This window comes from Mesoplodon mirus, assembly GCF_964341445.2.
Source record: "Mesoplodon mirus genome assembly, chromosome: 18".
Lineage (NCBI taxonomy): Eukaryota > Metazoa > Chordata > Mammalia > Artiodactyla > Ziphiidae > Mesoplodon > Mesoplodon mirus.
The window spans coordinates 42,058,890-42,203,068 of NC_138994.1; the positions used below are offsets into that span (position 1 = coordinate 42,058,890).

A 144,179-nucleotide genomic window follows, 5' to 3' on the forward strand; every position below is an offset into this window, starting at 1 on the left:
TCTGGCTCCCGCTCGGGTAGAGGGACTCAGGGGACCTCGCCCCGGGGCCGAGAGCGCGCGCCCAGGCGGGCCGGGGACAGAGGAAGCGGCGGCTGGGAGGCACTGTCCCCGCCGCGGTCTGCAGCGCACGGAGCTCAGCGGCCCCGGAGCCGCACCTCCCCTCACCGGGACCGAGCGAGGGATGCACGATCGCTGAGCTGGGACTCGCGCCGAGAGGCCGTTCCGTCCCGGGTCTGAGACGCACGCCTTCGCCACCGCCGCCGACACCCCCATTCCGGCGACTCTCGGGGACCGGGGGCGCCGAGCGCGGCCCCGGGCTCAGGACTTGGGCGATTCTCAGACGATGGTTTCCTAAGCACGGCACCACGTCCCCCTTCCCGCCCCCTCGACCGGAGGCTGGGATCCCGCGCAGGGCTCCGTGGGCTCCGTCTCCCCGAGGAGCCTCGGCTGCCGCCGCCCGGGCAGCTCGCACGGCCGCAGGGGCGCAGGGCGATGTGGCCTCCGTCCAGCGCGCCGGCCCCCCCGGAGGATGCCACGGCACCTGGCGGAGTCCCGGCCTAGCATGGCCCGCGCGCTGCCCGACGTCGCCTCCGGCTAGGATGGCCCCTCCGGCCCCGGCCGGCTCCCACCCCACCTCGGCCGAGCCGCTGTCCCGCAGCATCTTCCGGAAGTTCTTGCTGATGCTCTGCTCCTTGCTCACGTCCCTCTACGTCTTCTACTGCCTGGCCGAGCGCTGCCAGACCCTGTCGGGCCCCGTCGTGGGGCGGTCGGGCGGTGGCAAGGAGGCGGGGGCCCCGAGTCGCGGCATCCCGGCGGGAGGCCCGGGGGAGCCGGCGGCGTGGCCCGCGGCCGCGCGAAGGAAGCGCCTCCTGCAAGTGCAGCCGTGGCCGAGGCGCCGGCCGCCCGCGCCGCGGGAAGACGGCGAGGTGGCGGCCTGGGAAGAGGAGCCCCCTGGCCTGGCGGGGAGTCCCGGCGGCTCCGGGGCCGGGAGCAGCGTGGCCGAGACGCCACCGGGGACCCTGGCCCTGCTGCTGGACGAAGGCAGCAAGCAGTTGCCGCAGGCCATCATCATCGGCGTGAAGAAGGGCGGCACGCGGGCGCTGCTCGAGTTCCTGCGCGTGCACCCCGACGTGCGCGCCGTGGGCGCCGAGCCCCACTTCTTCGACCGCAGCTACGATAAGGGCCTCGCCTGGTACCGGTGAGCTGGGGCCGGACAAGGCGGGCAGGCGGGGGCGGCCAGAGCCCGGGGTAGGGGCTCGAGGAGCCTGTGGTGACGCCCACCCAGTTCATCGCCCTCCCCGGTTTCATGCAGAGGGCAGAGGGTCATCGGTAGTTGTCCTTAAGATGAGGGGTCTCCTTCCCCACCCTGCCTTCTCCCGGGGAAGAGGGAGCGGGTGGGAGGGAAATTTTGGCCTTGCAGATTTTTTCTTTAGTTCTTGGAATTCCCTTTTCCCCAAATAGCCAATCTCATCATTTTCTCCTGCTTTGTGAAAGTTTCCCTGTGCGTAGCTAAAGAGAGAGAGAGAGAGAGAAAAAAAAAAAAGAAACATGTTTCTTCCAAGTTAGAAACCTGTTCACCAATTACTAGATACGTGACCTAGTGGATCCCTTTCCCAAGGAAGCCTGTTTTTATTTCTTCTTCATCTTCTGGGCGTTTCCCTGCAGTTAACGCAGCCTTTGCCATCGCCTGTTTATTTATTTACCTTAACTCTTTGCCTAATTGTTCTAGGTAGTAAGTAATATAGACACTGAGTTAAAGTGTCAAGAACTAGACTCTAGGTTTTGGAGAGATATATCTGAGAGCAGCGTGTTTTAAAGAAGGCTTCGTTGGCAATAACTTTTGTTTGGGGCTAGGAATGACTTTGTATAAAATGCTTTCTGTATTTGTAGGGAAGAGAACCTTTTGTCTCTGGACTGGCAGAAAGTTTTCTAAGGATCTCCAAACAATTCCCTTTAAAAATGAGGTAGACAAAATTTTTTGAAAGGATGAAAAGTGGGGAAAAATAGGGATCCTGATTACATTGTGAAAAACCCTCCTAATACAGGGTAGGAAACAAGTCTGATTTAGGTCTTAATCTTAAACTTGGCAGTCTTCTCAAATTCAGACCACCTTTAATAATAGAATAAGCCAAATTCTAATAAATCTTAGTGTCACCTGGATTTTGTTTGCCATAAAATATTGGCCTTTTTTTATTTCCTCTGAGTATATGGAAGAATAGGCCAGAATTTTCCATTTTATAAAGTTTTATCTTGTTCATTAAATTTGCAGTCTCCTTGTTATCTTAACTGAAATGATAGGACAAAAGTTACAATACCATTTAAATATATTTCAAAAGCCCACTCAATTAACCATTCATCCCCAAAAGAGAAATGGATGTGATTTGACAAGTTTATTTACTTGAGGGTCAAGCACAGGAAGCAAATTTACAGTAACCCAACTCATGAGAAAACGTTTGGTCCTAAAAGTCGAACTAGAACATTAAACATGTTTAAAACAGTAACTTTCCATTTGTTGGAGAGGAAAACAAACAACCTTCCCTTACTATAGAATATATATCATTTAAAATCATCAGCCACTTAAAAAATCCCCTTGTGTTTCTGTCATTTACGTTGTATCCTCTGGGAAGTTCTTATAAAAATGACCTGTTGAATCTGGAAACAACAGGTCCTTCTTCTTAGCACAAAGGCAGCTCTGTTTTTTCCATCAAGGACACAAGAAAGAAGTGATTAAAGACCCCTAAAACTCTTATCTATAGCAGTTTGCATTGTATGTGGCCTGGTACAGGGCTATAAGTGAACACATTTCAAGCCGACTGCCCAAAAACATCTAAGACAATGTTGGACTCTGAGGTGCTATTAAATATGGTGAAATATTTAGTACTAAAACCCTTTATTTTCATTTTGCTATATAGCTTTTATTTCCACAAAGTAGGACTGTTTCTTCCTATTCCAGAAATGAGTATTTGGGGGCACAGTATATCCACAGAGCTGGATCTTATTTTCCGTTGACCTTTCTGAGCTTGTGTAAGAGAAGGAAGGTTTCAAGGTAACTAGAAACACAAGTATTTAAAAAAAAAAAAGGAAAGAAAAAAAGAAGAAAAAGTCATGAACTTTTAGGCTGCTGTCTTGTTTGGAAACTGGAGGCATGCTGTAAAGTAAATATCTCCTTGGATTGTTTACTTCGGTAGAGGAGTTTTATAAAGCAATTTATGGTGGTTACAAAAATAACTGCACAGTAGACTTCATGGTTTGGTGAATTTAATTTTCTAAGTGTTGGAGCAGTGTCTTTGTTTTACCATTTGCAATGGTCTTTTATTGAACGCATAAATTTACGTTTAGCTCAATTACATGGAAAACTATTTAAAAAGTCCAACCTATGGGGCCTGGATTATGTGATTATTTAATGAAACTTTGCTACAGTTCTCTTTCGTCTCGGCCCTGAACTTGGAGTTAGACATTTGTGAAAAAGACTGAAGACTTACCTATGACAAAAAATCACACAGAATGCCATTTAACTATTAGGCACGTTTTAGCTGCTTGTGTTTAGCCAGTATTTTAGGTAAAGGGATTCGCTAAGACCTTCTTGAGTCAGCCCAAAAATTGTAATATAGGGTTTCTAACACATTTATGACCAGACACACACACACACACACACACACACACACACACACACACAGAAATAAAACCCTAGTATTTGAACCCTGAAGTGAATTATGGAAGAGAAAAAATTTGTACAATATTTTTTACATGCTCATTGACATGGGAGAATCATAATGTCTAAGCCTTGTTTTTTCGCTCAGTGAAATGTTCGGAAGCACTTTTGCCATAATAGTTTGTTGTGGCAGCGCCCCCTACCGTCCTGACAACGGGACAAATCTGTTGCTGCTGCGAAGTTGGAAGAAAATCTCTTGGAAATTGAGTTTGAGAGTTAAAAACGCCTGTTGTTAGGATGCGTCAATAAATTTCTCTCTCTGGGAAAAAAATTAAAAGTACTTTAAAAACTACATGCCGAGAACAGTGTAATCAATGGTTTCTTCGTTTGGACAAATGTGTAGTAAAGGCCAAGAAAACGAATTTATTTAAAATCTCTAAAAAGGAAATTATTCTTATTGATTTAAAAATGTCCTAATATTACTCTAAAATAAATGAAATAAAGGAACATTTTAATATGCCAGGAAATTTGTTGATGATAATTTAGTACGCTTCAGCGGACTTTTCTGGATATGAAACTCCACTCTGATGGGGTTTAAAAAAACATTCCACATTACTTAATTTAGCTGACATGATATCAGGACAACAAATGTCTGTGGCTTGCGTGTCACAGGAAAGCAATCCTTCACCGTGAGTGGTCTCCATTTCCATGGGATGTGTGGTGGGTTCCTCAAGAAAAGGGGGGAATTATTTCATTACCTTCAGAACTTTGAGATCTTTTCTGGAAGTTAAGACCAAATGCCTCTGCTGTGGTTCAAGAGCAGGTGAACTTGGAATTCTAAAAGAAGCCCCCTCCCCTACTCTGCCTGTATATCTGCACCAACTAGAGGCCATGGTTATTTTTCTCCTAAGACAAAAGATACCTATTTATAAAGTATTTAAAGATATGTGTGTGCTTATATATACTAGTTACATATATATATATATTTATATATGTATATGAATATAACTGTTTGGATTCTGTAACACTTCAGTCTTTTATTTGGGGACAAGACAGTAAGTGTTCATCATCTAATCTCTTGTACTAGCACGTCTCTTTCCTATATTTTGACTCATTTTCTTTAGTGAGACGGGGTGATTTCCCCAGGGAAGAATGTCACTAAACTTATTTTACTCTGTAGCGTCCAGAAAGATCAAAGATTCCTCAGCTTGGAGTTGAGGAGTTGGTCCTTTCCGTGGCTTCATCAGAATGTGAAGTCTTCTGGCCCTTCCTGATCACTGCCTTGTTTATCAAGTCCATGGGAGAGGCGGGCTGAGCGGAGGCACTAACAGTTCCTATCGGGGGCGATCGCATCTCGGAGCAGCTGGGAGCAGCTGCAGAGCACCTCCGTGCGCACTTTCCCACCCTCCTGAGCCACCAGCCCTTCTACATGAAGGGTTGGAAGTGAAATTCGAGCCAAGCGAGTCTGGCCACCCATGCAAGGTCCTGGGGATCGACATCCAGAGGGGCTCTGTGTCCTCAGAGGGAAGCGAAGGACCTTGGAAGGGATAAGAGGTGTTGGGGGGAAATCGGGGAGAAGCAGCTTTGGGCCCTGAGTCTAGGGTACATGTCTGTGTGTGTGTTGGGGGAGGGCCCAATTTCTTTCATGCATTTGCTCCCTGGAGCCCTCAGTGATTGGACACTCTCCATCAACTGAGGGGTTGCAAAGAACCCCTTTGAGAAGCCACATGCTGCCATTTTGTTTGCCCTGGGTTCATCTCCCCAGTAGACCAACCCAGCAAGACAAGTCTAACAGTCTCATTGTGTGTGTGTGTGTGTGTGTGTGTGTGTGGCGCACGAGGTTCATTCATGAACCCCTACACACATGTATGCAAGAGCAGGTACCCAGTAGGTGGGGAAAGTGGTAGAATTGATAACAGAAAAGTTATTTAGTGGTTGGGGAACTTCTGAGCAGCATCAGACACCCAGGTGGAGCAAGGTCTAGGATTATTGAGTCCAGGCATTAAAAACAACAATAGCAAAACCATGTTTGGTATAGCCTGGCATTGGAATACCTTATGTGAGTGATTATTCCCGTGTAGTGATGAGATTTATCATGTGCTGATGTAGTGTGTGAAATGCACAGCCAAGTAGGAGCGAAAACCCTCCACGATATTGTAATCTTCTGCCTTCCTCTTAAAAAAAATCAAGAAACGCTCTGGCCAAAATATTTGTCTCATAGAAATGTCTGTTGATTGGCCCAGAAAGAGTACGTGCCAAATCTGTATTCTGGAGGGGTCATGAGAACAAAATAAGCCTGTGCAATTAATGGCAACAGGGGCTGACCTTACACAGACCAGATGCTCCCATCATAGTAGGAGAGTGTCACAGAGCAAACAAACTGACTTGGTATAAACAACAAAGGCCTGCTATCTCTACGGGATGCATTTGAAGGACTGCACATCACGATTACCATCAGCCACATTGCTGCGCTGGGTTGGGAACTTGATAGATGTAGCGATTTCCCTTGGGGGCATGTCTTCCTCCCCCAAGGAACAGGAACTGGGCTGATAAAGAGCATCCTTTCTCCATGTGCTTCCCAATGATATTAGACTCGAAGCTTTTAGAAAGTTTGTTTTTCCTTAAGTGATGAATCATAATTGTGGAAATGAGGTTTCTTATTAAAACATATGCCTTTGATGTGTAACAGAGGAAATTGCACCTAAGTAATATTTTAGCTCCCTAGTCTTTGCATTTTTAAGAATGTCTTAAAAATGTTTGGAAGCACTTTAAAATCTTTGCTCATTTGATACAGTTTAAAAAATCTATTTGGAGGGGGGAATATTGATATAGTTAATAAATAAACTTATGTGAAATAAACTTATGTGAAAGCAGAATGTAGAAACTGAGGAAATGCTGAGTTCAGAGAATTGAAACATCTTCCCAGCTGCTTGCCTCCAATGATGCAACTCCTGATTTTATATATTACTCATGTGGTCATGACTGTTACGCCTCTAACATTTACATTTATTCTGTGATTCCTTGAAAGCTGGATTCCAGAAGTTCAGATTTGCTCAGTTTCAGAAGCTGTCAGATGGCAGTAAATGTGAAAAAGAAAAGGGGAACTGCTTAATAAGAAGGAAGTTTAGTACTTGCCGTTAGTTTAGTACTTGTGATATTCTCACAAAGGTTAAAAAAAAAAAAAATCCTCTTCCTGGTCTCTTTTGAGAGCAGCCCACTTTGAATGTGACCTTTAGCGCCACCTAGTGGGAGGGAGAGTCAGCAAGGAACTCAAAAGGGTGGACTTTGAAAACCTCATCATGATCAGAGTATATTTGGTCTCACTTAAAAAAAAAAAATCATCCTGGGGAGCACTTACCGCCACTCTGCCTGAGCCGGCTCTTTCAGGCAGGGAGGTTATCCTTTGGAGAGAAATAGAAAAGAGCTGCCTTGACAATAAACCTGAAAAAGAAGAGAGAAGTGATTGGGAGATTTATGTTAGAAATGTGTGTGCCTGAAAGGAACGCCATATGCCCAGATTAGTTTTGTTAGTGTGTTTTGCCTCTGTTTCTGAAAGCCAGCTTCACATGAAAATACTCCCAGATGATTTTATTTCAACATCAGTAATGCAGTCTTATTTCTGTCCCTGTGTTGTACAGGCTCTGGAAGAGGGTCCCAGGGTTCTTAACAGGCAGCACCCAGAAGCCTGTTTAACCCTTAATGCACCTGAGATACACTTTGGGAAGATCCACCACGTGGGATAGTTTTATAGGAAGGTGTTTTCGGAGTTCCAACGGGAGACTGTTTCCTGTGACTTTGGTCCAGGGCCTGGTGAGGGGGGGTGAGCAGGTATGCACTACTATATATAGAATAGATCACCAGCAAGGACCTACTGTAGAGCACAGGGAACTCTACTCAATATTCTGTAATAACCTATAAGGGAGAAGAATCTGAAAAGATTAGATAGATATGTATTTACATCTGAATCACTTTGCTGTACACCCGAAACTAATATAACATTGTAAATCAACTATAATTCAACTTAAAAAAAAATAAGGAAGGGGGAAAGGGGAACATGGGAACGCTACAGTGGAGGAACGTGGCGGACCCCACTGGACCAAGTGCTGAGGGTGACGTTCCCTAGTTGCTGTGTTGAGATCTTGTATCCCCTGGTGTAAGGCAGGGAGGAGGGCTTCACCTGTGGGGTTTTCTTCCCCTAAATCCTTGACCCCCATCTAATCATGAGAAAACGTTAGACCAGCATGAATGGATGGTACAGCCGCAGAATACCTGACCAGCGTTCTTCACAAATGGCGAGATCATGAATAACAAAATAAGACCGATAAACTGTCTCAAAAGAGACTAATTGCTAATGCATAAATACAGTCTGGTACCGTCGACTGGATCCTGGAATAGAAAAAGGGCATTGGTGGAAAACTGAGGAAATGTGACTGATGTGTGTGGTTTAGTTCACGGTGTCATACCAAGGTTGATTTCTTGGTTTTGATCCTTTACCAGGGTTATGAAAGATGACAACCTCAGGGGAAACTGTCTGGCTGAAAGGGTCTCTGAGATTTTTCTGTACTGCTTTTTTGTTTTGTTTTTTTTTTTTACAGTTTTGTTGTCTAGAATGATTCCAAAACCAAAGGGAAAAGAACACCATTAACAAAGAAGGCAGAGGGTGTGAGGGGTCATCCTGAAACACTCCACCAAGCCAGCCCTTCACTCCTCTCCTCCCCGAGGCCCCCAGCACCAGCCTGCTAGCTCCCTCCACGCCAGCACCTGTTGCTCCAGGCATGCTGATCTTTCCCTCAGCTTATTTCATAATAAAATTGGCTCAGGGCCCCCTCCTACTCTCATGTCTCTGAAACACGGACAGAGACTGTTTTGTCTTTCTTTCTCTTCTTTATGGTTGGCAAGTGTCAAGTCAAGAAGGTATAAAAAGTCACCCAGCCCTGACTGAATCCCTTTCTGCCTGGAGAGCAAAAACTTTGATGTCGGTGGCAAGTTTTTGAGAACACAAAGAACTGAAGTAGGGGTCAGAGGAAAATCTGATGTGGGCATCTGGCTTTTTTGCCTCCAATGTAGGAGGGGCAGTTGTCAGGACTGGGGAAGCTGGTGATGTGGTGACGAGATGGGGCCGTGCCTGGGGACACTCCTTACAGCTAAGATGACAGCACAGTCTGGATTTTCTGGGTCAGCTTAAATGTTCTATCTGCTTACTTGCCCTTGTGCTTTAACCTTTGGTTTAGACCCTGGCTTATGGGATCTGCCACAGGAGCAAAGCAGACCTGGAGCAATCACAGGGTTGAAGGAGAGGGTGGAAGGGAGAAAATCCAACTTCCAGAGCACTGGAGGACAGGACCTGGGCATCCTGGTGGTTCTTCCTGCTGGAACAGCTAAGCCTGGGATGCCAGCATTATCAGACTCAAAGTTCCTGTCCAGGTAGCGTGCTGGCATTTTCTGCTTCTGTTGTGCATCAGAGGCTCAGGTTTAATAGAGTAATGACAATCTGCCTCAAAACATTTCCTTTGATATTTTAACAACTGTCAAAATTAAAATCACATTTTCACTTAGGCAAAATGAAACAACACCTGGTACATCTTGAGACTCAGAGAAGATAACAGTATTTCCTCTTAATCGTTGGCTCACTTACCATGGTTGCATCTGTTTTATGAACCTGTATCGTGCAAAGGACAGGCTACTAAATGCTTATGTAGATAAAAATAATTCTGTGATTTAATGCCATTCTGGGCTTATTGTTTGACATTTTCCCATCTTAGTTGGTATAATGCTTTTCTTCATGCATGTTGAAACTTTTTAAAAATAGCAAAATATTTGAACCCTGCAAAGTACATTTGACGAAATCTGTCATTTTAGTTTCTATTTCATTTATTTTCACTCTGATTTTCGTTATTGCTTTCCTTCTTCTAACTGTGGGCTTAGATTGCTCTTCTTTTTCTGGTTCCTTAAGGGGTAAAGTTAGGTTGCTTATTTGAGATTTTCTTTTTCCTTAATGTAGGCATTTGTCACTATGAACCTCCCTCTTAGAACTGCTTTTGCTGCATCCCATAAGTTTTGGTGTGTTCGGATTCCATTTTCATTTGTCTCAAGATATTTTCTGATTTACTTTTTGATTTCTTCTTTGGCTCATTGGTTTTAAGTAGGATGTTGTTCAACATCCACACATTTGTGAATTTTCCAGTTTTCTGCTTGTTACTGATTTCAGGCTTCATACCATTGTGTTCAGAAAAGATACTTGATATGATCTCAATCTTCTTAAATGTGTTAAGACTAGATTTGTGGTCAAGCATACGATCCACCCTGGAGAACGTTCTGTGTGCATCCTGCTGCTGTTGTATGGAATGTTCTGTATATGTCTGTTAGGTCTATCCAGTCTAACACATAGTTCAAATCCAATGTTTCCTTACTAATTTTCTGTCTGAATGATCTATCTATCATTTTAGATGTAAGGTAATAATAGCTGCATTTGTTGAGCCCACACTGGATGTTGCTAGATTTTACTGCATGACCTGCTGCATGTAGTCTGGATATTTTATTAATAAGACTAATATCATTAGGTAGGTCCTATCATTTACTGCCTTTTATAGCTCAAGAAACTGAGGCTCAAAAAGATGAAGTAACTTGCCCAGGGTCATATAGTCAAGTAAATAGTAGAACTAGTGCTGAACCCAAGTCCACCCACCTTATGCCAATGCTTCACCGCTGGGAAGCATCATGTTCTCAGATGGAATTGCCCGTGTGTGGTTCCTGCCTAGATATCCAGCCATCAGTGGCTCAACGATGGTAGGGATTGAATGCCTGTCCCATGTGATAGAAGGACTTGGACATGTTTGGTTCTGGGCCTTAGACCTTTAGTTAAAAACTAGGCAGCATATCAACATAGGGTTGACAAAGTGAATTTTTAAGTCTTTAAATATCCTTGTGAGTCTATTGGCCTATCTGGAATAACTAAAACCACCTCTACTTTTTGTGTAATTCTTTTTTTTTTTAAGAAATAATATAATCTGATCACAGAGCTCATCTTATTGATCATATCAGAAATCCTGAGCCATTCAATTGATTTTTCACCCACCCATTGAAAAATAATCACCCTGAAAAAAACCTCTTTGTTTAGTGGTCCAAATGAGCAAGTTTCCTTCTTCTAAATGGCTGCATGGGGAAGCCAAAATATTGTCAGAGATATATGAGAAGGTGGCTGGCTGCTCCTGGAAGTGGGACAAGGCGAGTTGGTGGTTGTACCCATTCCCTGGTGTCTTCAACTTTGTAGGAAACCCCCAACCAGCCATGGCTGAGTCATGCCAAAGTCCATGGCTGAGTCACTGCCAAAGTCCATCTTTCTCACTCTTTTCTGTATTTGCCCTTTATTTTTTAGCTTTTTATTTTATATTGGAGTATAGCCAATTAACAATGTTGTAATAGTTTCAGGTACACAGCAAAGTGACTCAGTCATCCATATACATGTACTTGCACTTTCTGATTGACACTTTTTATTCTTTAGAAATGTTAATATTCCCAATCAGGCCATAGCCCAATTTTTACCCCCAAGCACTCTTCTATCTTCATTATTATTGTTATTAATAATTTTTATCTAATTATCCTGCCAGCTGGTCATTAATAGTGCCAAGCTCTTTACTGTAGTGATCGGATCATTGCCAAATAAGGCATGGTTGTTGATTTGAACTTTTCTGGCTCTAACCAGACAGAATCATAAACCGTAAAGGAAGTTGGAATTAGAAAGTATCTCAGAGATTGTCTTCTGCCTATGAGAAAACAGGGTGCGTTGCCCAAGGTTAAGCTAAAAGACAAGAGCTTAGAGCTTCCATTTTTCAGGGTAAAATTCTGGAGACTACAAGTGGGAAACCATTGCATGCTCTGAATTACATAAATATCATTTTGGAGGATTTGTATCGATGGCAAAATTATTCCAGAGAATGGAACAATTGATAGCATTATTCTTTCTCCTCCCAGAACTGGCAAATTAAAGTATTGAATTGAATTTAGTCAGTGATCAATTCATCTTTACATTTGTGGTTTTCATCTCAGATGTTTTCCCCAGTATTTTGATGCTTATGGATTTTGGAACCCAGCTAGCATGATTGGCCTGTGGATCCTTGTAAGTAATTTGTGTTTTATGGTTGTTACCTGCTTGTAAAAGATTAGTGGGAGAAATCCAACTACAGACAGAAAAAAAGTTTGCTTTTTCTCTCTCTCGAGCGTTCAGAGTAGGAAGTAATCAATCAAATTATGGGAATAAAATTCCTTTTCCCTTTTTCAGAGTTCTTACTTGGATTAGAGCTCTCCTTTCAATAGGAAATATCAAAGTTGCCAGGCTGGTTTGAATGACAAATTCAAAAGTGGTGTGTTTGTTACGGTCGTAAATCTTTGCAGATTCTCCTTAAGCTCAGGTATTTAAAAAGGGAACTGAATTAAGCCGAAACGAAAGTTACATTCCCAGAGCTAACTGCGCCCCTGGTCACCTTTCTTAACTGAAGCCATGTTTGCTTGCAATCGATGTTTGAAAAGTTCTGGTGGTAAGAAAAGGCTGCAGTGATGAAGTGATTTCGTTTTACAAACAAAGCTTTTGAGTAAACAAAAACTGGCATCTGGGTTTTTTCTTAATTTTCTGGTGGACTTTAATTATTGTAGTTTCTTTCATCAGATGTTGTGGGTTTTTCTTAAAGAAATAAAGGCCGCTTGTTTTTCTTTCTAATGAGACCTTTCTCTTTCTTCTTGGTGTAGGAGGACTTGAGATTACAACAGTATCTGTTAAAAAAGGCTTTCCCCAAAGCCAGAGGGTCTACTAGAATGCCCTGCTAGGGTTTAATGATGGAAAGAAAACACATTGGATCTGTTTTATATTTATATGGGGGGGAGAGTTCATGGGGAGCTAATGCTTGCGATGAAAATTCTTGGGATTTTCAGGTGCATTTGCCCTGTGGCAGAGGGTGGCAAGTTGGAAGCAGACATTGGAGAAACCACTTCTCAGCTCCAGCTGACAGTTACCAAGAAAGAAAGTAGACTCATGATTGCCCTGCCCTCTGATTTTTCTAAAGAATCTTGGGATACTGATTTTTTAAAAAACATATTGAGAAATAATTAACATATTAAAAACCAAAACTAACACAAACCAAAATTCTGCATAGAGGGAGTAAATCAATTTCATCTGGAGGAGAGGGGCTGCTAGTTTATAACCTTTGGCTTATAGTGAAGATCAGAGTTAGCAACAAAAAGCTGGTGTGTATTAAGAGTTTTTCAAACTGTGAATCCCAAGACATTAGTGTATAATAAAACCAATTATTATTTTTTTAATGGAAGGGGCTATAACAGGATAAAATAAGAGAGTGGATCCCAGGTAGTAAGCCGGGCAAATATTATCTTGACAGGCTTGGTTCAGGTATGTACATACATAAATAGATCAGTGTGTGCTGAAAGATTGGATGTAAACGTAATTATTATTAGTGGATTTCAATAGGAAAAAGTTTGAAAAGCACTGGCCAGTATGAACAGAAGTCCTGTGTGAAGAGACTAAAGTGAACATGCTTCAGGGTCCCTCGAGAAACTAACCTTCGTCTTTTTCAACTTTGTATCTCTGGGCCCTGGAACTGTACCTGTCACAGAAGAGATTCACTCTTTGTTTAATAAAAAAAGATGATGCCTTAGGCCATGGCTCAGTGATTTTTTTTCTGGAAAGGGCCAATAGTAAATGTTTTAGGTTTCCTGGGTCATATGGTCTCCGTCACAACTATTCAACTCTGCTTTTTAGCAGGAAAGCAGCCTTAGACAATATGTAAATGAATGGGTGTGGCTATGTTCCAATAAAACGTTATTGACCAAAACAGGCCTTTGGCTCACTGGCCTGGTTTGCAGACTTCTAGGATAGGCTAAAAGCTTCAAATATGTCCCTGGACCTTCCCTTACTTTACTTAGCATGTGAGTATCCACCATGAACATTCATGGGAGGTGCTGAGGGTGTAGCTGAGGGACCCCCTATGCGAGGTGCCGCTCAGAAATAACAGCTCCTCGAGACTGGATGAGGCTAGAAGTGTCCATCCCAGGCAGTGACCAGTGGAAACTTTTTGAAATATGCAGACTTGTTCAGCATGGTGGCATTCCATGTAAAGGTGATTCATATGCTCAATGACAAATGTTCTACTTTGGAAGAGACATCATATAAACACAAATCGGCAGTCTTTGGTCATTTTTTAAAAAAAGCTTAATAATGCCTTTTGCTGTTTCCTTGACTTTGTCTTGAGTAGCTGTTTAATTTACATAGATCTTCCCCTGCTTCTCTATTCTTCCGTCTGTCTTCTGGATGCCTGGGCATCCTGTGATGGGGTCACCTGACCTCTGTCCTGAGAAGCAATCCCACCCAGCAGTTTCAGTCAGCAGTCTGAGTTTGTAGGTGAAGAGTGAGGCATCACGTTGGGATCAAAGTGTCAGAAAAGATTTTTGAGACCATTCAATAACATGTTTAGGGAGTTTGGACTTCATTCTAGATCAGCGTTGTCCAACAGAAATGTAACGGGAACCGCATATGTCCTTTTAAATGTTCTGGTAGCTTCTTTAAAAAGTAGGAATGAAGAGGCAATGTTCATTCTAATAATATTTTGATTGAAGCCAAGTTGTCTGAAATATTATAATTTCAATATGTAATCAACAATAAAACATTATCAACGAGACATTTTGCATTTTTTGTACAAAATCTTCCAAATCTCATATGCATTTTATTTTATTTTATTTTTTAACACTTTATTTTATTTTATTTTTATTTTTTGGCCGTGCCACACTGCATGTGGGATCTTAGTTCCCTGACCAGGGTTCGAACCTGTGCCCCCTGCCTTGGAAGCACGGAGTCTTAATCACCAGTCCCTCATATGCATTTTATGCTTGCGGCATTTCTCAATTCCGACTACCCACATTTCGAGTATTCAGTAGCTCCCTGAGGCCAGTGGCTACCATATTGGGTAGTTACGGCTCTTGAGGCAAGGCCAGGGGAGGGGTTTTGAAGGCTTTCCATAGAGAGCTGATTCCGTAGACGTCCTCTGGTTCTGCCCAGGAAACCCAGTCCGAGGTGGCATGGGAAGGGCGGGGGATGCACACCAAGCCCCTGGTTGTTGAGTCTCAAGGACAGAGATGGAGGCTTGAACTAGAACAGGGCCATGGCCATGGGAAGTGGTAGGAAGGAGATTTTGCTGGACGTTTTGGTGGAAGGAATCATAAAACTTTGTGTGGGATGCTAACGAGGAGGAAGGGGAGAAACTGGAGAATACTGGAGGATTTCTAGCTCAGGGATAGTTATGATTGACTGTGACTGTCATAGGGAGGGACACAGAGGAATTAACAGGTACCAAGGGGAACAGGCAACTTTGTTTTAGGCACATGAAGTGGATGGAGCCTCAAGGTGGGCTGGAGCACACAAATAAGGTCAGGCTTGGGGCCACCGTAGGCCTGATGGCTGAGGCCGTGCCAGCCGTCACTGTAGCCGAGATATGAAACTGTGGAACAGAAACACAGGGGAGGGAGGGAAGAGCAGGAACAGGAAAACATGGTTATATTCTTGCCCCAAAGAAGGACCGTTTCTACAGTTTATGCCGTGCACGCACAAGTGTTTAGAGGGAAAGGTACTGATGTCTAGAATTTGGTTTGAAACACATTCAAAAGGATGAGATGAATTGATGGATGGGTAGAGGGTTGTGTAGATATGTGATAATAAAAGTGCAGAAAAATCCCTATTTAGAGTCTAGTTTGTGGGTAGATGGGTGTTTGGTTGTACAGTTCTTACCAATTTTTGCTACATTTAAAATTTTCATAAGAAAATGTTGGCAGTAGCAGGGAAGAGATGTTTTCAAGGTCAGTGGTATGAAATGCTACAGAAGGTGTGAATAGAGGTCCAAGACCAAAGAATGTTTGTCTCGTCAACTAGGAAGTTATTGGTGACCCTGAGACCAGGTGGGCTATGGCGTGTGACAAAAGCCAGCGGGCAGTGTGTTGTTGGGTAAAAGAAAATTACTCAGAAGAGGCAGAGAGTGTGATGAACTTCATCCATGTGTCTGCCTGATCTTTGCTGTCTCCCTCTTTTTCCTGGATTGAGTTGGCCAGTGGGGTCCTCCTACTTGCTTTATGAACATTATGGCTGGTCATCCACGTAAATAAAACTTCCCTATATAGAAAGGAGGTTTTTACAATGTGTTTAGTATGTTTCTGTCCTGGTTACTGCATTTGTGTGTCCTGTTTTCTGCATGGATGTTGTTACTTAGGTCTGGTGGCTTGATCAGCAGTTTCTTTATCACAAGGTTTTAGGAAGCCTTTTCTTTTTTAATTGCAGACTGTGCTCTTTGGATGGATGCTTAAGACTTCCTGCATTAGTTACTGAACACAAGTAGCATCTGATAGACCTGTTTAAGTTTCTTGAACATTCTGGTAAAAGTGTAGTGGCTAATTTTCAAGGCAGTGCTATACCAGCCTATTCTAAACTCCATTGCAAGGCTGGGCAGCAAAAGAAACTTGCTTTAAGAATCTCTGTCTTTTTGAAAACTCACTTGAAAATTCCCTGAAAGAATGAGGACTTCTGAATGCTTTGTGTTTTCTCTCACCAACACTGAAGTTTAAAGTTTCAACCATGGATATTCTTTCACTGGTGACATCTTTTTTTTTTTAAGATTTATTTTTATTTATTTATTTATTTATTGAGGTTGCACTGGGTCTTAGTTGCGGCACGAGAGCTCTTAGTTGCGGCACGTGTGCAGGATCTTGTTAGTTCCCTGACCGGGGATCGAACCTGGGCCCCTGCATTGGGATTGCGGAGTCCCACCCACTGGACCACCAGGGAAGTCCCTGTTGGTGACATCTTATTTTTCTCTAGGAATACCAAATAGAAGACATTCTTTGTAATGCTTCTAATATTTTCCTTTCTCTTCCCCGGAAATTTTGCTGCTGATGAGAAAGCATTTAAAAAAAAAAAAAAAAGGAAAAAAGAAAAACCTGAGAAAACCAAACCAACTTACTCCTACTGACTGACTCACAGATCTACTGCTTATGGGAAAAAAAATTGTTTTTGTAGTGTTTGTTTCTCATTTAAGTCAATGGCAGTCATTTCTTTCTGACTCATAGAGGCTCTTAGGGAAAGGACGTGAAGGACATTTCAAGTTGAAAATTGCTTAAAATAAGGGGACTCGCGTAATCTAAAGTTCAGAAACTGTTTTCATGGCATCTCTCTAGGTTTAGTCTTGGAGTATTGCAAATAATTCATCTGTTTCACCATGATGGTCCTTTCTAGTCCACTCAGAAATTGAGGGTGGACCTTTAAACAGCGTGGTGAGAGGTCAGCGTGGTGGTGAGATTTGGGAAGGGGGGGTGAGACGACCAGAGGACCGAGGAACTCAGAAGCTCGAGGGCTTACGTGTAAATAAATGACTGCATGAAATCTTCACTCATCTAATATCCTGATTAAAATGAAGCAGGCCACCGTGTCGCCCTTTGCATTTGTGTGACAGAACTGGAGAACTTCTCATTGCGTGGCCAGAGGGCTGCATAATTGCAGCAGTGGAGAAGGTAGAAAACTAGAAGGGGAAAAGAAAGAGAAGCACTGCTGAGCTAAGGCTTCAGAGGCCACCAGTAAAGGGGCCCAGAGACCCACGAGGAGGGGCGTGGAGTGGGAAAGCGGGTTCAGACCTGGCTCAGATCTGGAACCCTTGATGTTTTCGGTAGATACCTCTGGGGACTTTTGTGAGTCCTGAAATTCTCAGATGTGGAAATGTTCGCACCTGCCCCTCCTTGTGTGTCTCCCTGTCTGCAAGCCTTCCTGTGGCCATCAGTTTCCAGTAAAGGTCCTCATTATTCTGTCCACTTGATCTTTCTCGAAAAGGAGCATCTCCCCACATTGGTGGAGACTGAACGGGCTATGTGCCTTCACAGGAATTCACATCGTCTGCGTCTGCAAAATTAACACGTGTCTGAACCTCGTGAACTGTGCAGTCTGCTTACATAGCATCAGTGTGTCTGCTGGGGGTTACTATCTACGACAGACAAAGAGGATTTCAGAAAAATATGACAGTATTTCAAATATGGTTTCTTTAATAGATTATCGATTTCTTGGGGAGAGGAAACAGGAAAATCATGAGTCACCTGATACAATGTATGAACAGGGGTATGCAGATGTAAAAGGTGATTATTATGAAATACTTGGAAATCTGTTGGACATGAGATGTCTCATTCCATGGCCAATCCCCTGATTGTTCATCAAACTATGTCAAGGGATAGATTATATATATATGTTTTTAATTTTTTTATTGACATATAGTTGATTTACAATGTTGTGTTAGTTTCTACTGCACAGCACAGTGACTCAGTTATACATATGTATACACTCTTTCCTATTCTTTTCCATTTATCCGAGGACATTGAATCTAGTTCCCTGTGCTCTACAGCAGGACCTCGTTGTGTATCCTTTCAAATAGATTATATTTTGACTCTCTTCTTTCAGGCATTGTTTCCCCTTCCTTCATAAAAGAAAGCAAATAAATAATAGTTTATTTAAACAGCTCTGTTAGTACATTGGCTTGAACATGGGACGTATGTGTACCTATTGTCATAATCTGCAGCACAGTTTTAAAGGTTTGGGTGAAATCGTTGCCCTTCAAAACAGTAAGTTCTTGAAATTGCATAATAACTAAATATGTAAACAATTTCAGTGTATTGATTTGGGCCTCTGGCTTCTGAGGGCCTCTTATCAGAATTTGGTCGCATGCTAGCTCCGTTTTGAAAGCATGGGCAAAATCATTTTCCTTAAATAAAGAAAATTCTTTTCCTTACTCCCAAGGCCTTAAAAATCTGAACTGTTGAACCCAGCTTTGAGTAATGATGTACTATACTTTGCCAAATGAGTCGTTTCCCCTTTTATCACATCCATCAGAAAAAGGAAGTGTTCTGTTGGACAAACTGTGTCCCAGGAAAGGCTTTTTTGTGCGTGTGTTTGTTTGCTTAAGTCAAGGTAAGTTTAAAATCAGAGGAAAATTTCATATTGTTCTCAGGTGATATTTACAAGTTTGAGTCTGTGGGTTGTATTCTGTCGGCACAGAAATGCTAAGACAGTAGTTAAAGGAAAGAGGAATCTGTAATCAAAGGAAAGTAATGTAGACTGTTTAATAGTGCATGTTCATATAAAAATGATGGAAATAAGACAGATTTGCAGTTTTTTTTAGACACAGCCACAACAAAATATAAAATGTATCATAAACAGTTTTTGAAAATTTGAAATATTTAGGCTCAGAACAGTGTGACCGAATTTACTTTTATGATACTCAATTCCTGTTTGAGTTTCACGGACTTTGTACTAAATCTCAATTCTCTCGGAACTGAACTTGTTTGTTCTCACCCCCAAATAAATTATCTAATTATTAAGAAATAAGTACACTATCATAAAATCTCATTATTAGCATTAGAAATGACCTCCAGGTCATCTAGCCCAATACTTAGCTGACAGACCAAAGTATATTAAATGAGTTCCGTAGCTGCTCTAGTCAACAAATAATCTTCTGATATGTCTTCAAACACCGATATAACCTGACTTATTTGAAGGGTAAACTATTTAGTCAGTTCTTGGCTTCTTTTGCCTACTGTTGCCAAGCAGAATCTCATCTATTTATTCTTTATTCATGTGACTAGTTGTTTGGAGAGAGTGCAGAGGGTGTAGACCGCTTTAGAAAGAGGGTTTTAGTAGCTCATATTCACGTTTATTTATTTATTAGAAAGGTAATACAGCAGTTCTGCTAGAGTGATTGTTTCGAACACGTTGAGTTTATTCCAGTGGAATTCATAGTTTAGGAAACCGTTTGCCTATACTGCCAATTTTAGATTTGTACATTTGTAGCCCGTGTACATTTTCATCAGCAAGAAACACTAGGTGAATGCAGAAAACTGCACTCAGCTGAAGTGAGTCGTGTAAGAACACACACACACACACGTGCACACATTAGCACACATGTGCCTCAACTGTCCACCAGCCACCTCAGCTCAGAGCCAGTTCTGAGTTACATTCATCTACATCTGGTGAACAGCTTTCCGTCCCATTTTTGATAACCTGCTTTCAACCACTTCGCAATAACTCCCAAGCTGCAACCCTCCCAATGCGCAATTCCACTAGAAAACTTTAGGGCTTTTTCAAGGTCAAGTGTCATATTTATTGTACTGTTTATGAATCAATCGCTTAACCAGTTAAAGTGTGAAAACTGGGCTACCGTTATTATTAGGTTCCTACCTTTCAAAAAATGTGCCACTGATAAATTTTGAGAGTATTGTACCTTAAGTCCATTTTCCCCGTAAGCTCTGTGGTTTTTATTGTGTGATTTTAGGTAGTGGAGGGATTTTAGGAATGCACGTGTTGGAGTTCTAGCACAGCTGACTGGATACCATTACAGAAAATGCAGCAAATGCAGTACAGACAAGCCTTGTAACCAATGTGATGTATTTCCTCTCAGGCATTTTACTATGTGTCACATATTTTTTAAATTTGTTAATGTAATTAAGCTCAGGGCATATGCACAATTTGTTAGAAATTTTATCATTTAGGAGTGTCATATAAATATTTTCTAACTATATTGTTAGACCTTTTATAAATATTGTAATGACTTCTAAATCCCCTTTTAAGAATGTATCATAATTTACTTAAGGCCTTTACCAAAGGCCTTTAGGCATTTTTTAATTTGGGGCTCTTATACACAGTACTTTGATGGATATCTTTGTAACGCTTTTTGTTATATTGAATACAAGTTGTTTAGAATGACCTGCCAGAAATAGAATCGTAAGGTCAAAGGCTGTGAATATTTGATACATATTGCTGAATTGATTTCCAAAAGGATTGTGTGAATTTATACTCGCAGCAGTGTTGTACAGGTAGAAATGTGATCAAGTTTCTGTTTCTGGGATTCTAAAACAACAGAGAGACAATTTCATTTGAATGGGAAAACATGAGCCCTGTATCCGCAGAATCAGCTGCTCAGCTGCTCACACGTCACCTCTGCTGGCTCTTGCCTTGTCCTTAGCATCCTGGCTTCTTTTAAACCTCCTTCTAAAATGTCCAAATGTGTTGGTTTTCTAATCCTTTCAAGGAATGTCCACAATACAAAGGTCCAACTGTCCATCTCCTAGGAAGGAAAGTGTCACAGTGTGATCTGAAAACTGGAGACGTACTCCTGAACCCGCCAGGTGATGACTTGATTTGGGACAAGTCTGTTCCCCTTGGTAGGACCTCAGTTTTGTTTTCTTAAAAACTGGGTTTGACTCAGTGTTTTCTGAACATATTTGGTCATCTTTAGAGATGTGTTCTCAAGGAATCGTAGAGGTAAGAAAGACACGGTGAGGGGGTGAGGTGAAGAGAGATGAAGGCAGGTGAAAAAAATCTATTCAGCAGCATTCTGTTACTTAGGAGAACACTAATTTTCAAAACAGCATTTTGTTATGAAATATTTCAGTATATAGTAAAGTTAAAAGACTTTTGCAGTAAACACCCATCTACTCACTACCTAGAGTCTATTCTTAGAATTTTATTGTGCTTGTTTTATCACATATTTTTCCATCAATGTGTCCTCTGTGCACTGTGGATTCTCTTTTGTTTGTACGGTCCCTTAGGGCATGGTGACTCTCCTCAGACACCACAGGGCCCTGGGAAAGTTGGGGTAAGTTGCCAGTTAGTCACTGAGACCACTGGAGTTGGCAGATTCATACCCAGCGCCATCTTGGATGTCCTCTGAGGGAGAGTTTCTTCCTGCAGTTTCACAGAAAAGAGCTTTTGCTAAAATGATGCGTCAACTGCACAATATAAAATATAAGAATAAGGAGACTGAATATAAAAAAGCGCAGGATCTGTAGATCCAAATGAGCAAAGTTCATCAAAGCAGTCTCCAGTGGAGGCTATGTACCTCCTCCAGTGTCGCCGTCACCCGGAGTACTTGGGGGCATTTTTTCGTTTGGAATTCCTCTCAGGATGCTACAGCTCCTAAGACAACTGGCTTTCTTGCTCGGAGCAGACACACGCAGGTTAGACTAGTGATGCTACTCCTCCAAGCCACCCTTCACCCCCCTTTCTCCCTTTAATCCCAGCTGTGGCTACTGTTCTCAGCACCCATGAGCTTGTGCGGGCTGAAGTCACAAACCTGAGTTCCCTGTGTTTGCAGACATCTAAGGAGAGAGCTTTCGTGACAACAAGCTTCTCTTGTCTCTCTGTGATGCTGAGCAACTCGCCACCAAATAAATGCCTGTGCTTGTTTCTTTCTCTGTAACATAGGGCCAAGAATTTTTACCAGGCTCAAGTTAGAGGGTTGTTGTGATAAAAAAAAAAAATGAGATACTTAGGAACCCCAAACTCCTGTAAATACATGGGGTAAAATGATTTTAAATATCATTTTACGATATTGAAATAAAAGTCATAAGGAAAAAAAGACTGAAAGGAGATACAGTAAAATGCTAGCATGCTAGAATTAAGGACCAGTGATGATTTCCTCTTCCTGTTTCCAAAGTTGTTTATACGGTGATACTCCCTTTATCATGAAAAAGTGTATTAGGACTAAGCATCTGTTGTTCTCATCATTTTAGGACAAAAAGCAAGAAATGATTTTTGTAGTAGATCGTGGAAGAAGGAAGCAATCAGTCATTTGGGGGAGAAACTGAAATATCACAGAAATGAACCTTCTTTGCCTACTAGTAGTACTGACTGCTGATTTACACCTTCTGTAGCCTAAGAACATTTGTTTACTTTGCATCCCTTGGTAACAGCTGGAGTCTCACAAATGTGTGGAGAATATTTGACTGTCAATAATTCTAGAAGATTTTATCACTTGGAGCTCTGAGAAGACTTTGAGAGGTTAGATTAACCGTTGGCTAACCTGCTAACTCCTGTCTTCCGCACTGTGCCACTTTCCAAGCGGGATTAGTGGCACCCAGAATAGAATTCCCAGGGCCCAGCTTCCGTCAGCAGGAAGGTGGGAGGAGCGAGGGATGGCTCAAGACCCATTTTAGGTTTTTAAGCAGAGAATGCGAAAACCAGCGAGGTTGCAAGGGCAGGCGTCCTTGAAGTTCTTGGGTGTGCTCTTCAGAAGTTCTGTTTTGCCCTTTTCTTCCTCCCACTGTCTTTCCCAAGGGAAAGGGATTTACATCAGAATTTTACTTCCAGTCTAGTTTCCTACATTAAAATTTCAGAAGTTGCTAGTTGTGAGAAATGGACATCTTAAAAATCATGGCTGGTTGTACAGAGAAAGAGGAACCAGAAGAGCTGGCAGGACGCAGCCTGGGAACAGGAGTGATGACTCATCAAGTTCATTCTTGGGTCCTCTGTGAGCATCAGGCTTTGGGCAGGTGATGCATTTCAGGGTCGTCTCCTTCGGAGGGCTCCTGTGCTGTATGCATCTGCCGTGTGTTCCTGCAATGCACAGAGATGCTGTACGCTTAGCCTCTCCGCTCATGAGATGTGGGACTGATATAGCCTCACAATGAAAACCTTTATTTATCTCAGAAACACTTCCAGTGATGAGAAGGACTGAGCTGGGGAAAGATGTGATCCCCTTCCCACCTCCCTCGGCCACTAACAATAAACACACAGGGATGTTGCAGAAAATATAACAACCACCACAACAAAAACAAGTGCCCCCAGCCAGAGTCCACAGGCAGGGAATTCTGCCTGCCAGAGCAGTGGAGGCCAAGGCTGTGGTACCCGTAGAGGATGCCCAGGAGGGAGGGCTTGTAGGCGGAAGGCTGGGGTTCTGGGATGCAGCCTGTGTTTCCCAGGAGAGACAAAATGGTGGCCCCTGCATCTGCCAAATGCCATGACAAACCCCCTCCTCTCTGTCCTCGTGGCTCACCTATCAAGCTCAGAAAAATGTGGCCAGGAGGCTTGCCTTCTCTATAGGTTTTTGGACAAAAGAAAAAATCACCCACAAAAAATTAAAACCGCAGTTCTATATGTTGGCATGTGGTCTGAGTTTATACTTCCTCTGAAGTATAAACTGAGAAGTATGTATAAACTGTGATTTCACACACTGAGAAATCAACATAAGAACTGGTCTCAGGGCCATTGAAACCCCTGGTATCTTTGGCAGACAAAAAAAAAAAAAAAAACTGCTTTGGATTTTTTAATAACTTGGTTCCCAGGAGAATTCCCCAGAATGAACAACCGGGATGGAGGATGAGGGCACCATTAGCAATTTCAATCACTTGAGAAAAGAAATCAACCGTGAGTGAGAAACAGGGGACTCAGCAAACCCCAGAAAGACCTCAAAGATACAGCACTCTGAAAGGTGTTTACAACTCGTTTTAAGTTATTAGAGAAATTTAAAAATATATAAAAATCACAATGAAAAATTACGACAACATAAAAAAGATTTGGAAAAGAACCAAAGAGAATGTGAAAGGAACAATAGAGTTGAATTAATAACTAAAAGCTTTGATAAAATTACCAAAGAGATAAAGAGACGGAGGACTAGGAGAGGGTGGTTTCTAGGCACAGAGAATAGACTAACTAGGTCCAAGGTACCTTTAGTAAGACATCCAGAGAACAGAACGTGGAGAACGTTCAGATAAATAAAGAGTTAACTACACACAGACTTTCACTGAAACAACTACTAACTGATATACTTTAGCAACAAAGACTGAATCCGTAAGGAAAGCATGATGTCATAAAAGCCGTGTAGAGCCAAGAATTGGGTAAAATGCTTGTACATCTAAATGAGCAAGGACTGTAAAATTAATAAAAGTAATAAATTTGTTGGATTATTAATGAGAATGAGGTGAAGGGTAGTGTTGATAGTGAGAAGGAGAGTGATATTCACTTTAGATTTTCTTAAGTTAATCATCATGCAAACCATTTGCATGTAACCACTGAAAGAATAAAAATAACTTCAAACTGGAGAGATGGTAAAATAATATAAATAAACTCAATCAACCCAATAGAAGTCAACAAAGTAGCAAAAAAAAAACATAGAATAGGAACAAAAAAACATAGGAATAGACATAGAATCTAGAAAGCATCAGATAAGATGGTAGAAAAGAAGTCCATATTTATAAGTAATCAAAATAAATGTAAATGGATTAAACTCAGACATTGAAAGATTCTCGGATTGGATAATTTTCTCAGAAACGTGAGTCTCTGTCAGAAAGAACCTGGGTCTTTGGAGAAAATTTCTACTCCTTTCAGACTTCTGCAATACACTGCACTTCTAGCATCTTCTACACCAAGGCATTAAAACACCTGCTGCTGTGCACAGGCTGAATAAAGATCAGTGTGTCGAAAACATATCATTAACACATGCCCTGAGGTGCTGCTGATGGAAGAATGGCTTTTCTTGGATTAACATTAAAAGTCTCCTAAAATCAGGGCTTCCCTGGTGGCGCAGTGGTTGAGAGTCCGCCTGCCGATGCAGGGGACACGGGTTCATGCCCCAGTCCGGGAAGATCCCACATGCCGCGGAGCGGCTGGGCCCGTGAGCCATGGCCGCTGAGCCTGCGCCTCCGGAGCCTGTGCTCCGCAACGGGAGAGGCCACAACAGTGAGAGGCCCGCGTACTGCCAAAAAAAAAAGAAAGAAAAAAAAAAGTTTCCTAAAATCAAACGTAAACTCTATAGTTTCCTACAGAGCAGTGGTAATGCAGCTTTTTGGCCAGGGGGACCCGTCCACATGTTTCATTGTGTACTAGTACACTGGGCCACGCATTCAACAGTAATTGAGAAAAACTCTACGCCCAGCACCAGTGCTGATGGTTGCAATTTTGTGATTTTTCGTCTGCCCTCTCTCAGCCGATGAGAAGCCTTTTAAGGGTTCAGAGACATCTGTTCAGGACAGGAAGGAGCTCCAGCCATGTTCTCTGGGGACACGTTCCCATAGCCAGAAAGAGAGAGGGCAGAGCCTCGAGTCCGGCATGGGGAACCCGTGTCTTGGAGGAAGGTCATCTTGTGATGCTTTGCTGAGCTAAACGCCTTTGTATTAGTGTTCCTAGAGGTAGAGCTTGAAAGAACCTTCTGAATTTCCAACCTGCCAAGCTGCTATAGACACGAACAAGCTAAATGCCCCCTGCACCCTACCCCCCATGCCACCCTGCACTGGGATCAGCAGACTAGCTGGACATCTGTGACATTTACAGTTTGCCCAGATTCTGACTTCTAGATTACCTACACAGATCCTCCTACAGTTGCCCTGGTTCCAGATGACATAACGTCCTCCTGCATCCGCACACGACACTGGTACCGGCACACAGACTCCTCAGGTGCCTCAAAGAGCAGAGAATTCGCCATCCTGTTTCAGTAGCGTTGGTGCCCTTCTAACCCCTCCACTTCCCTGGGCTCCACCTTTAGTGTCTTTCAGTACCATTGCCCCCCTGAACAGGTGACCTGTGATCTAACTTTCCCCAGGGTTCTGGTGGCCCATCCGAAAGGTTCATTGCTTACTTTCCGAATGGGATCCATGCATCCCTGGAGGAAGGAGGGTCTGGTACTCATTTGGGGAAAATGGGTTCCCCTTCCCCTGCCTTCCGTCTGCACTGTACATCACAGGTTGTATCTTTCCCACTTCCAGTGCAGCCCTGAGAATCTTGGGGGTCTTGTCGTGGGCCGCCTGGGGTTGATTTGACTCCTTTACCCCTACAAAGTGAGCAGCAACAGCGGGCCCACTGAGCTTTGCAGGCTCTGTACCCACTCCTCATACACAATCCCCTTGTAGAAGAAGCTCGGGCCTTCCAGGCAACCGAAGTTAGACAAAAATCATCTTTTCTATGAGCTCAAATACGGTCCTGTCATAGTAAATATAAGATGGTTTACGGTCGCAGGGCACGTCGGCTGGCTTCATAAACCCTGAGTCCTGGAGCTCAGCTGGGTGCCTTGATATTTGACTCTCTGGATGGAGTTTGGCCCAGTGGAAATGTTTGCCAGCAGTTTCCATCAATGTAGAAAAACAGGACTTACAGCCCATAAATCCTCTGCCTGGCCGGGGCTGGGGTGGGGGTGGGGGGGTATGGAGGGGCCTGGGGGGAGGATGGTAAAGGACTTCCTTCGGGGTAATGTTTCTCCAGTTTTTGAATCTTTCACACTGGACATTTTTATAGGGCCATTTGATCCCAGGATGTAAGAGAGATCAGAGGAGGTGGCAGGGGGTGGCGATGTCAGGAATCGGATAGGGTTACTGTCCGTGAGTCCCCGGCCACCACACTGGTGACAGGATGTGCGGTGCTCACAGAAGGGCTTGGGGTGTCTGTCAGAGGCAGCCGGGTCTGTCCCTGCCTTCTGCAGAGGGAGTTACCCTGGACTCCTCCGGGCCAGGTCTGTGTCTGACTCATCTCCTGGCACGCAGTACGCCTGCAGGCTGCTGGGCGCCCCCTGTAACAGCGAAGAGCCAAACCTGACTACACGTTGGATCTTTCTTTCACTTTAACATTTGCTTCCCGTTGCTTTTGTTCACTGAAAGGATACTGTCTATATATACATAACGACCTACCTCGGGGCACCCTGTCCTTCTGCCTGAATGTTAAACTAAAGTGCCTTTGTTCAGGGAGACATCTGGACCCTGTCCACCTGTGGATGGCTGCAAGGAAGAAGAAATTAACATATCCCCTCCCTGAGGTTGGCCATTCCAGGGGATATTTGCAAAACTTATGGCCTTTTTACTTTACTTCCTCATCTCCTCCCCCTCTCTGTGCTATAAAAGAAACTGGCGTCCAAACCCCCAGAAGGTGGTTTTTCGGAGACACTAGTCTGCCATCTTCTCGGTCTGCCGGCCAAAGTCACCTCACCTCCGATTCATTGGCCTGTCGTGTGGCGAGCAGAGCTGGAGACACAGCCAAAGATACTGCTGGTCTCAGCCACGCAGGACAGGGCTGGAAGGCCTTGGGTGGAGGGAAAGGGGGCGGAGTCCAATCCATCGTCGGTTCCCATTTTTAGGTTTTTGGAGACAGGCTGAACAGACCGGTTGGTCTCTGCTTGAGGAGCCAGCTGTCCGTAAGGGCGGACCTTGCAGGCTGCTTTGGCAAGTGTGGGGTCCTCCTGCCGCCGAGCTCGCCAGCACAGTGAGAACCCCATCACGGCCAAAAGCTTATCCGAGGAAGCTGCCTTCAGCACAGATCAGCACACAACGTTGTCACTTGCTTTTGGAGCCTCCTCTTGTCACCCCTGTGATGGGGACCTTCGCTCTTGCAAAATGCACAGCATTTTGGGTGCTTCTGTGAGCAAAAGGGCTGCTGCTTGCTGCTGGGCCCACGTACTGGCAGAATTCCTCAGTGCCTCTAGCTCGCTGGGAGGTCTGTGGCCAGTGCGTTGAGGGATGCTTCTGGCCTGGCAGCATCTCAGGGAGAATGCTTGGGAGAGAGTGAGCAGCGGGGAGAGAAAAAATGCAGACTAGCATTACCTCCTAAGACAAGAAACTTCCCACTTGTGGGAAGTAGACAAAAGTACTTGGTTGCAGCTAATGTCTGGGCTGCCGTTCCTCCAGGGCACTGGGTCCTGGGGCTGGCCACTTTCTAGAGCCCCCTGGGGAGCTGGTAATACTGATGCCCCGGGTCTCCTATCTAATTGGTCTGAGCTGGACGCCGAAGCATCTGGGCGTCCTGTAAATGGTCCCGGGATGATTCGAATGTGCGTGATGGGTGGGGCTTCTGTTTGGATGTGTTAGTTACGAAATGAGGGAGACGGAAACATTTGTTTCTGGTCTTTTGTGACTCTTTTACAGCCACATCCCCCATAGGCTAAGCATTTAAGTTTTCTTGCTTTGCTGGATGACACTGCTGGAATTTGTCTGAATTTCACCAACCTTTTCTCAGACCGTAAACTTGAGGAATGCCACTTTAATTTCCCGAACTTTGGTGTATTTATCATTTAAAAGAAGAAAACACTGAAAAGAGTTCTCTTGAAGTGCTGAGTACTTTAGTTCAAAATCAGTTTCTCTATTAGATACCTATATTGCAGTTTACTTTGAGTGAAATAGAGTTGTGATACTGAATCATTTAGAGAGATTTATCCTTTGAGTAATGGAGCTATATTGTTTTGCCCTGGAAGAGGTCAGCTCACTTTAGCATAAGCATAATCAGCAAAGGTATCCAGACTAATGGAGACCTTATGTTCTAAACCAAAAATCGAGACACATGTTATGACCAAAAAAGAAAAAAATAAAGCCTTAATGTTAAACGTCCTGAGCGTGGCAATTGTATTCTGATTATTTAGGAGAATGACTTTTGTTCTTAGGAGATATATGCGGAAGCATCTAGGGATGAGGTGTCACTGTGCCTGCAACTAACTCTGTTATAGTTCATCAAAAGAATATATACATTTGCACACACAGGAGCACATGTGGCAAAAAACAAAAACAGTTGGTGATTCTGGGTGAAGAATTTAATGGGCAGTTCACTCCTACTATTGTTGTAACTCTCCTAGAACTTTGACATTTTTCAAAATAAAAGCTTATGGAATCAAAGAATTGACTAAAAAAAAAGTCGGTGGACCAACTATAAATGAACCCTTTGAAAAATGAATATTGTTAATTGCACAACCTAAACAAAAAATATCAGAATCTATATTTGCCTGTTGTTCATCAGTTTCCTCAGTTATTTTAAGGCTAGTGTATGCTGACATTCTGTGCCTAGAATGTGACTAAGAGAATGCTAGTCCCTGTCAGCTATTTGCTGAAGCTATCTGCCATAACAGTGTGTTCATTTCCAGAATTTTATAAGGGGAAGGATACCATAAACATAATAAGTTGCTTAAAACCTTTTTGCATATACTATAGCTATATAGAGATACGGATAATATATATGTTAATCTCTCTTTAGCTGTAAGTGTAGTCTAGAACTAAAGTTTGGATATACAGATGTGTGAGTTCCTAGATATTTGGGGGAGGGACTGTCCATTAATATGAAATGACCTTCCCCAGCTTTGCTCAGTGCTGGTACCCAGCTGAGGGGCTGGGGTGCTGAAACAAAGATGCTCACGGCTGATGATGCCACACTGAGCATCCTGCCCCGGGGCTGCAGCACCCAAGGATGGGGTGCTTTTTCACATCTGCATCAAGGTGCCATATGGGCAACAAAGAGGTTTTGACTGTTACCATTATTCAGTGCATTTGCCCTTAAACTCTGATTTATTTGGTGTTGTTCTCCTACTTAATTTGTTTATTCATTGTTGCTTGAACTTGAATTCAAGTTCTTTGCCTTAATTTTACCTTTTAAAACCATTTGATGCCACCTTGTTTTAGGTATATCTCTTCAGAGCAAATCGTTGCTGGATTTTTTACAATACGTGTAACAGTCTGATAGGCTGACCCCACTTTTGTTCATTGATGAACAAATGCATGAATGAACATTCATTCATGCATCTGTTCATATAAGCATATAGTATGTTTGGACAAATGATCATCCCATTTCATGGGTTTTGTTGTCATTGTTACTTATTTTTAAACTTCTTTTCTTTTCTTTTTATACACAGACTATTTTTTTTTATTAACTCTCTAAAACTAATTTGGCTGATGTTTATCATATTCTTCATTCTGCTAATTTTATCATTAATTTTTTAAAAATTGAAACTATATTTCTCTTATAATGAGGATATGGAGAGAAAAAGTACCGATTTACTTTCTGAAAGATGAACTGATATTCTTGCTTTTATTTCCTGCAACACTTTTTCCACCCTGTCCCATTTTTTGTTTTAATAATACTGGTAATAGCTAATATTAATTCAGAATCCATATGTTCTAGGCTCTAGGATGAGAGATTTGTAATTGTTGTTTCACATAATTGTTACAGTTATCCTTGGAGGCAGGTATCACTGTGAACCTTGTAAGACAAAGGGAGAAACTGATTCAGAGAGGTGCTGCAATTTTCCTAAAGTCACACAGCCATTAGGTGCTGGAGTCAGGCTCGAAACACAGATCAGTGTTATCCCCGAACTCAGACCTTAAACTGCTAATATTATATCCCCTGGCATCTTATTATTACTTTTCATTAACCTTGTCATTTTTCAAGAGCTGTTTTTGACCTTGGCATTTTGTAAACTTTTTTATGACAATTATTTAGACTTCTGTGTTTAGCTTATTTGATGATAAAGCGTTTTATTCTCTGATCTCTCCTTTATTCAGTTATTTTTTTAAAGGACATATACAATGTCAAGCATAGAAATAATACAGATGATCTCTCATGTACCAGACCTGACCTTTTTCCATATTTGCTTCAGACATAGGTAGAGATGGATATAGATGTTTTTCAAAGGCATAAACTGGTGTTATTTCATGTCAGTTTCCTTGTGTCCCTGTTTGATTCCAGCCCCTATACTCCGTCCCTTGTGGTAATCTTTTTTAAAAATCATTCAGTTGTATATTTTTATTTTTATTACTGATGCATACCATAAATAACTGCTCTCTTTTGTTTTTAAAATTTATGTAAGATATTTGACCATTTTATTTCCATGTATCCATGTATTCATTGTAGTACTTTAATATTTCAGCATTTCATTATGATTCTTTGCATGTCCAATATAAAAAAAAATCTTCTCTTAAATGAAATCTTGGTAAATGTTAGCTTTCTTGAGTCATAGATATTCCCCCCCGCCCAAATTCCACAGAAGCTGATTTTTGGTTTTATGGTATTTCATGCTGTGAAAGAGATGCCTTAGGCAACTGTTGTCTTGCTTTTAGGTAACTTGTATGATTCTGTCTTCATTCTTAAAATTCAAAATATTTACCAGGATACATACATCACATGTTTGTCCCTTTTCAGTAGTCGTCCTTGTCCATGGTAAGCCCTTCCTGTCTCAGGATTCAGGATCCTGAGAGCTGTATCTGGAGCAGTCCATCCCCACGTCGTGGAGCCCTGGTCTCTGTTTGCCCTTACCCCTCTTCTGTCCTCTTCTCTCCACAACTTTTCTCTGCAGCCTAAGAGGAGACAACGTCACCTTTGGCCTCCACAGTGATGATGAACTTTTCTACCTTTGTATTTTTCGTGTCTTTTAATGATTGTCCTGTTTCCCTTCCCATTTCTGTTACCTCTCAACCCACTCCTTTTTGTAAAGTTTTTTTTTTTTATCGAAATATAGTTGATTTACAATGTTGTGTTAGTTTCTGCTGTACAGCAAAGTTCCATTATGGTTTATTATAGGATATTGGATCTAGTTCCCTGTGCTCTACAGTAGGACCTCGTTGTTTATCCATTCTATGTATAATAGTTTGCATCTGCTAATCCCAAACTCCCAGTCCATCCCTCTCCCACCCCTTCCGCCTTGGCAACCACAATTCTGTTCTGTACGTCTGTGAGTCTGTTTCTGTTTCATAGGTAAGTGAATTTGTGTCATATTTTAGATTCCACATATAAGTGACACCATATGGTATTTGTCTTTGTCTGACTTACTTCACTCAGTATGACAATCTCTAGGTCCATCCATGTTGCTGCAAATGGCATTATTTCATTCCTTTTTATGGCTGAATAGTATTCCATTGTATATATGTACCACATCTTCTTTATCCATTCCTCTGTCAATGGACTTTTAGGTTGCTTGGCTATTGTGAATAGTGCTGCTGTGAACATAGGGGTGCATGCATCTTTTTGAATTAGAGTTTTGTCCAGATCTATGCCCAGGAGTGGGATTGCTGGATTGTATGGCAACTCTTTTCATCAATTTGCTCTTTCTTAGCCTGTCTTTATCCTTACTATTTCACAATTTATCTCTGTTTCCATAAAGTCCATATTTAAGTTTTGTGGGCATATCGGGCAGATACCTCTTAAAACTTACTTCAGGTTTTGTTTATTTGTTGTAAATTTTTTTTTCTCTCCAAAATGTACCTTTGTAGTCCCTTTCTATTTAGGGTTTTGTTCCTTTAACTTTGTGGCTTCTCTTTCTAGAACTGATGTCTGTTGTTATCTGTTGACTTATACTTGAATGCTCAAGGTTTTATTCAGGCCTTTAATTTGCATGAAAAATAGGGTGTGTGAATCACCCCAGATAAACAGGAGGTTCAGTTAATGAAAAATCCAGTCTAATTAAGTGATTCAGCAACTGTGAGCCGGAGGGAAGAGGTGGCATCTCACAGGACCTACCAGGGAAACAGTTGCAGCCTGTCCCCCAACCCCTGTTCATTTTGTGAACCTGCTGAGCTACATGGATGCTTTTGATGTGGGCTTTGGCTTCTTGGGAGTTTGCTGTTTTTGTTTGTTTTCAACAGAAGCACGCTCACGCGGTTTGCCTACAAGGAGATCACTTACGAGGACATCGCATAGTTTAGTTTACAGATAAGAAGGCACGGAGGGTGGACAGATGCTGGAGGGAGGTGACATCTGTTGCGGGGACAGCGTCTTTCCCCACCTCAGCAGGTCTGGAAAACCTCGAGGAACTTTTCCTCTTCCTGCTTGAAAAACAAAACCTTTGCCTTATCTCTCCTTTGGAAGAAGGCTGAGCATGCTGCTAACTAGGTTGCCCTCTTAGGGTTGGGACATGACAGTTCCTGAATCACTGGCACTCAGCGAGGAAGGCTGTGCTCCGGTCAGGGCTGTGCAGTGACCTCTGAGCGCCCGGCAGGTGGCCGCATCCCAGGGACAGCAGTGCCACGTGCGGTCTTGAGCAGTCAGATGGCGGCTCTGGTCATGGCTGTGTCTGGAAAAACTTCGCGGATTTGCCATTCCCCTTGGAGCACTTTTATTTCTCATTTTTATTTTTTAATCAGCCTGATGCATTGCTAATTTACTATTAAAATTGGAACCAGTAGAGCAATAACTGACAATTACCGCTTTGAGAGCTTCGAATTTCCCTGCTACTTTGCTGCAATCAGTGGAGGGCCCCAAGCTGCTTGAACTGCTGGACCTGGGCTGTGGGCTTTGCAGCTGGACCTGCGAAGCTCTGAGCCTCAGTCCTGCCTGGAGCACAGGCTGGCAACTCGATAGAAACTCTCAGAAACAAAGCAAAAGAAAACAAACAAGCAAGAAAACCCCAAGGAATAAACCTACGATCTGTCGAATGGATAAGATGTCTCGTTTATGTGGCAGGAAGTGTCCCCAACTCTGGTTAATTTACTGAGAAGGTTCTTTTTTGTTCGAATCTCTGATTTTCCTTGGGGTCTCCAGCCCCCTTACTTGCTGGCGATCATATCAGAGGCTCCATTTCCTTATCTCAGTGTCTACTTTCCGTTGTAGATTCCTGCCTGGAGTTTTCGTAGGAAAATTATTAGATCATCCTTTGCTCTGAAGTCTCTATCTGTAAGGGCTTCCAAAAGAGTAAGATTCCTCCTGGGTATCATTTTAAGGGAAATTTGATAAAGACGTGAGGGGTTAGGCCAAGATGGTTACAGTTTTAAAAGGAGGTACCTGAAAGGGTAAGGGGAGGAGGTTAGGGATGATGAACTTAAAAAATATATATATTTTGGGAAATCAGCACTATTTCTTGTGCCTGGGAAAAACGCCAGAGCATTCAGAAAGTAGTATATCAGCCGGCCAGGGGCGCTTCACGTGAAATACCCCTTTTTTAAAGCAAGGAGTGCTGTGGATGGCAACTTGATTGGTGAGGCATCATCTCAGAGATGTTTAGGGAGATCTGAACTGCTGTTTAGAATTTCAGTACCTGGAGAGTTTCTTTAGAATGTCATCTGATCTGGACAAGTCTTGAGGACCCTGAAGGAACCACAGGTAGAAAAGATCTTTGTTTTTTTCAGTGACGAGAGAAAGCATCGTATCATCAGCAGAGAAATCCATATCAATGCACTGAGAACCTGCAGTGATGCCTTAGGACGGCTCCTGCATCAGCAGGGCAGCCGTGAGAGCTGCTCCTTCCCGCAGGCAGCTTCTCTTGCACGGGGTCCAGGAGATGCTCTCCTGGGTTTCCACCCACTGGCTACACCTGCTCAGGCAGCATCAAGTTTCCCGTCCTGTGAACTCACAGCACCCCAACTCTCTCCTGTTTCCCCACCCCTGCACGCTCAGTGTCCACGAGGAGCTGGAGGGGGCACTGGCACCAGTCTCTACTCAGCCTTGAAGACACAAGCCAACCTCTTGTTCATAGGGCTCTGGATTTTGTGTGTGCCTTTGGGCCACAGTGAGGCTTACTGAGTTGACTCTGCCCCATGGGAAGGAAAAAAAAGGAATTTAAATTAACTTGATCATAGATAGGGAGATTGGGATTGACATGTACACACTGCTATATTTAAAATGGAGGGCTTCCCTGGTGGCGCAGTGGTTGAGAGTCCGCCTGCCGGTGCAGGGGATTTGGGTTCAAGCCTTGGTCAGGGAAGATCCCACATGCTGCGGAGCAACTAAGCCCGTGCACCACAACTGCTGAGCCTGCGCTATAGAGCCGCGAGCCACAACTACCGAAGCCCGCGTGCCCAGGGCCCATGCTCCACAACAAGGGAAACCACCACAATGAGAAGCCTGTGCACCGCAACAAAGAGTAGCCCCCGCTCGGTGCAACTAGAGAAAGCCAGCGTGCAGCGATGAAGAACCAATGCAGCCAAATATAAATAAATAAATAAATTTATTTATTTATTTTTTAAAAAAAGGATAGCCAACAAGGACCTACTGTATAGCACAGGGAACTCTGCTCAATATTATATAACAACCTAAATGGGAAAAGAATTTGAAAAAGAACAGATACATGTATATGTATAAATGAATCACTTTGCTGTACACCTGAAGCTATCACAACATTGTTAATCAACAATACTCCCATATAAAATAAAAAGTTTTTTTAAAAAAGTTACTTGATCATGGAAAAAGCCAGGAAGCCTTAGTCACAGGGGAACCAAATGTCCAAATGACACCAAAAGGCCACTTCTCTAAGCAATCAATTGCAATCCCCTCCCTGCTAAAGGGGAAGCAGTATTAGTAACCAAATAATCTGAACCTTGCCTGGGTTACTGAAGGTTCTGATTATTTGCTTTTGCTGCAGAAAGATTAGGTGTGGGAAGCTCTTTACCCTACTCTGCAGCTTCCATTCCCCCTTCTCAAGTTCAAGAGCTGGAGAAGAGGCTGGAAGAGGGAACATTTTATTTTTTATTTATTTTTTAATTTTTTAATTTTTTTAAAATTTTTATATATTTTTTAACATCTTTATTGGAGTATAATTGCTTTACAATGGTGTGTTAGTTTGTGCTTTATAACAAAGTGAATCAGTTATACATATACATATGTTCCCATATCTCTTCCCTCTTGCATCTCCCTCCCTCCCACCCTCCCTATCCCACCCCTCTAGGTGGTCACAAAGCACCCAGCTGATCTCCCTGTGCTATGCGGCTGCTTCCCACTAGCTATCTATTTCATGTTTGGTAGTGTATATATGTCCATGCCACTCTCTCACTTTGTCCCAGCTTACCCTTCCCCCTCACCGTATCCTCAAGTCCATTCTCTAGTAGGTCTGTGTCTATTCCCATCTTACCCCTAGGTTCTTCATGACCGTTTTTTTTTTTTCTTAGATTCCATATATATGTGTTAGCATACGGTATTTGTTTTTCTCTTCCTGACTTACTTCACTCTGTATGACAGACTCTAGGTCCATCCACCTCACTACAAATAACTCAATTTCGTTTCTTTTTATGGCTGAGTAATATTCCATTGTATATATGTGCCACATCTTCTTTATCCATTCATCTGTCGATGGACACTTAGGTTGCTTCCACGTCCTGGCTATTGTAAATAGTGCTGCAGTGAACATTTTGGTACATGACTCTTTTTGAATTATGGTTTTCTCAGGGTATATATGCCCAGTAGTGGGATTGCTGGGTGGTGTGGTAGTTGTATTTGTAGTTTTTTTACCTTTCTTTGCCTTAATTTGCACTTGAAAAAGTCCCCCAGACCTGCCAGAAAAGTTACTAACAAATGCAGTACTGAATGATCATGATGCTGACGGTAGATTGGGGCACCGCCTCTCCAGCCAGTAGGCAGAGTTTTGGAGACAAACACATTTCAGTACAGATGGGGACTCAAATAAAATTACACATGAGGCGACGGAGCCAAAGCCATCCACCTAAGAAGAGGCAGAAAGAATCCCCTCCACCCTCCCCACAGCCACTTTCCATACACCCTTGAGGAGGCTTTCACGGGGAGGCCGTATCGATCAGTGTCGCAATCGTATTTTGCCCTGACATACCTTGGCACTTGGATTGTAAGTACCGTGGTCAGCCAAGGGAAAATTAAAGTGTTCAAAACCAAAAACAGCAATTGCCAGTCAGACAGCCATAAACTCAGGCCTAAATCAAATCAGTTAAGTGCCTGTCAGTCGGATAAGACAGAACTTTCTTCACTTTCACAAAGCGCACAGTTTAGTTGGATAAAGTAGACTCAGTCCTACAAAGTTGAATAGTAATTCTTGGGTTAAATCATATATGAAAAACAGAAAAGGAAATGCAGGAGGCAAATACGTCATTATGAGAAAGTTGCATGAAGGAGGTTGTTGGATCTTAATGGTGAGGGTTTGGTAAAGAGTGAAAATTTAAGAATGGGAGGAAGTTTAAACACAGCATCAAAATAGAAGCGAATACAGTTTTTTTTTTTTTTTTTTTTTCGGAGACAGAAATTCATCAAAGCACGGAAAATAGTTGGAGCCTGAGAGTGAAGGGCGCTGGCTCAGGAGTTTAGAGTTATCTGTGGTCCTCTGAACAGGGCAGGGTGAGATGCAAGCTGTTCTTTAGGAAAGTTCGTTGGTGCTGTGTGCATGGTAGAGGGTGGAAAACTATCAAATTAGGGGAGGACGCTGCTGGAGCAAATAAACGATGATCCTGCCTTTATTTAAAAGGTTGCTCATTTGTGATCGATATTTTTTGCATCAATTCTGATTTCTTAAAATATTGCATTAACATCTTATTTACCTTGATGACTGAACTTTTTGTGCCCCCTTAAATTGCACACCAGAGGAAAATCTCTCACTCATGTCACCCTAGTCCTGTCTTTGAATAAATCCCCCGATCTGAGCTTCTCTGTAAACAAAAGTTGAGAGTAAGGACCAGCTGCCGTCAGAAAAGGACCAATGGATGTGGTTCGCTGCGAGGAATCAGGGTCAGGGGATCCCCTGAGGCCATAAGATGGTTGGATAACGATTCATCTGGTACTTTTTAAGTTATTGGGCTGGGTGCTCTGGGTGATGCAGACGGATCAGGAGACGGTCACGTCCAGGACCGGGGTCTCTTCCATGACCTCACGGACAAGGTGATGCAGCTCCAGATCCAGGATCCACATTCATCCGTGTCCGGAGCACAGCTGGCTTATTTCAGAGGCCATGTGACCATGGAAATAGGGCCCATTGGAGCGGGACAGAAAACATGAAAACTTCTTTCGTGAGGAGAGATGCTTAGCCCCCAAGTCTAGAGAGGAAAGAAAAGCTTTCTGGGGTGGTGATGGCAAACCAAGGGGAGAGAAAAATCCAGAAATGAAAGCCTGATGATAAGCAAACCCTGGGATAGGTTACTGGGGGAAGTGCTCCCTGGAGCGAGCAGAGGGTCGACGTCTCCATGCCTTGTTCCCACCCCCTCACGCCACTCTCATTACCTGGACACTCTCTGGTGTCATTAGATATCAGCATTACTTAGGCGTATCAGCATTGGCGGGTTAATGATGTCTGGGGAAGACGCAGTGTTTATTCATGGGTGATCTGGGGCAGTTGTCAGGCTCCAGCCTGGAGATAAAGATGCAGGCCCTGAGGAATGCTAACCCTCCTGGCTGGCACTTGACAAACGCGAGCTGGCTATTACCAAACTGATTATTTCCATCATTAATAACCCATCCATCAGCCTCGTTTACCCGAGGTGGCCACATGCATTCATCTCGTCATAAACAATTATCTGACAAGGGCGCCAAGAATTGATGTTCTAGAGGGAATTGCCCAACTTGGTCCACCACGGGATGCAGCAAGCTGCGCCCCGCCCCCCACCCCAGCCGTTAACACCGTCATTTCATTAATCAGATTAGGACAACAACCCGAACAGGGAGCATCGTGCTAGAAAACAATGTCCAGTCACGGGTTCCTTTGTGTTGCCCAACTCCGAGGCTGCATTTCTTTTTTAGAGGATGAGGCTTTCAGGTCCCCTTGGAAAACCCCCGTCTTTGTCTTTGCTCCTCCAGTCACCCGCCCATTTATAATAATTACTCGTGTTCCGAGGAGCCGGGTGCGTGGAGGGGCTGGGTTAGTGGAGGCACCATCTGCGCCTTATCGCTCACCTGAGTCAGAGTCTCCTGACATCTCTTCTCCACGGCAACAGGAGCCAAAGGGAGCCAGGAAAGAGGCTGGGGCTGTGCCAGACGTCCACGGCCTGAGGAGTGATGGATGAAAGCATGGGAGACAGCGGATCTGCTCCCGGGCAGACGTCCCTTTTCTCTGAAGTGTGACTCACAGGAAAGGCAGTTTTGCCCGAGTTACAAAGGTCGTCCCAGACCTTATCATGAAGGACTGACATTTCTTTCTCTCCATCTACAGCTTATACAGATCCCATTACACCTATTTTGGAAAACAGAACCCTCTGTCCAAGTTCACCTCTGCTTTTTCTTCTTCTTCTGATGTAATACAAAAGTTCAGGGTTTGGTTTGTAAAGGAGTCTAGATGATTGCCTTTTCAATAAACACTTTCAAAAATAAATGTTTATATTTTTAAAGCAAGCCCAGAGCAAAAAAAAATCGTCATGGTTACCAAATCCACAGATGCTGAGGTCCCATACCCAGCCCTGCTTGTCCTCGTTTCCATGTCCATGGATTCAAACAGCCGAGGATCATGGAATATTTATTGAAAAAAATCTTCAAGAACCCCACAGTTCAAACCTGTGTTGCTCAAGGGCCAACCGTATATAGACGCAGGCAAGAGGCTGGAGATAAAGATTCATCTGATATTTTTTAAGTTTTTGTGCTGGATGCTCTGGGTGATGCCAACATGAGCATACCTCGGAAATATTGTGGGTTTGTTTCCAGACCATTACAATAAAGCGAGTATTGTAATAAAGCAAGTCATGTGGATTTTTTGGCACATAAAAGTTATGTTTACATTGTACTGTGGTCTATTAAGTGTGCAATAGCATTATGTCTAAAAAGCAATGTACATACCTTACTTAAAAAATACTTTATTGCTAAAAATGCTAACCAGCATCTGAGCCTTCAGCAAATGATAATCTTTTTGTAATAGTAACATCAAAGATCAATGATCACAGAACACCCTAAAATTGTAATAATAATGAAAAAGTTTGAAATACTGTGGGGATTACAAAAATGTAACACAGAGACATGAAGTGAGCAAATTCTCTTGGAAAAATGGCGCCATTAGGCTTGCTTGAGGAAGAGTTGCCACAAACCTTCCATTTGTAAAAAATGCAAATCTGTGAAGCACAGTAAAGCTTCATAGATATAATAAAATGAGGTATGCCTATATATATATGTATATATGTGTATATTTATATATATATATATATAGGCATTTCATTTGATGGCACAAAAAACATGATGATGGTGATGATGATTATTTTTTCCCATTCATATCATGCTTCACTAATAGTCTTTTTTGATTTTCACAATAATTGTACTTGCTTTAAAAAAGGATTTTGGAAACTGAGATGAAGAGATGTTATGCAGCTTGCCAAGACCATGATCTGGTTAGTGGTCAACTTTGTTGAGAGGTCTCCTTAATCCTACTTATACCACTTAAAGTCGTCATAGACTCATAGTAGTCTGGCATTCTACATGATGCTTCAAATCCTGACAAATGATTATTTTGTGAAGGGATCTCATTTCCCTTTGTATATAGCTCATTCTTCTTTTGAATAGCTTTAGCCATTAAAACTTCTTTTTTATAATTGAGCCCAAATCCTTAGCTTTATAATTCTAGCAGATTCTGGATTTCCTCCTAGGCACACAGAGAAAAAAATTAGATTCTCTGTGTAGGAGCCCCCACATAAAGACAGTCCTAGTGTCTCCTGGAAATTAATCTTTATGCTGATTCCGGGTCTTGAGGTTATATGGTACTGTATTCGTCTGCTAGGAATACCGTAATAAAATACCACAGGCTAGGTGGCTTAAATAAGAGGAATTTATTTTCTCACAGTTTGGGAGGCTGCAAGGCCAAGATCAAGGTATCAGCAGGGCTGGTTTCTTATAAGACCTCTTTCCTGGCTGCAGACGGCCACCTTTTCTCTGTGTCCTCAAGGGGCCTTTCCTCTGCACGTGCATCCCTGTTGTCTCTGTCTCGTCTTATAAGGACACCAGTCCTTTTAGATTAAGGCTCACCCTATTTAACCTTAATTACCTCCTTAAAGGCCCTGTTTCTGAATACAGTCACTTAGGGGTTAAAGCTTCAACACACAAATTTTAAGGAGACACATTGAGCGCATAACAGGTACAGTTAGGTCAGGGTTTTCATTTCTTCAGCATACTTTATTACATGTACAGAAAACAGAGAAAACCAGCACCATTCAAAGACGGAAAAAGACCTGAACTGCATCTCCCTTATTTGAATAGGCTTTGGAATTTGTGTCCACTGAATGAGTGCTGTGTCAACAGCCAACAGATAGTCATCTGGCCATGATGCTCGAAGACTCAACCTAAATCAACGTTGAAAATAATCAATCTTATGATTCCACTGAGCGAGGAGAGTTCCCACGGAGCATGAGTCTCTTGGAACTGGCTGTTCTGTTATAGCACAGGATGTAAAATTGGAAGAATCAGCCTCTCAAATCTCAAAGAAACCAGACTCAGGCCTTGGTTTCTTACAATATGTTTGGGAAGGTGGAGAGGGTACTTATACAGACTGGCCCTTCCATTCCCAACACGTATACCAAGAGTGAGGGAGCCAGTGATGAACCACCCAGGATGAGGTTAGAATAATTCAATAAGAAGAGGTGGGAATATGGTCTTTAATTCCTAACCTTTTGAGCTGTGGCTAAAATCCATTAATAGAACATGGATTAAGAAGTCCAAAGTAAGATCACTCAGCATCCCCCAACAGTGAATCACTCTGGCACTTGGGTCAGAATTAACATCTGAGAATTCTTTCAAACCTTATGGCTGGATCTTTTTTTTATTTTTATTTTTTCCTGGCTTGACTTCTTTTGTAGTCTTAGGCTCTTTAGCCCGGAGATAGGAAATGTTTGGCATCCATTCAACACTCATTCAAACTACAGGGTAGAAGTATAAAGGAGGCCTTTGGGGATAGGCAGGGTCAGTCTGAATAGTTCATATCATAGATTTCAGTAGAAAAAAGTGCTTTTACAGCATCGGTAGGGAGAATTATATCACAATATTTAAGTAGATTTAGCAAGATTTACAAATCCACATGTGTTTCTTTAAGCAGTAGTTTTCAAATACTTGGTGACCTTAGAACTCTTGGTTCAAATGAAATTTTACACTGAAGTAAAATAGAACAATACTGGTAAGAGAAAGTTGCTGTGCTTGAAGAAAGGATGTGAAGTCTCAGAGACCCCCACCTTTCCATTTCCCTCTTTTGGGTCGCCCCCAACGGAAACGAACGCCAAGATCTTCCAAGAAGATAGATTGAATGCATTTTCTCTAGGAGGTTCTTATTCTACAGTGAATTTCTCCTGAACCACAGAGCATGTGGGAGTGGAAGCTGATCATTAAGTAGTAAATCACACCTCTCCTTAAGTTTTGAAAACTATTTTGAAAATGATATGTGGTCTTCCAACATAAATGTAGAGATTAAAAGAATCAGATTTTCCCCACAGCAGGAGCTTTTAAAACTCTTTGACTCTTTAAAGCAAACTGCTGAAACAAGGTATATTTTATCAATTGACCATGCATTTTTTAATCCATCAAATCTACAGTGTTGAAGATGGCAGGGACCCTAGAAATTGAAATCAAATGAGATAATGACATAAAAGTGCTTTGTAACCTGTAAAACACTTTGCAAGAATAAGTGTTGATGATGATGTTTACTCCTTTTCTTTAACATTCCTTTGATGACCAGCCACTGAACCCCTTACCTGGAGCTCAGAGAATGGAAAAATATCTTGCCCAATGTTGAGAAGCTAGTCGGTGACACAGATAACACTAGAACAGTATGGATTGTTGCCTGAGGACAATTTGATCTATCAGAAAAGCTCGGTAATCAGAGTCAATCAGAAATTTAAAAGAAACCATTTACTTTCTTTGTATAAAAATGCATTTCATCTATACTGGAGATGAATTGCAAGGAGCTAATTTCTGCTGGAACTCTAAAGATCAGTCCATCAGTCTCACCAGCAAGGCTCAGATGTTTTCATGGCGGGAATTTGGGTTTATTTACCTGAGCCCAAACTCGGGAGCAGGGGGGGTACCCTTTCTTTATAGCTCTTCTGTGGTAAGTTTGGAACATGTAGAGTAGAATCTCACCTTATATGATTTGTGCTGAGCTTTTGATATCAATGAGCTACAAAATTAAAATGGTGTCTGAGAATCCTTTAGACCCATAGAAGCCCAAAGACAAACCATATATTATTTTTCTTCCTGGAAATTTGGCTGAGATATTCTTTTTCCTGTGTTGTTGGAAGCCAAGGTCTCTTTTGAACTAAGCAGGGCAGCATAAATATATTATATGTTTCGTTCTCTTTCTTTTTTAAATTTTATTGGAGTGTAGTTGATTGACAATGTTGTGTTAGCTTCAGGTGTACAGCAAAGTGATTCAGTTATACATATACATGTATCCATTCTTTTTTTTTTTTAATTTTAAACCTCATCAGTCTGTTTATTCATAGCACTCTTACAAACTTGTCGTTTTATTTATATTTTTTTGAATTTTATTTTATTTAGGTTTTTATACAGCAGGTTCTTATTAGTTATCCATTTTATACATATTATTGTATATATGTCAATCCAAGTCTCCCAATTTTCCATTCTTTTTTAGAACGTTTCATTCTCTTTGAGTGTGATTAGTTGAGAACGTTGAGGAATTGCATGGGATCTGATTCCACTCTACAAGTTTCCTACTTTACCCGCAAATTGACTCCTAGTGATAGGACTGATGTGTAACTCAAATAAACTTGAAATAAGGATATAATAGCAAATACGCAGTGTTGTTTAAGGGAAAAGGTGTTCTTTGGCAATGCATATAACCTGTGAAGTGAAATCATAGAGAATGACCACAAATTCCCCCAACTGACCTTTAGTACCCTCCCCTAAGCTAGGACCTCGGACTAGAAGAACACTGGGGGTTGGTCTGGGGTTGTTTCCAACAATGGCCACAGACGGTTCCTCCCATCCATACTTGTTCATCCATTTCTCCCATCAAGAGGTGGAATCTAATGATTTCTTCTCCCCTTGCATCTGAGCTGGCCATGTGACTTGCAGGGGTCAGTAGAGGGAGGCAGAGGTGATGCCATGCCAGTTCCAGGCTTAACCATGTAAGAGGCTGACACCTTCTGCTTTTGCTCTCTTGGCGCCCTGAGCCACCGTACAAGGAGTCCAACCCTGCTGGAGAAAGAGGCTAGCCAGCCCCCAGCTCTTCGGTCCCTGCAGCTGAGGACCCAGACATGTGATGGCAGCTATGTTGGTCATTCTAGCCCCAGCTGAGCTCCAAGATGAATAAAGCTAAATGAGTCCAAATGACATCATGTGCAGCAGAAGAACCACTTAGCCAAGCTCTTCCTAAAATACAAAATGCTTTGTATCACTCTAAGCATTGAGTGCTTTGTTAAACAGCAGTAGCTAACTGAGACAACTGGCCAGGAGATTTCTGATGGATTTTGTTTGATAGACTTTTCCCTGATACTTTTCTTTCCTCCTGATAGACTCTTCTGCTTTTGTGTCTTCTGATGCTGCTCAGACTCTAGGTGAAGAAAAGCAAAACAAAACCAAAACATCAGGGACTTCTCAGTGTTAGACCCTGCAGAACTTCCCTTCCACCCAAATGGGGCTGAAGGATGGGGCTGGAGGACCTGGCCCCAGTGTCCTGATGTGACTCAGCTTTGTAGGAGTGGTCACCAGTGCAGGTCACGGTTTTATGAATTTCACATTCCATGTTATTTTACTGGTGCTTGGTGTTCAATTCTCATGGCAAAGGAAGACAGTGACAGGTGACACACACCTTCTTAAGAATACAAACCCTCAGGGAGAAGGGGGTAGTGATAAGGACCAGAAATGGGAAATTAGACACTTATAAGGTAAGGTGGTGGGGGGATGAATTTCAAGGAAAAGAAAGTGCTACCATCAAAATATCAAGAGACAACTTTGGTGGACTCGGAAAATGGTGAGTCCATGGTGAGCTACTCAATGGCCAATCCAGATGGTTGGAGGTGAATCACTGAGCCATTTCAGGGAACAGTAAAAAAAGTTTGATAAACAACAAAAAGGTGGAATCACCATCTGTAAACACAAAGGGTGACTTAGCTATGCAGTACCACAGTGAGCTTCATTGCATGAAACTGTTGCTGGATGTCTGACGATTAAGTGGTCAGACATGTCACTTCTGTTGGATAGAAAAACACTATAAAATTTATGTGTCACTTAAAATACACAAATGTAGCACTTACAGGCCAAACAGATATTTCTTGATAGAAAACACTCTTTAAAACCTTGGAGGACAAAGCAATCTGCTAAAGAATGTTTATTGCATTTGTTGAAAACTCAATTAAATTTGGTGATGTCACCTAAGTAAACACTAAAGTCCAGATTTTCATGTTACTGAAATATTGATGGCATAAAGTGGAGGCTGAAGAAATAAAGGATTCTTATTACTTTCAGTACCTCGGGATAACCTTCTACCTGTGAACCACAGGAGAATGCTTTCCCGCTGTCTCCTCTCCCCTCCCCCCATCCCTGTCTGGTACAAGAGGCATCTCTACCCTCGGTTGACAAGTGTCTGGTGGAAGTTTTATAAGATTTTTCAGTGAGGCATAAGTCGTCTTTAATACTTGAAAGGGAATTGAAGGGAAGGATTCAATTACTCATGTGAAAAATGAACCTTCTACCCAAGGTTTGGCCACTGCTGGTGTGCTTGTTTTAAAGCTGAATTATAGGTGCAATACGTTTGCCAGAGACACGGGCATTAATTTTTCTCAAACCGTTCAAGATGCGGAGGACAGAAGCGGGGGGAAGCAGAGAGAAAATAAGATAGTAAGAGTTTCACGTTGATTTATTCACCTTTGTGCAAAGTAATGGGGACAGGGGGGGGACCACTCCAGGAGCTGTGGAGGGAAGGATTGCAGGGCAGCCGGCCAAACAGAAAGTCATATTGTTGTTCTTAGATGATATAAGGTTGCTTTATTTCTCTAGCTGCTTTATAAAAATACATACGCATAAAATATGCCACCGATGCAGCCATATGAGCGAGGACCATGCTGTTTATCCAGGAAACAATTGTATCCCTAACCTGCCTGTCTGTTAGCTCATTCTTTTAATAAAGTTAAACTGGGTCTGTGCAGAGCAGAGTGGAGGCTGTGATTCCAGTGCATTCGAGTCGGGCAGTGCAGAGAGATTGGTTCACAGCCTGCCCTGGGCAGATGGATGGATGGGTGGATGGACAGATGGATGGATGGATGGATGGATGGATGGATGGACAGATGAATGAACAGATGGATGGATGGGTTCTTGGGGCACAAAGTTGATGCCAGATGTCTCTGTAGGTGAGCTGTCCCGTGGACCTCAGGTGGTGTGACTGTGTCCAGATGGGAGAAGCACTGGACCAGGGATCTAGGGAGTTCTCCCTCAGTCAGTCATTAGCTTCATGCAGGACCAGGTGCATACCTTATGGGGCGCAATGCAGAGTGAAAATGGAGGGGTCCTTGTTAAAAAGTTACTGCGAATTTTTAGGTGCAACAGCAGAGCACTGAACAGAGAGTGGAGCCCTTCTGAGCAGGTACCCTGTGGGATGGTGGGTCTGATGCCCACAAAGCCCATCCCGACTCCGTGACGAGTCTGAGACAAGCAGCTTTTTCTCATCTTGAGGTTTCGGTTTTCATGCCGTAAAGGGATTGGACATGACTGTCAGCTTTCACCTTAGCGGGGGGAGCACTGGTGGGATCAATTGGCAGCGTTATTATTAAGTAGGGTTTTCTCTCTATTATGAAATTCAAACCTTAAGTCCAAAGGACCTCTCCCTATTCTGTTCTGCAAACTATGCATCTGTGCAGAGAGGTCTGTGGACCCTCGTGGGTACCCAGAAGGTGGGGAGCAGAAAGCTTGTGGCCATTGTCTTGTAGAGCAAAGGAGAACTTAAGTTAAAAAAGAATGTATTTTTTCATATCTACAAAATGAAACCAAGTCCATTCAGTTGCATTAAAAATTAGCCTTTGCCTTTTTTTAAAAAAAACAACTTAAACCTCTTTTTTTGTCCCCAAGGAGAAGTTTTAAAAACTAGCATAAGCTGATTTATCTTGGAATAGACTTTGCAACCGACTTTGGCAGGTTTATCTATTTGAAAAGAGACCTTGAAACCCAAGTGCCTTCTTTAAAGCTTGTGCTCTGAAGTTGAACTTCTGAGTTATTGACAAATGAGAATGGGATGAAGTATAACTTTTCTTGCTTGAACCGTGAATGGGTCACTGAACCTGAGCATACAGGTTTGGTGTGTGAGTTCTGAGAAACAGCACTCTGCACGCAGCAGCCACACAATGAGTGACTCTGTGGTTCTCTGGGTTCTTTAGAGAAGGTTCTGGAGTCATCAGAAAAACATGCTGATATTTCCGTTTTTGGTCTTGATGAGAGAATCTAAAATAATTCTGTAGATCTGTTCTTTTCTCCCTTTTCATGCCCCAGAGATAGATAGTGTGTCAGTACATTCATTTATTAGCATAGGGAAAGCAATTTGACATCAACGTGCCATTTCGTATGAATGAGTGTGTTTCTGACCTAAAGATGTTTTGCTTTTTTGTTTTTTGTAAGAGCAGAAAACCTAATTTGACATCAACGTGCCATTTCATAAGAATGAGTGTGTTTCTGACCTAAAGGTGTTTTGCTTTTTTTTTTTTTGTAATAGCCGAAAACCTAATTTGGAAGAAGCCCTGCAATGCACTTGGCCTGCTTTTTACAGGTTTTTCATTTCACTTTCTATTCATCCACTTAATAAATACAGTTGACCTTTGTTATTCACAGATTTGTGTTTGTGAATTCGCCTACTTGCTAAAATGTATTTGCAGTCCCCCAGTTTTCACTTGCAGCACTTTCAGGGTCATTTTTGGACGTGGGCAGAGCACAGAAACCTTACGTCACCCTGTGTGTGTTCCCACCTGAGGTCACAAAAGAGCAACGCCTTGCCCTCCTGTTGCAGCTCAGACTGTGAACAGATGTCCTTCTGAGGATCTGTTTAGTGCCATGCTTTTCCCATTTTCCTGCTTTTTGTTGGTGATTTCACTTTTTAAAGTGGCCCCGAAGTGTAGAACTGAAGTGCTGTCTAGTGTTCCTAAGGCTGCGAGGTGCTCTATGGAGAAAATCCGTGTGTTAGATGAGCTTTGTTCAGGTCTGAGTTAGAGCATGGTTGGCTGCAAGTTCAACATTAATGAATCAACAGGATATATTAAATGAGGTGTCTTTAAACAGAAACATACATAAGACAAGGTGATGTACTGATTGATTGATGAAAATGTTGTGACCAGAGGCTCATGGGAGCCTAACCCTGCGTTTCCCCTAGGAGCATGATTCAGTATTCTCTCATTCAGTGTTTGCGGGACATTGTAAAGTGCCTGGAATAACGAGAATAGACTGACTGTGCGGTTGAGAGCCCACCTGTTCAGGTGAAGGATGCGAGGTGCAGCAGAACACGTCCCGTCCTCAAGGAGTGTTTAATGACAGCGCTGGTCATTCGTGACGACTTCTCATTCCCAGTACCTTAAATACGTCATCTTTAGATTCTCTCAGCAACACTGCAGACAGGGCATTAAACCACTTATAGGAACAAAGACTCAGGTTGGCACAGCTACGAACTGGCACTCACAGATGTCACTGAAAATAACCTGTTACGTTTCCTCCGTTTTCATCATGAGTCAAAGCAAATACGCCACCACATTTCTTACTAGTTGCAAGTATTTCTCAGGAATATACAAAGCCATCATGATTATAAAGCCACTGAATCTGCCTCCGGCATACGCTGCTTTTCCATGTTCTTATCCTCTGCTGCCCAGATGGCCCAAATCCCACACTTTTGTCTGAGGACCATGGAGAATGGTGGTCTTTCCCCATCTTGAGTATCCCATCAACAGAGGGCCAAGAATTCCTTAATTCTCTCATAAAGTCTGGATCTCTAGATTCCTTTTCTCCCTTGATCTCTACTTTGTTCCACTTCTGTTCTGACCCCTCGGGCTTTGGATTCTCCTAGAGATCTCACTTTCCCACCATCTTGCCTCTGTCTTCTTGGTGCCAGGACTTCTGCTTGCTCCGGAAGTGTAGCCTTCTTGTCCTGATTTTGGTAGCTATGGCTTCTTCTTCTGGAACTTGCTTCTGACCCCTGACAGCCTCAGGACCATGCATTTGCCAAGCTGAAGTCTGAACTTCTGAGTGCTCCGTTTGGTCTTTGTCTTGTTCCTCTGAGAACTACAAGAGTCCATCTTGGTCCCCCCTGTTACAGGACAACCAGGTCTTTTGCAAATATGATTGTAAGTGAACACATGGGCAGGGAACACTTGAGCTTGCACGGAGACCTCTCGCACGCAGGAGCCCACTTTCGGCTGCCCCTCCTCTGTCCTGGAGAGCAATGGCCAGAGAATTCAGTCGCTTACTGGTGAGCTGGGGCTTCTCTGCCGAAGAGTGGGCTGTGTCAACTCATCTGGCTGATTGTGCTTGCAGAGAGGCTTGATTTTCAACTCTAATTACAGCTGCTAATTCAGTCCTGGCCTTCTGATCATTCATCTTTTAAGTGTTCAGCTTCTGAATCCCATTTGGTTCCCTGTCCCCCCTCGTCCCCCCGCTTTCCTCCCAACTCCCCTTGATGTGGTCAGAATAGTTAACTCAGACAATTAGTAAATGCTGAATCATTGAGTCAGTGAATGAAGCGAGTGTCTGTGTGAGGTATACAACTTCCTGAGTGGGTCTAATGGAAGCCTAAAGAGATTTTTCACAGATTCATGGGTTTTCAAAGGAGAAATTTGCATATTAATAAGAAGCTGTTCAGACTGATTTGCTTAATGTGTTTGAAGTAAGTATAATTAAATGTCAAGGGAGATATATCATGAAGTAATGGAGCTGAAGCCAATTTATCAAAAATAAGGCCTAGGGAGAGACCATTTCAAATAATAAACAGTTCTCCAACCTTCCTTTTTAAGGTGATTTGCTTAGTCTGGGCCAAGATTTACATGCTTTTTGAGACTCGAACAGAGTGGGGTGTGGGGAAGAAGAATGGACATTTTTTCTCTTGAAGTTTATAACATTCAAGGCGGTCTCTCCTGCCTGAAACATTTTAAGGGAACAAAACCTATTTATTTTTTCACTCCGATATTGGGATGTGGGTAGGACCAACACCCCCATGCCGCCCTCACAAGAGCTTCCACTTCCACTACTGTTCTGATGAGAGGGGATGTCATGCGCGGGGGTAGGTGATCACCCAGGAATTGCACTGATGAGGAAAACTGGTTGAAAATTGAAAATGCAACCGTGGGTTCTAGATTTTGAAGGCGAGCTATTTACTAATGAGCGTGTCTGAGGAGTTGGCCATTCTTTGAACAAACTCAATCCATGCTTTGCTTTGAATGCACTTGGGAGAGAAGCCATGATAAAATTACACAGCCGTCATTTTGTGCTTTCTTCCTTAAGTGTTTGATTGAATGAGTCAAGACATCCAGGCTTGGGCAGTAGATGGATTCTCTCGAATTCTGGATGACACTAAGGTGACCTCGGGAATAGCTGCTTGACTGGCTCAAATGGGAACGGGTCTTGATTCTGTTTATCAGAATAGGTAGCCAGTGGGTTCGTTCCTGGGCAGGCTGGAGTGAGCACACACTCACTGGCCCTCCTCAAAGAGGTCTGGGCATGGGGAGAGAAGGCCTTGACTCAATGATGTAAAACCACTGGGTGGAAGAGAGGAAATGCCTGCCTCATCCTTGCATGTGACACAAACAAAATGAAAAGTCACATTTCCAAAACTTTAAATATGTGTCCACGTGCAATGACTGCACATTGTACCGAGTGTAGCCACTGGGAAGTTTAAGCAGAGGAAGCCATGATTCAGGGATATAAGCTTTTTGAGCACCATTTAAATTTTTGTTGGTAGCAATTTCCTCCAAGTTCCACAAAGCAAGCTTACCTTGAGGATCATTGAGAATAATCTGTTTTGTCCTATATCTGAACAGATGTGTTACTTAGGGTTTTTAAAAGTTGCTTAATGTGGCCCACTGCCTTTGTAACAGCACTGCCGATCTTGGGTTCAAGTCCCAACACTCCTTCTTACCCCCAGGTAACTTGGGACAAGTTGTTGAATCTCTGCACACTTCAGTTTTGCCATCCGGAAAGGTGGAGACCACAGAGATAGTGTATGTGAACTATCTTGTTATTATTGTTGTGATTTTTGTCATTTGACCCGTGACCTCATGAAGCCATCATTTCTGGACCCATCATTTGTAAACATCCTCTGCACTTAAAGTGACTGGAGACATTGGACCTGGCAATTTCCTCTTATTTTCAAAGCCGAAAATAAGAACTGTATTTTAGGTGGGATTGTGGATATCTAACCAGGAGAATCCCTTGGGAACTTCATGTTGCATTTATTCAGAGCAATAAAGAAGAGGGCATTTCTTTCCCTGTGATCAAGCCCCTGGTCACGTCCCTTTTCCTAATGACAGATTTACCTTCCAGTGTGTGCACACTGATAGATAGATTACAGTTCTGATTTCAAATGTTTGTACAAACCTCCTGCCACCTCTTAGTCTATAAAAGAATCTGTGCTGACTGAATGAGGGAGGGTGGGTGTCCAGAACCCACCTGCTTGACCCACCCTCTCACCTAGTAGGGTGTCTCTAACACATTTCCAAGAAGCCTGGAGGTTTGTGTTCAGCCTAGTTTGAATCAACAGTTCATTGGCTTGCATTTTCTCTAGCTGTGTGGGACAGATTTGCATCATTTTTTAATAATGTGCAATTTTGATCACATCACTGAAACTTCAGGGGAACACAGGAATATTGCCCTGGGGCCACAAACACTAAGACAACTCTATACAAGCATTCCTTAATTTTGCAGAATAGGAAGTTCGTTCAGTAGATGATTGTTTGGCAGCTCAGCAAACCATAGGCTTGGAACTTCTCATTTATGCCTTCAATGTGTGCTTCTAGCTTAGAGCTTTTCTTTCGACCACAGAAACAGTAAATTTAATATTCTCCATCCCACCTTTCACTGGACCTTCCACACCATGACCAGTTGGAAGGACCATCCACATACCTGGTTGGGAATGAAACCCCTTTAACTTTACCCTTGAGGCACCAAGTTCAAGAATAAAAGATGGAATTTTGTGAAAGCAATGATTTTGCTTACTGCTATCACATTTCGATAGGAAATGCTTTTGAAACCCTCAAAGTCAGCCTCTGCAAAATGTGTTCCCTATAATGTTACTTCTACAGTGTCTGTGGGTGCTATGAGGGCAGGGAGATTTTGTGGTCAAATATGAATGGGAAATGGATTCAGCAAACTTAAATGGTGGTCTTCTGAGAGTTTTCTCATGGTGGACTTTTAAGAGTTGTGTTTCTAAGGTTCAATATGACAAGTAAATGGGATTTGTCATGCACAGTGTTTCCCTCATGACAATGAAAACCCAAAGGACTATGTGTTCCTTGGAACAGAGTTTGGGAAATGCTGTTTTGTTTTTGTTTTTGTTTTTATTACAGCAAATTGTGATTTATAAAATGAAAACTTTGTTAGGATGGATGAACTTCAGTGTCAGAATTTGATAACGGTCGTTAAGGAAGTTATTTTGGGACCCAGGGGGCAGGTCCTTTTTTCCTCCTGAATAAGTAAAAAGGGGTAGGAGTATTAACTGCCAGTTTCTTTCCTGAAAACATGGGCCTAGAGACTGAATTTTCCCTGATAGATTGGTGTTATGATATGATTGATTTTGCCATAACGTGGGACAAGCAATTCATTTTCTCCCTGACAAATAGCTGGTGCTCTTTGTTCAAGGAAACCACCTACATAGAAGTAAAATATCTTTTTTTTTAGGGCTGTCAAAAGTACTGTGCTATGGAATTTCCCATATTTTATTGCTTTGGGTAGCTCATTCTTCTCTCAGGGTTCCCGTTTCCCTGTATCAGAGTCTAAAAACCAATAGGACTATATATACAGGGCTTTTGTGACAGCTGTGTATCTTGGATCCCATGTTTTCTAGCTTTACCTTTCCGGCCCACCCTCCTGCCGCCACCGCTGCACAAATGGAATGCTCCATTTCCAGGCACTGCCTGTGGTCCCACATCCTGTATATTTATATCGTTGTGCCTTTGTGCACGCATCCATCCCTCTGCTTGGAAGGCCAATTTTCTTTTTTCTACCCACTCATTCTTCAAAGGCCACCTTGAATGCCACTTCCTTCGTGACTGTGCTTTCCCCCATGGTTGGATTCATGGCATCCTTTCCTGAGTTTTATGCCATTTTGTTTACAGCTCATTCCCCATCACCCTTTGGGTTCTCCTTCTCCAGGAAGCAGATCCTGAGAAGGAGTTAGGTGTATAAAAGATGTCTTGGAGAGAGGCCACCTGCGGAGGAAAAGGGAAGGAATCTGGGTTGGGCAGACCCAGTGTAGACCTGACAGTCTCTGTCAGCTCCAGCGGGAGACCCAGAGCAAAGATCAGTCATCAGAGACGTCCCAACTTGAGCAGACGGTGCTGAGCCCCCGGGCTACCTCCTTGTCCAGTCTTTGAAGGAGAGACCCCGGGAGCAAAGCCTGTGCTTCACAATAAGATGGACCCTAAGGGCTCAAACAACTGGGACCTGTCAGCTGGTCACACAGCCAGGCTGCAAGTCCTTTCATGAAAGGGGATCAGAGTAGTTCATCTCTGTGTCTTCCATCTTTTTTGCTGCTAATCAGAGTTTTTACTCTTTGACCTACATACCTAGAATATTAGAACCGGAAAGGGCCTTTAAAGTTCATGCACTGGAGCCTCTACATTTTACAGATGAGGAAGTGGAGACACTGTCTTATGACTTCCCTCATTCTAGGATCCATTCTGAATTGAATCTCAAATCAGAATCTACTAGATCAATCCAACCATTCCCATTCCTCTTCCTTCATTCCAGTGACATTCAAGTATCCATGTATCCGGCCGCCCCGGGAGGCACCGCCTTTTCCTGGGGGCCAAGGAAATGAATGCTGATGGATGTCAGGGAAGAAAATGAGGAAATTATTTGTGATATTGGCACTAGGCCCAGTGGTTCAATTACACATTAAAAAAAAAAAAACTGTATTGACACTTCAAATATTAGGCTTTTGTGACTTGAAGTCCCCAAATAATTAGAGGTTATAAGGGGAGCTGAACCCACAAAGACACATCAGCCGCAGCAAGAGCTGGGAGTCTGTGGGCAAATTTTTGTTTGTAAAAGGAGGAAGATCAGTGACAGAATGGGAGTCGATTGTAGCAGAGTGCCTTCCTCTTTATCAGTTGCTCTTCCTAGAAGCTGCTGGGCTCCGAGACCTTAGATGCACTTGTGCTTGGGGGCTGGGGGCTGTGCACTGGAGGTGGGCACAGCCCCACCTTCCCCTCCCAAGGGATCTGCCCCACTCTTGGGTGACAATTGCGCCTTAATTACCAAGCCCAAAGCAGGTGATGTCTGTCTCCTTGGTCCTGAGGGCTCTTGATGACTGAACTCCCACAAAGGAAACACTTTCCACATCAATAATTAAACAGAGCAATTAGGGGAGTTTACAAAGTATAATTAGGCAGAACCCACTCTGTGTCTCTTGAGCATCCTATCTCTCTATCATGCCCCACTCCCTCCCTCCCTTTCCCCTGAAGTGTCACTTTGTGGACATAGAAAGCCTTTGTTTTGTATTTTTTTTAAAGCCCAGGCAGAAAAGGGAAAAAAAACAAGCTGTTGGAAAGGATGGACGTGAGCAGTGGCAGGTGAGGGCAGACCCAGACTGCTGGTCTCAGCTCTCTCTTTACAGCTCCTGGGGCTTGAGGAGTGGAAACGGGCAGGTTGTTTGGGGTGGGCACATGCGGAGGGGCAGGAAGTCCCTGGGGATGGGGCCCTGGTCCCCAGAACAGTGAAGCATCCAGCCAGAAGCACAGTGTGGTGGAGGTTCCCAAAGGGGCCCCCGTAGGAAACCACCTCTGTCCGTGACCTTTACCTCACTCCCTTCTTGTCCATCACATGTCCTCTGGTGAAGGAAATGAATGTGCTCAGGACACTTACATTAGCCTGCAGTTGGGCAAAACCATCTAACACAAAGCCTATTTGATAACAAAGTGTTGAACATCTCATATAATGGATTGAGGTGAAAAGCAGAATGGTTGTCTGGGTCCATGATGGCTGTTAAGTGTATGGGTTGTTCACCCTTGTGATCTCGGGGCTGGCTGGGAACTATGGCTGCCCTGCCCAACATCACGAGACGGCATCATACCTCCTGTCACTCCACTCCCCTGGGGAAAGATCCAAATACAAAATTCCAAGTACGGGGACTTCCCCGGCAGTCCAGTGGTTAGGACTCTGCACTTCCACTGCAGGGGAGCATGAGTTTGATCCCTGGTCGGGGAACTAAGATCCTGCAAGCCACATGGCGTGGCCAAAAAAAAAAAAAATTCCAAGTACAGTTTCCACTGAATGTATATTGCTTTTGCAGGATCTAAAGTTGAAAAGTCATAGACTGAAGCATCATAAATCACAGACCATCTATATCCCTGAAATATATAATCTACTGAAAGACACAAGTCACCAAAACTGTCTGCAGGAAACACAAAGGACATCAGTTATTGAAAGGCAATCCAAAGTAAATTAAAAACAACCAAAGAAAAGCAGACAAAGTCTTATTGAGAGAAAACTGTTAGAGATTTCTCCATGGAAAAGTATGCTCCTCTGTTATCATTATCCAAGGCACGGAAAATTCCAGCCTCACCATGGGGAGTTGTGGAGGGCGTACTTTCCTTGGGCAACAAAGGTCCACCATGTTGTCAGATCCACCAGCCCTCACCATCCTTACCCACGTCTTTGCAGCATTTGATTTTTGACACTGTTGGTCAGGACCGCTGTTTAAAAGGTTTTCCTCCGTCCCCTGTTGCGTTTTTCATCGACACTACCCTCTTCCTCCCCTACTTTGTCCCATCAATTGTTATATTCTTTGTTTCAATCACCAGATCCTGTTTCCTTCTCAAGAAACTAACCAGATTCTTGTTGTCTTTTCCTTCTTTTACCCACTTTCTGCACAACTACACAGCCAGATCTTGACATCACTTTTTTCTAGAAAGGAACTAATGTCAGAGGAAAGTGGACAAAACTTCTCTTGATCTTCTGCTTGATTCTAGAGTCTCAGATGATTCTACAGTCTTCGATGCTGAACCCTTGAGATCCAGTTCCTCCTTTCTCCTTTGTGAACCTGTTGGCTTGTATAATGTCTCACTTTTGACCTTACCTCTTGCCTCTGGTTCCTATCTTGACCCACTTCTGATTCATTCCCAAACACTCAGCATTTCTACCTCATTCCAGATGTCTATTTCAGCTTGAGAACGTGCTCTACCACTGCCTACAAAACTTCACTTGTGTGTTCCATGGCGATGTGGCCAAAACTAAGAGCAATATGTTCTTCTGTGCTCACTTTTTTTTTTTGGATCTATGAAGCTTGACTCATAACAGCTTTGGTTTGTGAAAGATTATTTTACCATAGTATACTTGTTTCAGTTTTTATGTGTTTATGTCAGACATCCCTAAAGAGCAGATATCATTTCTTGTATGACTTGATATTCACCAACTAACTCTGTGTGATCTGCCTGCAAAGTTAGACTTAAAGAAACATCGTTTAATACATGGTCTCCTAAAATAGATGATAAACCCTGAAATGGCAGCGTTTGGATTCACACATTTTCTTTCAGCCCATAGTCAAGACTCACTCATCTGGTGGATGACCCACAATGTTTTATTTTGATAATTTTGTAAATCTAGAGTAGAGATAAATCACCACAGTTGTCTTAATAAGGTAGAAGACAGAGTGCCCATTTGTTGTTGAAATAAAGCCATGCTAAATTAAAAAGAACCCAGTAAAAAGCATGCAATAAATTTTTGAAGAAAAATTAGAGATTTTTAAGTGGGAGACTAATACCCATCTCCTAGCAGAAGCACAGATAAGTAATTGCTTTTGTGAGGGTCAAGATACTCTATCAGTATTTTTCACTTTTTTTTTTTTACCATGACCCACGTTATTTACATGCATATACATACAAACAAAATGTGAAATACATGTTCAAGAAAGAATACTTTTGGACTTCCCTGGTGGTCCAGTGATTAAGACCCTGCGCTTCCAATGCAGGAGGCGCAGGTTCGATCCCTGGACAGGGAACTAAGATCCCACATGCCACGCAGCACAGCCAAAAAATAAAAAATAAATAAATAATTAAAAATTAAAAAAATAAAGCAAGTGCTTTTCAAAAAAAAAATACTTTCTCTTATGTGATGCTGTCTGATAATTTCTATCCTGTCCTATTTTATTGAGATCTATTCTTTTTAATGCAGGTGGCAATCTTCTAAAGCAGTGGTTCTCAGCAGGGGGTGATTTTGCTCCCCCAGGGGATATCTGGCAATGGCTGGACACATTTTTGTTTGTTATTATGTCGTAGGGGCTGGGCGGAGGGTGCTACTGGCATCTAGTGGGTAGAGGTCAGGGATGCTGCTCACATCCTACAAAACACGGATAGCCCACCACCAGAATTATCCATCCTGAGATGTCAGTAGTGTTGAGGCTGAGAAATGCTGATCTGAAGCTTTGTGCCCACAGATCTAAAGACACTTCTCGCTAGGGTTACCAAGAAGGGGGAACACTGCCCCTAATAATATGCCAAGGTTCTTCCAAGGGGAATAATAAGTACAATTTTTGTCTTTAAAGGGACCCCACAGAGTAGACCCATTTTTCCTTACTTTAGTGTGTGGCGTACTCTTTCTTCAAGTGTAGGTCAACTAGTGAGACTTAGGTCTTCAAGGCCACACAGGGCACTTTGAGGTTAAAACACTAATGAATGCTTCTCTAAGTGTCCATGGAAGCTGATTCAGCACTCAGGGTGATTAGCAGGGTCGGGTTAGAACTAATGAGCTTTGGGTGCCCGTAGTTAGTATTTGAGCTTAGTGGGGCATTAAGACCCAACAGCCCTCAACTTCTTTCTGACCTGCCTGGGCCTCTATTACTTCAAAACCCAGGAGGGAGAAAACTGCTTAAATGGCAGTTTCCTCCCCATCAGGCTAATTACTTCTTTTCCCAAGATCAAGACTGTATTTGGAAGGGCGGAGACCTCTGAAAGCATAGGACACCCTGCCCACTGGGGCGAGGAAGCAAAGGCCCTTTCTGTGCCCCTCAAAAGAAACGGGTGCTTAGCAAAGAATCTGGAAGCAGAACACAAAGTGGAGAGACTTGGAATGTAGTCTGTAGACCAACCCGGCCAAGAAGCAGGTTGTGACTGAAACTCGGAAGCCTGGATTTGGGAAGGGTGCCTCTGCAGACAGCTGCTCCTGAGTAGGAAGAAAAGATGCCAGTGGGACCAGAAAAGTTCAGCAGAATGCGTGTGAAAGATGGAGAATTTGGAAGGAAGCTGATGAAGTTGCTTTGGGTGGAAGGTTTAGGGTGGTCTCACCAAGCCCTCATCAAACTCAGCATAAAGGGATGTGGTTCTAGTTTTTCTATGAATAAGCGATGCCTTTTATTTATCTAAATGGAAATATGTTGCCTGTTCTTCAGCATTCTTAGCTATAATCACTATGGATTGGTTCCACAGACATGCACTGGTTAGGAAATATTCCAGAGGTTGCTCTGGCCTGCAGTCTTAGATTTTTGTTCCTATTTGGTTAGTAGAATGTTGGGCAAATTATTTTGCATCTCCGAGCCAGGCTTTTGTAATATTTAAATGTGTGGTTGGACTGGTGTCATCTATAAAGCTTTGTTTCCCCTTGAACTTACTATGGATTTAAGAGAATTGGATAATAATAGAACTGGCCTATTACGGCAGATCCTACATATCTCCACCCAAGCAGAATTAGAAAATAAAAGCATACCGGGGAAAGGGGAGTTAGTAACGAATTAAAACTTTCCGATTATAAGAATTATGGAGAGTGTCAGTAGCAGTGGTATGTAAATCAGCTCTTCCTTCATTGATCCTTTGCAGGCTTCTTACTGTTTGGAAGGCGGAAGTGGGAGATGGTGGCAAATGACTGAGTTTGACTTTTATGATGGGGCACTCTGACTATGTCCATGAAGTGGAGGAAGAGACTGAGACAGAAAGTAAGACACTTACAGGTCACATAATTATTAGGAAATGGAACCAGATGCCTCTAGTCCCCAAACCTGACCCGTTTTGACACCATTTCCCCATCTTACTACCTCTGCATTCTGTACTTCACACCAGGGCATGGTCCTCTGATACTTTGGATTTTACAGTTATTGTAAATGCCTTACAGGCAGTTAACAGTATTTGTTGAAGCTTAATGTGGGGAAGAAAAATCCAACCACATCATAAGAGTTTGTAATGACTTTCTCTTTTTCTAGACTTGGTCAAGTTTAAACAATAGCCATATCTTCTCCCAGACAGGTGGCATGAAGGAATGAAGTAACTATACACATCAGTATCCGGTATTTAAAAATATCTCGTTTATTTTCATCATCTGAAAGTCCAAACTAGATCAACCTCAAGGACTTTAAGAGATCATGTAGCAGGTGGCCATTCCTGTGGCGAAAAATAAACTCATCGCATCAACTTCACTATACCAAGCACCTTCAGCTAATTTGCTTGTGTGTAGAGCATCTTGGGTAGCTCGAACCGTTTCTCATCCTGGCTTTTCCCATTCCTAGGAGACACAATCATTCTCTTGATGACCTCACCCCAAGCAGGAGCTACTTGCATGTTTTACAAAAGAAAAATGGGCTAAAATAGAGGTTAAGGGGCTCCTTCACTGATGTTTGGACCGTCAGTGCTGCAGGCAAGAACCAAAGACGACCATTCGAAACCTTTTGCAAACAAAGCCAGTGCTGTAACTATTTAGACTTCATCTTAAGGCTGCCAGGATTAGGGCCTCTTTTCTTATCTACTCTGCTTTTGGCATTTTAAGAATAAGTTAAAGAAAGGAAAATGAACCAAATCAGAAGGTGCAACTCTGTTTCTTAGAAGGTACAGCAGTACTTTCGGTGTTGGGAAGTGTAAGTTGACCAACACTTCCATTCCCTAGAGGTCACCACTGTTAATAGTTCAGTGTGTATCCGTCCAGATTTTTGGTAAGACAATATTATACACATCACATTAGTTATTATGGCTAAAATCGTGTTTCATAACATTACCATGAAACCTCAGAAACATACAGTTGTTTATTTGACAAGGCTACAGGGTTCCTCTGATCCGGGCTGGCCTGAGGTCTCAGCTGGCCTTACTCGTGTGTGTGTGGTCAGCTGTGAGTCAACCAGATGACTGTCCCGATCTCTCCTGGGTCTGCCCACATGTCTGGGGAATCAGCTGGCCGAAGGCTGATCTCAGGTGGTCTTTGCTGAGATAACTTGATCACTCAATGTTATTCCATCTGTCTTCCATCCTGCAGAAGGCCCATCCAGACATGTCCTCACAGAGGTGGCCAGGCACATGAGTGGAACATACAGGAGGTTTTTCAAGCCTCTTCTTGAAATAACTATACACTTGCTAATGCTCATTGACCTAAGCAAGCCGCATGGCAACTCAGTATCCAGGCATGGGAAAATAGATTCCACTTTCATGATGAAAAAGCTGCTAAGTTCATGGCAAAGGGCCAGGAGAGAGAGAGGAATGAAGAATTGGGGCCATCAAAACACCCAGCCTAACAATCACTGAAACGTAATTAACACACGAGCAGTTTTTAATTGCCTGTTTTTACAAATATGAGATAGTATCCTATCCTATCATTTTATGGCATATACAATATTGAAGACCTTTCTTAATTTGAAACAGATATAATTCAATCTTGTTAACCTTGCAAAATGTTCCTTTATATGAATATACCAGAAGTTTTTATCTAGTTCCCTAATATTGAGCATGTAAGTTGTTTTCTGTTTTGGGAACTTTGGGATAGTGCTGCAGTGGACACATGTTTGCATAATGGTTTGTGTACTGACACTGATATTTCAGTAAATTGAACCTGGGGGATCCTTCTTATTTTATCTTCCAGCAAGACTGAGCAACTTGTAATTCCCTGAATGTGCCACCATCTTCTATGCCCCTATGTTTTCAAACACTGTTTCTTCTAAAATCCTCCTCCTTCTTCCACTTGACCAATAAGCTACAGTGAAACCCAGGAGAAAGTGAACCTGCATATAGCATCACCGGTGATTGGCTGCCAGCCTCCGTATCAGACTCACCCTGCAGTATCTCAAGTTCACAGCGTTTGCAATTGAATGTCATTCCAGTCTTCACTCAGGCACCGCTGTGTTTGTGAAGCCTTCTCTAAATTCCTTGGGCAGATTGGTACTCCTTCTCTGACCAACTAAGCACTCCCATTACAGTCATTGTCCCAAATGCATTTGCTACTACGTCTTTCTGTCAAGAGGAGGGTGAGCTCTGTGAGAGCAGGAATGTTGTCTTCTGAGCCTCATAGTTCCCTTTCCTAATGGGGTGCTTGACCAATGCAGGCACTTGACAAAGGTTTGCTAAGTTAAAATCTTACACTTGGGGGTCAAAACTAATGGTAGCCATATCAAAATAATTTAATAGATACTTATTTGTTCAGTGATTCAATAAATATTTATTGAATATGTGCAGGGACTGGGATATACTTGAATTGGGAAGATGGCAAGAATGTCAGTGTGGCTTCTTGACATCGGACGGTGTTCTGAGAGTCTGATGAAATTTCAGACTTTTCCCTCAGAAAAATAGGTTAATGTTCTTGTTCCCATTTTTACATACACTTGCAGTGAGTTCTCTACTTCCTGTATTCAGTCTTCAGACCTTGGTTGAGAACCTCTACCTCCAGTTGATAGGAACATGACCCCATGTCAGACTTAGCTCCACGAAGGACAGATTTGGGGAACTTGGGGTTAGACCATCTGTCATCACCCTTCCCCCGTCATAGGCCTTAATTCTCACTTCATGACAAGTGTGCAAGTGGCCAGAATATGGAATTTTCATATCACTATCTTTATATTTTAGAGATCTTACCTACACCTAAAATATTTTTGGAGACTCACAGATATATAAAAGGGAAACATCTGGGGCTTCCCTGGTGGCTCAGTGGTTGAGAGTCCCCCTGCTGATGCAGGGGACACGGGTTCATGCCCCGGTCCGGGAAGATCCCACATGCCATGGAGCGGCTGGGCCTGTGAGCCATGGACGCTGAGCCTGCGCGTCTGGAGCCTGTGCTCCGCAACGGGAGAGGCCACAACAGTGAGAAGCCCACGTACCGAAAAAAAAAAAAAAAAAAAAAGGGAAACATCTACCACAAATAGGTCTCAAGACTCATTTGACATTACTTAACCATAATTCTGTGTAAATACATAGATATGTTCTATTTCTCGGAAGAAAGAGAGTTTTCAAAAAATGGATAAGAAATATGACTTCTGCATCTTAAAAAACACTTAAAAATAGTATTTTTAGATTAAATGAAACAGCAATATCCCATTCAAAATAGTAGCCAAAATACAAACTTTTAGGAATAATATCAATAAGAAGTGTGCACAACTTACCTGTAAAAAACTTTACTGAGGATTCATGATCTGTGGCAAGGCAGAGTTCTTAGACATGATGCTAAAAGCATAATTCATGAAATAAATGAATAAATCAAACTCCATCAAAATTAAAAACTTTGATTAGCTCTAGCAGTTTTCTGGTAGCATCTTTAGGATTCTCTATGTATAGTATCATGTCATCTGCAAACAGTGACAGCTTTACTTCTTTTCCGATTTGGATTCCTCTTATTTCCTTTTCTTCTCTGCTGTGGCTAAAACTTCCAAAACTATGTTGAATAAGAGTAGTGAGAGTGGGCAACCTTGTCTGGTTCCTGATCTTAGTGGAAATGCTTTCAGTTTTTCACCATTGAGGACAATGTTGGCTGTGGGTTTGTCATATATGGCCTTTATTATGTTGAGGAAAGTTCCCTCTATGCCTACTTTCTGCAGGGTTTTTATCATAAATGGGTGTTGAATTTTGTCGAAAGCTTTCTCTGCATCTATTGAGATGATCATATGGTTTTTCTCCTTCAATTTGTTAATACGGTGTATCATGTTGATTGATTTGCGTATATTGAAGAATCCTTGCATTCCTGGAGTAAACCCCACTTGATCATGGTGTATGATCCTTATCATGTGCTGCTGGATTCTGTTTGCTAGTATTTTGTTGAGGATTTTTGCATCTATGTTCATCAATGATATTGGCCTGTAGTTTTCTTTCTTTGTGACATCCTTGTCTGGTTTTGGTATCAGGGTGATGGTGGCCTCGTAGAATGAGTTTGGGAGTGTTCCTCCCTCTGCTATATTTTGGAAGAGTTTGAGAAGGATAGGTGTTAGCTCTTCTCTAAATGTTTGATAGAATTCACCTGTGAAGCCATCTGGTCCTGGGCTTTTGTTTGTTGGAAGATTTTTTTTTTTTTTTTCGGTACGCGGGCCTCTCACTGTTGTGGCCTCTCCTGTTGCAGAGCACAGGCTCAGCGGCCATGGCTCACGGGCCCAGCTGCTCCGCGGCATGTGGGATCTTCCTGGACCGGGGCATGAACCGATGTTCCCTGCATCGGCAGGCGGACTCTAAACCACTGCGCCACCAGGGAAGCCCTGTTGTAAGATTTTTAATCACAGTTTCAATTTCAGTGCTTGTGATTGGTCTGGTCATATTTTCTATTTCTTCCTGATTCAGTCTTGGCAGGTTTTGCATTTCTAAGAATTTGTCCATTTCTTCCAGGTTGTCCATTTTATTGGCACAGAGTTGCTTGTAGTAATCTCTCATGATCTTTTGTATTTCTGCAGTGTCAGTTGTTACTTCTCCTTTTTCATTTCTAATTCTATTGATTTGAGTCTTCTCCCTTTTTTTCTTGATGAGTCTGGCTAATGGTTTATCAATTTTGTTTATCTTCTCAAAGAACCAGCTTTTAGTTTTATTGATCTTTGCTATCGTTTCCTTCATTTCTTTTTCATTTTTTTCTGATCTGATTTTTATGATTTCTTTCCTTCTGCTAACCTTGGGGGTTTTTTGTTCTTCTTTCTCTAATTGCTTTAGGTGCAAGGTCAGGTTGTTTATTCAAGATGTTTCCTCTTTCTTAAGGTAGGATTGTATTGCTATAAACTTCCCTCTTAGAACTGCTTTTGCTGCGTCCCATAGGTGTTGGGTCGTTGTGTCTCCATTGTCATTTGTTTCTAGGTATTTTTTAATTTCCTCTTTGATTTCTTCAGTGATCACTTCATTATTGAGTAGTGTATTGTTGAGCCTCCATGTGTTTGTATTTTTTACAGATCTTTTCCTGTAATTGATGTCTAGTCTCATAGCATTGTGGTCGGAAAAGATACTTGATACAATTTCAATTTTCTTAAATATACCAAGGCTTGATTTGTGACCCAAGATATGATCTATCCTGGAGAATGTTCCATGAGCACTTGAGAAAAATGTGTATTCTGTTGTTTTTGGATGGAATGTCCTATAAATATCAATTAAGTCCATCTTGTTTAATGTATCATTTAAAGCTTGTGTTTCCTTATTTATTTTCATTTTGGATGATCTGTCCATTGGTGAAAGTGGGGTGTTAAAGTCCCCTACTATGAATGTGTTACTGTCGATTTCTGCTTTTATGGCTGTTAGTATTTGCCTTATGTATTGAGGTGCTCCTATGTTGGGTGCATAAATATTTACAACTGTTGTATCTTCTTCTTGGATCGATCCCTTGATCATTATGTAGTGTCCTTCTTTGTCTCTTCTAGTAGTCTTTATTTTAAAGTCTATTTTGTCTGATATGAGAGTTGCTACTCCAGCTTTCTTTTGGTTTCCATTTGCATGGAATATCTTTTTCCACCCCCTCATTTTCAGTCTGTATGTGTCTCTAGGTCTGAAGTGGGTCTCTTGTAGACAGCATATATATGGGTCTTGTTTTTGTATCCATTCAGCCAATCTGTGTCTTTTGGTGGGAGCATTTAGTCCATTTACATTTAAGGTAATTATCGATATGTATGTTCCTATTCCCATTTTCTTAATTGTTTTGGGTTCGTTATTGTAGGTCTTTTCCTTCTGTTGTGTTTCTTGCCTAGAGAAGTTCCTTTAGCATTTGTTGTAAAGCTGGTTTGGTGGTGCTGAACTCTCTCAGCTTTTGCTTGTCTGTAAAGGTTTTAATTTCTCCATCAAATCTGAATGAGATCCTTGCTTCGTAGAGGAATCTTGGTTGCAGGTTTTTCTCCTTCATCACTTTAAATATGTCCTGCCAGTCCCTTCTGGCTTGCAGAGTTTCTGCTGAAAGATCAGCTGTTAACCTTATGGGGATTCCCTTGTGTGTTATTTGTTGTTTTTCCCTTGCTGCTTTTAATGTTTTCTTTGTATTTAATTTTTGACAGTTTGATTAATATGTGTCTTGGCGTACTTCTCTTTGGATTTATCCTGTATGGGACTCTCTGTGCTTCCTGGACTTGATTAACTATTTCCTTTCCCATTTTAGGGAAGTTTTCAACTATAATCTCTTCAAATATTTTCTCAGTTCCTTTTTTTTCTTCTTCTTCTGGAACCCCTATAATTCAAATGTTGCTGCATTTAATGTTGTCCCAGAGACTGTCCTCAGTTCATTCTTTTTTCTTTCTTCTGCTCTGCAGTAGTTATTTCCACTATTTTATCATCCACATCACTAATCCGTTCTTCTGCCTCAGTTATTCTGCTATGGATCCCATCTAGAGTATTTTTAATTTCATTTATTGTGTTGTTCATCATTGCTTGTTTCATCTTTAGTTCTTCTAGGTCCTTGTTAAATGTTTCTTGTATTTTGTCTATTTTATTTCCAAGATTTTGGATCATCTTTACTATTATTATTCTGAATTCTTTTACAGGTAGACTGCCTATTTCCTCTTTTTTGTTAGGTCTGTTGGGTTTTTATGTTGCTCCTTCATCTGCTGTGTGTTTTTCTGTCTTCTCATTTTGCTTATCTTACTGTGTTTGCGGTCTCCTTTTTGCAGGCTGCAGGTATGTAGTTCCCGTTGTTTTTGGTGTCTGTCCCCAGTGGCTAAGGTTGGTTCAGTGGGTTGTGTAGGCTTCCTGTTGGAGGGGACTCGTGCCTGTGTTCTGGTGGATGAGGCTGGATCTTGTCTTTCTGGTGGGCAGGTCCACGTCTGGTGGTGTGTTTTGGGGTGTCTGTGGACTTTATATGATTTTAGGCAGCCTCTCTGCTAATGGGTGGGGTTGTGTTCCTGTCTTGCTAGTTGTTTGGCATAGGGTGTCCAGCACTGTAGCTTGCTGGTCGTTGAGTGAAGCTGGGTGTTGGTGTTGAGATGGAGATCTCTGGGAGATTTTCGCTGTTTGATATTATGTGGAGCTGGGAGGTCTCTTGTGGACCAGTGTCCTGAACTTGGCTCTCCCACCTCAGAGGCACAGCCTTGATGCCTGGCTGGAGCACCAAGAGTAGTGTTTCATCCACATGGCTCAGAATAAAAGGGAGAAAAAGTAGAAAGAAAGAAAGAGAGAGAGAGAGAGAGAAGATAAAATAAAATAAAGTAAGATAAAATAAAATAAAGTTATTAAAATAAAAAATAATTATTAAGAAAAAAAAATTTTTTAAGAAAAAAAAACAAGAAACAAAAAACAAAACGGACAGGTAGAACCCTAGGACAAATGGTGGAAGCAAAGCTATACAGACAAAATCTCACACAGACGCATACACATACACACAAAAAGAGGAAAAGGGGAAAAAATCATAAATATTGCTCTCAAAGCCCACCTCCTCAATTTGGGATGATTCATTGTCTATTCATGTATTCCACAGATGCAGGGTACATCAAGTTGATTGTGGAGCTTTAATCCGCTGCTTCTGAGGCTGCTGGGAGAGGTTTCCCTTTCTCTTCTTTGTTCGCACAGCTCCCGGGTCTCAGCTTTGGATTTGGGCCCGCCTCTGCGTGTAGGTCGCCGGAGGGCGTCTGTTCTTCCCTCAGACAGGACGGGGTTAAAGGAGCCGCTGATTCGGGGACTCTGGCTCCCTCAGGCCAGGGGGAGGGAGGGGTATGGCTGCGGGGCGAGCCTGCGGTGGCAGAGGCCAGCGTGACGGTTGCACCAGCCCGAGGCGCGCCGTGTGTTCTCCCGGGGAAGTTGTCCCTGGATCCTGGGACCCTGCCAGTGGCGGGCTGCACAGCCTCCCAGGAGGGGAGGTTTGGAGGTGACCTGTGCTCGGACACAGGCTTCTTGGTGGTGACAGCAGCAGCCTTAGCGTCCCACGCCCGTCTCTGGGGTCCGCGCTTTTAGCCGCGGCTCGCGCCGTCTCTGGAGCTCCCTTAAGCAGCGCTCTGAATCCCCTCTCCTCGCGCACCAGGAAACAAAGAGGGAAGAAAATGTCTCTTGTCTCTTCGGCAGGTCCAGACCCTTTCCCCGGACTCCCTCCTGGCTAGCCGTGCCGCACTAACCCCGTGCAGGCTGTGTTCACGCCGCCAACCCCAGTCCTCTCCCTGCGCTCCGACCGAAGCCCGAGCCTCAGCCCCCAGCCCCGCCCGCCGCGGCGGGTGAGCAGACAAGCCTCTCGGGCTGGTGAGTGCTGGTCGGCACCGATCCTCTGTGCGGGCATCTCTCCGCTTTGCCCTCCGCACCCGTTGCTGCGCTCTCCTCCGCGGCTCTGAAGCTTCCGCCCTCCGCCTCCCGCAGTCTCCGCCCGCGAAGGGGCTCCTAGTGTGTGGAAACCTTTCCTCCTTCACGGCTCCCTCCCACTGGTGCAGGTCCCATCCCTATTCTTTTGTCTCTGTTTATTCTTTTTTCTTTTGCCCTACCCAGGTACGTGGGGCAGTTTCTTGCCTTTTGGGAGGTCTGAGGTCTTCTGCCAGCGTTCAGTAGGTGTTCTGTAGGAGTTGTTCCACGTGTAGATGTATTTCTGGTGTATCTGTGGGGAGGAAGGTGATTTCCGCGTCTTACTCTTCCCTTCGTAGTCCCCCCAAAATAGCATTTCTAATAAATGTCTGAGAAAATGCTCACTAGCTTAAAACATAAGTATTAAAATATTTAAAAAACATTTCCATGTTTGTTGGAATTAATTATGCAATATAATACACAGTATAAATGAATGCATTAGAAGACATTTTAACATACTGAAATAGAACTGAGATATCTAAAATAACACATTGAAATTCAAAGATAAAGTTTAAAAATCTTTATAGAAGTCCAGTTTGCAATATGATTCAAAAACCTTTAAAATATACACACCTTCCTTTATACATCAAGGGAATAATTAAACATGAATGAAAATGTTTAACTTTGGAAACAACCTAAGTATCCAATAAGAAGGACTTCACTAAACATTTTATGGTGATTCATATAGTGGGTTACTGCACAGTCATTTAAAATGAAGTCAATGTGCATTTAAGGTCAGGAATTTCCTGTTCCTCAGTGCAGAAAAGCAGTTCAGAATGGTTTACATACGAAACGATCTCATTTCACAAATGTTGTAAAGAATTGCATAGAATAGTCTGGATGGATATACTTCAAGATACTACATCCGAGTGTAGAAGAATTTTGGGCTTCTCTGAATTTTCTCATTTTTCTACAATGTGCAGTTTGTGCAATTTTGTGCAATTCTTTTTAACTTGTGCAATTTGTAAATTTTTAAAATTTTTAATTAAAAAAAATAGTCCTTCTGGAAAGCAGCTATTTTTCTCCATGATCTCACCCTGCAGCCTATGGTGTTTTGTTTCCTTGAGCCGATAAGGAGAGATTCCTTCCTGGTCCATCACAGAGATGCAGTGACAGAACATCTGTGACATCTCTGCCATAGGAGAACCACCTGGTCCCTGTGAATTGCTTCATTTCGAAAGCCCAGTTCCTGGAGGCCCTCAGGCTTGTTTGGCGCCAAAGCCTTGTCTGTCTGCCTCCTGTTTCTCTGTGATGATTTCTTCTCCAAGCCCTGGTACATCCTCTTCTGATCCACCCTTAACAGGTCCCTGGACAAAACTACTCATGGAAACCCCACATCCCATGCATCTAAACATTTCAAAAGTGATAAATCAAGTTAATAAACTGTTAAACATAATATATTCTATTCTGACAAATATTCCTTCATAACTACAAAACAGAAAAAATGTGCTTAAATCTATTATTTTTATATGTCTGAAAGTTTTGGCAAAATACCAGAGGGAACTCGATTTGATTGTTATTGCTCTGATCGGTGTTCCGTGGATGGACCAGTGACGTGTGGATGAACAATAAAATGGAAACACACACACACCATGAGCAATATCTTCTGCAGTACAATTCATTTCTCCTGCTTAATTTCAGCAAAATACTAAATATGTTACCATCAGGATTTTTATAATAATTTTGTTCTGGTGGCAATAATGATCTAAAGCAGGGGTTGGCAAACATTTTCTGAAAAGGTCAAGGTCAGAAATATTTTAGAGTTTGCAGGCCATCTGGTCTCTGTCACAACTGCTTGGCCTGCTGTCCAAGTTCAGAAACGGCCGTAGACAATAAGTAAGCAAACAGGCATGGCTGTGTGTCCATAAAACGTTACTGATAAAAATAGTTGGATTTGACCCATGGGCACCTGTGTCCCTGTTGGAGTTTTCCCCTTCTCGGTGGCACATCTGGCAGCTACGCCGATGGTGTGGGTCTAACGGACCCTCACTGGTTGCTCTCCTGAAGTTTGTTTTGTCCGTTTGCGTCACTTCACGATGACGCCATAAATTTGGAGGTTTGTTTTGTGTCACCAGAGTGAGATAATTTTGGAAGTTCTGTTAGTGAGACAGGATGTGGGTCGTTTTCTATTGTTCAAACCCAGGGAAGCTGATGGCAGGGTCCTGATGGCAAACTTTAGAAAGAACATGCAGGAAGGCCAGGGCCCCAGACCCTGTAAAATAATAGCTTCACGTCACGTTTCCTGTTTTAAACTTTAAAGACCTATTGATAAGCACCCACTCTGTGTCCAGAACCTAACAACCAAACAACAAAAAAAAAATCAAGGAAACCAAAACAAAAAATGCACCATTGTCAAAATGTAACAAAGAACCTTCTAAAATGGCAGGGTTTTCCTCATCATGCCCTCGGCCTGTCTCTCAGCTGCCTCACTGTCCTTAGATTGTCGATCTCAGGCGAGGAAAGCCCGGTTCTTCCCTTATCTGCAGGGCATGTATGCAAAAACCTGACGATTCCACGCTGATAAGAGGGCCCCACCCACAGTGCCACAGAAGCTGATAGCGCAGCTCTCAAACCAGTCGTTTATAAAAACCCCCGTCAGGAGCCAAGATGCGCTGAGCTGGGGGTGTGCGGGGTCGTGGCTGCAGAGCCGGGAGAGCTGCCCGCCAACCCCGACCTGGGCCCCGCCCACTCTGATGAGGAATTCCACATCCCCTCTGGATTGTTGATCTTAGAACGTGGTTGAAAGTACCAGATAGGATGAAGGACAATCAATTCTCCCTTTAATTAGGGCTCGTATTTAATGCACCTTTCCTGCCTCAGAAGTACCACGAGGGAATTTCCCTTGCAGGGATGAACTTTATTTTTTAGGGAGTTGAAACTTCAAGGTGGTCAAACCCTGAGCATGCTATATTTCTAGAACTAGAGAATTCTGTATCATGGAAAGAACAGTGAACCCCAGGGCTCAGGAGACCAGAGTGAAGCCAAGCCTCGGGTCCATCTGGCTGCATGTCTTTTCAGAACTTCCTGCCTCTGTGAAACCACGGGGCTGGGTCGGGGGGCTTCTGAGACCCTCCCAGTCCGCAGTGATGGTGCCCCACATGACAGCCCAGTCCACTGGCTTCCTTTTCTCCAGCTCATTCTTTTTTTTTTTTTTTAGCTTTATTTTATATTGGAGTATAGCTGATGTACAATGTGTTAGTTTCAGGTGTACAGCAAAGTGATTCATATATCTATTCTTTTTTCAAATTCCTTCCCCACATAAATTACAGAGTATTGAGTAGAGTTCCCTGTGCTGTACAGTAGGTCCTTGTCGATTATCTACTTTATATATAGTAGTGCATATATGTTCCTCCCAAATTTATCCCCCCACCATGTTTCCCCTTTGGTAACTGTAAATTTGTTTTCTGTGTCTGTGAGTCTGTTTCTGCTTTGGAAATAAGTTCATTTGTATCATTTTTTTAGATTCCACATGTAAGTGATATCATATGGTATTTGTCTTTGTCTGTCTTACTTTCTCCAGCTCATTCATTCTTGATCTCTTCTCTCTGTAATCTCTCTCTCTCTCTCTCACACACACACACACATTCTAAGCGTTTCTAAATATTTTTCAGGCTCTAGATCCTTACCAACTTAATCAGTTTATCTCTGTTTTCTATGGTCATTTTTTATAACTACTAGAAACATTCTTTAAGACATTTCTATTCTAACTGGATTTCGATGTCCTGTTCGTTCCTTGAACACGTGAGCTTTTCATTTTGCTCTATCTGTTCTTCAGTTGAAATGAAATCTCAAGGTTGCACTTTTCTCAAGCTTGCCTAGATGCCAGGTGTTTGGAATCACTGCATTATCTGAAGATGGTATTTGGATACTACTTTCAATGAAATAAAACTGAGCTCAGTGGAAAAGGTCTTGTTCTCTTTAATCTTTCGTAAGCTCTGGGCCCTTATTACTGAAGTCAGGGCCAAGCTCCCCCTCCATCACCTCCATTCGTCAGGAGCCTAGTTATATGCTCTTTTGTTTGCCTTTCTTTGTGAACGCCTATGAAATACTTTCTTTATCCTCAAATTCTAAAGCATTTTGCTAATATATTTCAGAATGTAGGTCTCTACCAGGGCCAGAACTAGGGTGAGGCATTGGTAGCACACAGGGAGCAGAAGTTGAGGAGATGCTTCCTCTCTGGGTAGTGCAGTGTTGAATTCTTCACATCTGGATAGAACAATAATTGTCCCTTTCTAGCTTGAGGCATAAAGTACACCCGACATCCAGAGACAGACCCATTGTGGACAAGTGGCAAGTTCCTATCTTTTTCTAGGTGCTTTCTTAGGCTCTGATTTTCTTATAGATTCTGCCATTATTATTAGCGGGTCTGTGAATTTTAGTGTTTAAGGGTGTTAGGGCTTTCCTTCTGGATATTCTTTGATATTTTGTTAGGACTTTGGGAGAAGCTCATCAGTTCCCAAGAGCCAGACACTATTTTAAAACAGAGTTTGGGATGCTGTAAACAAGGTTAGAAATGATATTTTAAATCTTATGAATACATGAGTTTCCCAACGAAGTAAACTTAGGAGGAGAAAATCAGAGGGTGAAGCGATGAGCCTTATAAGTTACTGGTCTATTTTTATACTTCCTAAGAGCCCACAAATGAGAAAACTTGTGGAATTGCTTGGGAAACTCTGAGGTCCCACACAAACACCAAGGATTCCTGCTTGAATTTATGACCCCAGATAGCCCTTGCCCCTTCCCTTTCAGGGTGGCCCTTTCTGACCTGAGAGGTGTGTTTTCTGCCCTTTCATGGGTCACCCCAAACTACCAACCAAGACTGCTCTTCTCTTCTCCTCTCAGGGCCAAGGAACATTGTGTTGCTTTCTTGAAATAAGCTTGTTTCCTTTGTCATTAAGCCTGGGGAGGGTGAGACCCATGCCTTTCTGTCTCTTTACTTGATTGTTCAGAGGTTTAGAAGGAACCTGCCATCAAGGGCACTGGGAAACGTACCAGCCTTTAAGTTTGATGCTTGAATATCTTGACGACAGTTTGCTTATTAGATCTGCACAGCCAGATTCGGTCAGTGTGGGAACCGGTTCAAAAACAATACGTCTTCCTCTCCCACAGAAGCCAACTCAAAAAACAATGAAAGGGAGTTTTCTTTCTAGCCTCACAAGGCACGTTTGGCGAGGGGGCTCCCACATAACAACAGCAGGAAAAGAAATATCGATGTGGCTGGTCCTTGGCCCCAGGGATGCTGGCCCAACAGCACCGGAGTTTGCTTTGCTTCCTCTGCTCCAGGCTCATGCCACCAGGGCCCCCGGGAACCACCTTCACGCCATGGCCGTGAAAAGAGCATGTTTCCCCTCGAATTTTCTGCTTTTACTGGAGGCTTCCAAAAACAGACACATGGTTCTCTTTGGTTGCAGAGACTTAAAAAAAAAACTCTATGTGTACACGGGCCAGATTTATTTATTTCTCAAGGTAAATTACCTTTGCCTTACCACTCAGGTCCTTTTCTTACAGAAGAAAGCCTTTGAAAAACATGTTATGTCTATTACCTGTTTGCAAGATTCCAATGATTTATACTCTGAGATGAATACGGAAGTAGTGCATTTAGCATTCCTATGTTTTGACAGAACGTCAAAGATGGCTATACCATCCACCCAAAGACTCTTGCTGATGTTGCCTGGGTGTCTGGGACGGAGGAAGGAGAGTGTGCTTTAGAGCAGAATAGACCTGGATTTTCATTCTGGCCCTTTCACTCATTGCTGTGTGTCTTTGGACAACTCACATTACCTCTCTGAGTCTATTATCTCATCTGAGAAATTATGCCAATAATTCTAGCTTTTTGCTGTTGTGAGACACAGGAAAGAAAACATCAGATCTTGGTCTGTGGTAAATGCTTAGTAAGTGCTCATTTGCTTCTGTCTTCATTATGTTCTTCCTAAGACACTTGGACTTGAAATCTTGTCTGCCCTGTGTGTGTTATTGGTAACAGTGCCCTATCTGGGAACCTCACCTTCTAGCAGTGACATCTTGTTTTGATGTTTTGGGCACAGAGGACGCGTGGGACAGAGATGGGTCTCCTTCATCCCTGCCCTCTTAAAGGCCGTGAGAGCACTCAGCTGGTGGACTTGTTGGTCTTTCTGCTAGCTCCAGGCATGAGGGACATGGCCAGTACAGCCTTCATCTGAATCAGCCTGAGCACTTTCCCTAGGCACACATATGTACACACCCACACATACAGGTACACACACAAGTACACCCCCCCACACACAACATACACACGTACACACCCGCACCCACGTACACCCCCCACACACACAGGTACACACACACCCCTACACATACACACAGGTACACAGGTACACACATACACACGTCCACACACACACACATACCCACACCCCCCACACACACGTACACACCCATACACACAGGTACACACACACCCACATACATACATCCACACCCACACACACACCCACACCCACACAAGTACACACGCCCACACACACAACATACACACAGGTAAACACCCCCACACCCCCCCCACACACACCCACACCGGTACACACATTTACACATACACCCCCACACACACATACACAACATACACACCCACACCCCACACCCACACCGGTACACACATTTACACATACACCCCCCCACACACATACACAACATACACACCCACACCCACACATGTACACACACACACACGGGAGGAGACGGATGCCCCTGAGAAGCCAAGCTCATCTCTCCCACCAGAACCAGCCAGCCTCTGTCCTTCCAGAGAATTCGGCTTTGCCAGCTCACAACTCGCACATCAGCCTCCTTACCATCTGAGGCCTCAAGTGAGCAGGTGTGTGTGCACGTCCCAGGAATATGCCCGGGGGTCTCTGAGCTCCTCTGGATCCGAGTTATCTGGACAGAATGGGGTTCTCCCGACTTCTGGGAATTCTGTACACCAGGCATCACTTTCTTAAGAGCAGTGCTTGGGGGTGTTCCTTGTAGAAATTGTCGTGCTGACACTTCGTTACAATCCAGATTTCCCAAGCTCTTGGCTTGACTTTTCTGGCGAGATTGGAAAGGTTATGAGTAGCGCCTGGTCACCCCGCTGGCAGTTAAAAAATCAGAAGCACTATAAACAAAAAGGTAAACAAAAAGGAAATGAGAAATGATACAGGCCACAAACATTTCTGATCTCAGCTCCATAAAATCTCATCATGATTATATTCCCCTTTGGTCTTACAAGAGGAAAGCAAGGCCACCATCTTCTTCAGGTACCTCATCCTAGTGTTTAATTACCTGCAAAGCCAAAATGATTCATTTATCTAATTCAAGTCTATCGATGCAATTTGAAGTCTTTGCCCTCTGGGTGAGTTCTCTTTTTAAGAAATCAGGGTAAAATAGACATAACATAATATTTACCATCTTAACCATTCTTACGTGTCCAGGTCAACAGCGGTAAGTACATTTATGGTGCTGAGCAATCACTCTCCAGAACTCTTTTCATCTCGAAAAACTAAAACTCTGTCCCCATCAAATACAAACTCCTCATCCCCCCACCCCCAGGCCCTGGCAATCACTATCTTACTTTCTGTCTCTGTGATTTCAACTCCTCTAGAGACCTCATACAAGTGGAATCACACAATCTCTGTCCTTCTGTGTCTGGCTTATTTCACTCAGCATAAAGTCCTCAAGGTTCATCCACATTGCAGCAGGTGTCAGAATTCTGTTCCTTTTTTAAGGCTGAATAATATTCCACTGCATGGATAGATCACATTTTGCCTGCCCATTCAGCCCTCCATGGATATTTGTGTTGCTTCTACTGTTTGGCTATGGTGAATTCTCCTTTTGTTCTTTGGGGACAAAGAACAAATGTGTGGGACACACCTGGTAATAATCCTTCATTTGCTTGTAAAACCCCTTCTTCTCCTTGTCATCTTCAGGAGAAAACAAATAAGCGTCTCTAATTTTTCTTTATTATTCTAGTTTCTACCCATTTCTCCTCCCCTATACTTACTATAAATGTCTCCAAATTCTTTTCACTATGGAGAAGTGAATGGAATAGCCAATACTGTTTGCCTGGAAATTAAGGTGTCCTAGGACCTCCCCTTCCCATCGTTCAATGGAATTTCTCACCCTCCGCCCCAGCTTGTCCTGTCTTTAGACAAACCTCAAATGTCTTCTCATCGCCTACACCTTTCCGCTCCCCTCATGTGCCTGGTGTTTCTACAAAGCTCTCATCGTACTGGGATGGCTCTTTCATTGCCCATCCCAGGCCGAGCCCTTGCACAGAGTCACAGTACATGCCTCACTCTGGTAAGGAGGGAAGATTTCTAAGTTTGCCTAAACACCTCGAAATACGATATTCCAAAGTACATGTGCATTTTGTTTTATGTGATAGAGGAGCACTTTTCTGAACATTAAAATTCAAATTGCAATAAGAAAATGAATGTAGAATTTAAAAGGGAGATTGCTCTTTAAAGAATTCTGTTGTGAATCCTTTTACCAAACAACTGTGCTGTACAATGTAAGCCTCATTGAGGATTTATTTATACTTGCACGTCTTTGTTTTTGAAGAAAGTAGATTGCAGAGAGTTCATAGTTAACCCTGACTCCCCATCCCAATGGGGATGCTAAACCTGTCAGCTTTCCTCATCCTGTAGATGACAGTAATTAATGTGTTTTTCCTCTGAAATCCTATTTTAGCTGTTTCCTCTTCAAACTCCTCCTATTTTGGAGAGCTCTTTTTCCTATCCTATTGAGATAATTTAAAATATTGTTTCTTTTTTCAGAGATATTGGTAATATTTCCTCTGGGACAGCACATTCTGCAGCTTTGGTCTCTGCTGAAAGGCTACTGGGGAGTCTGTGTTTTTCCCCAGGGCCGGAGGGCAGGAAGGCTGAGATTACCAACCAGTAGCTCCCACGTGAAGTATGTTATCTCTATTTTACTGGCCGAAATATGAGGTCGAGTGGTTAAAAGTCAGAGATGATAGGGAAGGAGGCAAGAATGCTGACTTTTAAAAAAATCACCAAATACTCCTTCTTATAGTTTCAGTGATGCTTGATGTTTGCTTTTACAGTCCAAAACTTTTTCACACCTTTGAGCCAATTTTCTTCACTGAGATAGTCCAACAGTTTCTGGATAGATCTCCTGGCTCATCTTACAAAAGTGTAACTAAGCTTCCAAAGTAGGTTGGTCTAGCCCATTTCTCAATTCCATGAAGGGAATATATATATATATATATATATATATGTGTGTGTATATATATACACACACACACACACACACACACACACACACACACACACACACACACACACACACACACACACACATATAGTGCATATGTATATGTATATACAGTGGTGAAATCTGTGAATTCATGTCACGAAGTGGCTCCAGCATTGCATCGGCAGTAAAGACAGTCTGTGTCTCCCTTGTGTCAACACTGACCTCCCTGGTCTTCGCTTTATCCTACCCAGACCTTCAGGCATTTTTAAGAAATGGGGAATGGGCACACATTAAAAGTTCTTTTGGAAAAGGAATTGCAGATTTTTAAAACAACAAAGAAAAAAGCAACAAATGAGATATCTAATTAGTTCCCCCTCCAAAAAAAAGTAGAGATAACCTGACTGAAATATCGAAGAAGGCAAAAGTGTGAGAAAACCTGCGTCATTAAACTAACACAGCACCAGTGGCTTACGGCCACAACTGTTGAGGAATCTGTGCCAGGTGTAATGCAGATGGGCACCAGATTGTTTATGAATCAGCTGATATGATGTCTGGGATAAACTTCAAAATAATTCATTTAGAAAAATATTAATTGCCAAACTTGACACAAGATGCGGCAGAGTATTACAAAAAACAACCACCACAGAAGAAACTGAAAAGATACCTGAAGATTCTAATCCCTTTCTTACCCTCTACCCCAAAAGTACCAGTATTAGGTGGCTTTGTAGGTGAACCATCAAATTTTGAAGGAATAGAAAATTATTTTGCTATTGAAACTTCTTTAGGATATAGAAAAATATGAAACATTTCTCATTTTATTTCTGGAATAATTCATGTTCTCACAATTGATTAAGCTATTGATCAAAAGAAAAACTACAGGAACATCTCATTAATGCATATGGATGAGAAATCCAAAGCAAAATAATGATGAATCAAGTCTAGGACTATATTGAAGTAATAATATACCATGATCAAATAGGGTTTATTCCAGGAATAAAAGTGAATCTAATATTAGCGTATTTATCAGTTTGGATCAGTGGATCAAAGGACAAAATACATTTTGTCATTGTAATAAATCTCCCAAATACATTTATCTAATATTGATTTGAACAATGTCTATTTCTTATAAAACTTGGAATTAGCAAGATGGTGCCTTAAAATTAGAATATATGTATATATATGTATTTCATATATATAATAAATAGTGGCTTTAATGGCAGTACACTTTTGGAAGAATAAATAGGTTTTCCCTCTCCTACTCACACTTTTGGACTGGCTTCGAGACCCATCACTTCTCAGTAGGAATGCATGCTTAAACTAGGTAGCAATCTCTGCTCCATCAAGGCTCCAACAGGATTTCTTTTTTCCACATGACAGAGTGATTCTCACATTCATCTGGAAGAATAAACAGACAAGAATCATTACGAACGTTTTGAACAACAGAGTCAGAATTTACTTTGATGTACATGAAAATATACCATAATGTGATAATTGGGCCAATAGAAAGAGGAACCAAGATATTTAGACTACTGGAAGAATGGCATTTCAAATTATTAGATAAAAGATGGATTATTTCATGTCTTGTTTGTTATAGGAAAATTCAGGAATTATAAAGAGAAGTATTTTGTGTACTATGCAATGGTATTATGTTGACTGTAATCGCTTTGTTTGTTAGAAAACTACAGAAGGGGCTCAGGGTATTTTAACACCATCCCATAGTCATATAATTGTGTTTATCAAGGTTACTTTCTTACAGCCTTGTGGGTTGACAAATATAAAAAATAAAAATTACACAGCGCTTATTCTATGCCAGGCACTTTTCTAAGCTGTTGAGGTATATTAATACGTTTAATCATCACAACAACCATAGGAGATCGGTCGTGTTATTATTTCCCATGAAGTACATCCGCGAGGAACCAGGGGTGCACAGCCTTGCGTCTGTGCGACTTCTCCGCGATCACGGTCACACATATAGCAGGCAGAGCAGTTGGTACCTCAACTCAGGCTCCGGGTCTGTAAGACCCCCGCCTCTGCTGGGAAGGAGCTCGCGGTGGCAATCAGGGGAGGCGCTCAGTTTTCAGGCCCTAACGTCCCTTTCTGCTTCGCTCAGGGACCTGATGCCGCGGACCCTGGAGGGGCAGATCACCATGGAGAAGACGCCCAGCTACTTCGTGACGCGCGAGGCGCCCGCGCGCATCTCGGCCATGTCCAAGGACACCAAGCTCCTGGTGGTGGTGCGGGACCCGGTGACCAGGGCCGTCTCGGACTATACGCAGACGCTGTCCAAGCGGCCCGACATCCCCAGCTTCGAGAGCCTGGCCTTCAGGAACCGGACGGCGGGCCTCGTGGACCGGGCGTGGAGCGCCATCCAGATCGGCCTGTACGCCGAGCACCTGGAGCGCTGGCTGCGCCACTTCCCCGCCCGCCAGCTGCTCTTCGTGAGCGGCGAGCGGCTGGTGCGCGACCCGGCCGGCGAGCTGGGCCGCGTGCAGGACTTCCTGGGCCTCAAGCGCATCATCTCCGACAAGCACTTCTACTTCAACCAGACCAAGGGCTTCCCCTGCCTCAAGAAGGCCGAGGGCAGCGGCCGCCCTCACTGCCTGGGCAAGACCAAGGGCAGACCCCACCCCGAGATCGACGGCCAGGTGCTGCGGCGGCTGCGTGATTTCTACCGGCCCTTCAACCGCAAGTTCTACCAGATGACGGGCCACGACTTCGGCTGGGACGGATAACCTTATAATTTAAAAAGAAAAAAAAATATCAGAAGATAATATATTTTTTTACCAATCGGTAGAGAAGAGGCAGTTTAATATTTGCGCTGCTGATATGTTTCAGTATTTTTTTCCCATGAATGTTAAAGAGATTGTTCTCGCCTCCGCCCTCACCGTCATGTACAACTACGCGCACAAACATTTGGAGAAACAAAAAAGGAAACCTGCATGCATCTAAATTCTCTCCATTTTCCATGTTCACTTCATGTTTTATATGCACAGTTATGAAGTATGAGCATCAGCTGCCATTAAAACTTTTAAGAAAATCCTGAGGGTATAGCTCGTGCTCTCTCTTTTTTTAACAAAGCCCGGATGAGATTGATGTCTACCCTTATGTTTTTCTCCCTTTAGTTTTTCTCCTGTGCCACTTTTTCTTAACACCTTTCCCAGTTAGTGATTCTGTATGTTTGCACATCACTTTCCAGTTACCACAGTGCTTGCAAATACAGTACCTTTCTTGATCCTTATACTCAGATGTGATACAATAACATAAGACATGGAGATTATTACCCCCGTTTTACAGATAAGGAAACTGAGTCTCAGGGAGCTTAAGTGATGTGTCCTAAGGCCAGATGGTGGACTCTGGACAAAACCTCATCTTCCACTTGTTCCCAATTTTGTGCCACTTTTTCCAGTGAGAATGGGAAAGGCACAGACAGCCTTTAGAAATGGTTAGCTAGTTTGGGGACCAACAGAGAGGGTTTCCTGTTGCTTTCTAAGTTCTAGGCTAGCCTCTATGGCACTCAGACACCTTACACAGTTGTACTCAAGGAAACCACTCTGTCTTGGACACAACATCTTTTAAGAGCCAATCTTGGGTTGTTAAAGCACCCTGAGACATGGAAATCTCGACTCAATTGAAGTTGAGAGAAATTATTGGATTCTTGTATGGAGAACAAGATGGCCAGTCACACTAGGAGTAGGACAAGGTGTGGTAGGAGAAGAATTTACCTATTCTTGTTTTGACTGTGTTTTCCTTTTTTATCTTAAAGAAAAACCCACTTCAGTAAGAGCTTACAAATATGAATCTCATTTTATAAACCTCTTTTTTAACAAAGAAAATCTGCCTCTCTTTGTAATATCTTATTTCTAAACTTGCAGCTAGTACTAAAAAAAGGTCAATCAACATCTCATTTACAAGGCCCCAGTTTTTCATGGGTGGAGGGAGGACTGTCACTTTGTCACTTTATTTTTCCCCATTTCCTCTTTGTACCAGTTATAACCTAATATTCATTAATATTTGGAAAATAAGAAATGCAGATATGGGTAAAGTGGTGATTTTTCCCCTTCTCCCATCTGTTTCTGCCTGTTCTCCATTAAATAGCTCAAATAAATCAATAGTTTATTAAGAGTATTCCTTTCCTCTCTGGGCATTAACGAGATTAGCATTAATGGGAATTAAATTGGTTTAGAGAAGAGCACATATGCACAAACTATATAAAACATTCATAATTAGTCTGTCAGCAACATTTTTTTTTTTTTTTTTTTTTTTTTTGCGGTACGCAGGCCTCTCACTGTTGTGGCCTCTCCCGTTGTGGAGCACAGGCTCCGGACGCGCAGGCTCAGCGGCCATGGCTCACGGGCCCAGCCGCTCCGCGGCATGTGGGATCCTCCCTGACCGGGGCACAAACCCGTGTCCCCTGCATTGGCAGGCGGACTCGCAACCACTGCGCCACCAGGGAAGCCCCCGTCAGCAACATTTTTATAACAGGTTTAAACACAAGAGGAAAATGTCTCCAATCTCATGGAAATTTTCCATACCTGCTAAAATGTAAAGGACCAGACACTCCAGTATTCTAAAACAATATTCTTCTCCAGTGTTGTCAATCAAAAGAAACTAAAGTTGTTTTAAAATATGCAGTTTTACTGTGCATTTGACATAGATGCTGCATCGGGTGAAGTAAATATTTCTTGAGAAGCCTAACACGGGATTAAAATGAAGGAAAAACATTTAAGTTTCTAGATATTCTATCGTTGCTCTAAATCTCTGGATTTATTAATTCTCTTTTATGGGGGTTAAGGAAACCCCCAATCCAGGTCCCCTTTCCCAGCCGATAGCCTTCCCTCCTACGCCCTCAATTTCCCGATACTACAGCCTGTTTTTTTGTTCTACTTGAATCATCACTACCAGCAACAAGAAACGCATTTTTAACTCTGTTCGTCTTTTCTCTTAACTCATGTTTGTGCTTCTGATTCCCTAATAAGCATGTGCTGGACCTTGTGCGAAGGTGGCTCGCACAAGGACACAAGTGCATCTAACAACTGCATTCAGCAACCGTCATCTATTTGTGTTAAGAAATAATAAAAGAACAGAATCGAGTGCAAAGAACCTCTTCTTGCATGTAGATTTTTTGTTTGGTCATATGATTTTTAAAATGAATGACTACAGAGCATTCCAGGAAAACCTTCTAACTTCTAAGATTTCATAAGAGTGGTAGAGGTTTTAGATCCCAGCCAAGTGTATAAAGATCTTGGGTCAGCGTACCCCAGAACATGAATTTTCCATTTCTGCCTTTATGTGGTACTTCCTCTTGTTATACACGGACTTGGCCTCGGGTTTCTTTCGTCCATTTAGCTACATCAGATCATAGGCTCTGCTCTTGATTTGAACACTGTAATCATCCTTCCTCCAAGCTCACCCCTCTTAGAGAACAACCAGAGGTCTACAGCTTCATTCTGAATCGTTTGCTTTTGAGGCCATGCCTATAGCGTATAAATTCTTCCGGTGACTAAGAAATTTTAAGGGAAATTAATTTTGTCCTATTAACTACAGATTAATAAGCTTCTAGAGAACGGATATTTATTATTCCAGAAGTATTAATCCCACTCTAATTTTCTTATTTTCAAATATCCTCAAAGTTAGAATAAACCTGAATGGTGATGTGGATTAAATCCCCATTTGGCACTTGAATCCTTTCTTTAGCTGGTTATGCAGGGGTTTAAAACATTGATGTGTCTCTCTAAATTAACTCTTGATTTTACAGTTGTAAAGAGGATACGTTTTTTCTAAACACCTGCATCCTGTTCTGTCAGCTGAGACCTGCCAAATCTGTTACCCATGAAGATAACCAACATTTAATATGTGAATAAATAAATAAAGCGATAATAGCTTAGATTAATGTAGCAGATTACCCTAAGTACATCTTTTCCCCTTAAACCACCACCTACTCTCCACTTACATTCCACTGTACAGATGAAAAAACTAACACTTAAGACAGTGGCTCTTAACGAAAAACAATTTTTCATTCCAAGCGATGTCTGGAGATATTTTGGGGTCCCAAGCATGGTGGATTATAGATGCCATCTAATAATGTACATGAGAGCCTTCATAACAAAGTATTATCACACCCAAAATGTGTGGTAATTCTTTGTTATTACACATAGATATCAGCACCTCAGTGGTGCTGAGGTTTCCAGTTGAAGAAGTACACCAGTTACAGCTAGTCTTGTGTCCAAACCAGGTCTAAAAACCAGACTTGAATTAAGGTTTGGCTAGTAATTCTTTCACTCACCACTCTAGGTTTTCTCTTGAAAACCTTTCCTTCTCTAACTCTGTAAGTGACTCCACTATAGTTACTAGATCAGTGTTTAAGGGTGTGCTTTATCAAGAGAGGTACTAAAGAGAAGCATCGCTGAGCTGGGTTTTTTACAACTGAGATACAGGAGCAGCTTGTAACAAATGGATCACTGCATTTCTGGGAAGTGGAATCAGTCAGCTTCAGGTGGAAAAATGTCATTCTGATAAAACATTTCTGAAGTCTTTTTCGAGTCTTGCAGCTTCAGTTTGCCTCCATGAGAGTGCCATGACAGTATTTCTTGTCACCTGACACAACCAAGTGTCGAGAAATAGAAGTAAATGGCTGGACTTCTGTAAACCAGCTAAATCCAGATAGATGTGCTATGGTTTACAATTGGCCCTGAGTGGCTGAATAATAGCAAAGGAAGATGAATTCTTACTGCCACATTTTCTAGAAACCCCAGGTCTTTGTATGGGCCCACCATAGAATCAGGGAAGAGAAAATCGTATGGTTCCCCAAATTAAGAAAATATGGCTCAGAGTCCAGTGAAAGTCTTAGTGTAGAAATAAAATACCCACCTATTCTCCTATTGCATCCTGTAATCACTGAGGAAGAACGGGACTTTCAAAACCCAAACATCAAGAAACATCAGTGCTACTGTAGAATTTATGGTCTTTGAAATATCTTCATCGATGTGAAAACAGATTTGCATTCAGAGCCTCAATTATATGGGTGAAAAACATGGATAGGGAAAGTATAGACCTGTTTGTCACATCATGAAATTGTGGAATGGCAGGTCTTTCGTTTAAAGCTTAAAAAAATGAATTTTGGAAAATTACAAGGCAGTGCAACCTCAAATACAGAGTAATAAAATAATGGATTTTCGTTAAGTCAGGAGGAAATAAAACTGAAAATAGAAATTGCTTCTAATATATGAATCCATTGTGGGACATTTAGGATGTTTAGTTAGTATGTTTCAGGCTATAACCCTAATTATCTAGTTAAATTTCCAACAGTTGGTTGTGTTCTTTTAATAGCTATAGGCTCAACATCTTAATTCTCCTCTAATTTTACTGTCAAAATAAAAAGTAACAATAAAGAGGGATCATACATTCTGTTGTGAGTCCTTTTCATCCCCCAATTCCTAGGTCTGATATTTTAGGTATATTCGAAGGATCACATATGATGAGAAATGGCATCCTTTGTTAGCTCTGCCTGGCTGGTACGTGATGAGGCCAGATTCCTAGCTTGGCGCTAACTGATAATTCCTCAGGGGCATTCAGGTTACTGTCTGGTCTAGACATTGTCCAACTATGGTCCACGTACCCAAAGTCACTTTATAGTCATCATAAAGTGTTTACCATCCTTGGGGGCTTGTTTTCATCACAAGGAGAAGTGATGTGCCTTTCCCCCTCCTACCTCCTAGGTCCCTGCTTCCTTCACTTTTCAAGTAACTTCTCCCCCCTCACCCTGCCTGTGTCCACTGCTCCCTTGTGTCCTTATGGGCTTAACCCTACTGGTCTAAGTTGTACCCTCTCATCAGAAGCACCATACTTGATGGTGTCCACTTCACACTTCAGATTCCTGGGGAAAACCTTGTGGTCCACCTGGGGCAACTGCTCTGAGCTTTAGCTCTACGGAAAGTAGTCTGTTTATCTGATGTAGACACCCAGACAGATGCAGGTTAGATGAGTTTCATTTTCCCAGAGAATATTTACATTAGGAAAACAGGGCCCGAAGGAAGATGGATGAAACAGAGGTGAAAGTTGTGGGCACACTTTTGACTGGAGCTGGAGGGTTCTTGGAAGGACACTTCCCAGGTCCCCAGGGCCCTGTCCTTCATCCCTGACCTGAAGAGCCAGGGTCAGCAGCTTGGCATTCCACTCCTGAAAGGTTGTCTGCCTCTGGTCTGGGCAATGGCATTTTTCTCCCACCTGTTTTCCCACAAAGCCTTATCTAAGCTCAGATTTCTTTATTTCAAGCCTGCAACAGCTGGTCAACTAGGGAACAGTAGGAAGCAAGAAAATTTTGCAGTCATTTCACTGCAGTTTTTCAGAAGGAACAAGAGTTCCTGATGAGTTACTATCAACTGATACCTTTACAGCAAAACATAGTTCTTGTTTCAGACCACTTGATCTTACCCCTTAAACCCCAGATCAGTTGTTCTTTGTCATGAAAAGTCCAAGTAAATATTCTAGAATAATAATAAATTACCTTTATATATAGAATGAGTCAAAGCACTTTTATACCGTATTTAGGCCTGAATAATTTTTTTTTATTTCTTTCTAAATAAAAAAAAAAGTTTAGGCTATTACAGCTCTTCAGCATTTCCAGCAAACTCCACATTTCCTCTCAACTGAATAACTTACAAATATCTTTTCACCCCTTTTTTCCCACCCTTCTTTTTTTTTTTTTTTTTTTTTGTGGTATGCGGGCCTCTCACTGCTGTGGCCTCCCCCGTTGCGGAGCACAGGCTCCGGACGCGCAGGCCCAGCGGCCATGGCTCACGGGCCCAGCCGCTCCGCGGCATATGGGATCCTCCCAGACCGGGGCACGAACCCGCATCCCCTGCATCGGCAGGCGGACTCTCAACCACTGCGCCACCAGGGAGGCCCTCCCACCCTTCTTACTTCCATATCATCTTTCTTCTAGGTGACCTTTTACCCTGCAATACCTTCTTGTATCAAAAAACTGGATAGGGACATGTAAAAGTATGAGATTAGATCACTCCCTAACACCATACACAAAAATAAGCTCAAAATGGATTAAAGACCTAAATGTAAGGCCAGACACTATCAAACTCTTAGAGGAAAACATAGGCAGAACACTCTATGACATAAATCACAGCAAGATCCTTTTTGACCCACCTCCTAGAGAAATGGAAATAAAGATAAAAATAAACACATGGGACCTAATCAAACTTAAAAGCTTTTGCACAGCAAAGGAAACCATAAACAAGACCAAAAGACAACCCTCAGAATGGGAGAAAATATTTGCAAATGAAGCAACTGACAAAGGATTAATCTCCAAAATTTATAAGCAGCTCATGCAGCTCAATAACAAAAAAACAAACAACCCAATCCAAAAATGGGCAGAAGACCTAAATAGACATTTCTCCACAGAAGATATACAGACTGCCAACAAACACATGAAAGGATGCTCAACATCTTTACTCATTAGAGAAATGCAAATCAAAACTACAATGAGATATCATCTCACACCAGTCAGAATGGCCATCATCAAAAAATCTAGAAACAATAAATGCTGGAGAGGGTGTGGAGAAAAGGGAACACTCTTGCACTGCTGGTGGGAATGTGAATTGGTACAGCCACTATGGAGAACGGTATGGAGGTTCCTTAAAAAACTACAAATAGAACTACCATATGACCCAGCAATCCCACTACTGGGCATATACCCTGAGAAAACCATAATTCAAAAAGAGACATGTACCAAAATGTTCATAGCAGCCCTATTTACAATAGCCCGGAGATGGAAACAACCTAAGTGTCCATCATCGGATGAATGGGTAAAGAAGATGTGGCACATATATACAATGGAATATTACTCAGCCATAAAAAGAAATGAAATTGAGTTATTTGTAGTGAGGTGGATGGACCTAGAGTCTGTCATACAGAGTGAAGTAAGTCAGAAAGAGAAAGACAAATACTGTATGCTGACACAAATATATGGAATTTAAGAAAAAAAAATGTCATGAAGAACCTAGGGGTAAAACAGGAATAAAGACACAGACCTACTAGAGAATGGACTTGAGGATATGGGGAGGGGGAAGGGTAAGCTGTGACAAAGTGAAAGAGCAGCATGGACATATATACACTACCAAACGTAAGGTAGATCACTAGTGGGAAGCAGCCGCATAGCACAGGGAGATCAGCTTGGTGCTTTGTGACCGCCTGGAGGGGTGGGATAGGGAGGGTGGGAGGGAGACATAAAAAGGGAGGGAGGGCTTCCCTGGTGGCGCAGTGGTTGCGAGTCCGCCTGCCGATGCAGGGGACGCGGGTTCGTGCCCCGGTCTGGGAAGATCCCACATGCCGCGGAGCGGCTGGGCCCGTGAGCCATGGCCGCTGAGCCTGCGCATCCGGAGCCTGTGCTCCGCAACGGGAGAGGCCACAGCAGTGAGAAGCCCCCGTACCGCAAAAAAAAAAAAAAAAAAAAGGGAGGGAATATGGGAACATATGTATATGTATAACTGATTAAATTTGTTATAAAGCAAAAAATAAAAAATAAATCAGTAAAAATAAATAAATAAATAAATAAATAAATAAAAAATTAAAAAAATAAAAGAAAAAAGATCTTAAGCTGTTATATAGCAAAATAATCATTTTTACATCCTAAGTCCTTCAAATAAATATTTTAAACAAATTTAAGTTTTCCAAAAAATAGGTCAAGTTTTTACCCTACATTTGTTTGGTCCACTAAAAGACCATTTATGAAGCTGACATGAAACTGGACTGCAGCTCAGACCCTAGGAAGAACAACATGCATGTCACTGAGGCTGGATATGCACCTGTGCATATTTCAAACATGGGACATGGCTAACACTGCTGTGCATACTACTTCCATAAGTAGTTTTACCCTGTAAAAACCCTCTAACCTATCGTGAATTGAACTGCAAGGAAAGAACAAAAGAAAACACCTTGCCTGTTGTAGACATTTGCTCAGTAATTTTTAAAAATGCAAAAATTATCATGCTTTTGGGATTTAAAGATTACTGAACATGAGATAAAATTCAATACTGCTTACAAATCCCTGAATATGAAGAGCATATTCAACACTCCTGTGGAGAACACATAAGAGAGTGTATATTACGGCATACATGGTGGCACATTCTACCTGGTCTATTCTTGCCTATTCATTCTAAAGTCTTGGATGGCCTTGGATCTTTAAAAGATAAAGATTTAATAAAAAAAAATGTTATGTTACATTTTTGTGTTCTTACAGCCAACTTTAAAAAGAAGTACAGTGGAAAGGTACATAGGGCTGTCTGTATCACCTCATACTTTTAAAAGCCAATTTGATTTTTATTGTGATGTGATATTCCAATTAACACTATGCTAAAAATAAAATGGACTGCATTACTGTTTTGTCCACAATATTCACGCCTCTTATTGCTAAGATATTGGAAAATAAATCCAGTAAATAATTTGTTTCCAATGACTTAACTGAGAGATGAATCTAACCATTTTTTAAACCATGACAACTGAACTGGGCTGAGGAAAGCTATGTGAAACCCCTGCAAACCCAAAGCCAATCATCTGAAAATCTAGAATACCAACACTTTCCACCCAGGATAGAAAAACGAGCATCCAAAGTAAAGGGAACCACAAGACTGATCGAGCAACCAACCAAACACCACTTCTCTGTTATTTGAGCTAATAGTTACTCGAAGCTTGATGTTTCCGCCTTCATTATTATTGCTGGATCCTAGAGTCACAGCTTCCATGTCAAATGTGACAGTGGACCCAGAAGTAACTGCGGGCAACTGATTAGTCATTTCTTTTCCATTTACAAAAACTGCACCATTTGTACTAATGCAAACTGCTTGATCCCGCTGCAGGGAGTCATGTCCGTTCTGTTTTCCTGCACACACTCCTATACTGTCTCTTCTGTCTGGCTGTCCCACAGTTTCAACTCTGAATGTTAATGTCTGCCCACAGAAGTAAGTGGGAGCGCTGGAGTAGAGAACACCGGACGATTCAGCATCATTCCGAAGTGCTATGTTTCTTCAACGGCTCAGACTGTACCCCTCAAAGCCAGCTGTCCACTCATGAGGCACCAGCGTGGAATGACCTATCTGGGGGACACTCCAAGGACTCCACTCCTGTCGGCCATCTCCTCGGGCGCAGACTCTGAACTGATAATCAACATTGGGGTCTATGTGCAATACTATGAATTCAGTTTCAGAGCCTACATACACGTCCTCAAAATGACTGGAAGTACATTTACGGAACTGGAGCCTGTAATCTTGGGCGATAAAGTCGTCATCCACCTTACACCATCGTACGATGATGCCTCCGGGTTTCTCTATCAATTCTTCTATCTGTACTGGTGGGCGAGATGCTACTGTTCCATGCTTGAAAATATGGTCTTTCACTATGTTAAGAATTGAGTCATCCAACTGAGCAGATAAGCAAGGCACATCAACCAGTAAAGTCACCTCTGGTAAGCTGTCCAACTGGATGTGTGAGGCCTTTCTGGTAAAGCTCCACAGTTTTTCATTCTGTTCTCCTACACCACCCAGAATGGCGATCTCACCTTCTTGGACTAAGTCCGCTGCAGTGTTAACTCCGTGCTCTATCAGCTTCTGGCAGTCATCTAAGTGGTTTAATGGTCTCCTGTTCAATGGTGTCCACCTCTTGCAAAAGGGTCACCAATCGCTCATCCAGGAGCTTCCCAAGGGTTCCTTTCAAATCATTAAAATGCTGTTTGAGGACACCTCTCGTCTGGGATGCACTCTCTTTGATCTGCCTCCGCGCCTCCCGCAGCCCCTGCAGCCTCTGGCCTAGCTCCCGCCGGTAGCTCTGCGCCGCTTCCACGCTCTCGCGGGCCTCCTGCAGCAGCAGCTCGGGCTCCAGCTCCATCGTCCCCTCGTCGCCGGCGGCTGCGGGTGCGGTTCCCGACTGTCCCGGGTGCCGCCGAGCGGCCCCGAGCGGCCACGCGCAGGCGGAAGCACCTGAACTCTCTTTTGTTTAAAAGTGTCCTTAAAAAAATTTTTTTTGGTAAAATACACATAAAATCTACCATCTTAACCATGAAGTGTATAATCCGGTGGCATTAAATACATTCACAATGTTGCCCTGTAACAATCACCACCAACCATCTCCAAAACTTCATCCTCCCAAACAGAAGCTCTGTACCCATTAAACAATAACTCCCCATCCCCTTCCCCCAGCCCAGGTAGTGTCTATCCTATTTTCTGTCTCCGTAAATTTGACTCCCCTATACATCCCTCATGGTAGAATCATATAATACTTGTCCTTTTGTGTCTGGGCTGTTTCACCTATAATGTCTCTAAGGATCATCCACATTGTGATGATCCTTTATTTTTAAGGATAAATAATATTCCATTGCATATATATATATATATATATATAATTTCATTTATTCATCCATCTTTTGATGGACCTTGGGCTGTTTCCACCTTTTGTGAATGATGCTGCTATGAACATGGGTGTACAAATGCCTGCTAAAGTCTCTGCTTTCAATTCTGTTGTGCATATACCTCAGAGTGGATTCCTGAATCATAGGGTAGTTCTGTGCTTAACTCTTTGAGGACCTGCCAGACATTTCCATAGCTGCTGCACCATCTTACATTCCCACCAGCAAAGCATGAAATTTCGAACGTGTCCACATCCTCTCCAACACGTGTTATTTTCTGTTTGATTTTTACTTTATTTGAAATTTTTTTTGATAATAGTGATCCTAATAGATGTGGGGGGAAAAGGACGCTTTTTTTTCTATTCTTATTCCTTAGCTCAAAATCTTTGTTTCTGGCCCTTTCCTTCTTCTTGTCATTCTTCTTGGGGCTTTTAATTTTTTTTATTTTTTAAATACATAGACTTGTTTCTCATTTTCCTTGCCCTTTCCTGACCGTTTCCCCCCTCTCCGTCCCTCAGATGAAATCAGCTTCCCCCTTTTCTTTCCACAACAAGAACCAACTCATCCTCTGTTTTCTTCCACGGCTTCCTCTGCCTTCTTCCCAACATTCCACATCCCAGAGACCCTCCTGATCATCTATCCTGAAAGCACATGGCGGCTTCATCTGGATGGATCCTGATTCCCCCAGCTTGTCTGGCTTTTCCATTTTGGTCTCTGGAAGGCCACCAACCTGTACCTCCTTCTCATCACAGTAGCATGTGGCCAGGGCACACACTCAGCCACACGCACACAGCCTTCCCCGAAGCCACGTTCAAATTCACCTTGATTTGAAGTGTTGCAAGGCTCTTGGTTTATTCCCCAGCTCCCCTTCCTCATTCTCATCATTTGCTCCTGGCTGGCAGCTGTAACTTACAGGAAAGGCTGATGGAGCATTGCAAGAGACAAGGACAACCCAGTACAATGGAGACCATCCTCTCAGCTCCAATTGAAAGGAATGATGACGATGTATTTTAATTTTAACTGGTAGTCCCAGATCACCTCACATCCTTCTTAAGCCCGTCTGAGCTTATTTTCTCACTAAGTCTTTAATCCTGAGGGTCTGTGTAAATTATTAGTTAAGAGCATGGATATTTGATTTGAATTCTAGATTTATTACTTTCTAAATGTATTAATTTATGAAGACCCTGGGAAACATACTTAAGCTCTCTGCGCCCCAGTTTTCTAACCTGTAAAGAAAGGACGATAATAATAGCACTTAAAACACTGGCTTGACATGAGGATTGAATTGTTATGTGAAGCACTGATATCAATGCCTGGCGCACAGCAAACAGGATGTAAGTTTCAGCCTTTCTGTTTGCTACTGTTTAGGAGTATTACAGACCCCCTCTCTTGCTTTTAGGAAATGACTGTTTGCATGAACACGTTTACATACAGGTGCATCCCTATCTTCCTATGCATTTCCAGGTCTCTTTGGACAGAGATTATGCAATTTGGGATAATTGCACTCCATTTTAAGGTTATTTTACCCTGAAGTCAGAAGACTGCTCAAACACACTGGAAGTTTCCAAATCCCAGAGATGAAAGGAGCGGGCAGTAGCGTAAACCCACTGATGGAGTCTGTGTTTGTGACCCCTCAGTCACCTCCCCCGCCTCTATTTTGCAGAAACAAGTCATGGGCAGGAGGGAGACCACTTAGGCTTGCCCACTGTAAGTCATCCTACAGAGAGCAAACCCGTGGGGTTACCTGGTGGAGTGACCTGTGGGTCTCCCCAGGGCAGGGCTGGAGCAGCCCCATAGCCTCATGGCCCACTCTCTTGTGACTTTACAGAAATCCTTAGGGCTCCTAGAGTCTCACTTTGCTCCTCAGGAAGGAGAACAGATGGCTTTGAAGGTTCCCACCAGCTCTAAACAAGGATACATGCACGTTTTGTCAAACTTGAAAACATGATCGCTTGGCTAAGCCTGATGATGACACATTTTAATTGTGGCCACTTTAAAGTTTGCCCAAGACTTTTGACACCAAAGGCTAACTTTTTTTTTTGGAGTCAGAGCCCCTGAAGGTGGATATTTTCATGTTCATCACCGAGTATCCCTCATAGCCCCTAAGTTCAATGGTTCTTCTTCAGTAATACCTTTGCAACTACATGGCAGAGTATTTTCTTTATTTTAAGAATTATTATCACCAGCCCAGTGACCCAGCAGATTTCGTACTAGTCTATGCCACACCCCACTTCTGCAATCATCTGGTATGGAGACAACGTAAATTCACATTTTCTGCTTTTATTAGAAGAGGAAGAAAGATGATGGTTCGGAAGTTTAAAATATATTGATTTTTCAAGTGATAACTTTAGGGAAAAAAGCCTAATGAGAGATGACTCACATACTGGCAAGGGTGTTGTTCAACCTCTTCGACTATAAACTAGGTTAATAAAACTGGGATGCTGTGTTTATCAGACTGTTTGAGGTCATGGAATTAATTCACGATTACAGTTGCAAAACCTCAATATGACAAAAATGCTCCTTAGCAGCACTTCTATAAAATGAAGATATTTACCATGAAATAGGACTTACATGCTATGAAATAAAACTTTACAAGTCTCCCACCCTTATAGACTAGGACTATTAGCATTTTATATATCTATCAAATTGGTTAAACAGTTTTAGCTTCCCTGACTTTCTGAAATTAAAAGTTGGAATTTTTCAAGGGTACATCTGGGTTTCCTATGGATTTCTGCAAACATATTAAGGTTCATAAAAAACAAGCAAATTCATAGTTTCCCTTCATGGTTTGGTTCCGTTAAGCCAATTGTACATGTTTGTTTAGTTTCTTCCCCCTGGAAAGCAAAGGCAACTGAAAGGAGACCATTGGTGGTCGTGGATGTTGATTTGATGCAATTTATTTTCTCATGTTTGTTGAAGTAGAAATAAGATTTACATATATGCTGTATTAAGGGGGTACTCTATTTGAAGTTCCAAGTTGTTTGGTCATATTTGATGACAATTAACTTAAAAAAATAAGCCTTTCAAAGCTCCTTTAAAGTATTTTTCTCTGACAACTATCAAAAAGGTAGCTTTTATGTGCTTTAAGTCTTTGAATTTCTTTTTTAGTACTGCAAATTTTACCTCATCTGAGACAACTGATCTCTGAGGATATATAATTTCTTCTTCTGCTTTCAGTCCATAGTTCTTTTTTTTTTTTTACATCTTTATTGGAGTATAATTGCTCTACAGTGGTGTTAGTTTCTGCTTTATAACAAAGTGAATCAGTTATACATATACATATGTTCCCATATCTCTTCCCTCTTGTGTCTCCCTCCCTCCCACCCTCCCTATCCTACCCCTCTAGGTGGTCACAAAGCACCCAGCTGATCTCCCTGTGCTATGCGGCTGCTTCCCACTAACTATCTATTTTACCTTTGGTAGTATATATATGCCCATGCCACTCTCTCGCTTTGTCACAGCTTACCCTTCCCCCTCTCCATATCCTCAAGTCCATTCTCTAGTAGGTCTGTGTCTTTATTCCTGTCTTACCCCTAGGTTCTTCATGACATTTTTTTTTCGCGAATTTTGTCAAGCATTTAGAGAAGAGCTAACTACTACCCTTCTCAAACTCTTCCAAAATATAGCAGAGGGAGGAACACTCCCAAACTCATTCTACGAGGCCACCATCACCCTGATACCAAAACCAGACAAGGATGTCACAAAGAAAGAAAACTACAGGCCAATATCACTGATGAACACAGATGCAAAAATCCTCAACAAAATACTAGCAAACAGAATCCAACAGCACATTAAAAGGATCATACATCATGATCAGGTGGGGTTTATCCCAGGAATGCAAGCATTCTTCAATATACACAAATCAATCAACGTGATACACCATATTAACAACTTGAAGGAGAAAAACCATATGATCATCTCAATAGATGCAGAGAAAGCTTTCGACAAAATTCAACACCCATTTGTGATAAAAACCCTGCAGTCCATCATTCTTGATCAGTTCTTACAAAAGCTGCTAAGGTCTTTTATTCAAAATGGTTCTCTGAGAATTTTCTTAATTCTTTAACTTTTCTACTCTAGTAATTTAAACTAGACACTGTTTAATGTATTAATTACATTTAATGTATTAAGACTCGCCGTGACAAAATTACAAAAAGGAAAGTTAGAGGCAATAGTAACAAATAAAATTTAAGCTTAAGGGAATTCCCTGGCGGTTCCCTGCTTCCACTACAGGGGGTGCGGGTTCGATCCCTGGTCAGGGAAACTAAGATCCCGCATGCCCTGGGGTGAGGCCAAAAATAAAAAAATTTTAAGTTTAAAATTGGAAAATCCCATTTTAAATGTATTTATTAAATTGTACCACTGCACCAGGTTTTCTATCTCTTTCTATGTAACATAAAATATGTACGTTTTCTGTGATAAAGGTTTAAAGAGTTTAAAACATCTGTCTTCACGTATTTTGTTGGACACTTTCTGTTCCGTGTTATTTCTGTTTTAAAAAAAAATTTTGTTTGTGTTTTATATTGTATGTAATAAATGGCACCCATTTCATATGATACAGGGTCTGTTGCTGTCATTCACTGATGCTTCTTTTTTTTTTTTAAAGAAGATGTTGTTGGTAGGAGTTTATTAATTTATTTATTTATTTTCGCTGTGCTGGGTCTTCGTCTCTGTGCGAGGGCTTTCTCTAGTTGTGGCAAGTGGAGGCCACTCTTCATCGCGGTGCGCAGGCCTCTCACTATTGCGGCCTCTCTCGTTGCAGGAGCACAGGCTCCAGACGCGCAGGCTCAGCAGTTGTGGCTCACGGGCCTAGTTGCTCCGCGGCATGTGGGATCCTCCCAGACCAGGGCTCGAACCCGTGTCCCCTGCATTAGCAGGCAGACTCCCAACCACTGCGCCACCAGGGAAGCCCACTGGTGCTTCTTTATAGGACATTCCTTATTATTTTACACGGAGATTCAAGTAAAGTAATTCTGATTGGGGGCCAGTAGCTGGTGAAACTCTTCTCTGAATCTCCAGCCTCACCACCGCGGACCATCCCTCAGGCTATAATGGTATTTGACCCAAACCTCCTAGGATGGATGGGATTGTTGCTGGTGGTGTGAAGGCATGAGAAAACACGGTGCCACCACAGAGAAGCGTCTCAGGACACATAAGTTAATGAACTGATTTACTGTTTCAGGTCCCTATGGATGGGTCAACGGAGATAGGATGGCACCACTGTGGCACAAGATGGTCTTAGCCCGCCTCCCCCGCCTCACCCACTCCCGCCTGTACCCACAGAAGATGCCATTCTTTCATCTTAGCGCTCTGATGTACTGAACCCCGGTTCCCCTGAGAATCCTCCCCAGCCACATGCTTTGGGAACCTCCAAGTGACTGAAGCCCCTGCATGTGATAACCCTATTTGCCATCCCTGATCTAGAATTCAGGGAATGAACTCTAGGAATAAAATGGAAAAGTGAGGCTTGGAAGGGAAGATGGATGAGATCCCCAGGGTCTCAGATGATAACTTACTCTTTTATAGTATGTTCAACTTAATCACATTTCAGCTTCCCAGACCTACAGCTGAAATACAGGTGCCCAGAAGATATCTGGGTTCCCAGAGATCGCAGAGTCAGATGACAGTGTTTTCAATTTGCTTCACTTTCCTTTGTTAATAGGGGTATTAATGACATCAGATCTGTAGAATTGTTTTAAAGGTTCAATAAAGTTGCGTGCCTCAGGTTCTGAGAGCAGGGCTTGGCCAGTGACAGGTACTCGGTAAATGTGAGCTGCCGCTGCTGTTAACATCACTCAAGACCAAGCACTCCCCTCCTGGTGAGGTCTGGGAGGCGCCTCTTGTGTGGGCTGGGAGGGACTCCAGCCCTGCTCTAGGGACAAGCCATGTGAAGGAAGTGGCAAACCTGCTTCCCTCTAAGTTTACCACGTCACGTCAGAGTGGATACATCCGCAGGGTCTACAGCACTGTGTGAACCGTAATAAACTTCCCCAAGGCAACCCGATCCCGGCCCCTCACTGTGCTTCCCGTTAACTTTTACTTCACCTCCGAAAGACCTTCACAGGAAATGTGGTTTTAAAGTGTTGGAGGAATTTGTCAGCAGGGAGCTCTTTAGTTACAGAACTCAGGTGAAGTAACCAGGGCAGGAAGTACATCTGTTCCACAGCACCGGGCTGCCCCGGTGGGTGCGCACCTCTCCAACTCAGGGGAACTCTGCACACCCGCATCCCGTATAACCGCCATCTGTCCCAATAAATTCCGCACCTACTGCTAGTTAAAACCAGCGGTATCCCGGGATGGAATGCTTGATTCATTAGCCACTGATGAGGCTAGGAATCCAAAGACCTGTCTTCTCTTTCCTGCTTCATTACATTCAAGAGCAATTAAGAAAAGCTATGTTGTCATCACACGCTTGGCAGTAAACACCGTGACAGTGAGTGAAGCTGTAGCCTTGAAGCAAAAAAGGGTCAGACGTACCATCACATTTTCAGGATGAAGCTAATGAAGGTCAGCGTCACAGGCTTTTTTGCCTATCTGTGTCTCTCTTTTACTGTCTAAAAATAAAGAAGAATGGATGGACACACTGACCTCCTTTCAACAGAGCCATGGAAGTCGGACCCAGCTGGCCCTCAGGGACCTTCTTCTTGTACAATGGATCATGCTTTATAGCTGAGATTCTTAAAGGAAAGTTGCTCTTCAACCTGACGTATGGCTCAGGGGCCAGGAGTCTGCCAACAGGCATGAGAGCCCTCCCAGATTTATGAAGTGTTCTGAGATTTCAACTTCCATTCCAGACCTGGTGGGTACGTAAATTCCTTCTCCCTGTGCCTTTGGGTGATGCATTGTAGCATTCTGAAGGGCTGTAATAGGGAAGGTGGGATGACATTAAAGAATTCGGCAAATCACAGGGTCTTTTTTTGCCTGTGCTCCAAGCAAAAAACATTTGAAAAGGAATGAAAAAAGAAATACCTCAATGAAATCAGTGATTCCAATGATTGCCACTGAAAAACGTTCTGCCTCAATCCTAATTATATCCACAACCCACACGACCTTTTTCATGAAAAATAGAAGATACATTAAATTTTAAAGCTTTCTAACAACTTAGGGTTTGAAAGACAGCCATGCAATTTGATCCTTTCCCAACCCCCTGGACCCAAATCCAGGAATTCAATATGATTGGCCAGAGGCATAAACAAATGCACAGCACTGTCAATTAAATGTTAAATGCCATGCAGAAAATCTCAGTTAATTTTCAATTTCATTTAATCGTGGAATTCAACAAGATCTTTGGAGTTAACCATGGTAGCTTCCTGAAGACCTAGACAAAGCCCCCAAGTGGTCACCCTCGTCCTTCTCTCTAGTGGTCACATCCTGATTTCCTTGACCTTCTAAGGGAACAGAGGAGAAGACCCCTTCGACCCCTTTATTCTATTAACTATTGGACGTAAAGAGAAATCCTAGATGGACTGACTCTCCATGAGAAAACAAGGGTTCTTGACTTTCTTCTTGTGACTTCAAACTCTATCCATTGGCACATTAATGACATTTTATTTTCCTTGTAAGCAGTGGAAAGAAGAGAGCCTAGCACTTCGAGACGTTGTTGGATGCCAGTGACAATTCCATACTTGATTCAGTCCTGGCTTTGACTTCCGGATGTCAATTCAGACCTGGCTTTGTGGACTCTGTAATTTGCCTAATGCCACTGGAATGACTTTCAAACTCATCTCACCTTCCCCACCTTCTCCGTTTCCTAGCACACTATGCCCCCAGCCACGATCTCTTCAGCCCACCGGCTACTGAAGCTGCCTGTTCTGCTCTTGTTCCTGTGACTTAACCTGGGAACCCAGTAGAGAGAGCATGAGGCATTCATGTTCAAGAACTGGGGCTTCAGATGTGGGGGGAAGGAATGAATACCACTGTGTTGTGTAGCATAACTGGGCTCAGCTCAAGGGCTGGAATGAGACACTCTTCCCGATGTGGCTGCAAACCACCTGTGATGTGAGGGCAGACGGGTTTAATCCAACTCATAGAGCCAGAGTGTAGAACAAAGAAAGCCCTAACTCTGGCAAGTGGAAGGGTGAAAGTGTGCAGGGATTTAATGCATGCCAAACTCACTGTGATGGGGGAATGACGAGGGTCAGGTGAGAGAAAGCAAAGAACCAAAGGAGATAAGACCCCATGAAAAAAGCGTCACCCAAAGGGGCTTGGGAAGAGATGAGGGCATCAAGATTGTGAGACATGAGCTGATTTGGTCAGTTAGGCTCTAGTCCTGAACTCCTGGTTTATTTCAGAAGGATGTTCTCCCCAGCCGGACATCGTTCAAACAATCCCCGAAGTTGCTGGTGGATGGAATGACTAATCCACAATCCATGGGCGGGACTGAGCACATCCTGCCCAAATGAGTAAATCAGGAAGTTGCATTTTTTCTCCATCTGTCTACACAACTGTAAATTCTTCAGAAATTCTATCCGTGGGGCAGGGGTGGGAGCGAGAAGAGGACCCCTAAGCTCATTGTTACTGCTCCCTTCCCATTTTGTATCCACACACACGCACATCTGCCTCCCGCCCTCTTGTAAATTAACTATGCACATCTATGGATTTGGTTTTTAAAAAAATATTTAGGAGATTATGTGAAGAATAGGGATTAGTTACTGATTCCTTCAAAATACTAACTTTGGACCAAGGGGAAATTCAGGAAGAAGATACTCCTATTCTCATTCTCCCTATTACTGGAGAACAATGTTCTTTTTGTTTGTTTGTTTGTTTTTTTGCTGTACGCGGGCCTTTCACTGCCGTGGCCTCTCCCGTTGTGGAGCACAGGCTCCGGACGCGCAGGCTCAGTGGCCATGGCTCACGGGCCCAGCCGCTCCGCGGCATGTGGGATCTTCCCGGTCCGGGGCATGAACCTATGTCCCCTGCATCGGCAGGCGGACTCTCAACCACTGCGCCACCAGGGAAGCCCCGGAGAACAATGTTTTTTAAAAAACCAAAACAAAACAAAACATTTTTCCCATTTTATCAATATGTAACTGACATATAACTCTATTAGTTTAAGGTATGTAACACAATGATTTGATAAATGTATATAATGCGAAATGATTGCCACAATAAGTCTAGTTAACATCCATCACCTCGAATTGTTACACATTTTTTTCTTGTGATGAGAACTTTTAAGATCTACTCTTAGCAACTTTCATATATACGATACAGTATTGTTAGCCAGAGTCGCCATGCCATACATTACATCCCCAGGACTTATTTATCTTGAAACTGGGAGAACAGCAGGTATTTTTGAAGAAAGCTGGACTGAGATGGTAGATCTATAGGAGAGAGAGCAAATTCTGAATGAGGAAGAAGGAAAGTGTAGATCAAGTGAACTCCTCTCATGAGTTGTATATGTGCACTGGTTTAAAAAAGGGGTGGGAGAGGGTAGATAATCTTAGAATAAAATCAGTCTCAGAATAGAACATGTGTTGGACTGGTGAGCAGCAGTGGAGTCTGGGGCCCAGATCTCACTCTCCTAACTCGACACCAGCACAAAATGAAGCATTCTTTAAAGTTTTGTTGCAAAACCTGTTATCGATGTTGGTGGTGACCTAAAAGTGTTTAAAAAACAAAAAGATCTGGCTGCTTTAAAAGGAAATGTGTTCTCCCAGGAAAGAGGTAAAGACGGGGAGTTCTTTATGCTCCCGTTACAGGACACCTGGCGGGCGGCTGCGCTCCCCTCCCATCTCCCCCGGACCCCTGGGGGCTCGGCCTGGCGTGGGGAGGGAAGGTAGGGCGAGCAGGGAGGTCTGGAGCAATTCAGGAGACCTCGCGCGAGCATAGAGGCTCCAGAAAGCCCTCCAGGGGTGACTTTGATAGAAAACATCTAAAAACCCTTATTGTCCACAGCCTAAAAGGGGCTTCATTAAGACAATTTCTCTTCTAAGCAGCAGGGAAGGCACCACTACAGCTCGATTCCAGAGGCACAAACATGTCCCGCTCCGTTATGGATGTTCAAGGGGTGAGCAAACTTCCATCTGATAGCGATGAAGGTCAACAGTCAAAAGAAGTTGATAGGAATCCTGGGCTAATATTTACTGCTTGCTTATCAAGGGTTAGGTATTATTCTAAGTCCATGTGCGGGTTCACTTAGTGTTGTCAGTAACCTCCACGTTCGTTTATGGAAGAGGAAACCGAGGCCTGGGGTAGCTAAGGGCTAGTTGAAGCTTTCGAAGGAGGCAAGCAATGGAGGGCATGACACACTAGACAGTCTGGCTCCAGAGCCTCTGACCCCACTGCTCCGACACCTCTGCCTTCTGACAGGTCCATCATCGCAGAGGGCTTTGTACTTGAGCGTTTCAAAGTGACATGAGTCATTGTTGGGAAAGCATTTCTAAGCCATTCCTATAGACGCGGTGTTGGATGGTTTTACGTCACTTTTGGCAGCCACCCCGTGATGAATCTATTCCATTTCTTTCATAAGAAAAATTTTCATGAGGAAAAACAGAAAGAAAAATTTAATGAGTGAATCCTACTATCTCCTCCTTCTTTAGGGATTCATCCGGCTTCACATGGTCGTAGGGACCATCTTTCCCCATGGCAGATACCCAGGCCCTGGCAGGCTGTCCGGGCAGAGCTAATTTACCTCCAGAGCTACCGTTATACGGTTCCCGTATCCTTTTCATCAATGCCAGATGTCACATTCGTTGTCACCTTTTAATGAGTATGGCATCCTGATCAGGAGAAGTTTCAATGTCAGATTGTTTCTGTATGGATCAGCGAAAAGGATCCCGTTTCCCTTATGTTCCTGGCTTCACCCTATCACCACAGTCGTCTTCCAGAAACTCCCTCCTGGTCAAAATATTTCATTAATTCACTATTTGTCTTGCCATAGTCTGTCTGGATTTTATTTTCTGTGATTCCTTCCTTCATTTCCTGCTCCCCAGTTTACAGTCCATGCCTGCCTGACTCTGATACACTGGCTCATGCTTTCTGGAATGTTCTCCTGTTGTCCTTCCCTCCTAATTTCTCCACAGGTCTTCATAGTGTGACCCTTTCAAGGCCCAGTTGCAGCACTGTGTCTTTAATAATCCCTTCTCCAACCACTCTACGACCTAAGCTACCCCACCCTTCTCCAAGCCCTTCGTGACACCTGACAACTTCTTTGTTTTTCTTTGTATACTAGCTATTTATATACAAAACTTATATTCCTAGATGGCAGTTTCCTTAGGCGCAGGACTGGTTTCACTCCGGGATAGAAATCGAGGCAGACCCGAGCACTGTGATGAGGACACAAGGGAAGGCGAGCCAGGGTCCAGCTGTTATGGCACCAGACAGGCCCCTCATTTCACTGGAAGAACAGCTTCTCCCCCTCCACAGAGAAAGACTGAGGGCGAAGGACTCACTGTGTCTGTGTTTACATTTATGTTTTTCCCGATCGGACCATTTTGCCACCACGCTGTACAAGTGCCCCTACAGGAGGTGTTCATCCGAGATCACCCTAGACACCCCACACACAGTTGCTCTGAACCAAGCACTAATCCTTAAATGAATCAGTGGTGGTCAGGGAAGTCCAGTTGGCTTTGTGAAAGTTTACTTTAGCCGCAGCAGCTTATAGAGAAAATTCCTAGCGAGGGTCATTTTTCTTCAAAGGTGTTAGATTCCTTCTCTTGCCCAGCACAATAGAATCTGCTTTCCATCAAGGCTGCATGAACAAGTCCTGGTTCCCAGTTTTGCATTTCTCTATATTGTGGCCAAACATAAGCAGGATGTCGAGGATCAAAACACGAGGGTTTGGCCAGTCCCCACTGCCTGTTCAACATCTTGAATGGCTAATGAATGACTCTTCTGACCTGTTTAGTCTTAGGCTGGAGCTTAAAGTACATTATGTCTGCTAGCTTGGGCTACAGCCAGTCATTCCTGCCCCCTCCATAGCTCGGATCAAGGGCTCTTTTATCGTCTGGGCTGGCTTGAAGAATACAGGTCAATCAGAAGTTCCTGGGCCTGTACCCATCACACAGCTTTGTATAACCAACCAACAGGCCCACGCACCAGTGGTGTGCTGGAACTGACCCCTACTGGCTCACTAGAGCCAACAGCTTGCATCTCTTCCCAGCTGCATGGACACCACATTCAGTGATGTCATGCTGGTACCTTGAACTCAACCATGGTGAGAGTATTTATACTGTGGATATTGGGAAACACTACAAATATGGTCTTTTTCCCTTCCTTCCTTCATTCCTTTCTCTTTCTCTTTCTCTCTCTCTCTTTCTTTCCTTTCTTTTTTTCCTAAGGGAGCTGGTTTACCAAATGCCACTGAAGCAAGCCCATCACTATTCCTAATGACAAATATAAGACAGAATACCTGCCCACAGGGACATTATCCCATTTCTCCCAACACAGAAAACATATCCTGTCTCTTTGAGGCCAAGTCCATATGAGGACGCTGAGGCACACAGCTGACTGCCCCGAGGGAAGGAGCCCTAAATGGAGCCCCAGAATCATCTAGACTGGCATCCTTAGCTCCACCCAGGTTTGGCCTTAAGGTACCAATTTTTTCTGCCCCAAAGAGTCAGATGAACCTAAGCCAGATGGGGGGGTGGGTGAAAGTCAAATGGACTGATTAACTTTTTTGAAAGGATAAATGAAGTCAATAAATGTTTAGAATAGAAAGAGCTGCTTCCACTCCAGCCTCTAGTACATTTCCACATCACGCTGGCCCTAATGGGGAGTGACAGCTGATGAAAGCTGCTATTCATGGTCATCTGAAACAGCTTTTCCTCCCAGATGAAATTCGGTGTGGCGTGAGTCTAAACACGCAGACCGAAGGCTGGGCGAATGTATTCCCCAGGTCCCCAAGGGCTGGCAGAGGCCACTCTGTTTGCGAAGGGGGCTTCCTGACCGGGCATCAGGCAGGCCCAGTGTAAACAATAGGGGTCTTTGTGCCCCCCTATGCTCAGGCCCGAGAGAGTGGTCCTGGCCCTAGACTCTGCCCATCTCAGGCCCTCCTCTTTGTTTATAATCAGCAGCAGGCACTCGGGGTGACTTTAAGTTTGGTGACTAGTATTTTCTACCACCATATGGAACAAAGCCCGGATTTATCCTCACTGCCTTCCAGGTGAACTGTGTCCCTGCAAGGAGCAATGTCGGGGTGGGCAACACGATGCTTCAATTCTGAGATGGTTATTCTGCCTTCTTGCCTGGAAAAACCAAGAGCACATGCACGTCTAGCAAAAGGACTTTTTGTACGGAGTTCAGGGATGCTGGGTTATCCCAGCAAACTGTAGGACTGATCTGTACAAGCCTAAGGCAAGCAAAGACCCCTTGGAACAAGAAGCCATAGCTTCTACTCCATGTCTTGCCATCTGACACTGACACGAAGTTACAAACATATGGTTTCCATCAAAACAGAGCTGGCAATACTCCATCAGCCTCAGGGAGCCAGGACTTAGAAACTAGGGCAGCTAGTAGCTTAGGAGCAAGAAGCTGGGCACTTGGAAGGTATCTGGGCATCTGGGCCAGGAGGTAAGTCCTTCTGGAAGAACCAATACACAAACTCCACGAGGGTGAGCATTGAGCAGAGTGACAAGATCAAGAGTCTAGGGTTGGGAGAAATCTTATTTAGTCCCATGACTTCTGCCTCTATCCTGAGTCACCTATCAAGATGGTTCCCCTTCTTTCTTGCTCTGAGGTTAGACTGCCAGAAAGTTGGCTGCAGGGGCCCAGCAAAGAGAGATGAAGCATATTGTGCATCATGCTGGCAAAATCAGGCCCTCAAGCTAAGTAAACCAAAGCAAAACATCAATGTTTCTCTCTTTGTGTTTCCTGACTCCTGCCCCAACCCCGAGATCCCCGGGGAATGAATACCAATCTCAGGCCACAAACTCGCCTTTTCAAGACATTACCTTATTATCTCTAGCTAATCCTATTTTCTCTTTTAAGATCCTATGCCACTGGGTGGGACAATTTTTTCTATTCCTTTCTATCCCCAGGAACCTAAAACGATGTATAAAAACTCAAGAAACAAGTCATTGAATGTGTGAATTTTGGGATTCTCCCAATTCCTGTAGCATTTTGTACTTCAGTTTCTTGCCAAGTGCCAAGGCAAGTGTGTGTGTGTGTGTGTGTGTGTGTGTGTGTGTGTGTGTGTGTGTGTTTTGGAGGAGTGTCTGTCCCTCCGTTGCTGCTGGTCAGAGCTGGCATTCACTGACTTATCTTTCCTCGGTCCCATCATTTCTCCAGTTACCTGACCATTCAGCCTGTTGCTCCATCCTTCTTGCCCCAGACAAAAGGCCTCTCCATACACACCTGTTTAGCTCCCCGTCAGCCTTTTCTGTGTTTCTCTGGCAGAGGGGAGAGGGGTGCAAGGCAGACATTCAGCCATTCTCTGGTGCCATTCTTGAGACTAAAGACTCTGAGTCCTCGAGACACACCTCACAGCCATTTCTACGCTACAGCTCCAGCATGCTGCTGAGCATCAGAGAACAGGGTTTTTATCTCCCCAGGCTCCACAGGGAAGAGACGCAGATGTTGCGGCCTTACTTCTCCAGCCTACCTGGAATTATTATCCTGCTGACCTGCCTGAGGACCAGGTGGATAGAGAGTGGAGCAGCATCACTCCTAACCAACCTCTAACTTCCTTTCTCCCTTCTAATGATCCTCTCTCCTCCCAGCCTTTGAAATCTGCCCAATACATAGGCAGGATAACTCAGCTGTTTATCTACCTCTCATTTCAGAGAGAGATATGAAAACATCTGCTGGACCATGTATGCTCTTGAAACTCCTAATTTTGAGTTCCTTGTGAATTAAAATTCTTTTTCTTGTAGACCACTGTTCCTGCCAGGAGTTTCCAGAATCAATTTTGATCCAAAGCTGACTCAGTTCTTCTTCCTTTTGGCACAGCTGCTGACATATCCCTGTCCTGATACACCAAAGTGGAATGTTCTATCTGTCCTGGTGAGAGGAAGTCACACAGTACAAGAGGAGAACCTTTGTCTAATATTTCAAAATCTCATCCTGCATTATCTGCTGCTTTTGATCAGATGGATGCAACAAGCTTCCTGAAGTTAACTGTCTGTCCTGAAGCTGCTACTCCTGTGACCCCAAGGGTCCCTCAGGTACATTCAGGGTAAGTGACATATATTAGCTATGTTGTGAGAATAAAGGAGACTGAAAAATTAGGATCCTGCCAAAAAGTTTGGACAAAAGGAAACAGGCTCTTTATTTCCTGTCTCTCTGATGGGAGTGTCTTACAATGGCACATTTTACTGAGGAGCACTGGCAGGGTCTCCTGGCTGTCCGTCATCTTTGTATATTACGGTACTTAAAACCAACAGGGAGGGGGCTTAGATCCAAGAGATATTTTGCATTTTTCCAAGGTGTGTGGATTTCAGGGTCCTGTCCCAGAGGTGGGGAAAGGAAATGCAGAGGTTTATGCCAGATTTCCTTTCTCTTAGAGCTTCAGAGTGGTTCAGCATAAATAACCAAGGTTTCACCCTGTATTTCAAACCCCTTACATGTCATCTATTACTGTTGCTGCCTTGCACTGTCAGGACATCTATCCTGTGCCTTGATGGCCAAGCAAAGGACTTAAGAGTCTCACCAAGGAGTTGCCCGAGTGTGTCAACAAGACTTTTTTGCCCTGATATTCCAGAGCAGATGGGATATGGCTCTCAAGACCCATGTAGGTGTGTGTGTGTGACTGAGTGTGAGTGTATGTGGTGGTTAGACCTCGATGGCAGGAACATCACTCTTTCCAATCCTCCCAGAATCTCCTCAACACTACTTGACATTTTTCACTTCATCAACAGAAAGGCGGAATGCAAGTGATTTATTTGATCTAACAAGAATATGCAATAAATAAATATATATATATATATATACATATATCAGAAAGTATAAAGTAAAATTTCAACCATTTGTATTGTATGAATTCATTTTTCAGAAAATTCCCTTAATGTACAATAGACATTATACACTAGGTAGCACAGATGAGAAAGCTGATGCCAAGGGAACGGAATTACTTATCCAAAATCTTCCACTAGTTAAAGGCAGCAGACTGACTTCCATGGAAATTCTTTTCCCACTTTATGAGTTTAATCAGATTTCTGGTAGCCGGAATAATGGGCGCTAATAAAATAAGGATTTTAATATGGCTTTTACGTGAGAGCCAAGAATGAATTTGAGTGGTGAGAGTTCTAATTTGGGTGCAAAGGTTAAGGCTGTAGAAAATGCCAGAAGGAAGCTTGAAGCCACTGGCTACCAGGAGGTGCCAGAGGGGTTATGTAAAGAGGAGTGTGGGTGGGGAAATAGCAGAGATAAATTTTTGTGGGTTTTTTATTCAACAGTTATTTCAACTATGTTAGTTATACTCCAGGCATTTGTGATGGGAATATAAAGATGAATAAAACATGACCAAGTAAAATTCAGATGTAGCAGCATATGCATGTTTCACCTATCTTTTACAAAGTTCAACTTGATTTTTACTGTTTTCTTTGCTTCACTAGAAGGTTTCATCTGTCTTATTGGGGGATGGGGCTTAAGAAGGAGGATCAAGTCCTGCCCTACAGAGAGCGGGGACTTGGAAAGCAAACCAGTTGTGTGTGTGTGTGTGTTAATGGTTTAGGTAGGATGAGATAGATGGAATATTTATCTATTTCTGATATGCCACCAAAAAAAGAAAAGAAGGCTATTGTATGGGCAGATGCAGATGTGTAGGCAGGAACCCAGAGGACAGGGGAAGAGTGGGTGAAGGTGAGGAAGAAACCTAGGGTGAGGGTGAGGCTTAGGGTGAGGGTGATGTTTAGTTTTAGGGTTAGGGTTAGGGTTAGGTCTCTATGAGCGGACCCTACAATGGAATTTTAAGTAGGAGAGATTTGCTGGGGCAAATGCTGTTTCTCTTTCTATAAAGGGGAGGTGAAGCAAAATTTATTGAGGATAATAGCCTTCAGATCCAAATGCAAGTGTGACATTTATGAAAGGAATTAGGAAGGGAAGGAAGAGCCTCAAACTGCAGTGCAGCCCTGAGAAGGTCCTCGGATGGGGAGTCCTAGAGCAGAGGCTGCTCATTACAGGGGCTCCACATTGGTAAGAAATGGTGTTCTTTGAGCCCCCCTCCCGCCCCTGGCCACTATACTCCTTCCTCGGCCGGAAGCAGCCTGGGAAGAGGATGGCCTTGGCACACATGCCACAGTGGATCCAAGGTGTGGCAGCTGAAGGCCGTCAGTCCCCCGCTCTCCACTTAGCAGGCTCCCCCAAATCACCTGAGCCATGCAGCTCCATGGAGACCACACCTGCTGGTCCTCAAGCCAGTAGACGGGCCCAAGCATAGACTATCCCCTGAAGGGCCTGGGTGAGGAATCCAAGGGCTGCTCTTTCTTGTGGGCGCTTCTCAAGTGCTTCAAAGCTGTGTTGGATCAGAGGCTTTGCTAGGCAGCCACCCAAAACTCACATGAGGGGAACTTCCCACCCTCTGCATCAAGAAAGCCCTTGATGGAAAACTGGACAGGTACATGTAAAAGTATGAGATTAGAACACTCCCTAACACCATACACAAAAATAAGCTCAAAATGGATTAAAGACCTAAATGTAAGGCCAGACACTATCAAACTCTTAGAGGAAAACATAGGCAGAACACTCTATGACATAAATCACAGCAAGATCCTTTTGGACCCACCTCCTAGAGAAATGGAAATAAAAACAAAAATGAACAAATGGGACCTAATGAAACTTCAAAGCTTTTGCACAGCAGAGGAAACCATAAACAAGACCAAAAGACAACCCTCAGAATGGGAGAAAATACTTGCAATGAAGCAACTGACAAAGGATTAATCTCCAAAATTTACAAGCAGCTCATGTAGCTCAATAACAAAAAAACAAACAAGCCAATCCAAAAATGGGTAGAAGACCTAAAAAGACATTTCTCCAAAGAAGATATAGAGACTGCCAACAAACACATGAAAGAATGCTCAACATCATTAATCATTAGAGAAATGCAAATCAAAACTACAATGAGATATCATCTCACACCAGTCAGAATGGCCATCATCAAAAAATCTACAAACAATAAATGCTGGAGAGGGTGTGCAGAAAAGGGAACACTCTTGCACTGCTGGTGGGAATGTGAATTGGTACAGCCACTATGGAGAACAGTATGGAGGTTCCTTAAAAAACTACAAATAGAATTACCATATGACCCTGCAATCCCACTGTTGGGCATATACCCTGAGAAAACCATAATTCAAAAAGAGTCATGGGGGCTTCCCTGGTGGCGCAGTGGTTGAGAGTCTGCCTGCCGATGCAGGGGACACAGGTTCGTGCCCCGGTCCAGGAGGATCCCACATGCCGCGGGGCGGCTGGGCCCGTGAGCCATGGCCGCTGAGCCTGCGCGTCCGGAGCCTGTGCTCCGCAACGGGAGAGGCCACAACAGTGAGAGGCCTGCGTACCAAAAAAAAAAAAAAAGAGTCATGTACCAAAATGTTCATTGCAGCTCTATTTACAATAGCCAGGAGACGGAAACAACCTAAGTGTCCATCATCAGATGAATGGATAAAGAAGATGTGGCACATATATACAATGGAGTATTACTCAGCCATAAAAAGAAACAAAATTGAGTTATTTGTAGTGAGGTGGATGGACCTAGAGTCTGTCATACAGAGTGAAGTAAGTCAGAAAGAGAAAGACAAATACCGTATGCTAACACATATATATGGAATATAAGAAAAAAAATGTCATGAAGAATCTAGGGGTAAGATGGGAATAAAGACACAGACCTACTAGAGAATGGACTTGAGGATATGGGGAGGGGGAAGGGTAAGCTGTGACAAAGTGACAGAGTGGCATGGACATATATACACTACCAAACGTAAAATAGATAGCTAGTGGGAAGCAGCCGCATAGCACAGGGAGATCAGCTCTGTGCTTTGTGACCACCTAGAGGGGTGGGATAGGGAAGGTGGGAGGGAGGGAGACACAAGAGGGAAGAGATATGGGAATCATATGTATATGTATAACTGATTCACTTTGTTATAAAGCAGAAACTAACACACCATTGTAAAGCAATTATACTCCAATAAAGATGTAAAAAGAAAGCCCTTGACGAATCTAAAAAAAAGTGGAGATATATATATATATATGTGTATATATGCATATATGGTGTATATATGTAAATGTATATATATATGTATGTATATATAACTGGTTCACTTTGCTGTATAGCAGAAAGGAACACAACATTGCAAATCAACTATATTCCAATAAAATTTTTAAAAAAATAAAAGATAAAAATAAAGAAAGCCCTTGACAGGTGTCTGGAAGAGGAGTAATTCCTGGCCCACGTGATGTACCTTCCCCTAGTCTCCTACTAAGTGAGCACAGCAGTGGGGCGGCCGCTGTATATGCACTGGGGGATGAATGAACTCCTTGGAGAGCTCACACAGTAGGCTGTTGACAACCCGATTTCAGTTCTTTACGCTTTCCACACAGACCTTGGAAACCAGGTTCTCTGATCTGACAATGGGATGTGATAGATGTAGAGAGTTAAGCGGAAGGAAAGTCAGTTTAAAATACCTTTAAATACCTTTGAGAATCATGCCCTCACTAAGGTTAGGGTAAGGAGTGATGCCTGAGAAGGTGTTTGCTCCCAGGGTTTAATTAATGATGTCGTGATGCAGTAGTTCTGTCCTGGGGGTAGAGAGAGGGAATGAGATTTCTCGTGAATGAATGCACTCCTGATATGCATCTGTCACAACTCCTGGGTTTCTGAGTACAGGGCAACATGGGGATTGGATGAAAAGGGTACGGTCAACTAGAAATCCTTTATCAAATGCACAGGTTACCACAGCGCCACATGCTTTGTGAGAGTACATCCACCACCATCAAAAAGAAAATTACATGTTTTAGAGTAATAACAGCAGTCATGCCTTGTGCACACAAAAAGCTATACTTGGAGACAGAGTGTTCTGAATAAATAATTGATGATTCTTTCTGCCGAATGCACAGTGCATTTTTTTGCATCATAAATAAATGAGCAACCTTTTATTTATCCAGCGAGACCTTCCTGAGTGCATGTGGAACATCATTCTTGTATCATCGTGTTCATTAAGGACTAACCAGCTGTTTGCGCTCTGTGGGACGGTGAAATGGTTCATACAAATGAAAATAGCAAATAAGTGTCAGCCACAGGTACTGCGAGGGCCTTGATCGGATGATGTTTTATGGCATTTTCTTAAACTTCGCACGAAGAAACATGGAACGTTGTTTCCTGGAAGATGGGTTTTGTGTATCTGTATTGGGAGTAGCAATGTTTTGTGAAGTTCTCATTTTGTGCGTGGGCTGCAAACGCAGGACTCAAGAAGTGCATCGTGGGGCTTCCCTGGTGGCGCAGTGGTTGAGAGTCCGCCTGCCGATGCAGGGGACACGGGTTCGTGCCCCGATCCCGGAAGATCCCACATGCCGCGGAGCGGCTGGGCCCGCGAGCCATGGCCGCGGAGCCTGTGTGTCCGGAGCCTGTGCTCCGCAACGGGAGAGGCCACAGCAGTGAGAGGCCCGCGTACAGCAAAAAAAAAAAAAAAAAAAAAAAAGAAGTGCATCGTTTCCTCCTGGGCATTCTGCTTGCCACCACTGGGTGCATAGTTTTGCTTCGCTGCAGCTCTATGGGCCACACAACGAAGCTCATGCTTCAGTATCGGGGAATTAAATTTTCCAATCAATTAAATAAAATAGCATTCAAGGATTCAGTCAAGCAAATTGTGGCAGTTTGAAAACAGTCCTGTGAGGTTGTTTGTTTGTTTGTTTGTTTTGCGGTACACGGGCCTCTCACTGTTGTGGCCTCTCCCACTGCGGAGCACAGGCTCCAGACGCGCAGGCTCAGCGGCCACGGCTCACGGGCCCAGCCGCTCCGCAGCATGTGGGATCCTCCCAGACTGGGGCATAAACCCATGTCCCCTGCATTGGCAGGCAGACTCTCAACCACTGCGCCACCAGGGAAGCCCTCCTGTGAGTTTTTGATTCTCTTGTCCTGGAGAGATGGGGTCCACATCCCCTCTGTTGAATCTGGCCAACTTTCGTGATGGGTCAGTCCACAGGCTATGGTGGAAGTGATGCCACGTGACTTTGGAGGCTGTCATATGAGAGGTACAGCTTCACCTGGTACCCTGGGGCACTCAAGCTGGAGTTCTAAACAGCCAGACCAAAGTCCTTCCCCTGGGAGGACACCATGTCATGAGGAAGCTCAAGGCAGCCCATGTGGGAAAAACACATGGAGAAGCTCTTTAGACTAAACCAAGACAGAGAGATGCCTGGCCAGTTCCTGTTTGACTGAACTGAGAGACCTCAAGCCAAGACTGCCTATTTGAACCTTCTCCAAATTCCTAACCCACAGACACTGCCAGAGATAATAAAAAGTTTACTCTTATTTTAAGCCACTAAGTTTTGGAGTGGCTTGTTAGGCAGCCATAGAGGACAGGAATACAAATGAATCATACACGCACAGAGAATTATAGACACAGAAATTACTCATCAACTTATTTTAACTTAATTATCATCTACTGCACAGACCTTGTTCACGATTATCCACGCCATGGTGCACGAATGACAGCACTCACCTGGGATTTTGTTTTGTTTTGTTTTCTTCCAGTTTTATTGATATATAATTGACAGAGAGCTCTGTATAAGTTTAAGGTGTCCAGCATAACAATTTGCTTTACATACATAATGAAGTGACTATCACAGTAAATTTAATGATCATCCATCATCTCATACAGGTGCAAAATTAAAGAAGTAGAAAAAAATTTTTTTCTTGTGATATAAACTCTTAGGATTACTCTCCCTTAACAAATTTCATATATAATGCAGAGCAGTGTTAATTATATTTATCACGTTGTACGTTATATCCCTAGTACTTATTTATCTTATAACTGGAAGTTTGTACCTTAAAAAAAATTTTTTTATTGGAGTATAGTTGATGTACCATTGTATATGTTGTGTTAGTTTCAGGTGTACAGCAAAGTGAATCAGGTATACATATACATCTATCCACTCTTTTTTAGATTCTTTTCCCATGTATCGCCTGGGATTTTGAAGCTTCACCATGTGTCAGGGCTTATAGCAGTCTTTTTTTTTTTTTTTTTTTTTTTTTTTTTTTTTGCAGCATAAGGCCTTAATAGAGTCTTTTCAGAGATTTCTTCAAGCCTATAAGAAGAAAGTCTGCATTTTCCTTTCTAATTTCCCTGCTTGCTATTCCTGTATCCATGTAAGACGTAAAATTGCAATCTTTCCCCTTCAATCATGTGCCCTCCTTCACCAGTATTCTAACTGGTAACTATATTATGTACTAGATTAATTTAATTACTTAAGAAAGAATCCCTCCATATCCATCCAGCATTATATTAAAAGGGTTATACACCATGACCAAGTGGGACTTATCCCAGGAAAGCAACGGTGGTTCAGTATAGGAAAATCAACCAAAGTAATAAGCATATTAATAGAAAGGAGGGGAAAAAAACAAACGATCTTCTCAATTGATGCAGAAAAACCTCTGACAAAATCCAACATTTTTTTTCATGATAAAAACACTCAAAGGATTAGGAATAGAAGAAACCTTCCTCCACCTGGTAAAGGGCACTTACGAAAAAAACACATTTAATGTCATACTCAATGGTGAAAGACTGAAAGTTTTTCCTCTGAGATTGGGAGTAAGACAAGCAAGTGTATTGTGTCCACTTCTTTTCAACATAGTACTAGCAGTTCTAGTCAGAGCGATCAGGCAGCAGAAGAAATAAAAGCATCCAAACTGTAAGGCAGAAGTACAGCTATTCACAGAGGCCATGACGTTACAGACAGAAAATCCTAGAGAACCTATTTTTAAAAACCCACTACAGCTAATAAACTAACTGAGCAAAGTCATAGGATATAAGATTAACATGCAAAAATCAGTCGCATGTCTATATCCTAGCAATGAACAATCCAGAAAGGAAATTAAGAAAATGATTTCATTTACAATAGCATCAAAAGAATAAAATACTTGGAAATGAATTTAAGGAAGACATACATACTGAAATTGACAAGACACGCTGAAAGAAGTTAAAGAAGACCTAAATAATTGGAAAAACATCCCTGTTTATGGACTGCAAGACTTAATATTATTAAGATGGTAATATGTTCCAAGGCAGTCTATAGATTCAACGCAATTCCTATCAAAATCCCCATGGCTTTTTTTTTTTTTTTTTGCAGAAATGAAAAACCAATCCTAAAACTCATATGGAGTTGCAAGGGATCATAAATATCCAAAATCGTCTTGAAAAATAATAAAACTGGAGGACTCACACTTCCTTATTTAAAAATTTACACAATCCCCATCATTCTCCAAGGCCTCTAAGGTGCTTTTCATCTGGCATCTTGGATTACCATCCTAGAAGTGGTCTCCCCACCTATATCCTCAGGTACTCTGAACCTTTCCTAGAGCCTCTGTCAAGTTTTACCTACTTTTATGATCACTTGTATACATGTCTTTTTATCTACCAGGCCAGGGTGTAGTGTAGTATGAAATTCAAGGTCCCAGCATGACTTGGCATTAAGCAGTATATATCCTTGGGAACAACACAACTTCTCTCTGAGCCCTAGTTCCCTCAACTTAATGCTGGTAAAATGGTGCTACATTACTGGTTCCAAGGCAGGAGATATATCAGAATTACCTGTGTTGCCATGATTCTATGAAAACCGACCGAATCAGAATCTTCAAGGTGGCGTGAAGTCCTGGCATGGGCATCTTATAAGCTTTTCAGGTGATTCTAGAACATGCCCCTGGACCCCAGGAACCAGAGATCTTGCCTGTCTTGGCTTATTGCCATCTCTTTAGTTTTCTAGAGGGAAGCAAAGCTCAGCACATAGTGGTGACCCAGTATTTATGGGTCACCATAATGATCTCTAAGGCCCTTTCCATCACAAGTATTTATGTCTCTCACCTTGTTCATGTATACATCCTCAAGGTGCTTAAACATAGTGTCTTGGCTGTATTAGGTGATGACTGAGTATCTGTTGAATTGAACTAAAGTCAGAGAGTGAATCTGAGTCACAGAAGCAGAATTCTGGGAATCCATCAGATGACAGCAGAAACTTTTCCACTCCATGTGTAAGAGAGACATTGTGGAGGCATAAAAATCTTCTATTGAATGTTTTTGGAGATGTTTTTTAAAGAAAGTGTTTTAGTACAATATGATTTCAACTCTTACTCTCACAAATTTGATTTCTGCCACGTTTCAGCTGGTTTCATGCGGAGTCCTTCTGTATCGACATGTCATGAGGCCTCCTGGAGCTGCTGTCTGCACTTTATCTCTATGCCAGTCCTTCAGGCTGAGGCACTGGAATAGATGTGGGATGCCTGCAAACCAGAGGACCATACAGTAGTGGGGAGGGCATGGGGGGGTATGCGGTCTAGCTTGGTCCATACTGGTTCCCTCCCCAAGATGAAGCAGACCCGCCCCAAGCACTGCTCCCTGCAAGAATGCCCAGCGAAAAGGACAACTTAGAATAGGCATCCTTTGGTTCAGCTATTTATACCGCCTCATCTGCTAGACTCCAACCGTTCCAGGGCCTTTAGTCCTATTTCCAACACGCCCTGTCTTTAGACGACAGCTTGAGGCTTTACCCTTTAATAACCCCAGCTTGTTATCTGTCTTTCAAAGGCCCTGGGAGAACCTACTTGATAGACGCAGGTTTCACAGAGAGTCTTTTCAGTTCAATCTCTGCATTTGAGGGAGGATACATTAGCAGGGAAAAAAAATTCGTAACTTCCATTTGCTTCACTTTATCTGATTAACAGGCAAGAGAACCTGCATACGTTAAGAAATATTAGACATGTGTCTAATTTTCATCATCAATTTGAGAGATCAGGGAGCTGTGAATTCAAACTGTAAATATAGGAGTCTTACCAGAGTTGAAGCCGGAATGTGCCCTGAGGGGATGGCTGGATGAAGCTCGGTTTTGTGTGCTGGGTTTATGGATTTTGTTCATTTGCTCTGTTTGGTTGCTGGCAGCTCTCTTATGACAAGCAGCTGCCTCTGTACGGAGCAGACCTTCCACTGCGCATGTGCTGACTCCCTGACCTCAACTGCTGACCACGCTGCTGCCAATAGTTGGGCTCTACACACCTAGAAAGAGTCGCTGTGAATTGAGGAACCGAGGCTTGAAATTTCTGTCTCCCTCACAAGCCCCTGAACTTCAGGATTTAGGATTCTGCTAAGCCGCTGATAGTCAGCCATCCAAACTACAGGCTTCTTCACTCACTCAACAGTTACTCACCGAGTGTCAATCACATGCCGGGTACCACTACCCCGAGTACTGGGGATGTATGAACCGAAAGAAAAGACCTGGTTTCATGTCCTGAGTGGTTTTACCACATTCAAGGGAGACACACGACAGATATGCAAAATAAGAGTCTAAAATTAAGCATCAATTAAATATGAATTCAGACTCTATTGATTCAAAACTTTGAGGTTCTAGAGGTGGGATAAACTAACATTTAACTGAGGACTATCTGAAGAATATATAACTTACTTATGGGAACTCATGTTTCGAATTCTGTCCCCAAAATCCAAAATAGTAATTCTTAAAAGTTTGTTTGCACTTAGATTACTTCTATCTCTTGGCTATTGTAAATAACGCTGCAATAAACATGGGTGAGCATGTATCCTTTTGAGTTAGTGTTTTCTGTTTCCACTGGATAAATACCCAGAGGTGGGGGATTGCTGGATTACCCAGTCATTCTATTTTTTATTTTCTTAGGAACCTGCAAACTGTCTTATAGAGTGGCTGCACCATTTCACATTCCCACCAACAGTTAAAAGAATCACACTTGGTGTGATATATAGTTGAGAGGAGAGACAAAACTCTGCCATATGATCCTTTTGTTGTGTGTGTGTATGTGTGTAATTGCTTGTGTAAGTATAAAAGGTCTGAAAGGATATATGAAAAACAAACAAACGAATCAAGCCCTGCTTCATGTGACTGCACTGTAGGAGGAGATCTGGGTAGGTGGGGGAGTTTAGGGTGCAGGAAGATTTACTCTTTTTTAATCCTCATTTGTATGGTTCGAATCTTGAACCATGTGGATGAATTTATTACCTGTTCTATAAACATGTAAATTTTTGAAAAGAAAAGAATGAATACATATAATTATTTAAGTAATTAAAATACACATCCCTGGGTCCTACCACAGAGATTTGGTTGCCATAGGTGTGTATGTATTAGTGGGATAGGGTAGGGGCTTACAAATTTGCATTTGTAACAAGAATTCCATGTTCATATGCTGCACAGACTTTAAGGACCACACTTGAGAATCCTATCAGGATTCTCAAGACGTTTGTTTTGTTGTTTGATTTGTGAGGCGTTTGTTCATCCATCAGTTAAGGAGGGTGTACCTATCATGCTCCAAGCACTGTGACAGACACTGATGACATGAGGATGAGGTGAGAAGTTCAGTGTCCGGAGGGCAGGACAGACGTGCAAATATTCCACTGCAATGTTGGGTCTCAAAATTTAGCACCTATCGATGTAAACAAGAGGGCTTGTTAAAATGCAGCCAGCGGGGCCCCATTCCCAGATCTTCTAACTCAGTAGGTCTGGGGTGGTGCCTCCGAACAGTAGGTCTGGGGTGGGGGCCTGAGAATCTGCACTTCTAACAAGGTCCAGGGTGATGATGATGATGGTGATGCTGGTCCAGGGACCACCACATTTTGAGAAATTGCTCCAAAATGTCCCTGAAAAGTAGTTAACTCATCTGAACATATTTTAGATGTGGAACTCACTGCTCATACATGAAGGAAGTTCATACTTCCTTCATTAAAAGGCAAACAAATAAAAACAAAAAACCTAAAAGGTTTCTCTATAACTACCATTCATACCTACTCTATGATCACATGGATGTTGAATTCCACTCTAAGTAGGTGAAGAAAGCTACTCCCTTCTTCTCTTTGCTATTGAACCTTCTGACTCTCAGATGAAAAGTCCTTGACAGTCCTCAGAAGACTCAGTTTTGAGTCTGTTTTTTTTTTATAAATTTATTTATTTTATTTTTGGCTGCATTGGGTCTTCGGTGCTGTACATGGGCTTTCTCTAGTTGCAGCGAGTGGGGCTACTCTTCGTTGTGGTGCACGGGCTTCTCATTGCAGTGCCTTCTCTTGTGGAGCACAGGCTCTAGGCACGCGGGCTTCAGTAGTTGTGGCATGCAGGCTCTAGAGTGCAGGCTCAGTATTCGTGGCACATGGGCTTAGTTGCTCCGCAGCATGTGGGATTTTCCCGGACCAGGGCTTGAACCTGTGTCCCCTGCATTGGCAGGCAGATTCTTAACCACTGTGCCACCAGGGAAGCCCCCAGTTTTGAGTTTCTTGGTTTCTCTTCTCTGGAGACCCTACAATGTGTTACTATTCCTCTTAAAATATGGTTACCAACAATTCATCAGGCATGAATCTGAGGACTCACCCACTCAAAGTACAACGACCCTTTCACCTGCTTTCTTAGGCAGCAGCGTCGGTCGGGGAAGGATCCCATCACTGCTGTTGCAGACAGAGGCCACCTATCTTTTACTGGGGTGCCCTCCCCAGCCCCTAACTGTGCCCACCTCTCCACTGGGGCTGCCTCTCTCAGCTACATCACCAACCGTATCCCTGCATTATTTAATTTGGGATGTCTAATTGGAGGCTTTCCTCTTCTTACTTTCTTCCCAATGTAAGTTACACACAGGTTGTCTTAACCTATGAGCCTCGTGGATCCTGCTGTCACCTTTCCATTTCTATGGATCTTTTTTAAAAATTAATTTTCATTGGAGTATAGCTGATTTACACTGTTGTGTTAGTTTCTGCTCTACAGCAAAGTGAATCAGTTATACATATACATGTATCCACTCTTTTCTAGACTTCCTTCCCATTTAGGTCACCACAGAGCACTGAGTAGAGCTCCCTGTGATATACAGTAGGTTCTCATTAGTTATCTATTTTATATATAGTAGTGTATATATGTCAATCCCAATCTCCCTATTCGTCCCACCTCCCCCCTTCCCTCTTGGTAACCATAAGTTTGTTCTCTACATCTGTGACTCTATTTCTTCTTTGCAAATAAGTTCATCTGTACCATTTTTCTAGATTCCACATATAAGTAATATTATACAACATTTGGTTTTCTTTTTCTCACTTACTTCACTCTGTGTGACAATCTCTAGGGCCATCCACACCATGGCACTATTTCGTTCCTTTTTATGGCTGAGTAATATTCTGTGGGTCTTTTGAGGTTTGGGCGGAAGGGGAGGCGGGGCTTCTTGCACTTGTGTCTGCTGTTTCCTTAGTGAAAACAACTGTTCTAGGTCCCTTTTCCCTTCCGCAAAACTCACTGGCACCACAGTGGAAAGGCTTGAAGACTTCAAGCCCTGTTTGGTGCTTCTGTACGATGACACCACAGGGTCTCATAGCCTGACCCAGGAATTTCCATTCAGAGCTGGAGACTAAAAGAGTTTTCACCTAGCGGGTAATGGAAGTCCCTGTAAGCTGGCTAAGAAAATGAGGCCAAACATTCCATGTCTTTCCACCTTCTGGGCTGTACTGGCTCTGAATGAGTGTGAAACAGTCTCAGAGAAAATGAGACCAGTGATCATAACAGTCATGGAGATTAATGCACTGCTTTCCTAGAACGAGAGTGCAAGCTGAGAGAGTGATGAATGGACGGGAACGTTCTTGAAGGTGGAACGTTTCGTAAGCTCGTTATCATGAACGCGGCATCGTCCTTTCCGCAAGTCTCATGCTGAACGGTAACGTTCTCATTCCCAAATGCAGCACCATAAAAATGTATCTTTGAAATTTATGCCATTATATATCAAATTGATGACGAGACCCAAACAAAAATCACCCACAATCACAACACTTAATGCCTTTTAAATGCAGTTATAGAAATAGATGGAAAACAGCCAGTGTCTGCTCAGCACAAGGATTTTCCAATTTGATACAATAATCATAAGTTTATGTTTCTCCAAGCACCCTTCCTAATGTATCAAAAGCCACACAAAATTTAAATAATAGAGTCAGTCATCTAGCAAATGTGATTTGGAGGGAAAGGTTTCTCATTAGATTGTTTGGGGATATTTCAGCCTGATAAAACCCCCATTCCCTAGATTCAAAACCCAGACAATGTTTTGTTGACAAAACATTCGAGCAGCAGGTTATTACAAACACCATCAAGGAACTCATAATCCAACACTGAAGAACTTCTTGGAAGCCATAATAACAACAGAGGCAGGAGTTGCAAAGCGTAAAATCATTGGTTTTCGGAAGCAAAATCAAATGGCAAACACTCAGGAGGCTATTTCTATTTGGGTCTAATTAGGCCGTTTTCTGGGTGCCATCAGAATCTGGGGGAACAATTTGCTCCAGGGAGATTTAGAAGAGAAAGTTCCATGGAGCATCACACCAATTGATTGGGCAAAAGCCTTTAGTTGACCAGAACACTCACGTGAGACATGCTCCAAGCCTCCAAGCCATTCACAGATCCATCACAGACACACAACTGATTCCTGACTTGGTTTGCCAGAGGTCTTTGTCTTAGATAATATTGGAGATCATGGTCAAATTCTTATTCTCTGTTTCCTACTTCTGGACTTCTGGTAGACTGTCATTTTTTAACAAGAACAGCAGGATCAGTAACAGTAATAATAACAGGGGTACCAGTAGTAGCAGACAGCAGCAACAGTTGTGGCTCTTGAACAATACAACATATGACTACCGTTAACAAAATTAAAAATAAAAACCAAGCGACCAAAGATGGTGAGGCGGGAAAGTTTCACTGTCCTTCAGTGAACCCAATCCCACACAGCGCCTCAGCTTGCAGGGGTGAGGTTCTGGGGTAGAGAAATGGGACAGGCCTTTTAAACCCCAAAGGATGAGAACCATATCTGTCCCATGTCAAGGGAGCAGGCCTGTGAGTGCTGCTCCGTGGCTGGGGGCACTGGGCTGTAGGGCAGGTGACCTGCTCTGAACACAGGATGCACACCTTGGGATCCTGATGACCAGCTGTCCAGCCTGTGTTGATAACATCCCAGAGTCAGGAGGATGGACCAGTGTTGGCAGCCGAGGAGGACAGGTGAGGGTTCACATTGCCTTGGGGGACCTGGGGTCACCTCAGTGTTTCACAGGTAGGATATAATTCCTCTGCCCATGGTTTACTTTATACTACTTGCTGTAGTAGATATCAGCGTTTGTTCACCACTGCATTTCAATTTCCTTTTGGAAGAGCACTTCATCCTACTCTCTACTCATGTAGCGTTGACTCTACCCTCAGGGGAAGACCATGCCCTAGGCTAGGTCAGTCAGCACATCTTTGCCCCCATCCCTCTCCCCCCACATGTTGGTCAGTTCCAGGACGGGGATAACACAAGTCAGGTTAAACAGACCTGGTGATTCTCAGTTGTGAGGCTTCCATCGGATCTATGGGAGCATCGACTCTTCTCCACTTCGTCTGAGACCGAAGCTGTGGGGCCTGCCACCTACAGCTGAGCCCGGGATACAGCCCCAAAGATAAGCACTGTGATCCTGGCCGTGTGACAACAACACTGAAATAAACGACACCTAAAGCTCACTCGACCTCCCAAATTCCCCAGCCTCAGAGGAGGCCAGGCCCCTCCCAGCTTAAACCAAAGTTAGGTTGGGGTGGGGTCTCCATCCCTCATAATCTAAGGGCTGTAACTCTGTCAAGGAAGATGTGGGGTTGTCTTTCTCAATTTGTCACTAATAGAAATGTTAACATAAACAAACACATAGAAGTTGTAGTATGCACTTTTTTTTTTTTTTTTTTTTTGCCACACCATGTGGCATGTAGGATCTTAGTTTCCCGACCAGGGATTGAACTCGTGCCCCTTGCAGTGGAAGCGCGAGCCTTAACCACTGTACCGCCAGGGAAGTCCCTGTACTTCTTTCTCCTTCATGTATCCTTAATCAATGGAAATCACTCTCCCTTACTAGAGTGTAAGCTTCTGGAGGGCAGAAAGCAGGTAGTCTTTGTTTCCCTCACAGAGTGTACTCTCCAGTAGAAGTTAAAGGGTTTTGTTTGCTAAGCACCGTGCCAGGGAGACATGTGCAAATTTAAATGCAGAAGCCAGCTGAGCTGAGTTGTTCTGGATATTAACACTACAATTTTCTCTTTTGGGAGGAGAGATGGTGAGAAACTCAGAGATGGAGAAGAACAGACAGAAGCCAGCAAAGGTGGAGACCCCTTTCTGTAATATCCCTTTGCAACCCCCCAAACCTTAGTAAGATTGAAAACAATCTATGTTTCATGGGAACTGGAAGCCGTGTGGAATTATAGGAATGAGAAGACAGCTCCATGTTGGGTTGTATTTACCTGTAAGATTCTACAATACTGGCTAATTCCTGGACTTAGATTATGAAGTACTTCTTCCTTTGCGGGGCTGGACCTCCGTGATCTGTACAGCAATTACATTACCAGCTAAAGCTGCAGGGAAAGTGACTGGGGAGAGGCCCCATCCATCTACAAGAGTTTATTTTGGCAAATTACCCTCTAGGATGGAAAATAGCCACAGGCCGAGAGGCCGAGAGAGCCCTTAGTTATTGTTTCTGCTGTTGACCTCTGCGCTCCAGAAGACATCCCAGAGGAAATCAGACTCCCGGGTCAGCTCAATTGCTTTTTTGAGCCTCACCCATTTAAGTGATTACTCCTGTTCGCATGCCACAAATCACAGATTAAACAGAAACGAAGAGAAATTTTTGTCATCAACGTTTTTCTGAGCATAGTGTGTTCTCATAGTTCGAGACAAGGAACAAATCAAGGCTTCACTTCAGTTAGTTGGGGCTGAACCCCTGCCCTAACAATGCCCTTTGGTGTCTACTACCTTTTAAAATGCAAACCTTGATTCTTCTTTTTTTTTAACCAAAACAATCTGATGGCTCATTAATAAACTACAAGCCCAGGGAAGGGCTGAGTACTCGGAAAAAGATAAATCTTAATTAAAAGAAAAAAAATACAAAGTCTGCCTGGCAAAGGGAAGTCAACGGGGCCAGAGGCAGACCTACATCCCGCCACATGGAGTTAGCTTCTCTCTACGGAGCCAGGTCGCCCCGTTACAGCCGGCCAGTTTCAGGCAAGGAGCAGAGTGTTTCCTACCCGGGCAAAATGAACAGGTGCCACTGGGGCCGGACACCTCAAAGAATGAAAGCTAGACATTAGAAATCCTCCCTTCCCAAGCTGAAAAAAAAAAAATAAAGCGAAAGAGGACATTTGGGGGACCACTGGGAAGATGTGAATATTGACTGCATGGATTAAAACAATGTAAAATCTCTTAAGAATGGTTTCTATTGTGATTATGTAGGAGATTATGAGCATTTTTAATAGACACATACTGAAGTGCTTAAAGTTTTAAGTTGTTTATAACTTACTCTCAATTCAAGTGCAAAAAAATTCCTACATATGTAAATATAATATAAGGTAATATAATATGATATAAATGCACACACACATACAGTCATACATATGTAGAGTGAGAACTAACCCAGGAGAACTCAAGAGCTTCCCTTCCAGAATTAAAATATATATGAAATGTTGGGGGAAGGCTCATGTGAGTGAAATTAGTATTGTTAAAATTAAAGGAAAAAAATCAACTCCACTTATGTTCAAATCTACACGAAAGACAATTCTCTTATTTGAGAGATTTATAAAATTTAAATTTTTCTCTGTGTTGCTTTTAATCATATTATCCTACTCTTGGGCCAGTAGTAAACACCTTAAAAATAAAATTGTAATGGGATTTTTAGATACCTGTTTCAGGCAGTGAAGCTCACGGAGCAGTCTTAGGACCAGTTCTGATTTGCTATATAGTAGGAGATTGTGAACCAGTCAAAAATAACCGGTAAAAAAAACCAATGAGATCATTTCAAAAAAAAGCCAGGCAAAAACAAAGGGAAGGACAATCTCTGTGCATATGTGTGTGTGTATTTAAAAGGTAGATGAAGCAATATTTGTTAAAGTTCCTATTATGTGCAGAGGATTTTACCTCATTCATTCATTTTATCCTTAGAATAACCATGCAAAGCTGGCTTTATTATACTCAGCTTACACATAGAAAACTTAGGCTCAGAGAGGTTAGGTAACAGATCATATATTTAAGAGCCAGGATTCAAAGCTAGGATTGTGCTCATGGTCCTGTACCAACTCAATATTAAAGGCATTGTCCAAAGGCCCGCAATTCAGTCCCTCAAGTGGCACTTGGGAGTCACTCAAGGGAAGGGAGAACAGGGGAGCAGAATGGAGCCTGCCTCTGCGCTTGAACACCTCAGTTTGTATGGGAGGGGTCCTGGCCACCCAGGGCTGGGCTGTTGGCTTTTTCTCTATCCCCCATCAGATTCTCTGTTCTTTCAACATAGACAGAAAACTTATATGCTAAACAAGCCTGATAGAAAAAGGAAAGAGCACAGTTGATCTTCCTCCTTTAGGTCCTAAAACATATTCATCAGTTGTCTTTTAAACCAGGCGTCCGCAGACTTCGTTTCTGTAAATAAAGTTTTACTGGAACACAGATACAACCATGTTTGTGCTATTGCATGTGGTTGCTTTCATGCTACTATGGCAGAGTTGAGTATTTGTAACACAGACTATAACACCCACTTTCCCTTTACAGAAAAATACTCACTATCTTTCCCTTTACATAAAAAGATCTAAACATAATGATCGGTCTTTCCACCTCTAATGCAGAGACTCTGGTGGTTTCCATTTCTAAAAAAATACAAGTACCCTTGGATTACCAAAAAAAAAAAAAGTCAATACATTTTTAAAGGCTGATATACTACAGACACATTCTCTCATCGTTGTCCAATACAACTGAAAATTAATATTTAAAATGAAAGCAAAAAACCCCCTCCAAATCCATCAAACACACATCCAACTACCTATAAATCTATCACTACTTTTTCTTTTAAACACTCTTGAGTCAAAGAAGAAATAAAACTATGTGAACAAGAGTTTCCTGAGACAAATGGTAACCAGATGAAAGAAAATGTCCCATTAAAATAAATGAAGAGGGACTTCCCTGGTGGTGTAGTGGTTAAGAATCCGCCTGCCAATACAGGGGACATGGATTCAATCCCTTGTCTGAGAATATCCCACATGCGGCAGACCAACTAAGCCTGTGTGCCACAACTACTGAGCCTGTGCTCTAGAGCCTGCGAGCCACAACTACTGAAGCCCGCGTGCCTAGAGCCCGTGTTCTGCAACAAGAAAAGCCACCGCAATGAGAAGTCTGCTCACCGCAACTAGAGAAAGCCCGTGGGCAGCGAGGAAGACCCAACGCAGCTAAAAATAAAAAAGTAAAATAAATGAAAATAAGTAAATAAAATAAATGAAGATAAGATAAAGATAAGCTACCAAGGAACGGTAGACCAAGATAAGCTAAAGATAAAATATTTTGGAATAAACGTAACAAATATGCAGTCAAAATTCTTACAAAGGATCTAAAAAATGCTTGAAAAAATGGAAGCATTTCTTTGTTCTTCAGTAAGAAGACTCAATATGATTGTAAAGAAGTCTATTTCACATACATAAATTTTGGAATTTAATGAATTTCTTTCATTTTGATACAGTTATACAAAATTTCAACTGTAAACAAACCTGAGACTATTCAAGAAAATTTGAAAATAAAATGTAATGAAGGATAATTACCTCCACCAAATAATAAAACATATTATACAGCTATAATTGTACCAGGCAGTGTCCAATCAGGAAAGAGAAACCAGTTATTTGAATGGAAAAAGTTCGTTATATGTCAGACCAATAGTCCTTTGCACACTGTGTACATACAAAGACATTTCTTCAGAATCATGTCTGTAGTTATTTAAAGAGCTTGTTTTGCTTTTGCCTCTATCTTTGAAATTCTTGCTTGGTCTGAAACCCTTACTAATAAAAAGACAGTCCATTCTTTAAAGTCATACATCAGACTGATGATTCAGTGGTTCATTTGTTTCTCAGCTGTATATCGTTGTGCTTTGTTGCTCAGGAATTTTTTATGTTTTACAGTTGCCTGGTGGAGCTTAAAAGAAATAAAAGGACAAGGAAAAGACCTTTGGAGACAAAAAAAAAGAATTAATAACTATTACTGGGCAATGGCGTAAGAAAGGATTGGCTAGTAAGAAGTAAAGATAAATGTAAAGAATATAAGCATAACAGATATAAGGAACGTCCACTACCCCTAGAGCTCAAGTAGATTGCCCAAGAAAGAAGTATCACCGCTGTCTCCACCTTACACACACACAATCATACTGAGCTGAGATCCAAACCTTCTTGAAGAAAGAACTAGAAAAAGACAGATCAACATCACCCACAAAAGTCCATGCAAAAATCCTAAACATTACTTTAACAATATTTAAAATGTATAATACGTTGTGATCAGTGGGTTTATCCCCAGAATGCAAAGTTGGTTTAACTTTCAAAAATCAATTAATGTAACTCGCCATATCAACACTCTAAAAGAAAAAATATATGATGATGTCAATAGACACAGAAAAAGCATTTGACAAAATTCAACATCCATTTCTGGCAAAAATTTTCTAGAAACTAGGAATAACATGGCATCTATGAAAAACCAACAACTAACATCATACTCAGAAGTGAAAACTGAATGTTTTCCCCTAAGATGAGAAAGAAAGATTTCTGCTCTTATCATTTCTATTTCACATTGTACTGAAGGTTCTAACCAATGCAGTAAGGCAAGAAAAAGAAGTAAGAGATATCAAGATTGTAAAGGAAGAAGTAAAAGTATATTTACAGAAAACATAATTATCTATGTAGAAAATCCAGTGAAATCTATAAAAAGTCTACTAGATCTAGTAGGTGAGGTTGGCAAGGTTGCAGAATGTAAGATCAATACATAAAATCAATTGCATTTTCATATACCAGTAATAAACAATAGAACATTAAAATAAGTACTACGTATTTATAATAACATAAAAATATTAAATACATAGTGATAAATCTGAGAAAAGATATGAAAGAACTGCATCCTGAAAGCTACAAAATAAATCTGAGAGAAATTAAAGACCTAAATAAATGGAAATACATACATTGTTCATGGTTCAGAAGACACAATACTGTTAAGATATCACAATTTTCCATATAGTGATATGTAAATAGGTTCAATGCAATTAAAGCAAAATCTCAACAGACATTTTCCTTAGAAACTGATAAATTTGTTTTAAAATATATATAGAAAGGCAAAGGATATAGAATAATCAAAACTCCCTGTAAAAAGAACAAAATTGGAAGAATAACACAACCTGATTTCAAGACTTATTAAAAGCTAAGTAATCAATACAGTGGAGGATTGTCATCAAGATGGGCAGATTATTGTAATGGAACAGAGAATCTAGAAATAATTCCACACATAGAGGGACAACTGATTTTTGACAAAAGTACAAAGGCAATTCACCAGAGAAAGAATAGTCCTTGCAAGAATGGTGGTAGATCAATTGGATATCCAAATGAAGAACAAATGAACATGAACTCTAATCTGTACCATGCACCATATAAAAAGTTAACTAAAAATGTATTATATTCCTAGGTATAAAACCTAAATTTTAAAATGTCTAGAGGAAAGCATATGAGAAAATCTTTGTGTCCTTGGATTATGCAAAGATTTCTTAGATACAACAAAATCATAATCCATGAAAGAAAAAAAATGATATCAGACTTCATCAAAATCAAAAACTCCTTTTTGAAAGATATCATTAAAAGAATAAAAAGACAAGCCACAGATGTGGAGAAAATATTTACAAAGCACACATCTAATACATCTAAATATAAAGAATATACAATATTATAATATAGTCTTGTATTCAGAACGTATAAATGACTCTCAAAACTTAATAATAAGAAATCAAACCAAAAGAAAGAGAAAAGAACAGAAATCAAACAATCCCACAAGTAAATGAGCAACAGATCTTAGTAAACACTACCAATGAAGATGTGTGAATAGCAAAGAAACACAAGAAAAGATACTCAAAGTGACTAGTCATTAGTGGAATGCAACTAAAAACCACAATGAGATAAATATCTATTAAAATGACTAGAATTAAAAAGACTGACCATACTAAGTGCTGACAAGGATGTGAGGAAACTGGAGCTCTCATACTCAGCTGCTGGTGATGTCACATGGGATAACCACCTTGGAAATCAATTTGAAATTTCTTAGAAAGTTAATCCTACACCTAAGAGAAAGGGAAGCATGTGGCCAGACAACAGTTTGTCACAAATGTTCATAAAAATGGAAACAACCTAACTGTCCATCAATAGAGGAATAGATAAACAAGTATCAGATAAGTATGATGAGGGAAGAAGCTAGACAATAAACACTACATTCTATACTTTCATATTTATAAAATTCAAGACAATGCGTAGTAATATATGATAGAAACCATCATAGTAGGTAGGTGCTGAGGTGAGGGAGGGACAATTACCAAGGGGCACAAAGAATGTGATGGGCGTCTCCATTATCTTGACTCTGAGATGGTTAACAGTAAAAACAGATGTCAAAAGCTATCACATTGTATACTTCAGACATTTGCTGTTTACTGTGTTTCAATTAAAGCTGTTAAAAATATCGTAAACAGAGCCATATACTAAAGATATAACCAGTGAAAAATTTTACAATATATGTGATAGACTATGGGCTATTTTTTGTCATTTACAAAGGTCATAGGAATCACGCTGGTAACATATTTCTAAGAAACTTAAAGATTGTCTGAAAAAAATAAACAGGAAGTTTTAAAATAATCATCAAAAATAATAGCTGATGAAAAGATGCTTATCTTCACCTAGAGTTAAAGAAATGCAAATTGGACAGTAGATAAAATATCACAGTTTACCTACTAATCTGGTAAAAGTTTGAAATTTTGATATATCCCATGGTCTGGGATAAAACAACCTCTCATGCACTGTTAGAAGCAATCTATTGATAAAACATTATTTGAATGACAATTAAGGCCTTATGTATTAAAATTAAAAGTGCATCAAGTGTAAACCCAACTATTTTGTGGGAATTTTCTCTATGCATATACTGGCAAATACATGTTGAGTATAATGATATTTGAGATATGAAAACAATCAGCCATCAAATATAAAAACAGCCTGTGTGTTTGTCAGCAACGAGAAGGTGGTATAGGTTATAGCACTACATAGTTTTCAAAAGAAAGATGTTAATGTAAATATGCTGGTTTAGACAAGGTGTGGGATGTATATTATTGAAATGAGTGAGGTGTGGAACACTGTATATCTAAATGACTCAGTTTGTGAAAAATTACAAAGTTTTCATAGACACATACACGGTATGACCCTGTGCATAGTGATTAACTTTGGATCAAGGTTAACTCTGTAATTCTATGTATGGTTTCAAGTTTTTTTCAAATTTTTTAAACCAAGTTCTATTACTACTAAAATAGTAATAATAATTTTATAACAAAATTAGAAAAATGAATACTTGAATCTTAAGGTTAATTCATACCAAACTTCAGATAGTTGAATTAAAAATGGTCATTCTTGATATTTAAGATTATAAAAAGAAAATATCTGGATAATATGCAGAATGGTTCCCAAACTTGATTGATGTCAGTATCATTATTTCGAGGCTACAGCCATAACGTGGGATGTTATGACTATCTGGCTACTTCCCTGCTGTAGTGGGAAGAGGGTGATGGCCTTTGGTCTGAGCACAAGTCCCAGCCCTGCTGTCACGGGCCATGAGACCTTGGACAATACCTCTCAAACCACAGGTACCTCACCTGTAAAGTGGGAACAGTAATCTCTGTCACAGGAGCGTGTGAAGATTGCACAGAAAGGATGAAACCTATTTTTACTCAACCAATGTGTCAGATGAGAGATGTTCCTGGTTGCCTGAGTGTAGTGTCTTGGGAGGATGGCCCTGGACGAACTGTCCTATTTTTTGGTCTCCGAGTTGTCTTTTGGAAGAGTGAATGTAGCTTTTGGTCAGTGTTTGTGTGTATGCTTTTTTTTTTTCTGGGCAAATATTGATTTTTCTTGCTGGATCACTGAACTCCCAAGAAAAAATCTCCATTTCATAAGAGACCATTTGTGAGAGAGTAAATAGTAGTCATAGTCATAAATACCCGATGAAATAAATTTTATGCATGCTTGGGCTTGCGTGATGGAACAACTGGTGTTACGATGTGGAAAGGAAATCAGAACAGGATCACGGAAACTGAAAGGGAAATGCCATTAGAAGTTTCCCAACAAAGTCCCCAAGAGAGGGATGTTGGCGACCCATTTTTCAAGGTTGCCTTTTCCTTGGGGACCATTCAGCATGTCACCCAATCTTTTGGTCTGATGCACGAATGGGACTAGCTAGATACACCTCTTCTTGCAAGACATTGGGGATGTCTGTATCAACAGTAACACAGTGCATTTATAAACATCATCAGGATGTATTATTCACTAGGCATTTATCGCCTGAATGTTTTCTTAAGACAGAGGAGGTGAAAGATGCTTTCCATGGGTTACGGGAGGAAAAGGGGTGGAGGAGAAGCAGCAGAAGGCTCTTCTGAGTCCTGACCTTGGGGAGAATTTCTTCCAAAACATAGGGGCCTTTGGAACGCAGCAAAGCACTGGTTTCTTTAATTTGCTGGGAGAGAATTTTCGTATTTTGAGAACAAAGAAAACCAAGTGTAGGCTACAAATCTGAGAACAAATCAAGAAATATATCTCAAGGAAAATCCCCTGGGAGTGACTACGATCGGGTCGCTTCACCCACCAGGCGGAAAATCTGAGCAATTCACTGATAAGAGTCCCTCAAGTCGCTGCACAGGTTAATCCATTCCTGATGCTATTCCGTGGAAAAGGAGATGATTATCCAACATGTCCTGCCAAAGGCATGATTCCTGCAGACCCGGATGCTCACCTCACCACCCCGGCCAGGCGAGAGGCCCTGGTTGGGACCCCAGATCTTTCCCACCAAGTGCAGAATTCCCCCTGGGTTGGCTGGGCTGTCTTAATTCCTGCTAACTGATGGTAATTTTGACCTGTGAGTTAACAGGACCGGCCCTTCGAATTTCTTCTGGCCTTCACGCAATCTATTACGGCACTTAAGCTTCTGCCTTCTACATAAAGCGCTCCAATTTTTAAAAACAAACTTTTAAGTAAAAAATGACAGGGTTAATTATTCTGAAATATGCTGTTTACAGCACAAACTCCATAAAAGAGAATACATGATTTAGTACCCCATCCAGGACAGCACTGGTTTTCATTTCTGCACAATCAGGGCCTAAATCTATGTCACTCACTCCCCTATGTGTGCTGGAAATGGTTTTATGTTCCATCTTACTTTAAATTATACACATCAAGCTCATAATGGGACACAGTCTACTTTGTTGCCAAAACCTGCTAGGTTAGATCATCTATTAAACTCTATTTATTTTTCATGACAAACAAGAAAAATGACAAAGCAGCTACTGAATGCCCACTAATGAACACCAAATGCCTCCAGAGGTCTCCTCCCTATATCACACTCATTTGTCCGGGAGTCCAGTTAACTTCCTCTTTGATGCTTTACCTCCCCAAAATAATCCTAAGAAGAAACAGGTTTTCACAAGCTACCGGGGACTGAGCTGGTTACCATCTGCCCTCACGTTCCAGCTCTGGGGTCAAAAGTTGGATTCCACTTTGACATACATCATTTTGTTAAAAGGAGAAAAATCTCATGTCCCACTGAAGCTCTTAGGGGCCAAATGAATGAAATGAAATATCAATCCTAAATTAGTAAGAATCACCTTTGGATCCACAAGCAGTTCTAGAAAGGGTTGTAGATGAAAATATCAATAGGAAATAGCCAAGATAAGGACAGAGTTTCCTAAGAATCATACTCAGAAGATGCAAAGGAGCATCTGGAGTTAATTTGATCAACAAGTGAGATTTTGACAGCGCTGCAGATTTTTATGTGTTGTATATTTTTGTATATTTGTTTGGAAATCTTTCTAAGTTCTTTTTTTAAAATTAATTTTTATTAGAGTATAGTTGATTTACAATGTTGTGTTAGTTTCTGCTGTACAGCAAAGTGATTCCGTTATACATATATATATTCACTCCTTTTTTAGATTCCTTTCCCATATTAAGCCATTACAGAGTATTGAGTAGAGTTCCCTGTGCTGTGCAGCAGGTTCTTAACAGTTATCTATTTTACATATAGTAGTGTGTATGTGTCAATCCCAATCTCCCAATTTATCCCTCTTCACCTTCCCCCTTGGTAACCATATATTTATTTTCTACATCTGTGACTCTATTTCTGTTTGTAAATAGGTTCATTTGTACCATATTTTTATATTCCACATATGACGTTTGTCTTTCTCTGTCTGACTTACTTCACTCAGTATGACAATCTCTAGGTCCATCCATGTTGCTGCAAATGGCACTATTTTGTTCTTTTTTATGGCTGAGTAACATTCCATAGTATATATGTACCACATCTTCTTTATCCATTCATCTGTCGATGGACATTTAGGTTGCTTCCATGTCCTGGCTATTGTAAATAGTGCTGCAATGAACATTGGGGTACATGTATCTTTTCGAATTGTGGTTTTCTCTGGATACATGCCCAGGAGTGGGATTGCTGGATCATATGGTAGCTCTATTTTTAGTTTTTTAAGGAACTTCTTTACCTTTTTGGCACCAGGGACCAGTTTTGTGGAAGACAATTTTTTCACGGATGGGGGGCAATGGTTCAGGTGGTAATGTGAGCGATGGGGAGTGATGAGGAGCGGCAGATGAAGCTTCGCTTGCTCTCTCGCCCGTTGCTCACCTCCTGCTGTGTGGCCCAGGTCCTAACAGGCCTCGGACCTGTACCGGTCTGCAGCCCGGGGGGTGGGGACCCGTGCTCTATACTGTTCTCCATAGTGGCTGCACCAACTTACATCCCCACCAACAGTGTAGGAGGGTTCCCTTTTCTCTACACCCTCTCCAGGATTTGTTGTTTGTAGATTTTTTGATGATGGCCACTCCGACTGGTGTGAGGTGATACCTCATTGTAATTTTGATTTGCATTTCTCTAATAATTAGTGACATTGAGCATCTTTTCATGTGCCTCTTGGCCATCTGTATGTCTTCCTTAGAAAAATGTCTATTTAGACCTTCCACCCATTTTTGGATTGGGTTGTTTTCTAAGATCTATTTAAAACCATCCCTACTGTGCCATGCCAAGCACAGCCCAGTCGAGGTCAAATCCCAGAAAGCACTGGTGGTACCCGCTTCCCAGCTGCCTTCTAGAATTAGATCTCTGGATGTAGAAAGATGCCCATGGGACACTGAGATTTTAAAAAGCAGTGTCCTACCTTTTCCACAGCATGGCACAGAAGAGATGGAGAAGAATGGCTGTCTAATCCCCTGGTCCCTGTTAATACAGATCCTAGTCAATGTGGCAAACAGAGAGGGAAACACAGACTGATTTTCTTGCAAGAAGATGTCAGGTGGACACAATGATAGAAAAGTTGAGTACGTTTTTAAATATCAGCTCTTTTGCCTCATTCCTCAGATGCTAGTTCGTTTGTCTCCCAGTCTTAGGCTGTTGGTAGTGGTGAATGTTTTATTCTTTTTCTCTGTCTTCATGGGTCTTTAAACAAGAAGTTATGGGTGTGACAGCCAGTTGCCATTTTGAACTGGAAATTCAGAATGCTCTTTTAGCAATAGCACACTGATTTCATTTGGAAGTATGGGTTTGTAATAGATTCTTTGGTGCTGGAACGATCTAGGCAAAAACACAGTGCAATTTATCTTTTGATGGTATTGAGTGAATCATGAGACAGAAGTAATGGAAAAGGCAAAAATCCATAGTGCCTAGCAAGACAACATGCATTTTCTTACCCTAATTGAAAATATGAAAAAATGTTTTTGCGGGTACTAGGTGGGCTTGGGGTGTTTGTGTGTGTGTTTGCAGCGTGAGGATGGCAGAGAGTATGAAGCAAATAAAGCACTTCTATAGGCTTGGAATATTCTGGCCTCGAGAGAACATTCAGGAAACAACCTTTCCCCACTGGCTTTACCATGCAGCATAAGTCTGTTAAAATAATTCCTGCACTGAACTCCTTCATGCATTGCTGACTGGGCCTCCTGTTTTCCTGTCCATTCCTCACACAAGGTGAGCTGAATGATAATAGCCCAGATGAGGCTATGGTCATGGCTTACTTCATGAGACTCCACACGGAAGATGGTTTAATTGAGCCACATCCTTAATTTGAACTCTTAATTTGAATTCACAATGTTCAGGACCATTAGGGAATTTTTTTCTATTTTAAATCTTTGTCAGCCAGATACGTTTGCCAGATAAATTGTAGGACACCCAGTTAAACTTGAATTTCAGAAAAACAACAAATAATATTTTTAGTGTATGTCTCAAATATTGCATGGGACATACTTATACCAAAACTAGTTATTCATTGTTTATGTGAAATTTAAATTTAATTGGGTATCCTGTATTTTTTGCTGTTGTTGCTAAATCTGGCATCTCCACCTATAGGGCTCTGCATTTGTAAGTTGCTTTTAAATACCAGTAAGGAAGAAACCAGAAAACTGTGTTTACCTTCTCCATACCTAGCAAAAAACCCTGCATATTTCCTGTAAAAAAAAAAAAAAAAAAGGTGTATGACCAAATGCCAAACATGAATTTAATGGGTATTTAGCCACAATATAGACTCTGCATATGACATCTATTTTAGTGCCAGTTAAATATTACTAATGAAATCCTATTGACAATTTCTATTTTTAATTAGAAAATAAGATTATACAGGTTTAGGCTACATTAAAAATCAGAATTTATTACCTTAAGAGTATTTCTAGTCACACCTCAATTTAGTAAAGTGAAAGCATATTGGAAATGTGTCTCATATTAATCTCTTAAGTTGAGGAAAGTCTAACTTTAATGGGAAAATCAACTGGTCACTGCCCTGAGACAAAGCCATCATAGTAATTCTCTGTAGGTCATCATCATATCCTGTGAAAAGACAGGAAAACCATGCTCTGGCCTCTTGCATTGACAAGATTGACAAGAGCTTAATGGTTATGTGGGTTTTTTTCCTATGCAAAAGCTAAATTGGGATCACAATGATTTGTAAAGTTCTCCCTAAGAGTAACTGCATAGTCATAGTTCAATATATTATATCAGGAAATTACCTATTGCAGCATTTCCACATGTATGCTTCAATATAATCCAAAAGTCATCAGGGTTCAAGAAAGTTCCTTGTGGATTTCAGTTCCTTCACAAGGAAAGGATGAGTGGGTCCAAGTCTTCCCAATTTAAAAATGAAAACCTGAGTGGCCGTTTTACAAAGAGCTGACCAGGAAACAGGCCTGAAGTTGCAATCTGCCATGTTATCCTGGGCAAACAGTGCACAGCCCTCTGCCAGCTAGAACCACAGTGACAGGACTGGCTGAGTGCCCATAGGACAAGTGGTCAGAGCCATGCTCCGTTCAGGCTTGAGGCCCCTCCCAGGGTGAGTGTGGTGTCCAGATGCTGCCCAACAGGCAGTGGTTAGGAGGGGAATGCAGAACACGGACCAAGGTGTCCTTCAATTGGGGGAGATCTATGAAATCTGTGGTCAGAGATATCAAATCCCTCTTCCTGAAGGAAAATGTACCTGAGTGCTTAAGGCTCCTAGTTCTCTTTTAGTTTTTCCTTTGCTCATGCTTTGCGCATGCATGTGTGTGTATGGTAAAAAATACATAGCATGAGATCTAGCCTCTTAATAAACACTTCAGTGTACAGTGCAGTATTTTAGCTCTACCACAATGTTGTACAGAAGATCTCTAGAATGTTTTTCATCTTGCATAACTGAAACTTTATACCTATTGAAGGGTAACTCCCCATTTCACTCTTCCCCTAGCCTCTGGCCACCACCGTTCTACTTTCTTCAATGAGTTTGACTGCTATAGATACCTCTTATAACTGAAATCATGCAGTATTTGTCCTTCTGTGACTGGGTTACTTCACTTAGCAATATGTCCTCTAGGTTCATTCAGGCTGTAACATGACAGAATTTCCTTCCTTTTTTATGGCTGCATAATATTCCATTGCATGTATATACCACATATTCTTTATCCAATCATTTGATAATATACACTTGAGGCTGTTTCCAGCTCTTGGTCGTTGTGAATAATATTGCAATTAACATGGGAGTGTAGATATCTCTTAAAGATCCTGATTTTAATGCTTTTGGATAAATACACAAAAGTGGAATTGCTGGATTATGTGGTAGTTTTGTTTTTAATTTTTTTTATCAGATACACCATTTTACATTTTCCACCAAAAGTACATAAGGGCTTCAATTTCTCCCCCTCCTCACCAATGCTTGTTGTTTTCTGATTTTTTTGATAATGATCATTCTTACAGATGTACGTAATATGTAACTGTGGTTTTGATTTGCATTTTCCTGATGATTAATGATGTTGAACGTCTTGGCATATACCTGTTGACCTATGTCTTCTTTGGAGAAATTCCTATAGAAGTCCTTTGCCTTTTTTTTTTTTTTTTTTGCAGTACACGGGTCTCTCACTGCTGTGGCCTCTCCCGTTGCGGAGCACAGGCTCCAGACGCGCAGGCTCAGCAGCCATGGCTCACGGGCCCAGCCGCTCCGCGGCATGTGGGATCTTCCCGGAGCGGGGCACGAACCCGTGTCCCCTGCATCGGCAGGTGGACTCTCAACAACTGTGCCACCAGGGAAGCCCCTGCCTATTTTTTTTAATCAAAGCAATTTGGGTTGTTGTTGTTGCATTATAGGAATTCCTATTTTCGATATTAATTCCTTTTCAGATAAATGATTTCATATATTTTCTTCCATTTCATAGGTTTCCTTTTCACTCTGTTAATGGTTCCACTGCTGTGCAGAATCTTTTTAGTTCGCTGTACTCCCCCTCATCCTTTTTTTTCTTCTGTTGCTTGTGCTTTTGGTGTCATATCCAGGAAATCATTGCCAAGACCAATGCCATAAAGACTTTCCTCTATGTTTTCTTCTAGGAGTTTTACAGTTTCAGGTCTTAAATTTAAGTCTTTAATCCATTTTGAGTTGATTTTTGTATATGGTGTAAGATAAGGGTCCAACTTCATTCTTTTGCATGTGGATATCCAGTTTTCCCAACATCATTTATTAAGAAACTTTTTCCCCATTTCGTATTCTTGGCATATTTGTCAATGACTAGTTGACTGTATAATCATGGGTTTACTTCTGAGCTCTCTATTCTGTTTCATTGATCTATATGCCTATCTTTATGCCAGTACCATACTGTTTTGATTCCTGTAGCTCTGTAATGTGTTTTGAAATCAGGACATGTGAGGTCTCTAGCTTTGTTGTTCTTTTTCAAGATAGTGTTGGCTATTCTGTCTTTTGTGATTCTGTATAAATTTTAGGATTTTTTTCCCTATAAAAAATGCCATTGGAATTTTGATAGGGATTGCATTGAATCTGTATATTGCTTTGCATACTACAGACATTTAATCAGTATTAACTCTTCTAATCCATAAACACAGGTTATGTTTCCATTTACTTGTGTCATTTTAAATTTCTTTTAGCAATATTTTGTAGTTTTAGTGTACAAGTCTTTTGACTCCTTGGTAATGTTTATTCCCAAGTATTATATTCTTTTCTATGAACTGTAAATAGGATTGTTTTCTTAACTTCCTTTTTGGACTATTTGTTGCTAATATATAGAAATGCAACTGATTTTTGTGTATTGATTTTATATCCTGAAACTTCACTGAATTTATTTATTAGTTCTAACAGTGTGTGAAATCTTTTAGGGTTTTCTACAATACTTATAAGATTATGTCATCTGCAAATGGAGATAATTTTACATTTTCCTTTCCAGTTTGAAAGCCATTTATTTCTTTTTTTACCTAATTGCTCAAGCAAGAACTCCTAGTACTATGTTGAATAGAAGTGGTGAGAGTGGGCATTTTTTGTCTTGTTCCTGACCTTAGAGGAAAAGCTTTCAGTTTTTCACCACTGAGTGTGATGTTATCTGTGGACGTTTCAAATATGACCTTTATTATAATGAAATAATTTCCTTTTAGTCCTAGTTTGCTGAGTGTTTTTATCATTAAATGGTCTTGAATTTTGTCAAGTGTTTTCTCTGCAACTATGGAGATGACTGTGTGATTTTTATCCTTTGTTCTGTTAATATGGGATATCACATTGATTGATTATACATTGATTGATTGCAGTCCCTGTAAAACTAAGGCCAAGTACACAAAAGACAGACTATTACTGGGATGAAGGGCAACTGTTCAGCAGTTCATTCCTGGGATCTGTTTCCTTTGCTTTATTTATTTTCTAGATTCCTAACTCACAATTCCTGATTCTAAAGTTTAACGATGTATGAACTTCGGCCAAAGGTTTACGTGGTGAAGCTAGGAGTCAAGGCTGCCTGGCTCCAAAAAGCTCACATGAAATTCACATTTTATGTGAATTTGAATTAGGCAAATTTGAAACAGTACAGTACAAAATATTATTTAACATTCATGGCTTATACCCCCAAAATGTACAGATCTCAATTTTTAAAAAACTGCTAAGAATTGCAAAATTTTAAAACTGACTGACAGACTCAATTATAACTTTTTCTGTCATTGTCACAAGACAACAAAACTTTGACTGGTTAAAAAAAAATCATCATTTTTGTCAGTATTTTATGAAGTATGTTACAATTAACATGCATCAGTATTCCTCAGCAATTTTGGTAACCATTCTATTGCTCTTAATATGTATTACTACTATTACAATTTATCATTTAATATGCATTATTATTATTAATGGAATCCCCCCAAAAAGATCTCCTTTAGCAATATTATCCAAACATTTACTATGTTGTGGTACTAGAGCTGCTGCTGAAAATTGTACCTGGAAATCACTAACTTCTAGAAACATGTAAGTTGTGATAAAACACTATGAAGTAGGTCAGACTATTAACATGTGCTCTGCTGTTAGTTTTGAGAGAGTATGAAGAGAAGCACTAGAGAGATTGCTGAGGAAATAAAAAGCAGTCTTAAAGCAAAAATCTGTAATAACGGTTGAAAGAGTATATGGTCCACAAATTTACTTTGCTCCTCCAGTCCACTTGTGCATGTGTTCCTAAGGGAAAATTAGTCTTGAATTCTGCTAGGTTTTCAGGAATGCAGCTCTTACACAAAGTGCAACCACCCTACATTTTTCATTAAAAGCCTCTGACAGTATTTTGCCATCTTGTCCAGTTTTACGAAAGAGTCCTGTGGTTTATCAGCAAGAATGGAATTTCCATGAGGATAAAGATTAATGTAGTCCCAGAACCTAATACCATGTTTGCCTGGAAAATAATAGTATCTAATAAAACCTTGGTGGATGAATAAATGAATACATACACAACCTCAGATAATTTAGCACCATCACCAATCCCAAAGAGTTCACTCTACACATTTCCCTCCAGATCATTTATAAGGGTTTTCATTCCTGGGAAAGAAGTTTTTCATTTGAAGAACTAACAATTTACCCCTAATCTTGCCTGCCAAGTAACAATTAAACCATTTAACCATCCTTTAATAACCGGAATAAATAAATCTTTGGCACAAAACTGTTTCAAAGAAATCAGAGTCTACCCCCTCTGGGAATTTTTTATACAATGCTTTGTTTTGATGCTTTCCATCTATATTGAGAGTAAATGTAAGAAATAGGTTTTTGAAACTCGGTCCTATGTTCACCATAATAGATGATGAGAATTTGCTAGTTACATTACACAGGGTCCTCTTTACAAGAACTCCCAGAATAAATTCCTTCCTGCTAGTATCAAAAACAAATCAATTCTCCTGAGCAATTGATTTGCTCTAACTTTGAAACTGTAAACAGTGTAATTGACAGTGTTGTTTTTGTTCGTGTGTGTGTGTGTGTGTGTGTGTGTGTGTGTGTTGGACCAAGGTGATGAGGGTTTAGACCGATTTCTGGCCATAGTTTTTGTTCCTATCTTTGCCTTTTTATTGCTTTCTCTTTTAATTTAACTTGTGTTTTATTCATCTCTCCTAAGCCTCTTTGGAACAAGGCAAGATCTCAAATAACATCAAAATAAATAATGTCAAAATCTATCAGAGCCATCAGCTTTTTTTTTAACCCTTTGGGGTGAATTAAAACATGCAGCTCAGGACTTCCTTGGTGGCTCAGTGGTTGAGAGTCCACCTGCCAATGCAGGGGAAAAGGGTTCGAGCCCTGGTCCGGGAAGATCCCACACGTCATGGAGCAACTAAGCCTGAGCGCCACAGCTACTGAGCCTGCAGTCCAGAGCCCACGTGCCACAACTACCGCAGCCCGCATGCCACAACTGCTGAGGCCCACGCGCCTAGAGCCTGTGCTCCACAGCAAGAGAAACCACCACAATGAGAGGCCAGCACACTGCAGTGAGGAGTGGCCCCCGCTCACCACAACTAGAGAACGCCCGCAGGCAGCAGCGAGGACCCAGCACAGCCAAAAAAAACCCCCAAATCATGCAGCTCATGCTGGCTGATGAGACAGGCAGGTATTGCTTTTTTTTTTTTTTTACTAACCATGGGGTGGCTTTTTCTAGGCTGGATGACATTTTGTTAAGTACCCAGTAACTAACTTTGGTTATAGGTGGCCCTAACTTATCTAGTATGAAATCTAAACTCACTGCTCTGTAGTTTCTTCTGGGTTCACGTATTCAGTATTTTGGAGGTGGGGGATAGGTTGGGGCTGAGGCATAGATCACATTACCCATCACTCTAGCTTGGAGGCTGTACATCAAAACTACCACAAATTTTCAATGACCCCCTCAGATAGTTGTCATCTAGTCTTTACCTGCTGTATTTATATCTGGGGCTTGACAGTTTACCCAGGAATTGACCCAATAACTGATCTGTTTGGTAATTTCCTAGCAAATTCTAAGGCACAGAATACACACAATCTAGACTCAAACCTGCATTCATATCTCAAATCTGTTACTTACCACCTGTGTGATTTTGGGCAAATACTCAACATCTCTGTGCCTCAGTTTCCTCATTTGTAAAATGAGATGAATATCGGGAAGTCGTGGGGATTAAATGAAGCCATGTATATAAATTACTTGTAACGGTGCCTGGCATATGACTAGCAGTTACTGAAATGGTTTTCTTGTGTTATTGTTTATATTGTTCTAACTTTGCACAACACCCATTTAAACAGCTCCCAGAGATTCTAGCTGACCTCGCCCTTTTTGTGAATATAAAGAGTCTATTATATTTATCCTTGGAGTCCCTTACCAATACTCTCTTAAATTCTTTTTTTTTAAGCATGTCTAATTTCTAGTGTATGCCTTCCTGTTTTCCTCAGTTAGCCTGCCTTTCCAGTTTTGAAAAATGGCAGGAGAAAAACCTATTTTATTTTGCCAGTTGACCATGAAGGGCTGTGTGTGTGCTTTTGTTGTTTTCTTTAAAGTGCCAGGTCTTTTGCTTCCTTGGCATGCCTTTATCCTGGACTTCTAGCAAGCTATTCGAAAATAGTCACCAGGCTGTCTCAGCTTTTAGACTCTTCCTTTCAATTTTTCCCCTAACAAATGTTCCCACTTGGCCATTAAGCTCTTTTCATGAATAATAACATGAGGCATTTCTTTGGTTTTCCTTCTCCCTCTGGAAAGTAGAAATTGCCCTGACAACTGCTCACTGATGTTTCACCATCAATTCCTTCCTACAAGGCTCCTAGTCTTGTCTTGGGGCCAAGTTCCACCTATTTCTTCCCATCTGGATTATTCTACAAAGCTGCCTTCTCAAAAACTTTACCTCGACCTGTCTATTTTTTTTGTTTGTTTGTTTTGTTTTGTTTTGTTTTGTTTTTGCGGTACGCGGGCCTCTCACTGTTGTGGCCTCTCCCGTTGCGGAGCACAGGCTCCAGACGCGCAGACTCAGCGGCCATGGCTCACGGGCCCAGCTGCTCCGCGGCATGTGGGATCTTCCCGGACCGGGGCACGAACCCATGTCCCCTGCATCGGCAGGCGGACTCTCAACCACTGTGCCAGCAGGGAAGCCCTCTACCTGTCTATTGATCAGTTTTTCTACCAACCTAGTTGGATCCTCTAATTGCCAATTTTTTCATCCACTCAATGAGTACTTGTATTTGACTGTTGTAAATAATGCTGCAATAAACATGGGCACGCATACGTATCTTGGGTGACCTGTTTTCATTTCCTTTGGATATCTACCCAGAAGTGGGATTGCTGGATCGTAAGCTAGTTCTATGTTTAATTTTTTGAGGAACCTCCATACTGTTCTTCATTGCAGCATTATTCACAAGAGCAACAATATTCACAATATGATATGGAAACAACTTGAGTCCATCAACAGATGAATGAACAAAGAAATATATATATATATTTGAGATATATTTATATATCTCAAATTAATCCATTGTACAACTTAAACTCACATGATATTTTATGTCAAAAGTAACTCAAGAGGGCTTCCCTGGTGGCGCAGTGGTTGAGAGTCCGCCTGCCGATGCAGGGGACACGGGTTCGTGCCCCGGTCCGGGAAGATCCCATGTGCCGCGGAGCGGCTGGGCCCGTGAGCCATGGCCACTGAGCCTGCGCGTCGGGAGCCTGTGCTCCGCAACGGGAGAGGCCACAACAGTGAGAGGCCTGCGTACCGCAAAAAAAAAAAAAAAGTAACTCAAGAAAAAAAAAAAAAAGAAACCAACCAAGTATTTGAGGAGCCCCTATGGTTTGTCAAATTCTCTAAGTGAAGGAAACTTGGTACACAAAATACCATTCCTGCCCTCGAGGAATTTACATTCTGGTACGGACTAAAGTTTGTGGTGGGTGAGTACAGGTGTTACAGACGCATTTAGTAGAGAAGAACTCCACTCGGTTATATTGATTTAGGCAAGGCTTCCCTAAGGAGATGATATGCTAGCTGAGATAAAAAAGAAAAAAAAGCAATTGCTACACATGGTATCCCACGGTAGTGCCTACTGGGAGCAAAGAGACCAAGAAAACTGAGTCATGTTCCTATAGACTGAGTGATACTAAGTAGAGCACATTAGCCAACTTTCGCCAGAAGATTGGCCACGCAGGATGGGCAAGAAAGAAGGCGGGAGAAGGAAAGCCTAGGAGGGAACGGATAGAGACAAAGTCACGAGATGCATCAAGGGACTGGTGGTCTGGATGCTATTCCCTGAGAAGTATCTGTGACAGCTGAGGGAGGGAGTAGTAAGGAGAGGACGTGGTAGCCACGGGTATGAGTGGTCCTGAAGAGCTGAGGTTGGGTCGTGAGAACTGAGGAGACATATGGCCACTGGATAGATTTTCCACGAAAGCTGAAGCTGCTCAGGCAGCCTTGGGGGTGGGGAGAAGTCAGCAAGCCCTGTCTGTACCCCAAATTTCAGTAACTGAAGAAGAGCCCTGGAGAGTCAGCACATTCGAGAAGCAATAGAGAATAACAGCATCATCAAAGCCTAGGCTTCAAGTCCAAGGAACATAGTTTAAAGTCCAGCTTTGTCCCTTCCTGTGTGACCTAGGACAGTTTACCTTTCTGCCCTGTGTGAGTGGGGAATCATCACAGTGCCAACGTCCTAGGGTGGTAGAACCAGGATCTGAGAATAATGTCACGTGCTAAATGCTAAGAGGTCAAGACCTTTAGACAATAGATACCAGACTCCAAAGTGAGGTGTCTGAGGGCGTGTAACATCTCAGACAGACACAAACACTCACAAGTTAGACTCAATTTAGGGGTTTTAAACCCTTTACCGACATGGAGGGAATAAAATGAAAGGATCAGTTGTTGACTAGAAGGAGAGATGGTTGTTAAGGAGCTTTCTCTGGAGAAAATGTTGCTTGAAGGCCTCCCCAGCCCCCTCCCCATGAACAAGAGGAGGGTGGCTTCAGTGAAGCTTCAAGAGTCTGTGGTAGGAGGGCTGGAATGTGCTCAGTTCTCACTTCCTTCTGAGAAACCCACAGGGCTAACTGCTGATGGGCTGGTCAGAGGAGAGATGTCTGCCTCGGGCTCAGCTTGCACTCCTGGAGTTGGTCAGGGCAAAAGCTGCGCTGCTATTTCTCACAGAGCATGTGTGGTCCCACCAAAGGAAGAGCTGCTGTGTGGTTGTTTTAGGTTCCGTCCAATCGTATGGGCCATGGCACCTGGGCAGACAGGAGCTGGAGGAGGGGCCCCAGATTCCCGGGAGCAGCCCAGGTCACTCTGGTGGGAGAACCATCTCCAAGAGCCTGCCCTCCTACAGCAAGCGGGGCAGGAGTCGAGCGAGGAGCGTCCCTGTGATAAAGACGGGAGCTCTGTACATTATGCAGACTGGGGAGTCCAGTTTCTTCATTGAGGCCATTTCTGGTAATTTACTGTGGCTCCTCAGGATAAGATACTACCTAGACCTCACCCCTTTCCTAGCACCTCCTGGGCTCCAGCACAAATGGCTACATGGAAACGTGTGCCAGGATTTGGCATTTCCCGGAATTAAGCCAAGTCACAGGTAAGGTGTGCTTTTGAGGTGTTCTGTTTGCTTTAGGGAATTACATTTTATATGTATTTTACTAATATGTGTTTGCTTTGTATTTCACTTGGCAATTTCCCAAACACTTTCATGCCCAGTGTCTTAGGCATAGTGGTAAAAATGTCTTCAGCAGAGACAGACTTGAGTTGGGGTCTGGCTTCTCAACTTGATAGCTCTGTGACCTCAGACCACTGAGGAAATCTTTATGCCTCACTTTCCTTGTCTGAAAGAGGTATTAGTAAAATAATCTCCCTCACAGGATTGTCTTAGGGACCAAGCGAGATACTCTGCATAAAATTCTTAACCCAATGACTGGTATTCAGTAGAATGTTAGTTATTCATAATCATGGTACTATTACTAAAAACTCCACAAGGGTTACATGCTGATGTCTAGTTTATAGATAAGGCAAAGTGGGCTCAGGAAGTTAAGGGGCTGGTTCTAGGTCACACAGTGAAGCACTGATCCCAAGAAACCAAACTCAGAGCTCTTTTCACTGTGTTATGATTGACTCACATTTCAGTATTCAGTGCCAGGTAATGCTGGCCATGATCTATCTGTATCTCTCTCTCTCTATCTCTACCTCCCTATCTACCCATCCAC

The 144,179-nt window shown here is 42.3% G+C and overlaps 2 protein-coding genes across 2 annotated transcripts; one reads left to right on the forward strand and one right to left on the reverse strand.

The window, feature by feature from the left end:
• The first annotated feature begins 544 nt into the window (after positions 1-544).
• On the forward strand, positions 545-79,760 carry HS3ST3A1 (heparan sulfate-glucosamine 3-sulfotransferase 3A1). Its single transcript, XM_082604888.1, has 2 exons — positions 545-1,198; positions 78,777-79,760. Exons 1-2 carry the CDS (start codon positions 600-602, stop codon positions 79,396-79,398), a joined length of 1,221 nt encoding a protein of 406 aa, XP_082461014.1. The 5' UTR covers positions 545-599; the 3' UTR covers positions 79,399-79,760.
• Positions 79,761-88,182: 8,422 nt separating this feature from the next.
• LOC309793834 (cytokine receptor-like factor 3) lies at positions 88,183-89,560 on the reverse strand. The gene is given in 3 exon segments (XM_082604614.1): positions 88,183-88,698; positions 88,702-89,292; positions 89,294-89,560. Coding segments are annotated over 3 exon segments (1,314 nt in total). The 5' UTR covers positions 89,555-89,560; the 3' UTR covers positions 88,183-88,236.
• Between the last annotated feature and the right edge of the window lie 54,619 nt (positions 89,561-144,179).

What these genes read in the sequence shown, in the direction of transcription:
- HS3ST3A1 (XM_082604888.1), top strand. Translation starts at nt 600, where the DNA reads ATGGCCCCTCCGGCCCCGGCCGGCTCCCACCCCACCTCGGCCGAGCCG. An exon ending in AAGGGCCTCGCCTGGTACCG is followed by an intron (nt 1,199 to 78,776) that starts GTGAGCTGGGGC and finishes TGCTTCGCTCAG; the next exon opens with GGACCTGATGCCGCGGACCC.